Source organism: Saccopteryx leptura, chromosome 6 (genome assembly GCF_036850995.1).
Source record: "Saccopteryx leptura isolate mSacLep1 chromosome 6, mSacLep1_pri_phased_curated, whole genome shotgun sequence".
Lineage (NCBI taxonomy): Eukaryota > Metazoa > Chordata > Mammalia > Chiroptera > Emballonuridae > Saccopteryx > Saccopteryx leptura.
In genome coordinates this window covers 2,208,592-2,347,464 of record NC_089508.1, presented here as the reverse complement: position 1 = coordinate 2,347,464, position 138,873 = coordinate 2,208,592, and the positions used below count along the sequence as shown (strand labels likewise).

The 138,873-nt window shown below is 54.2% G+C and overlaps 3 protein-coding genes across 6 annotated transcripts; 2 read left to right on the top strand and 1 right to left on the bottom strand.

The window, feature by feature from the left end:
- Positions 1 to 6,288: 6,288 nt before the first annotated feature.
- On the bottom strand, positions 6,289 to 9,199 carry RD3L (RD3 like). The gene is made up of 3 exons (XM_066342047.1): positions 8,758 to 9,199; positions 8,060 to 8,365; positions 6,289 to 7,706 (listed from the first exon to the last, which is right to left on the bottom strand). Exons 2-3 carry the CDS (start codon positions 8,356 to 8,358, stop codon positions 7,412 to 7,414), a joined length of 594 nt encoding a protein of 197 aa, XP_066198144.1. The 5' UTR covers positions 8,359 to 8,365; positions 8,758 to 9,199; the 3' UTR covers positions 6,289 to 7,411.
- An 8,696-nt stretch (positions 9,200 to 17,895) lies between these two features.
- TDRD9 (tudor domain containing 9) lies at positions 17,896 to 84,477 on the top strand. The gene is made up of 35 exons (XM_066342046.1): positions 17,896 to 17,996; positions 22,387 to 22,484; positions 23,756 to 23,977; positions 25,032 to 25,154; positions 26,417 to 26,497; positions 29,380 to 29,544; positions 33,429 to 33,532; positions 36,235 to 36,299; positions 36,926 to 36,980; positions 37,138 to 37,222; positions 38,750 to 38,807; positions 41,170 to 41,274; positions 44,423 to 44,520; positions 46,190 to 46,321; positions 47,544 to 47,709; positions 47,788 to 47,851; positions 48,343 to 48,406; positions 48,664 to 48,708; positions 49,316 to 49,369; positions 57,363 to 57,479; positions 58,740 to 58,847; positions 60,106 to 60,206; positions 64,175 to 64,348; positions 67,321 to 67,429; positions 68,169 to 68,381; positions 68,674 to 68,763; positions 69,196 to 69,456; positions 70,537 to 70,692; positions 71,299 to 71,369; positions 73,185 to 73,294; positions 73,818 to 73,914; positions 78,308 to 78,446; positions 81,052 to 81,170; positions 82,659 to 82,731; positions 83,943 to 84,477. Exons 1-35 carry the CDS (start codon positions 17,963 to 17,965, stop codon positions 84,042 to 84,044), a joined length of 3,858 nt encoding a protein of 1,285 aa, XP_066198143.1. The 5' UTR covers positions 17,896 to 17,962; the 3' UTR covers positions 84,045 to 84,477.
- Positions 84,478 to 96,096: 11,619 nt separating this feature from the next.
- ASPG (asparaginase) lies at positions 96,097 to 122,394 on the top strand. 4 transcript variants are annotated; one of them, XR_010746210.1, is made up of 16 exons: positions 96,097 to 96,322; positions 104,954 to 105,062; positions 105,724 to 105,835; positions 107,610 to 107,735; positions 108,176 to 108,259; positions 108,842 to 108,968; positions 112,730 to 112,842; positions 113,471 to 113,653; positions 113,746 to 113,859; positions 114,452 to 114,568; positions 115,812 to 115,907; positions 116,229 to 116,388; positions 119,276 to 119,362; positions 121,070 to 121,169; positions 121,510 to 121,590; positions 122,174 to 122,394. XR_010746210.1 is itself a non-coding variant. In XM_066342756.1 (16 exons), exons 1-16 carry the CDS (start codon positions 96,241 to 96,243, stop codon positions 122,192 to 122,194), a joined length of 1,716 nt encoding a protein of 571 aa, XP_066198853.1. In that variant the 5' UTR covers positions 96,097 to 96,240; the 3' UTR covers positions 122,195 to 122,394. The 4 variants fall into 4 exon arrangements, 2 of the variants coding, with proteins under 2 accessions (XP_066198853.1, XP_066198854.1); XR_010746209.1 differs by lacking the exon at positions 122,174 to 122,394 and adding an exon at positions 120,610 to 120,774 and having other exon boundaries at positions 116,229 to 116,392; positions 121,510 to 121,530; XM_066342756.1 differs by having other exon boundaries at positions 116,229 to 116,392.
- Positions 122,395 to 138,873: the final 16,479 nt, after the last annotated feature.

Sequence of the window (138,873 nt, the reverse complement as noted above, 5' to 3'; positions counted from 1 at the left end):
CCAGGGGGCGATGCTCTGCTGCGACCAGAGCCACTCCAGCGCCTGGGGCAGAGGCCAAGGAGCCATCCCCAGCGCCCGGGCCATCTTTGCTCCAATGGAGCCTCGCTGTGGGAGAGGAAGAGAGAGACAGAGAGGAAGGAGAGGGGGAGGGGTGGAGAAGCAGATGGACGCTTCTCCTGTGTGCCCTGGCCGGGAATCGAACCCGGGACTTCTGCACACCAGGCCGACGCTCTACCACTGAGCCAACCGGCCAGGGCTGCACAAATCATTTTAATTACAATTTATAATATCTAGAACAGCGGTCATTTCGTATGACCGCCGGGCTTTCTAGTATTTCATATCTGGCAGCCGTACCATCATCTATTTATCCGTTCACCTACTGAAGGACATGTTGGTGGCTTCCAAGTTTTGGTAATTATGAATAAAACCACCGTAAGCATCCATATGCAGGTTTTTGTGGGGTCAACATTTTTTTTTTTTTTTTGTATTTTTCTGAAGTTGGAAATGGGGAGGCAGTCAGACAGACTCCTGCATGCGCCCGACCAGGATCCACCTGGCACTCCCACCAGGGGGCGATGCTCTGCCCATCTGAGGCGTCCCTCTGCTGCAACCAGAGCCATTCTAGCACCTGAGGCAGAGGCCACAGAGCCATCCTCAGTGCCCGGGGCAACTTTGCTCCAATGGAGCCTTGGCTGTGGGAGGGGAAGAGAGAGACAGAGAGGAAGGAGAGGGGGAGGGGTGGAGAAGCAGATGGGCGCTTGTCCTGGGTGCCCTGGCCGGGAATCAAACCCGGGACTCCTGCACGCCAGGCCGACGCTCTACCACTGAGCCAACCGGCCAGGGCCTGGGGTCAACATTTTCAACACAATTGGGTAAACACTAAGGAACATTCATGCTGGATCTTGGTTCAGTTTTATTAACACTCCGCCTCCCACTATTTGGTGTAAGTGGCTGCTGTCAGTTTTTCTGTTCCTGTAATTTGGGTGGAAATAAAAAGATAAGAGGACACCTTCTGTTTTTAGAAGACCTAGATCCAGCGAGTAGAAACACCAGCTCCCTCTTTGAAGGCCAGTGTGGAAGCCCCTCTAGCCTGGAGTATCTGCATCACTGCCTGGTCCCCTCCACTAAGTGCCACACTCTTTCTAGTTGTGAGAGTAGTTTTTGTGTTTTTAAATTTTGTTTAAGTTGTTCCATCTGATATAGTGTGGGTCAAATTTTCATGGCTTGTTTCAAGCCTCTTCCTGGTCAACTTCAACGTGAGATCTTTGGTAAACTTGTTTCCTGAAGGCAGGGAGGGGACAAAGAGACCCTTGTGCAGCTTTAGAGTGGCTGTTTTTATGGACTTTGTGTCCTTGAATTACTCTGCTGAATGGTCCTCTAGGCATTCCTCCTTACTGTTCCCCCCAACCCCCTGCAAACTTGGTCCCTAGATTTGAAGGACAGACCAGTATTGCTTCTAAATAACTCATTGTGATGTGATATTGGAAGCAAATTATTAACTTTGTCAGAAACTGAAAGTATAGCTTTAAATGTCCTTTTAACTACTAAGGACCAGTTAAAAAATTTTTTTTCCTTGCCCTTGCCAGTTGGCTCAGTTGTAGAGCATCGGCCTGGCATGCAGGAGTCCCGGGTTCGATTCCTGTCCAGGGCACACAGGAGAGGCACCCATCTGCAGTCAAATGCTCTACCACTGAGCTACACCCCCTCCTCGAGAGGCACCCATCTGCTTCTCCACCCCTCCCCCTCTCCTTCCTCTCTGTCTCTCTCTTCCCCTCCCACAGCCAAGGCTCCACTGGAGCAAAGTTTGCCTAGGCACTGAGGATGGCTCTGTGGCCTCTGCCTCAGGCGCTAGAATGGCTCTGATTGTGGCAGAGCGATGCCCGAGATGGGCAGAGCATCGCCCCCTGGTGGGCATGCCGGGTGGATCCCAGTCGGGTGCATGCAGGAGTCTGTCTGACTGCCTCCCAGTTTCCAGCTTCGGAAAAATACCAAAAAAAACCCAAAAACAACTTATTTATTCATTTTTAAAGAGGATAGAGAGACAGAGAGGGAGAGAGAGGAGAGAGAGACAGAGAGAGAGAGAAGGGGGAGGAGCCGGAAGCATCAACTCCCATATGTGCCTTGACCAGGCAAGCCCAGGGTTTCGAACCGGCGACCTCAGCATTTCCAGGTCGACACTTTATCCACTGTGCCACCACAGGTCAGGCCTGAGGACCAGTTTTTTAAATTTCCAGTCCTTTTTGGGCTGAGACTTTTGTAAAATCAATAAAAATGAATTTTCAGAGCCATGAAAAGACACTACAAACCCCAGTTTAAAAATTGCTACAATCAATATGTAAAATTACTTTGTAAAACTGCCGTAGAAGTTTCAACTTCTGTAGTAGTTGACCAGTGGCAGGCAATGTTGACATTTGTCTGTCTCTTATAGCCCTTATGAAAGTGCCGTCTGAGACCCCTAACACATGTGTATTTAATACCAGAGGCTCTAGCATGTGGTAGGCATACAATTAAATATAACTATCATTTTATCCTCTAACAACCCCTTGAGGTTGATGGCATTCTTGAGTATACACGAGTGAAAAGACTTGGGTGGTAAAGTGGCTTGCTGAACTTCCTGCAATAAATGTTCGTGGGAGGTAAAACGACCCCCCCCCCCAAATTGTCCACTGGAACTTGTGACTGTGTTACATGGCAAAGGGATTTTGCAGATGTAATTGTGGTTAGAGATCCTAAAATAGGGAGCTTACCTGGATTATCTAATCACATGCACCCTAAGAAGACATTTTCTCTGACAAGTCAGGAAGTTGAAATCCAGGAGGGACTTCACTGGTCATTGTTCGAGGGGGCCACAGGGAAGCATGAGGAGGGATGTAGTCACTGCAGGACAGGGCAAGGACTCGATCCTGGCGAGTCAGGAAATGGGCCCCGGACCGACAAATTCAAGGCACCGAAGTGAGCACATTCCTTAAAGACACTCTGTGTGTGTGTGTGTGTGTGTGTGTGTGTGTGTGTGTGTATACACAAATCCTGTTGGTCCTGTTTATCTGGAGAACCCTCGTGAATACATCATCCAAGCAAGAGATAAGATGGAAGCTTAGACCGGAGGGTAGCAGTGGGGGTGGAATTGGGGATATTTTTCTAAGACAGAGGCAAGGACTTGGTAGCTGGATCGTGAGCCAAGGAGACCGAAGGGACAGGTGGAGGCTCAGGGGAGCACCGAGTGAGCGAGCCCCTGTAAGGACCATGCATTGCTGGCGCTTCGCATGTGCGCCTCCCAGTGCTTTTAGAGAAAGGCTCTGTGTGTTGTGTGCCCGCCTGAGCACTTCTGGAGGGGACAGGTTACCCCCAGTTTCCACCTCTTAGTGCCGTACCTGGCACAGAGTAGTTCAGGTGTTTGCTAGGACGAACGAAAGGCCTGGAGCGGTCCCAATTATTGAGGGCTTGTAATGTGTCGGGTCCTTATTCTAGGAGTGATCAGAATTGGCTTCCGCATCCACTGTTGTCTTGATCAAATCACAGAATCTGCCTTGCTCCTCTACTACCATTGATTTCCCTAAGAGGGGTGTGTGTGTACCATCGGTCAAAAGAAAAAAAGATCCTGGCAACAGTACCATAAAATATTTCTGGAATAAGAGTGTGTCTCACTGTTTACACTGTCACTGTTTGCGTGGCCTGGCCTGAATGACCTGCCACCATCTCTGGCCTGGACGATCGCACAGCCTTTTATTTGTGGTTTCCTGGCTTTCCCTCCTTGTCTCTGAGTTTGTTCTAGCCCCTAGAAGACAACCTGGCCTGAGGTAGATGCTCAGTTAATTTGTTGAATGAATAAATTCTTTTTACTGATTTATTTAATTTTTTGAGGGGGAGAGAGAGGAACGTTGACTTGTTCCACTTTGTGTGTTCATTGATTTCTTGTATGTGCTCCGACTGGGGATCTTCTTCAGATGTCTTCTCCTTAGAGAAGTCCTCTGGGACTTCACAGCGACAGAAATCCTCCCCCACCCTCTTCCTTGGTCTCTAGTCCATTTCAATGTTTTTCTCTCTCTAAAGCACTTATCACACACCCCGAGTCATTTTTTGTCCTGGGCTTTTGACACCACCCCAAGGGGACCAGAATGATTTTGAGATTTCTGGCTTGTGGAGCTGGATGGATAGGTAATGTCATCGACTGAGATAGAAACTCGAGTTGAAATGTTTGAAGAGTTAACACTTTTATTTATCTTTTATTTGATTCATAGAGAGGAAGGGAGAGAGACAAAGAGGAAACCTTGATAGGTTGTTCCACTCATGCATGCTGTCATTGGTGGATACTTGTATGTGCCCCTGACTAGGGATCGAACCTGCAACCTTGGCATGTTTGGATGATTCTCTAACCATCTGAGCTGCCTGGCCGGGGCCTGAAGGGTTACACTTTTAGTGTGTGTGTTGTTTTGTTTCCTTTGTTTCTGTATTTTTTTTCCTCATTTGAGTTTTTGATCTTTGAGAGAGAGGAAGGGATTGGGGAGGGGAGGGAGACAGAGAGAGAAGCATCGACTGGTTGTTCCAATTAGCTCTGCACCCACTGATTACTTCTCATATGTGCCCTGACTGGAGGTCGAACTGGCGACCTTGGGGTTGAGTTTGCGCCCTTGAGATGGAACCAGAGACCCTGGGATCAAGTAGGCAACCTTGGGTCTCCAGGACAGTGTTCTATATACTGTGCCACTGGCCAAGGCCCTTTGTTCCTGTCTTGAATTTGATTTATTCTTTTATTGATTGATTACTTTTTAGAGTAGCAGAGAGAGGAAGGGATAGAGAGAAGCATTCATTTGTTGTTACACCTTGTTGTGCCTTAGTTGTGTACTCATTGGTCATTTCCTGTATGTGCCCGCAACCTTGGCATTCCAGGTGCCTAACTGACCAATCTAACCTGCCAGGCCCTGAAGTGTTAACTGCTACTGAGTGTGTTGTTTTCATTCCTTTGGTTTTTTTTTTAATTTATTTTTTATTTTTTTTTGTATTTTTCTGAAGTTGGAAACGGGGAGGCAGTCAGACAGACTCCCGCATGCGCCCGACCGGGATCCACCCAGCATGCCCACCAGGGGGCGATGCTCTGCCCATCTGGGGCGTCGCTTTGTTGCAACCAGAGCCATTCTAGCGCCTGAGGCAGAGGCCACAGAGCCATCCTCAGCGCCTGGGCCAACTTTGCTCCAATGGAGTCTTGGCTGCAGGAGGGGAAGAGAGAGACAGAGAGGAAGGAGAGGGGGAGGGGTGGAGAAGCAGATGGGCGCTTCTCCCGTGTGCCCTGATGGGAATCAAACCCGGGACTCCTGCACACCAGGCCGACGCTCTACCACTGAGCCAACCGACATTCCTTTGTTTTTATCTTAAATTTTATTTATCCTTTTAGAAAACATAGCTCTATGACTGGTCTGAGCAGGTTGATTTGAAGTTGCCTTAGGCAGTGGTCGGCAAACTCGTTAGTCAAGAGAGCCAAATATCAACAGTACAACGATTGAAATTTCTTTTGAGAGCCAAATTTTTTAAACTTAAACTATCATATATAGGTAGGTACATTGTTATTAACTTAATTAGGGTGGAGTACCCTTTGCAGAATTGCCACACTCAAGGGGCCGAAGAGCTGCATTTGGCTCCAGCCGCAGTTTGCCGACCAAGGCTTAGGGCATCCAGGAGGAGGGGTCAGGTAGGAAATGGCTATCTGCATTTGGAGCTAGCTCAGCAGGTAAGTTGAGGCTGGAGGTAGTCTGTCCGGCCTGACACTGATGCGAGTCAAGCTCTATCCTTGACTGTCTCTGACAGTGCATGGCTGCAGAACGGGTTTGAGCCGCCTTGCTTACCCACCAGATGGGAGTGATGCGACCTACTGTCAAGGTTAGGATGAAATGAAAATACACATACAGTGCTTAGCACAGTGTCTGGTATGGAGAAGAAGGGGCTGGGTTGGTCAGCACTGCTGCCTTTTGAGAGCTTACTATATGTCAGGCTCGCAGGATGCTCTTCCACGGGTGGTGTGTTGACTTCTTACTGTTCCCAAGCGGGAACTCGTAGCTTCTGTGCCAGTACTTTCTCTCTATAAAGCATACCTGAAGCTTTCATGTCCTCTTCTCTGTCTGCACCCAACTGAGCCACCTGGCCAGGGCTTTGGATTGTTTTTTTTTTTTAGATGAATTCCGCCTCCCCTGCCCCCCAGCAAATCTCCAAACGTAAAGTTGCAGACACTAGGTTCCTTGGAGTTACCGTTAAGAATAGTAAAGCTCTATTAGCACTTATACAAATAAATGACTGATGAATAGTTTTCCACTTTAATGAAATTATGAAATGTTGATTCTAGATATTAAATATTTGCTATTTTAGATGACCTAGTTAACATATACGTCAGCATTGTTTTCTTTGAGAGCAACAGTTACTAATGTTAAACCAGGCCGTCTCTTTTTACTGATGTGGCACAGGGCTATGTTTTTATACCTTCCCTTAATTTAGCTGATGTTAAAAACGATGTGAACATCAGGGCGAAGCTCTGTCTTCACACTGCACGTTACTGCCACATGCTGCCTCCCCGTGTGGCTGAGGTAGGTGCTCTGGAAGACAGTGTCACAGGTGGGAGGGCTCACACCACTCATTTATTTTGTTCTGTGCGTGGCTTCCTTTTAGAATCAAAGTCACGGTAACATCAGAGTTCCACACAGAATTTGTTAAATTTCTTAATTACACTGCTCACAAAAATTAGGGGATCAGGGAAGGTTCAGATACTCCAGTACTTTCAGCCTTTTGTATAGTACACTTTGACCAATGAAATAAAAGTTGGGTTTGCATCTCATTTGCATAATCAAACAACTTTCTTTGACTTGTCATTTGCTTTTCTTTTTTTTTTTTTTATTCATTTTTTTTTTAGAGAGGAGAGGGAGAGACAGAGAGAGAGAAGGGGGGGAGGAGCTGGAAGCATCAACTCCCATATGTGCCTTAACCAGGCAAGCCCAGGGTTTTGAACCGGCGACCTCAGCATTTCCAGGTCGACGCTTTATCCACTGCGCCACCACAAGTCAGGCATCATTTGCTTTTCTAATGTTTTTGTTTAATAAAAAAAGTCAAATGCTTTTTTTATTGCTTCATATTCATTTTGAAATATCTCCTAATTTTTGTGAGCAGTGTAAATAAATGCCTTAAATTCCTGTGAGATGTTTTAAGGTATAAGAAAATACTTCAAACATTTCTTTTCCAAAATATTTAGGAAAGATTCTAGTTATTAAGAAACATTACATTTTTAGAGAGGCTCAAAAAGGAACAGTGTTTAAAACATAAGACACATCCATAGGAATTTTAACTTCTGACCTTGTGACAAAGGGAAGTGTGAAGTCACATCACCTTTTCTTATTCTGAGGTGGTCCTCAGACTGCCTCTGGCCACAAGCAGCCTAGCTGGACGGGTAATAGTATGGCAGGTTCCACGTTCTGCGGGAGAATGATGGGAGCCTGCTCTCTGTGCTTCTGTCCACGTAACTGGAAACAGTAGGAATCTCATCCTTGTCGGAGCTCCGGGCGCTGTCCCCTGGGCACACAGGGTGAGTGAGGCCACCGGTGCTTCCTGCTGCCAGGCCCCCCGGCTGCCCGCTGTCCTTGGGGCTACCCAGGACATCTTCAAGAACTTGCTTGAAGATGTAGACGATTTCCCAGGGCAGCACATCATTTTCTGCCAAAACTTCTCGAAATCTAGAGGGAAAGCAGTAATGAGTATTCAACTCAGTCTCTTTTGCTGTTTCCCTTGATCTGTAAAATGCCGCTTATCTAACGTGAACGTGTAGTGGTTACCCACCTTTTGAGCGATCTGCACACTGCTTTAACATTATGTGTCTAGCAAAGAAATTTGAATGTGATTTAAAAACATTTCCTAGCCAATAAGCTATCGGCAGATCTTTCTCTCTAGCCTCTTTTTAGGTATCTCAGCTGCTGGGAATGTGATTCAGATGATGAAAGAGCTTATATGGCGGGCAGTTTCCGGTCTGCATGTGTGAGGTGCTCGGACTTGATGGTACAGGCGGCACAGGAAGGGTGTGGGCTCCTACCTGCTGAGGACAGCTCCCGTTTGGCAAGGCTGCACTTGCGAGCAAAGGGCTTCAAGTTGTCTTTGTTCAGTAGCTGGGATGGACGTGTGGGCATTCTGGTCGTTCCTCAGCCAGTTGTAATCCACTCCTGTTTTTTTCACTTTTTGTTCATTTTCGATCTCTTGGATTAATCTCTCTCGCTCATTCAGATGCCACTGTAACTCCCGAAGCAGTGTCTTGGTCACCGCGTCTGAGCCGGGGCAGTGTGTCGGTTTGTAGGCATTGCGTTTTGGCCATTTCATCCAGCCAAAAAGTGGCATTTTTGACCTGTAGAAAATAGTTGCTCGTTTATTTGCAAAAAGTGCTATGGTTCTGATTAGTAAATATTTGTTTCTTCATGATGAATTTGCCAGAATAGGAATAAGTTTTCCACTGGTTTAGATATACAGGTCAAAGCAATATTAGACACGGATTAAAGTCTTTTCATTTCTAACTAGGTCAGTGCCGAAAACCAAGCTTTGAGAATACGTTTACATAGCTGAACAAACATGAAATATACAAAGTTAGAGGCAGTCTGCAGACTGAACATTTACTGAAAGTAACACCTAACACTTATTCTTAAACATTCTTAAGAGGTTTTAAAATCCTAATGTACAGTCGAGTGCTACCTGGAAACGTACTGTTTCTTAGGTTTTATAGGGGAAAGGTTCAGAGCATACCTGTTAGGTTGATGGTCTGATGTGCTGAGGTTGCCAGTTTACTTGAACTGGTGGAGAGGCATGTTGGCTTCTGGCTGTGTCCCTTGTAGGAATGAGCCTCCGTTTTTACCCGTGAAACCGTATTTGAAATAAATAGCTTCCTATGTTAGGAACGAGGTTGTGATGTCTCCATGTGGAGAGAATGCTCATTAATTCACCTTGTAAGCAAGCTAGAAGAAATGACAGAAATAACTCACTATTGAATCTTCACAAATTATATAACCGTCTGCCTTTTGAATGCTGCCCAGTCATCTGAAGAGAGGCCTGCAGCGGTGGGGTCTGGTCCTCAGTGCCCTCAGTGCCCTCAGCCCTGGCGGGCACCGCGGATGTGCTCCCAGCGCCGCGGGGACTGTCGCCCAGCGCGCTGCCTGCTGTGCGGCACTGCAGGTCACAGTTTGGAGCTGTATTTTCATGCCTCTGGAGCTCTAAAAATAACCATGTTGCTTTGATTCTCCAGCTTAACTTCCAGGCCATTTAGAAGCCAGGTCATTGTCCTCTCTAGTAAAAGCAGGAAAAATAGATCAGACTTGACTATTTGCAAAAGACACGTTTTGAGAAAGCTCTTTGTAATTGAGTAAAACAGGCAAAGAGTGCTGACATCAGTCATGTGTGAACCATTTAGTGAATATGATATCTGTCCTTGTTTTTCTTTCTAAAGATTGTTTATCTATTGATTTTAGGGGACACAGAGAGAGAGCGAGGGTGGGGGAGGAGTGAGAAGCATTAACTAGCAGTAGTCGCTTCTTGTATGTGCCTTGACTGGGCAAGCCTGGGGTTTCAAACCAGTGACCTCAGTGTCCAGGTTGACACTCTATCCACTGCACCATCACAGGTCAGGCTGTTTTTCTTTCTAAATAGTGCTTTGTATATTTAGGCAGGTTGTAGTGCTAGAGGATTTTATATGTACATATGTAGATAACTGTAAAGTACACATTGTAACCTCTTTAAAAATGTAGTGATAAGGCCCTGGCCAGTTGGCTCAGTGGTAGAGCATCGGCCTGGCGTGCAGAAGTCCCGGGTTCGATTCCTGGCCAGGGCACACAGGAGAAGCACCCATCTGCTTCTCCACCCCTCCCCCTCTCCTTCCTCTCTGTCTCTCTCTTCCCCTCCCGCAGCCGAGGCTCCACTGGAGCAAAGATGGCCCGGGCGCTGGGGATGGCTCCTCGGCCTCTGCCCCAGGCACTAGAGTGGCTCTGGTCACAACAGAGTGACGCCCCGGAGGGGCAGAGCATCGCCCCCTGGTGGGCGTGCCGGGTGGATCCCGGTCGGGCGCATGCGGGAGTCTGTCTGGCTGTCTCTCCCCGTTTCCGGCTTCGGAAAAATACAGGAAAAAAAAAATGTAGTGATAAGGCAGTACTATTGATAGATTAAGGTCAGGAAAAGCAGGGCTGGGAGGACATGCCACTCATTGAAGAACACCGCCCCCTGCTGGGCGGGTACTGGCATGAGAGGGCTCTGCAGCACTGCCCTCACCTGGTGGGGGGTTCTCGCTAAGGGGCAGAGGGGCTCTTACTCTCCAGTCTGCGTTAGGTACTGGCAGTGGCTTTCATTCTGTGATATTTAAGAATATTTCTCGCTGGCCTTTCCATTCACACGAACCGTGAAGAACACAGCCGTGATGGCTCATGTTAGGCCTGCGTGTCACGTGTCACGGAGGAGTCGGCAGCCCCTGCTGCTCACAGGCAGGAAGAGGCAGACGTCGGGCTTCGTTACCGTCAACTGCAAGGTTTTCACATCACATTGTGTGGTGCTCCGGAAAGTCGTCCTGACAGGACTATCCTGTCAAATGTTCCTGCCGCCTCTTCCCGTGAACAACCTCCTTTGCTTGCTGTAATTGGTCAAGTCCACTTCAGTTGTGGTCAAGCCTCTGAATGCACCGGATGTGGAGCAGACTTGGAAGTTCTGCTCAGGTTCTCCGCGGTCTTTCCTCGTCCCTACCTGCCGGCCCCTGCATGCTCTGCCCCGAGCACGTCTTGTCCCCCGCAGGCCTGACTGACACTTGCCGAGCCCCTCTGTCTCTTCTTTAGCCTCCGCCACACTGACTCTGTCTCCCGAGAGTCTCACCTTTTCTCTTTTCCATGGGCCCACGTTGTAACACTCTCTCCAGGGCCCAGCTTAAATACCCGCTCATTTTTTTCTTCTGTCTGCGGAAAAACACCGACATCATGTCTTTGGCTGTTCTCTGTCCTCTGGTTCCGACTCTTTTACTGTTACACTTAGAGGGTCACTGGTCTGCATTTCTGTTCTTTCCTCAACGTTTTCCAGTCCTTTCTGGTTGGCTTCTGCCCTGTCCTCCCTGCAGCTGCCAGCTTCTCGTCACCCAGCGGTCGTCTGTCGTTGGTGCTGCTGCCTGGATGCGGGTTAGGAGTGGGGATGCAGCAGAGAGCAGGGGCCCCACCTGCTGGGGGAAGGCAGAGGCCAGCATGGAATTGCCCAGCAAGGGCAGCAGGGCTCTCCACACTGGTCAGCATACTCGGGGCCTCCCTTTCCCCCACCCTCATACCTGCCTCCCCCTGTTAGATGGGGGGGCAGGCAGGGCCCTTCTGGGTAGGGGCTGTCTCCTGATCAGTGAGCTGGCCACATGGCCACAGGCCGAGCTTCCTGAAGGCAGTCCCCCTTGCTGCTTGACCCAGGGTCACTGCTATTGAGATGGGTGCTCAGTCTGACGTCACGGAGCTTCTCTTGCCACCTCAGCCCACATCCAGCGCACCTTCCTTTGATCTTGTTAGTGTCAGTCAGCTTTTCTGGTACTTGGGGTGTGCTGCTTGTGTTATACATTGTTCTGTCTCCTGAGTGCTAGATTGATATAGAGCCCAAATATTCTAATTACAGTAGTTCCTTACTTACCACTTTGTAGGTAGAGAACACAGGGAATTGTAGATAAGGAGGGGACACACCTTTGCATGAATCCTTCCTGTGTATCGCTATAATGAGATTAATTCTGGGTTTTTATCAAACACGTTAGTAAGTTGAATAAATTGCTGCTAATGAATTGCAACCTCGTTAGGTATTTTGTGTGGAACACATACAGCTTAAACTATGAAACAAGTAGGTCAGTTTCTTTTTGGTCATTGTCATGGTTTTTAAGCTATGAATTGTTAACTAAATGGTACAAAATTTCATAACTTGATGTGAAATAGGACCGTATCATACATGATATATGTGTGTGTGTGGTGTGAAAATTTTAAGGTGGGTCAGGAAGTACATAGACACACCTGGAAAGACAGAAGGCTGGAGTCTGGAAGGGCAGCAGGGACCCGCACAGTGCAGCGTGACATGTGTGCAGCAGGGCTCTGACAGCAGGGAGGGCGTCCACACTGCGAGGGGACCAGCACCCTTCCCGCTCCGGTGCACGGCTTCTGAAGGAAGAGTTTCCGGTTATTGCTTCTCCTTTCTTGGCTATTAAAGATGCAGTTAATACAGTGTGTCCGTAAAGTCACGGTGCACTTTTGACCAGTCACAGGGAAGCAACAAAAGATGATAGAAATGTGAAATCTGCACCAAATAAAAGGAAAACCCTCCCAGTTTCTGTAAGATGATGTGGCAGCATGTGCGCATGCACAGATGATGACGTAACACCGTGTATACAGCAGAGCAGCCCACGGCCATGCCAGTCGAGATGTGGATGGTACTGAGGAAAGTTCAGTGTGTTCTGCGGCTCGCTAAATCCGAATCTGTGACCAAAGTGCAATGTGAATATCGGCGCATTTATAACGAAGCGCCATCACATAGGAATAACATTACTCGGTGGGATAAGCAGTTGAAGGAAACCGGCAGTTTGGTGGAGAAACCCCGTTCTGGTAGGCCATCAGTGAGTGACGAGTCTGTAGAGGCTATACGGGATAGCTACCTAAGGAGCCCTAAAAAATCTGTGCATGAGCCCACATCGAACTGCACTGAATAGGTATGAAACTGGGAGAGTTTTCCTTTTATTTGGTGCAGATTTCACATTTCTATCGTCTTTTGTTGCTTTCCTGTGACCCGTCAAAAGGGCACCATGACTTTACGGACATTCTGTATTTCAGGAGAAACCATGATGATAACTTTTCCCCCAATATTGTTTCCTCTTTAAACTGTTTTAATTAAAATACATTAAAACGTGTACTTTTATTTCTTTTGTTTGAGAGAGACAGGAACATTGGGCTGCTTCTGTATGTGTCCTGACCAGGGAATCAAACCAGCAACATTTGTGGTCTGGGATGATGGTTCACTCCAACCAACCTAGCTATCTGGCCAGGGCTTACATTTTTTTTTATTTTTTTATTGCTTGATTGAGTTTTAGAGAGACAGAGACAGGAAGGGAGAGAGAGGGGAGGGGAAAGGGAAGCATTTGTTGTTCCACTCAATCATGCATTCATCAGTTGCTTCCTGTGTGTGCCCTGACCGGGGATCAAACCCACAACCTTGTTGTTTTGGGACAAAGCTCTTAACCGACCGAGCTAACCAGGCAATGCTATGTGTACTTGTTAAAGGATCACACTTCTGTTGTGTTGTACATGTTTTTTGATTTACAGGTCTCTTTCTTGTGTCATGTGCTACAAACGCTTTCTTGCCTGTGACCTTTAACTTTTCTAGAATTGTTCTTAAGTTTTTTTGTTTTGTTTTTTTTCATTTTTCCGAAGCTGGAAATGGGGAGGCAGTCAGACAGACTCCCGCATGCGCCCCACCGGGATCCACCCGGCATGCCCACCAGGGGGCGATGTTCTGCCCCTCTGGGGGGTCGCTCTGTTGCATCCAGAGCCATTCTAGCGCCTGAGGCAGAGGCCACAGAGCCATCCCCAGCGCCCGGGCCATCTTTTGCTCCAGTGGAGCCCTGGCTGCGGGAGGGGAAGAGAGAGACAGAGAGGAAGGAGAGGAGGAGGGGTGGAGAAGCAGATGGGCGCTTGTCCTGTGTGCCCTGGCCAGGAATCAAACCTGGGACTCCTGCACGCCAGGCCGACGCTCTACCACTGAGCCAACCGGCCAGGGCATTGTTCATAAGTTTTAAATTATATACTGCTCACAAACATTAGGGGATATTTTATCGCTTCATATTCATTTTGAAATATCTCCTAATGTTTGTGAGCTGTATAGTTTATTAATTGAGGTTTCCTTGTTTGTGCTTTTGTTTAAGAAGGCCTTTTCTATTCTAAAGTTATAACATACAGAAAAATATTAGCTTTCTAGGCTTAAGAAAGTATGTACTGTACTTGGGTGTTGGCTTGGAATTGTCTTGAGGTTGGTGTGGAACTGGGGTGAGGTGTAGGTGTCAGACATTTTGCCCCCAGATTGGGTAGCCAGTGTGCAAAATATGTGGTTGCTGCTCCAGCTGGGAGGTGTTCCTGGTCCTCGCTGTAACTGGTGTGTCCTGGGCATTTTGAACATGAGCCGCTAGGACTGTGGGAGCGTGCTGCTGGCCGATACTGGGGAGCACAGCTGGCCAGCCACGCCCAGGCCTAGGTCCCGTCAGCCTCAGGATGTGTGGTCAGGGCCCCAGGTTCCAGAGCCTTTGCGGTGCCCCCCTGGGCTGTCCTGCACTGAGCCATCGGGTCAGCCTGGCCCCGGGTGGGCCTGGGGTCCTAACCAGTCTCGGGGTCTGTGGGTTCCCAGGCGCTTTCTGACACTGGGGCTTCCCTCTTTGGTCCTTTGTTACCCTGCTCTGCCTCACACTCCTGTGCCTGCTTCTGTCCATTGCCACCTGGGCCCTGCGGTAGGAGGACAGGGAACCAGAAAGGAGGGGAGGCCAGTCTCTCAGCTCCTGCTGCCTCTGGAATGTGGAGAAGGCAGGGACAACCCCCGAACTGGGGACTGCCCGTTCTGAGCATTGGGAGCCCCCTTTCTGGCTCCTGAGGCACAGTGTCAGTGCCTGTGCTGTGTGGGTGCAGGCCAGGGCATGTCAGCGTCAAGGGTGGTGACATCACTGTGTCGCTGATGCCCTGCCCCCACCTGCCCCCCACCTTTGTGTGCTCTTTCAGAGTCCTGGTGGTCTGTCCTGGGCCACAGCTTCATCCTGTGGGGACACAGGTGTGTGTGCCTACCTGCACCCGCTGGGCCTGGCACCTAGCAGGCAGTCTGGACTCCTTTCTTACACCTAGGTCTGATGTGCCCACATATTCTGCGGGTGCCACCTCACTGCTGCCACACTCGTCCAAACCCCGTCGCTCTGGCCTTGGTTATTGACGTCCTTTGTTAGGGGGTCGCCCTGTTTCTGCTGTCGGTGCTCCATCACCCGCCACCCCTTACCTGGTCAGAGCCACCCTTTAAAATAGGAGCCAAGTGTCTGATTTCTCCCTCTTTGCTAAAACCATCCCTCTGCGAGGAAAAGAGGAAAAGCCACCCCATCATCAGTTCCTGCCAGTCCTTCTCACCAGCTTGTCTCAGTGCCCTCTCCACCCCCTCCAGGCTCCCTCTGCTGGAGCCTCCGGGCTTCTGCTTCCTTGGGTCCCCTTGCAGACTTGCACGCCCCGCTCAGTGTTGTCCCTGACCTTTGCTTAATGTCACCTTGTCATCCTGTTAACATTGTGCCTCTTCTGCTGGCTGTATTTTCCTCTGGGGACCTGTCACTGTCTGACACACTCCAGGCTTTACTTCTCTTCCTGCAGAGGCAGCCTTTAGGGTTACTTTGTTGAGTGAACTAGTGAGTAAAAACTAGGGAAACAGCAAACAAAAGAATGCTGATATGCCTAACCAGGCGGTGGCTCAGTGGATAGAGTGTCGGACTGGGATGCGGAGGACCCAGGTTCAAGACCCCCAAGGTCACCAGCTTGAGCGCGGGCTCATCTGGTTTGACCAAAGCTCACCAGCCCTTGGACCCAAGGTCTCTGGCTCGAGCAAGGGGTTACTCAGTCTGCTGAAGGCCCACGGTCAAGGCACATATGAGAAAGCAATCAATGAACAACTAAGGTGTTGCAATAAAAAACTGATGATTGATGCTTCTCATCTCTCCTTTCCTGTCTGTCTATCCCTCTCTCTGACTCTCTCTCTGTGTCTCTTAAAAAAAAAAAGAAAAAGAAAAAAGAAGAAAAGAACGCTGATAGGGCTATTAGGATCAGACAAAAGGTAACTTTAATGCAAATAGCATTTTATTAAAGTAAACCTCAGATTTCCAGAATTGGCATCGAGGCCCTGGCCAGGTAGCTCAGTTGATTAGAACATCATCCTGATATGACAAGGTTGCAAGTTCGATTCCTGGTTTATTTGACAAGGACACATGCATGAATCAACCAGTGAATGCATGGATAAGTGGAAAAACGAACCAGTGTTTCTCTCTCTCTCTCTTCACCCTGCTCCTTCCTCTTTCTCTAAAATCAATACAAAAAACAAAACAAAACAAAACCAAATTGGTGTCATAGTCTTGCATTCAGGTTAGACTTTGCTAACAAAACCCTAATTAATTATAATGATACATTGTTTGCATGTCACAGTGCGGTTTTACTGAACATTTTGGACATTTTTATCTATTAGTATGAATATAGTTCCATATGGCATTCTTTTTTTTTTTTTTTTTTTTTTGTATTTTTCTGAAGCTGGAAACGGGGAGAGACAGTCAGACAGACTCCCGCATGCGCCCGACCGGGATCCACCCGGCACGCCCACCATGGGGTGATGCTCTGCCCACCAGGGGGCGATGCTCTGCCCCTCCGGGGCGTCGCTCTGCTGCAACCAGAGCCACTCTAGCGCCTGGGGCAGAGGCCAAGGAGCCATCCCCAGCGCCCGGGCCATCTATGCTCCAATGGAGCCTTGGCTGCAGGAGGGGAAGAGAGAGACAGAGAGGAAGGAGGGGGGGGGGTGGAGAAGCAAATGAGCACTTCTCCTGTGTGCCCTGGCCGGGAATCAAACCCGGGTCCCCCGCACGCCAGGCCGACGCTCTACCACTGAGCCAACCGGCCAGGGCCCCATATGGCATTCTTTAAAACTGATACAGATTGTCTGACCAGGCAGTGGTGCAGTGGATAGAGCGTTGACCTGGGATACTGAGGACCTAGGTTCGAAACCCCAAGATCACCGGCCTGAGTGCGGGCTCACCAGCTTGAGTGTGGGATCATTGACATGACTCCATGGTCACTGGCTTGAAGCCCAAGGTTGCTGGCTTGAACAAGGGCTCACTGGCTCTGCTGTAGCCCCCCAGTCAAGGCACATGAGAAAGCAATCAATGAACAACTAAAGTGCTGTAATGAAGAATTAATGCTTCTCATCTCTTTTCCTGTCTCTATCTGTCCTCTCTCTTTTTCTCTCTCTTGCTAAAAAAGAAAAAAGGTACAGATTAATAAGAGTATACCTTAATGCAGCTTTTCCCTCTGTTAGACCTTTTTTTCAGATTTTAGCCGTGACAGATATGATGGAAAGGTAGCTTTCTGCCTGGAATTCCTTAGACCAGCGGTTCTCAACCTGTGGGTCGCGACCCCGGCGGGGGTCAAACGACCAAAACACAGGAGTTGCGACCCACAGGTTGAGAACCGCTGCCTTAGACACTCCACGTCACTACTGTGTATCCTCAAGGTCTGTGATGGGGTGACGGGCTCACGAGGGCCAGCTCTGGCTTTTTTTACTGCTGTGCTTCTGTGTCCAAGACAGTGCCTCGTATGTGCTGGTGACGGTCCACTTCGCAGAGGGAACCCGGCTCTGTCTGCACGTGCAAACACTGCTCCAAGGAAACCGCTAGGGGACGGGAACGTTCAGAGGAAATGTCAGGCCCAGTTATTACCCCTTCCTATGAGCTAAGAATTTTTTTTCTGAAAATATTTATTTATTGATTATAGTGAGAGAAGAAGGGAAAGAAAGACAGAAACATCAATCTGTTCTTGTATGTGGCGTAACCGGCAACTTCTGTACTTTGGGACAGTGTTCTAACCAACCGAGCTATCTGGTCAGGGCTAAGAATTTTTTTTTTTAATTTTTTTAATTTTTTTTGCCAATTGGAAGGATGAAAAAATGGTTTCTCATCATTTTAATTTGTTTCTACTTGGTAAGTGACTGTGAATTTGAGTGTATTTTTGTTTATGGACCATTTGCATTTCTTCTATGACAATGTAAAAGTATTCAAAAATTCCTCTAGCGTGTGGGGATTCCTTGGCTTTCTGAAAACAGTATACTAACTCTTGATGTTCTTTGCAGGCCACTCAGCCAGAAGAGTGAGGAGCTGGAGTATATTAACAAGTACAGGCAGCTCGAAGCACAGGAGACCGCTATGCGTGGCAGTGACCATTCGGCCACCAGGCCAGGTAACAGGAAGTTAATTTGCAAAATAGGATGTGTGAGTTGTTCACAGTTAAAGCATTGTTATTTTTTAATTGAATTTATTAGAGTGACATTGGTTAATAAAAGTATACAGGTTTTAGGTGTACCATTCTACAATACATCATCTGTATGTTGTATTGTGTGTTCACCACCCCAAGTCAAGTCTCCTAAAAACATTCAGTTCTTAAAAGTCAAAGAAATAGATCTTTGAGCTTGCTGAGAGATCACCATGAGTAAAGCTCGTTCTCCTGAGCTGAAAAGATTTATGGATGAGAAGTTATTGTTGAAATTAATTGGTAGCAGACCTGTCCAGGGACTGGTAAGGGGATCTGATCACTTCAGGAGTCCTGTGGTAGGTGGGGGTGTGGGGGGGCGACCAGTGGGCAGCAGAGCCATGTGGAGTGGTGGTCACACAGGAAGGGCCGTCAGGGGTGGAGCCGTGTGTGAGCAGGGAGAGTGGCTGCGTGCCCCCATGTGCCCCTCTACCACCCCTGTTCACCACAGTGCAGAAATGGAGTTGTGTGGATTTTCACTTCGAACTTCTGTTAAATAAACTAGTATAGGTTAAAGAAAGAAATGTATTTTGATCAAGAAAGAATTCATACTGCTTATTAATTTGGGGTTTTGGGGGCTAAATTGATCACTTTTCTTCTTTTTTAAATGTAGTTCCTGCCCTGTCTGGGTAACTCAGTCCCGAGACACCAAGGTTGTGGGTTCAATCCCCAGTCAGGGCACATACGGAAGTGACCAATGAACACACAGCTAAGTGGAACCACAAATGAATGCTTCTCTCTCTCTCTCTGCCCTTCTCTTCCTCCCTTCCTCTCTCTCTATAAAGTCAATCAATAAAAGAAAAATTCAAATATAGTTTCTAAATAGTCTATTCTTTGGAAGACTATTAATGGTCCTTTACCTTACTATTAATTAGAAATTTATTTAAAAATTATAATAGTTTAAAAAAGAATAGACAAATTAGAACAAAATTTTAGCCCTGGTCAGGTGGGTCAGTGAATAGAGTATTATCCCAGTGTGCCAAGGTCATGGGTTCGATCCCTGGTCACGACAGGCACGAGAAGCAACCAATGAGTGCTCAACTTAATGGAACAACTAAATGGAGCAAATTCGATGCTCTTCCTTCTCTCCCTCCCCCTCCCTCTCCCTTTCTCTGCTTCCTTCTCCCTCTTTCTTCCTCTCTTTCCCTCTTCCCCCTCCCCCCTCTCCCACCCTCATATCAATGGGAAAATTAAAAACAAGGTTTTAAACAGTGCATAAATACATACTATGGCAGGTACGAGGTCCTGCTGAGCCCTCTGCCCACAAAGGTGTGGCTGCTGAAAGTTTGGGTGGAACCACTTTCTAGGAGGGTGCAGCTTCTTTCCTGAGCTGCTGGTCTTGCTAGCCTCAGGCCTGGTCACATGCTGCATGTCCGCTTTTGGTTTTCTGCACCATAACAGGTGACCACCCAGACTTCCTGCCAGTTGAGCCGAGCGCTCTGTGCTCTGCTCTACGTGCACATGTGCCACCGTAGGGTCAGAGGTCAGGGTCAGGGTCAGTTTCCTCTTCTTTCTGAGGCCCCACTTCTTAAATAGATTAACATTTTAAACTTGAGTTTATTGGGGTGACACGATTAATAAAAGTATATGGTTTCAGATGTACGATTCTGTAATACCTCATCTGTACATTGTGTGTACCCCACCCCAAGTCAAGTCTCCTTCCCTCCCCATTATCCCCTCTTACACCCTCTTTTCCCTCCACCACCCGTTTCCCATAGCCTTTTGTTTTTATTTATTATTTAGTGAGAGGGAACTAGAGAGGGAGAGGGAGGAAGGAAGGAAGGGAGAGAGATGAGAAGCATCAACTTCTGGTTGTGCTATTTTAGTTGTTCATTGATTGCTTCTCATATGTGCCTTGACTGGGAGCTCCAGCTGAACCAGTGACCCCTTGCTCAAGCCAGAGACCTTGGGCTCAAGCCAGTGACCATGGGATCATGTCAAGGATCCCATGCTCAAACAGGAGACCCGGAGCTCAAGCTACCAACCTCAGGGTTTCTTTTTTCTTTTCCTTTTCTTATTTTTTTAGGTGAGAGGAGGGGAGACAGTGAGGCATACTCCCACATGTGCCACAACTGGGACCCACCTGGCAAGTCCACTAGGGGGCGATGCTCTGCCCATCTGGGGCTACTGCTTGGTTGCCGGGCGACTAAGCCATTTTAGTGCCTGAGGTGAGGCCATGGAGCCATCCTCAACACCCGGGCCAACTCACTTGAACCATCAAGCCATGGCTGCAGGAGAGGAAAAGATAGAAAGAGAAAGAGGAGGGGGAAAGATGGAGAAGCAGATGGGTGCTTCTCCTTTGTGCCCTCACCTGGGACTTCTACACAACAGACCAACACTCTATAAGTGTTTTAAAAAATAATAAAATAATTTCTAAATAGAAATCCAGGAGTACATATTTAGTGAGTTTCTATAGATCTCATTAGAATCATATCATACATAGTTATAGGTAAATCTTTTTTTTTTTTTTTTTAAGGTGAGAGGAGGGGAGACAGTGAGGTAGACTCCTGCATGTGCTCCGACTGGGACCCGTTCGGCAACCCCAGTCCAGGGCTGATGCTTGAGTACCAAGCTATTTTTAGCACTTAAGGCTGATGTGCTCCAACAGAGCTATCCTCAGCGCCCAGGGCTCCATTCGAACCAATTGAATCACTGGCTGTGGGAAGAGAAGAGAAAGAGAAGGGGGAGAGGGAGGGGAAGAGAAGCACATGGTCACTTCTCCTGTCTGCCTTGACTGGAAACAGAACCAGGGACGTCCATACACTGGGTTGATGCTTTATCCACTGATCCCCTGGCCAGGCTGCTCCCTCCCTTTTAATTTGGTTCTTTTTGGTATTTGTAGCTCTTCTGGTTTTAAGAGAATGGCCTATGTTGAATATATAGGAATGGGCAAAAGTAGGTTTATAGTTATAATACAAATAAATATAGTAATTAATAAATAGTAATACAAGAAAAAACTTGCACATACTCACAACTGTAAACCTACTTTTGCCTGCCCCCTGTATAAGAACTTAAAGGGGAAACACTCTAGTTGTTTAATTTTGTGTTCAGAATACTATCCCACACTTGGAGAAAATGAAATGTAGATACTTATTTTGAAGATTCAGTTTCATGGTTAAATCAATAATTCAGTAATAAACTTATTTTCTATAAGGTACAATGTGTAGGTTTTAGGATAAAAAATATTAATATAAATATGTTCTCCAGTTAAAATCTATCACATCCTATTGGGAACTCCTAACCCCTGAATTTTTTGGCTAGACTTTGTAGTGGGGTAGCTTCATGAACAGAAACTAGTATGCTTTGTGGTTTCCAGTTTTCTCCAGTTTATGTAAAATGCTTTAGTGATAATAACTTCGTGTAAAGGGGCAACAGGACAGTAAGTAGCGGAATTGCGAGGTGGAGGTACTTCTCAGTCGCTGTGGGACTGCACTTTGCTGTGTGTCATTTGATTTGCCTTAAATTATCCACCCTCTTTTCCTTGAGAATGTACCTGTGATGCTCTCCCTGCCACCTGCCTTTGGTCTGTTGCTGACACCCAGATGAGAGACCACGGAGGCACGAATGCCCTCTGGTTTCCTGCCCCCCCCCCCCCCCCCCCCCCCCCGCTGGGCCTGGAGGCAGGCTTGGTCTGTGCTCGGTCTGCTTCAGTCAGTGACCTGAAAACGTCAGACTGCCTTTGTGTTACATGGAGGGGCAGGGCCATGGCTTAGACAGCCCAGTTAGGGCTTCTGTTTTCTTTGTTTGTAAAACTTCTGTCCTGAATAGGAGCCTTCATGATGCTTGCAGTCCGGGAGCACCAGTCTCTCAGGGCTGGCAGGGACCGCAACAGTGGACCAGGCCTTCCGGCAACAGAAATTCAGCTGCTGCCTTTTGTCTGCGGCTCTGCCACAGAGCCAACTGGCCAGGGTTGCTACCATTTATTTTAGTAGCAAGGAGTGAACACGAACATTTAATAAAATGGTGTGTTTTATTGACATTTCAAATAAATATTTGTTTTTTAAGCTTACTCCTTGAGTACCATTTTCAAGTGACAAGCACTGAGCCCTGTGTCTTCAACGGTAGTGCTGAGCCCACGGCATCAGTGGCTGCACAGGAGGGTGGGAGAAGGCCCCGCTGGGGCGGATCATGGGTAGTGGGGACCAGGGAACTTGTTAAACTACTGTGTTCACAGTGTTGCCTGTAGAATATGTGTTTTTGTATTTGTGTATGTGTGTGTAAATATGGTGTAGATGTAGATTAGAAATAATATTGAGTTGTTTATCTTGTCTTTCTTCAGATAGGAAATAGCCTTGTATTTGTTTGTTTTATCTGCATCCAGGTCCAAGGACACCTTTGGCTAAATTAAGCAACATGACATGCATCCCAGAGACAACTTACAAATATCCCGATTTGCCTATAAATCGATATAGGGAAGAGGTAAGGGTATCCTTTTTATGACATAATTTTGCTGAATAAATGGCAAGACCCAACACTTTTGGTTGATAATCTGAAAGCGTCACGGTGCCAGGTGAGCGCCGTGGCGTGCGTGAGGCTCTGGCAGCAGAGGGGATGCCCAGGTGGTGGGTGGCCGGTGATGTGTGTGATTACCACGGCAGGGGGCTCCCTTTGGCTGTGCCTAATTCTCTCAGCATCCAAGCTGGTCCACACGGTACAGACATTTGGTTTGTAGTCTGGTCATCCCCTGAAGTAGCTCTGAGTACACACCTGCTCACCCCCGGGAGAGCTTCATACTGAAAGCTCACTGCCCGTCATTCCATAAAGCGGGTGTGGCGCCCAGTCCCTCCAGTGTCCCCGGGGCTTTCCTCACACTTTTGCTGTGAGTGCACGTCTGCCTAGTGGTTGACTTGCTGCATCACTGAGAGGTCATGTATGGGCAATGCGGGACCAGATATGGCAGCATGTACAGCTACTTTTAAATTAATTACATGTTATTAAACACAGATAAAAGTAAGTGTATTGGAACCTTTATTCATTATTCTAGTGAAAGAAGCAGTTACAGATAAAGCAAAGTGTTCCAGATTTAATTTTCATTTTGCTTTGGGTTGAATCGCACAAGGTTGTTAGAGCAGATACGCTTTGTCAGTTTTTAGAGGCCAGCACTCACGCTCAGTGGTCTTCTCTGAGCAGTAGCGCTCGCCAAAGACATGAGCTCACTGCAGTCCAGGGTGGGGCAGGAGCTGGCGTTCAAGTGCCTCTTGTGGACTGTCAGTGGCAGTGACGAAGCTGGTTGTTTAAACATGTGACTGAAGAGTTTCAAATGGAATTTTAAAACCACTTGAGTGTGGTAACAGCTGTGTTTTCATGTTTTTCTCTCTAGAATTTTATGTTTCTCACTAGAATTATTTAGAAACTTAAAAATAATAGAAATTGAAGAGCTGTAGAAACCCCAGTTGGATGTTTTTATTTTTCTAGAAAGATGAAGAAGTTGAGACTAGAGAGCGGAAGCTGGCCTGGTTTTCCATAGCGGAGCCGTTGCTGTTCATAAGGGCCACACTGGTTTCAAACTTAGCACATTGTAACCTTCTCACTCTCTTGTGATGTTTAGGTGGTTATGAGTTTAACTTCTAAAGATGAAAGGAAAGTAAATCCTGAAAGTCTTCTCAAAATAAAGCTTTTGGTTCATAGGTAATACTTTGTGTCATTGCTAATTTTGAGGCAAGTTTGAAAGATGTTTTTTTCAATTCTAGGTTATTTCTTTGATAGAAAGTAATTCTGTGGTGATTATTCATGGTACCACCGGTAGCGGAAAGAGCACCCAGCTGCCGCAGTACATCCTGGACCATTGCACCCAGCACTCTGCCTACTGCCACATCGCCGTCACCCAGCCGCGGAAGATCGGGGCCACCAGCATGGCCAGGTGGATCAGCCGAGAGCGGGCCTGGACGCTGGGAGGCCTGGTGGGTTACCAGGTGAGGAGGGCCGGAGAGAGCCACTCTTCCTGTGTGTGTTGTGTCCCGTGTGACCTGAGGGAGGGGTCCGATGGTTTCCTGCTGGGAGTTCAAGTGAGTCCAGTGCCTATAGACCAGAACTGTGGCATAATTTAAACAATAAGAAAACTCTGAATTTGTTTAAATTCTTTTCCCATTGATTTGAGAGAGAGAGAGAAGCATTGACTTGTTCCACTTAGTTGTGTGCTCATTCATTGCTTCTTTCTCTTTTTTTTTTCTGTATTTTTCTGAAGTGAGAAGCAGGGAGGCAGAGAGACACCTGCATGCACTCGACCAGGGTCCACCCGGCATGCCCACCAGGGGGCGATGCTCTGTTGCAACTGGAGCCATTCTAGCGCCTGAGGTGGAGGCCATGGAGCCATCCTCAGCGCCCGGGCCAACTTTGCTCCAGTGGAGCCTTGGCTGCGGGAGGGGAAGAGAAACATAGAGAGAATGGGAAGGGGGTGGGGTGGAGAAGCAGATGGGCGCTTCTCCTGTGTGCCCTGGCTGGGAATCGAACCTGGGACTTCCACACGCTGGGCCGATGCTCTACCACTGAGCCAACTGGCCAGGGCCTGGGTGCTTCTCTTATGCAGGGGTATTAAACCCGCAACTTCCGCATGCTGGAACGGCTCTCTGTCCACTGAGTCACCAGCCAGGGCTGAATTTCTTGAAAATAATTTTAATTTCCTTCCCAGTTGAATAAGAAAGAAGAAAGAATTCTCAGGCTCATGGCTTTTATAATTTTAACCTTTTAATTATATTTTTGTATGGAGATGTCTTCATATACAATTGTCTTAATGTAAAAATGATATAGGCACTGTGACTAGATAAGCAAGCCCCTCCCACCCAAATATGGAAAAAAAATCAGTGGAACTTTAGCTTTAATTTGACCTCTGTATTTTCTGTGATCCACAGTCGTACTTTTTTCTCTTTCGTACCTCCATGAAAAATGGAAATGGTCCTTTTTGGGAGTTAAGTACAGACATTTAAACCTGAAAACTTTCTGCTTTCCCTTTTCTTTCCCCAATTTTAGGTTGGGCTGGAGAAAATGGCCACGGAGGACACCAAGCTAATCTATATGACAACGGGCGTCCTGCTGCAGAAGATTGTTAGCGCCAAGAGTCTAGTGGAGTTCACACACATCTTCATCGATGAGGTGGGAGCTCCTGTCCTCACTGGCTCCGCCTGTGCTCATGTCCCAGCTCGCAGGGGACGCAGTGGGGGGCAGGCTTTCGTCCCTGCGCCCTCTGAGGGGTCCTTGGGTCAGGAGGGGGGGCAGGGCCATCCTGGAGACCTGGGGGAAGCCGGCCTGTGTCACATTAGAACTCCAGAGCAGAGGTTGAGGGACAGTGCTGAGGAGAGGCCACTTTGGGCTTTCAGTGATGAGCGTCTTTCTTTCTCCTTCCCGGGTAAGAGACAGGCTCTGGTGCTGGAGCCTGTGGATGGACTAAATGAGGCTTTATCATGGTGTTCTGCTAGAACTGCCACCCCTTGTCTCTGGACACTCGTCCCCTGGCTGCTGGTGCTTCCTTCTTTCCCTGCACTCCCCACACTCTGCTTCAGCGGGACTCAGGAGGGTGGTGGCACTGGGAAGACTGCCCTGAATTGTCCCCAGGCCTGTCAGAGGAGGAGCAGAGGGCCTCTGCTTTCACATGCAGCAATAATCTCTCCATGGTTACAGAAGTGTCGCGCAGTACAGTCTTACTGTCCCGTGTGTCACAATGTCCTGACCAAGCGATAGGAAAAGTCTGATGTCCTGGTTCTCTGCCAAGGCAGGCCAGGGTGGCTGGGTTGACGCTGTGTCCTCGGGTGGCGCAGCCCGACGGCCTCTGTGTGAGCAGGGCCAGGAAGCAGCGGCAGTCCCCGAGAGCTCTGCAGCTCTCTTCACTGAGCCAGCTTCTTGGCCGGCCCACCCAGCTGCAGACCCTCAGTCCTGCGAGGCGGGGGACATGTCCTGTCAGGCCGTGCACTGATATCCTGGAGGAGCTCCCACCCTGCACCCCTTCACTGGCGTTACAGTGGAACTTGTGGCCTGCAGAGGTGTGAGGGTGGTGCAGTGCTTCTCCATGCTGGGGATAGCTGGGGATGATTCTAGTTGTCACTGAGACCTGGGGGCACTGCTGGCATTGAGTGGGCAGGGCCAAGGATGCTCAACATCACTCTGCCCAAATGCCAGTTGGGTCCGAAAGAGAAACACTTGAGGACAGGAACCCACATGGCCTCTTTTAGGCGCTCTGGTTTGTGGGTCCCTGGTCTTTGCTTCCTCTTAGCCAGCACTGACACCACGAGTGACAGCAGTCCCTCAGGAAGCGCATTTAGTGGAGAGAGCTCACACACCTCTGACCACTCTTCCCTGTTCATTCAGCAGTGATGTGGGCGCTGCTGACGCCACGTGGGGGTGCCCTTCTCATGTTGTAGGTGCACGAGCGCACGGAGGAGATGGACTTCCTGCTGCTGGTAGTCCGCAAGCTTCTAAGAACAAATTCCCGTTTTGTGAAGGTAAATTTGATCTCATGAATAACAGAAGTAGTTAGAGTTAAGCCTTACTGTTTAGTTTTGTTTCTCTTTGTTTTAACATTGACAGTGACTTAAAATTTATTGTCCTGTGTAGTACTCTAGATCTTACTGGTAAGCCGGCTAGAGGGCATACTCTTAGGGTCAGAGTATGGAATACTATTTGGTGGTTATGTTGCATTGAATTGTAAAACTTTCTCCAGCCTGTAGAGAAGGATCTCATGAAGTATTAGAGCACCACCCTTGGTTGAATAAGCACCACAGTGTAAAGGTATGTAGATGTGTCTGCAGCCCCTGGTTTGGAAGCAGCTCGAAAGCACACGGGAGTGTGAGAACAGTTAGGTGCACTAATGCAGGGGTCCCCAAACTACGGCCCTCGGGCCACATGCAGCCCCCGGAGGCCATTTTTCCAGCCCCCCGCCGCACTTCTGGAAGGGGTACCTCTTTCATTGGTGGTCAGTGAGAGGAACATAGTTCCCATTGAAATACTGGTCAGTTTGTTGATTTAAATTTACTTGTTCTTTATTTTAAATATTGTATTTGTTCCCGTTTTGTTTTTTTACTTTAAAATAAGATATGTGCAGTGTGCATAGGGATTTGTTCATAGTTTTTTTTATAGCCCGCCCTCCAATGGTCTGAGGGACAGTGAACTGGCCCCCTGTGTAAAAAGTTTGGGGACTCCTGCACTAATGTTTTAGAGTTAAGTGAAGAGTTAACGGAAAGTCCTGAGAATGGGAAATGTTGCTTACATCTTATGTGAACAAAAAGGAAGGTGTGAGCGAGGCCAGAGCGGTGGACGGTGTTAGTGATGACACGGTCTGGACTTGGGCCTGCCGGGTTTGCTGGCCGTGACAGAGGAGCGATGATGGTGCAGGGACTGTGAAAGGACTGACTGCCCACGGGAAGCAGGTGCTTTCTAAACTGTATTTTGTCTCCAAGTGTTTCTCCACTCCCCACCCCCACCGTGGGAACTGTCCCTTAGGTGTTCCCACGCGGGGGGCTGACAGACGGACACTGTCTTACTGCTTGAGGTGACTCTACGGTGACGGGAGAGTCAGGCCATTACGCTCCTTTTGGAATTTTAACTTAAAGATGACATTAAAGATTGTTCAACAGATCGGAGCATTTTGGGGGCGGTCACTTTTAAGACCTCTTTTGTTTTTAGATAATGACTTGATTATTTTTTTTAAGTTTTCAGTAGTAAAGAGAGGAAAAAGTTTCATGGATTTTCAAGGAGTTGCCCCTGCTGACTGGTGGCCGGGAATCTACCTGCCGTAGAAGTGGTCGGAGCCGGTCTCCCAGCGTCAGCACTTCCTCTCTCGTTTGCAGATACGGGAGCAGAGTCTTTTCTAAGGGCAGAGCCTCGGTAGGGTGTGTGTAGTGGGGCCGAGGAAGCAGAAGTCAGGTTCTGGGTGGTTTTATAATCAGTTTTTGAAACTCAAAAATTCTTTTTTTAATTACTTTTTAAAAAGAACCTGACTGTTGGTGGCGCAGTGGATAAAGCATTGACCTGGGACGCTGAGGTCCCAGGTTTGAAACCCCCAGTTGCCCGCTTGAGTGTTGGCTCATCCGGCTTGAGTATGGGCTCATCTGGTTTGAGCGCAGGGTTGCTGGCTTGAGTGTGGGTCATAGACATGATTCTTTGGTCACTGCCTTGAGGCCAGGGTCACTGGCTTGGCTGGTCCCGGTCAAGGCACAAATAAGATAGCAATCAATGAACAACTAAAGTGCTGCAACTATGAGTTGATGCTTCTTATCTCTCTCCCTTCCTGTCGTCTCTCTCTCTCTGTGTCTTTCTCTTGCAAAAAAAAAAAAAAAGGGAGAGAGAGAGAGAGAGAGGGATCCAGGTGCAGGACCATGAGCAGGGCCTTCACACTAACCTGTGGACACCCCTGGCTCTGTCCACCCCCACTGCACCTGCTGGCACTGCTGGCTGACAGACTCAGGTGGGCCCCCTGCACAAGCAGGTGTCTGGGCAGCTGCCAGCTGGTCTGTGTGAGTAGAGCTGAGCACCAGCGGGTGGAGAGCACGCATGAGGTGGGAGCCGGGACAAAGCTGGCTCTGCACCCTGAGCCGTCTGAGCTGTCGAGGTTTGGGCTCACATTTCCATCACCTCCTGTGATGGGGTGTGTCCCTTTCCACCCTTAGGCCTGTCATCTCAGAGTGAGTTCTGGTCAACACAGTTTTTGCCATTTGTATTGAACGCCAAAGGGGAAAATACAGATACTTGGTATGCTCAGTAACTGTACTGATGGTGCCTACGTTTTACCTTTCCCCTAAGGGTTACACGACAGAATCCTGCCAGGAGCACGGGGTAGTTGGTAGCCAGCAGGCAGCTGTGTTAGCCCTCGGCCGGGCATGTGGAGGCTGGCGAGCGGTGGCACCCTCCGTGGTGTGCCCTGGGCTGCCTCTGGAGTCTGGGCTGCGTCTCCTCAGGACGCCGCAGTCCCCATGGCAGTCTGCTGGGTCCTGCAGCCCCTTGGCTGCTTCACGGCCGGGTCCAGCCATCCTGTCTTCCTCTTGCTGCTCACTCCCTCCTTGTCCTGGAAAGAATCTTCTCGCCACTTGCTCTGTTTTAAATTTTTTCTTTCTCTGATGCTGTTTCCTTTTAGGGGAAGGGTTATAGCTTTTTTTGGAAATACGTAGTTTCTCACTTGATAGAATAATTGGAGAGAAATAGTACGAGTTGGTATCCCCGAACATGCTTTGAAGGTCAGTGATGAGAGCCATGGTGGAGATTCAGTCAGCATGCTCGGTTTACGTCTCAGAGACACACCGCAGAGGACGAGCCCTGAGTTTGCAGAGCATTTTGTTCCCGTTCTCCCCATCCTCACTCCTCTGTCCCTCTCCCGGTCCTCACCCTGCAGGTCATTCTGATGTCCGCCACTATCAACTGCAAGGAGTTTGCCGATTACTTTGCCGTTCCCGTTCAGGACAAGGTGAACCCCGCGTACGTGTTTGAGGTGGCCGGACAGCCCCACTCGATCGAGGAGTACTACCTCAATGACCTGGCGCACGTGCTGCACTGCAGGGTAGGCCACGCCGCAGGGCGCCCTGTAGGGGCTGGGGTGTGGAGGGTGCCTCGGACGGCTCTGTGGGGTTGGACTTGCATTAAAGATGCTTGTGATGTTAGAGTCAGCAGTCGCCCTGCTACAGTGAGCGGCTGACTAGGCTTCACCTAATGTAGGAAGATAGGTTTTGTCAGATTATGTCAGAGGGAGGCCAGTGATGGCCATTAAAATGTAGTCTTTTTCCTCCAACTTTTAAAATGACGGTAATTAAGAAGAACAGAAAAGTAAGAAGATTTTGTAGTGCAAATTCTATATCCACATCACGTAGGTCAGTGGTTAACTCTTTCGCACACCAGCACGAAATTTCTGGTGGACTGGCATGGGTCCGTGGATTAGTGGTTGAAAACCACTGACCTGGATCTTCCAGTTAACACTGACACTTCAAATGCCAGAGTGGGGACGCTGGCACAGGTATGCAGCAAGCCCACCCTGCAGCTTGTGTGGACCACACAGGATTAGCCCAGATGGCTTTCTCCGTCCCAGGGCCCAGGCTGCTCCGTCCCACTCGGAGGCTCCTGGGGCGGGGTCGGGGGGGTTGTCTCAGGCTTCCCTTACCTTGGGTGACTGAGTGTTTGGGAGGACTGCTCAGGGTCTCTGCAGTGTCCTGCTCTCGGGGTTGGCCTGTGCTTTTCTTCATGATTGGACTGGGCTTGTGGGCTTGGGGAGGAACCACAGAGGTGAAGTGCCACTTTGTCCCGTCACTTGTCACTTACCAGCTGGGCTTGTCGCTGACACTGTTGGCCTCCACCCCTGGGTCCTGTTTGTCAGGTCCCTCCCCCCACAGTGACATGACTGTCCCCCATTTTCTTTTGTGTTTGCTTGTTGTCTGTCACCCAGTATGGTGTCAGTAGGCTCAGGAGGGACATGTCTGTCCTTTCCTTCCAGTGCTCTTTGGAAATAAGTCACCAGGTGCAGTCCTTCCTCAGGGTGGAGGGAGAGAGCATGTGGACAGTTGGCATTTTCTAACCCATTTTGGAATGGGAGAGTAAGGGTTTCCTAGTCTCCCATCAGCCAGAGTCTCACTACTTCCCGTTGAAGTTTCTTTTGGGTCACGTGTCAAGACTCAGACATCGCCAGGACGGCTGTGGACGGGGGAGGGTGGAGCTCAGGCCTGAGCACTTGCCCCCTGAGCCTGTGGGTTGTGATCAGCAGGCTAGAGAAAACGTCTTGTCATTGGGATGTGATAGTTGCTCAGTAAGTATTCCAGGGAATGAATATTCTAGACTTCACACACATTAATTTTAAGCCTTACAAAGACGATGTCATACAGGTCCTGTTATGTAGTGTTCAGCACCAGAGGACCCTTGTCACGGTCCCATTCCTGTTGTCCTCGCTCCCTTGGCCATCTGGCCTGGGCGCACTGTCTGCTGCCACCAGGGGACGGCCTGCCCTCTGGGACACCACCTTGCTGCTGTTTCACATGTCATCCTGCCACCTCCTGAGCGGCTTTGTCACTGTCCACTTCTTCTCCTTGCTGCATGAGCTCCTCTGTGTGTTTTCTTGTCCACATTTCAACAGAACTGTGTCTGTTTCATCTTTAAAAGCCCCTTGTAGAAAAAAAATAAATAAATACAGGTCCCATGTTTCCCTGTAGCTTTTGCCAAACTTTGAACTCCCGGCACCAACCCCTGCTCGCCCTGTTCTGTCACTCCCTGCCCTGCCTCCCAAGCCCCACTCAGCCAGCCTCCACTCGCCGAGCTCACCCGGGACCTCACTGCGCCCACAGATCTCCACCCTGAACTTGAACTTGCCTGACCCTGTAATATTCCACACTATTGGCCCCTTGCATTTCATTGAAGGTCACGCTGCCCTTGGGACTCACAGTGCCCTCCTGGTCTTTCTGTTGCCAACGCTGGCTGTCCTTTCACTGTCCTGTAAAGAGTCCTTTTCATCTTTTTTTTTAAACTTTATATTACAAAAAAAACCCATGCTTAGACCAGTATGTAAGCCGTAACTATGCACCTGAGTGCCGGGGCACGCCTTATGAGATCTGGGGTCCTGCTCAGCTGTGCTTGGGCCCGTGCCCTGGCACTGGCCACTGGCCTCTGGCTTGCTGCTGACTCTCATTGGCCATCTGGCCTGGTGTGACAGTCTTACGGGCACGTGGCCGCTTGCAGGGCAGTCAGATCTCAGCCCAGGACAATTCCGCTCACTCCACCTGTGGGCATGACAGAGCTCCCTCTGCTTTCCTCGTCCTGCTCCCTGCTCCATTTCGTCACAGCGCTGCACGCCACTCATCTGCCTGTCTGTCCTCTGACTGAGCAGGGTGTTCTCCCAGTTCCCGTATACAGAGGGGCCCACGACCCACGTGCATCCTTTGTCACCGTGTCAAGGCCGGAACAGAGACAGCATGACTGTGTTTTGTGTCTTAGCTACGTATCTACAGTGTTCTCTGTGCTTGGATTCCAGAACCCGGTGAAATAACCTGTGAATCGATGACATGCTTTTCCATGGCTTACTTGTTGGAGAACAATTCTAGATGGGTTTGGATGGCATGGTTGGAGTTTGCAAAAACTATCTTTTCTATTTCTTTTTGTACAGTGTATTATGATAAATACTGATTATTGTTTGGATAAAGTATAAAACTAAGGTAAAGGTTGACACCAAAAATGGACTTATTAGACATGCTTTTTCAGAAGTATTGAATAATTACTGAGTTATATAGAAGTTGGGAAAAATGTTTGCATCTGTGGTAAAGTCTCATCCCCTGAAGGGCTCTTCTGAGGTGTCCTTTACAGAATCAGGTGTGACATCTTATAGTGTGTGGTCAGTAAAATTATTAAAAACAAAGTTTTCTTACTCTTGGTAGAAAAAACTCAGTAAAATAGGTTTTATGAAAGTCATGGCATAACTGTCATCCTAAGATTGTAGAGAGACTCAAAGCAGGATTGTCAGCTCACTAGGGTCTGCTGCTGACAGGTGGCTGCAGGGCAGTCAGCTGTGACCTAGGCATAGCGACCCAAACCTGGGTCACAGATGGTGACACAGTGATGTTATTGTGAATTGGCTGGGGCAGGTGGGGTGTTTCCCTTTCCCGGGACTTGGCATTTTTAAGAACTACTTGCCACACATGACGAGGTTAACATCTTGGGACTCCTGGAGGTGGGGTTTGACAGGAGGCAACAGCACTGACTCTGGGGTCACACACTCCCCTAGGCTGTGTAGACGTTTTGGACAACTTACTCTCTGTCTTTAAAGAGATTTCCTGCCAGACACTTCTTCTTTTTTTTTTTTTTTTTCTTTTTGCATTTTTCCGAAGCTGGAAACGGGGATGCAGTCAGACAGACTCCCGCATGCACCCGACTGGGATCCACCCGGCATGCCCACCAGGGGGTGATGCTCTGCCCATCTGGGGTGTTGCTCTGTTGCGACCAGGGCCATTCTAGCGCCTGAGGTGGAGACCATGGAGCCATCCCCAGCGCCCGGGCCATCTTTGCTCCAATGGAGCCTTGGCTGCGGGAGGGGAAGAGAGACAGAGAGGAAGGAGAGGGGGAGGGGTGGAGAAGCAGATGGGTGCTTCTCCTGTGTGCCCTGGCTGGGAATCGAACCCGGGACTCCTGCACACCAGGCCGACACTCTATCACTGAGCCAACCAGCCAGGGTCAGACACTTCACTTTAGTGTTCAGCCTGGACCTCACCCCTGCTCTAGGGATGGGCCTAAGAGTGTCCCAGTGCATTCTGTGTGTGTGTGTGTGAGACACTCAGCAAGAGCTCAGATACTGGCAGCAAGTGTTGGACTTTCCTTTGGGGTGTTTGTCACAGTGACGTGCTGACTGGAGAGCCACCATCCCATCCCGATTCCCTAGTGACCTGCTTGGTATTCCAGCCCTTCTTCCTGTTCCAGCTGTCTCCACACGTCCTGGAGGACCCGGTGATAAGTAAGGACATGTACGAAGTTGCTGTCTCCCTCATTCAGATGTTCGACGACATGGATGCAAAAGAGAGCAGGTAAGGGGCATTTGGCTGGTGGTGCGCTCAGACTGCTCGGCTGGAGATTTTGTGTTTTTATAATGTTAGGAGTTACCTGTTGAGACTTTCTCCAGTAGTTACTCTATACATTTAAAAATAAAGTTAGTAACTTTCATCTGCCCTGTGGTGGCACAGTGGATAGAGTGTCGACGTGGAGTGCTGAGGTTGCCGGTTCGAAACCCCAGGCTTGCCCCATCAAAGCACACATAGGAAGCAACTACTCTGAGTTGATACTTCCTCCTACCACATTTTTCTCTCTAAAAAAATCAATCAGCCTGACCAGGCAGTGGCACAGTGGATAGAGCATCGGACTGAGATGTGGAAGGACCCAGGTTCGAGACCCTGAGGTTGCAAGTTTGAGTGCAGGCTCATCTGGCTTGAGCAAAAAAAAAGCTCACCAGCTTGGACCCAAGGTCACTGGCTTGGGCAAGGGGTGACTCAGTCTGCTGTAGCCCCACAGTCAAGGCACATATGAGAAAGCAATCAATAAGCAACTAAAGTGCCACAATGAAAAACTGAGGATTGATGCTTCTCATCTCTCTCTGTTCCTGTAAAAAAAAAAAAAAAAAAAAAAAAAAATCTTTAAAAAAAACATCTTGCAAATTTTTCACTGTATATTTCCATCTTAAAGTATTTAAGACCATGCCAAGTAAAGTTTTAGGACTGACCGTTTTGAAAGCTAGAGCCACAGCCTGTAAACAGTTTTCCAGACCTGCAGCGGGCTGTTTCTCGCATTCGCGAGGACAGACTGGAGACAGTGCTTCTCTCCGTTGTTTCCATCTCTTACAAAGGTCGATTCCTGACCCGAGTCTCCTTGTTCAGACGTGCACTCACTCAGCTGTCCTGTTGGAACCGGGAACACATTTCCCTTAGAAACAATTTTAGGTTGTAAGTGGTGGTCAGAGTCTGTAGTTTTTACAACAGAATGCTGTATTCTGAAACTTTTCTCAGCTCACACGTACAGTCTGTACATCAGAGCAGTGGATGATGAGCATGTGGCTCTCACCTCCCGTGGCTGGGGTTCCATCCCCATGGGCTATGGAGGCACACACATCTGTCTGTTCCTTTTGCTGTCACCAGTTGTGAAAGGTAGACAGATTACGTCCTTCTGGAAACTCCTAGGACAAGGGACCTTACTCCAGTCACTCCTCCAACTCTGTGCAGGTGACTAGTTTAGCTCTGTTTTAAAACTCTGAGTTTTCATTAATTTATTTTTATTTATTTTTATTTTTTAAGTGAGAGGAGGGGAGATAGTGAGACAGACTCCTGCATGTGCCCTGACCGGGATCCACCCAGCAACTCCTGTCTCGGGCCGATGCTGGAATCAGCCGAGCTATCCTCAGTACCTGAGGCCGGCTCTTGAACCAATCGAGCCACTGGTTGTGGGAAGGGAAGAGAGAGAGAAAGGGGAGAGGGAGGGTGGAGAAGCAGATGGGCGCTTCTCCTGTGTGCCCTCACCGGGTATTAAACCTGAGACTTCCACATGCAGGGCTGACACTCTACTACTGAGCCAACTGGCCAGGGCCGCCAGTTTTTTATTTTGATGATTAATTGTCCAAAATTAGGCCCTGGGGGGGGGGGCTTTGAAAGCTGGCTCCTGTGTCGTTTGATACCTGGTGTTCTCTTGCTTTGGGCACAAGGTATCCTTTCTCAGCAGTAGACTGGGGGTCAGTTTTGTTGATCTTTTCAAATAATTGGATTTTGCCTCAGGTGTCTGCCAGGTTTGCAAGAGAAGGTTTTCATTTCCCACAAAGTAAAATGCTGACAGGCATGGGGGTGGGGCGGTGAGTGGACATGCTGAGATCTTGTTTCTGCAAAAGTGCTTCCTAACAGTCTGGACTCCTTAGAGTGTGCCGCAGACCAACGCGGCTAATAATTCTGGGTTCTGAGGGAGAACGGTGTGGAACTAAAAAAATAGACTCACTGAGAAAAAAGGATGGGATCGGGAGTCCTCCTCAATGCTGATGACAATATCTGAGAGTGCAATAGCCCCCAGTTTGCTTTATTATATAGCCATATGCAAATAAGGAAATCTTTGATACAAAGTCACACATCTGAGGCAAAAACAGGAACTCTCTTAAGGAATAAACAGAAATTCCTCCACTATGCATAGGTGAAATCAACAACATCTGAACAAAGGGTGAGAGGAAGAGCATGTAAATTGCTTCCAGCAACTTAAGCAAGGAAGTGAATTGGGGCTATGGGATGAGTGCAAATACTCAGCTTCCTAGCCAATATGGAGGTGGGGGCGGGGGAGAAGTTAGCCTTTTGCTAAGCCTCGAATTTACAGAGGCTTTTTGCCACTTATAGTCTACCACATGTATGTTAAATGTTTTGTATTTGAGTTTCTGGAGCATAATAACTAAATTTCAAGGAAAAATAGAAAAAAGATTTATTTTATTGTGTTAACATGGTTTTGGGTGTCTTACTACTCACCAAGGAAAACTTTTACAGATAGTTTCTATAGGAGAAAATAATTGGAATCAAGAGGCTTAGAGTCCTTCTGAGTTTGGGGCCTTGGGCCTTATCCTTGGGACTCTGCGTTTCCTGACCTAAGAGAAAGGAGTTACATTGTATGGTCATACGAGCTGTTAAGACCGGAAGCTGCAGCACGAGGACTCTGGAGCAGCAGCGGCTGCCTTGGCCCTAGTGACTGTGTGTGTGCCTCACGTCTTGAACAGGAACAAGACCGGCTCGGGGGCCCAGTGCGTGTGGGAGCGGAGCAGTGTGTTGGTGTTCCTGCCAGGTGAGTGCCCGCCTTCATGACTTGGAGTTGCAGTGCCTGGATGGGCTCCGTGTGTTGTCTGGCACCTGTTATGAAGAAGAGACTTCTCTGTGTGGGCTTATTCTTTCTAGACCCTGAGATCGTGAGCAAGTGTGAACTTCGGTTTTGCTGGTCCTCGTCCTTGGCTTGGGGCTGCGTCACCTCTGGCTGTGTCTCCATTGTCATGTGGCATCCTGTCTCTCTTCTTTTTAAATATTTAATAGTAATAATATTTTATAGTAATAATAGCTAATACTTTAAAAGTATTTTTTGGTTGTAAAATTTTTCATGCTTGGAGGAAATCAGGAAAACCAGTGGGAGAAAACAGAAAGAGAAGCTGCTCACAGGGCCAGCATGCCCAGGCAGCCGCCGCTGTAGATGGGACACATGGGAAGAACCTTGTTTTCTCACCCCTTAGGGTGTCTGGCCGCCAGTGCCGCCATCTGGTTTCCCTTCTCATCCTGCTATGCTTAGGCCAAGAGGGTAAAGAAGGGAGTGAAATGAGCTGGCAGGGCCTGCTTTGAAAAAGATGTCACTGTCATTGCAAGGTTGGTTTTCAGCAATAAATACAAGTCTTTCTCTTTCCCTCCCCTTTTCTTCTTTCCTAGGTCTGAGTGAAATAAACTATATGCACGAACTTCTCACCAACATGATTCAGAAAAGGTGTGTTTAAATGGTGCTGCTGAGTTCTTACTTGTAAGCAGCTGTATTGTTTCTGCCTTAGATAATTTTAATCATTGCAATGAACAGTTGTTCATTTTGTATGTCCTCATGTGTACCTGTGCCTCATGGATGCTGTATTCCATCCTCTGTTTCTTAGGCTGCAGGTGTATCCCCTGCACTCAAGCGTGACTCTGGAGGAGCAGAACAATGTGTTTCTGAGCCCAGTGCCTGGGTACAGGAAGGTAGGGGATGTGGGTGCCTCTGTGGGCGAGGGCCCCCTGCGGGCGAGGGTGCTGGCGGCCCAGCCCCTGTGCCGGTGTGCTGTGGCAGAGTCAGCCACCAGAGCTGGTGCCGGCCTGAGGCTCCAGGGCTGATTTACGATTGTCACTGATCTTCTAAGTCAGTTTGCTAGAGTTTTAGTTTCTGTTGACATTTTTCAAAGTGCGGGACTGCCCTGGTGTCCCTGCGCTGCTCTGGAGACCGGTGAGATTGCTCCTCTGTAGTTCTGGCTTAGGAGGGCTTCTCAGGGTATGCAGGGACGACAGGGTGGTCTCACCATAGCCCTCTGGAGTGGCTTACGGGGTGGGGCTCCCTGGGTTCCAGGGGTGTTCTGAGCCTCCGGGGCAGCTGAGACCTGCTGGCGACCCCCACTGCTCCAGCCGTTGCCCTCCCTCGGGTTCCAGCCTGGTTGCCCCTTCTGCCCCTGGGTTATTCTGGGACTCCCGCGAGTGACCCCCGGGGAGGAGGTGGGGCAGCACTGAGGTGCAGGGTGTGGAGTGTGTGGGCCTGGACAGGTGATGGGGGCTCTCACACGTGCTGGGTGACTCCGAGCAGGTCAGGTCTCTAAGACTCCACTTTATCACAGGTGATGGGGGCTCCCACACGTGCGGGGTGACTCCGAGCAGGTCAGGTCTCTAAGACTCCACTTTATCACAGGTGATGGGGGCTCCCACACGTGCGGGGTGACTCCGAGCAGGTCAGGTCTCTAAGACTCCACTTTATCACAGGTGATGGGGGCTCCCACACGTGCGGGGTGACTCCGAGCAGGTCACGTCTCTAAGACTCCACTTTATCACAGGTGATGGGGGCTCCCACACGTGCGGGGTGACTCCGAGCAGGTCACGTCTCTAAGACTCCACTTTATCACAGGTGATGGGGGCTCTCACACGTGCTGGGTGACTCCGAGCAGGTCACGTCTCTAAGACTCCACTTTATCGTGGGAAGGCTGAGTCAATGATATTTGCTGTCAGAAAGGTGCATTACAGTGATTTATGCTTGTGCTTACATCATGGCACCTCAGTGCCTGACACAGGTGAGCGTGCAATAAAGGATGCTCACACCACGGTCAGGAGCTGCTGCTTACTGAGCACTGGGCTCAGGCCAGGCGCAGGTCTAAGCATTCACATTTATTACCTCTGTGATCGTCACAGAAGCTCTGTGAGGGTAGGTGTCATCATCTCCATTGTACATAGGAGAAGAACCAGGTAAGTCACTGGCCTGAGGTCCCACACTGTGGAGCAGAGCTGGGGTTCAGGGCAGGCTTGCCTGTTGAGGTTGAGCTACACTGACTTCTCCTCCCCACCCCCACCAGGACCCTTGATTAGTTGTGACATGGATACAATACAAAATGACAAACTTCAAAATTTTAGTCCAGTATTTACCTGAAGAAGCTCTTAAATAATTTTTGAGTTTGAGTTTTGTTTTTTAACTTAGCCTATTGATTCCCATGTGTAGTAAGAACGTCAGATTCTTTTTTTGATGTTTGATAGATTATTCTGTCCACCAACATTGCAGAGAGTTCTGTCACAGTTCCAGATGTCAAGTACGGTAAGATATTTGTCTGTTTTCCTCTGACGTAAGCTGCAGTACCTGTAGCGTATTTGCCCAGAATTGTGGGAACAGGTCTCTGACGAGGTGACGTTGGAAAGGACTTGCTTGCAGGACGTGGAAAGGTGTGGTTCTGGCACAGGGACCAGTCTGAGGAGCTGCAGGAAGGTGGTGTGGCTGGGACAGACAGACAAGGGGCGATGGGTTGTCCTGGTACTGAGTGGCCCGGGTGCTGGGGAAGAGCCGTGAGCAGGAGACTTGAGCACGAGCCGTGCCCTCGGGAGACGTTCCGGTGGAGCCGGGAAGAGAGGCAGTGAGTGAGACAAACGCAGACACGGTCAGTTGAGGTGCCTGAGAAGGAGGTGGGAGGCAATGTTAGGACTAGAGATCAACACGTGTTTCAGTTCTGCTGAATAATCTAAAAAAATAAAAACCTTTGGCCTTTACTGTGCGAGATGGAGGACTGTCCCATTGGAGAGTTCAGAGACTAAGAGTGATGTAACTACTCCTTTATCACAGCCACTTGGGGTGAGACCTCACAGCACAGGAGAGAAGAGAGACGTGAGCCCCCCCCGCCCCGGCTGGGTGGGATCACAGGCACAGTGGGAGACAAGATGCAGCCAGTTTTGGGTGGATTCTGAAGGCTCTGCAGAGGGTCTGACACAGGCTTGTGAGGGACTCGAGGGTCACTGTCTGTGGAGGGTCTGACAGGCTTGTGAGGGCCTCAAGGGTCACTGTCTGTGGAGGGTCTGACAGGCTTGTGAGGGACTCGAGGGTGACTCTTGGCACCGTGGCCTCAGAACAGGGTGGAGGTTGGAGGGCCGGGTGCAGCAGGACAAGAAGGGGCCTGCAGTTGGACGTGGAGGAAGCAGTGGCCGTGTGAGTCTGGACACCGGGGTGGGGGGCAGGGAACGAGGAGCTGCTCGGGGCAGCCAGTGGGGCCTGGACACCTGGAAGCCTTTCAGGAGGTCAGTGGGCAGGTGCGTCCTGCTGATGACAGGTCAGTACTGATGACTGAGATGGGTAGAGGGGTGTAGCCACGTGGCCGTTGTTGGTGACCTTCCTGTGCAGTTTTGGTGGAGGGAGAACCTGCTCGGGACCTGTTCGTGGAGGGGCAGGGAGAGGACGGAGACGGAAGCCAGGCAGCCAGCGTGCTTGGACACTTGGCTGTAAGGGGAACAGAGAGATGGGGCAGAGGCCGAGGACAGTGGACCAGAGAGACCTATTTAATGGCAGGGGACCCAGCACTTTTTGTTGCTGGGTGATGGGAGTCTGCATGGAGGAGAGCCACTGGCTGTGAAGGGGACAAGGCTGCGATGGAGGGCACGGGGTGTGCCCCGGGTCGTGGGGGAGGCCGGCGGGTGAGGATGGGAGGGCGAGAGCAGTGCTGATGGCCTCTGCTTCTTCGAGAGCATGGTCTCAGCTGAGAGTGAGGAGGGGAAGGCATCAGAGGTTTGAGGAGAAGTCATCAAATGGGTCCCTAAAGAGATGGACAGGGAGTGGCCTAGGGGAGTCTCTCTGAGGGCCACTCAAGGCTGGTGACCAGGGGGTGAAGGGGCAGGCAGCCTTCTGGCCGCTTTGGTTCTGGTGCGGTGTGGGGGGCCCACTGTCACTGAGCAGGGCTGCGCTGAGCCAGATGGGCGAGCAGGATGTGAAGGGCTAGGACAGACCAACCCCGTGGGCTGGGTAACTGTGCTCCGCCGGGGCGCCAGAGAGGGCCAGGCCGCAGGTGGCCACATGGACAGACCTGTCAGGGATGCTGGCGTGGAATAGGGGGTGTCTGGTTGTGCCGTGCGTGCGCTGGGAGGGAGCTGTGGCAGGAGACGCTGTAGCTGTGGGCTGCTGGGCATCGGCGAGGAGTCTGTTCTGGAGAAGGGCCCGAGGCTGCTCAGGCCGGAGGGCAAGGGTGCAGGAGAGCCCCCAGGGCCCCGCTGCAGGGACGGCACTTTCTGTGGCCGGGACGGAGGGTCTGTCCAGGAAGAGTGCAGGAGCTTGTCACCAGGTTTACAGATGGGGACACCAAAGCAGAGAGAGGCCGAGCAACTTGGCCCCAACCCCTCCCCCAGCCGTGGCTTCTAAACTGGCAGCCAGCACTGGCCGCTCCTGTGCCCTGCCCTGCGCCTCATGGGCTGTGGGCTCTCGGGTGCAGCCCTGATGGGCTCATCCTGTGACACATTGGGCCCATGGGACCTCTCCCTTATGCCCAGAGACTCCCGGTCCTCAGCGGGAAGACCGTGACCACGCCACCCGGCTGGCCACGCTTCTCTAGAGCCTCCTGGGTCCCCTTGTTTTATCGGTGTGCACTGATTACTACACTTGTTTCTTGTCAGCATTGTGCTTACATTCCTTTTTTAAATGACAGTTATAGACTTTTGTTTGACTAGAACTTTGGTCTGTGATGAAGACACCAATTATCAGAGTCTGCGCTTGAACTGGGCCTCGAAAACCAGCTGTAATCAGAGGAAAGGTAAGCGTGTCCCCACACTCAGTCAGGTGTCCTCTTAGGATGGAATTTTCTGTGTTTTTACTCTTATTTAGGTGCTTCCTTTATTGGAGCCAGTTTTAAGATTTAAGCAACATCTATTGTCAGACTCCTCCTTACTTAAACCTGTGACCCTTGTCTGTCCTTTGAACTAGGTGACAGTCTCTGCATACATAGTGGACAGCACCATCATCTCCCATGCTGTCCTTTTTCCCAGTGCATCTGTAGATGTCTGCTGCATAGGGTCAGGAGCCACATGGATCGCTTTGTTAGTGTTGGTCACCCTTCCTTTGGCCGCTCTCAAGTGTTGGTCTTTCTGGGGTTAGTTTCCATGCACTGGCTGCTCAGGGCCAGTTTTACACGCCGGCCCACGTGTGTTTCTGTGCAGCTCAGTGCTATGTGCATTCCTGTCCTCACCACAACCCAGGATGGTCCATGCCCAGAAGGGCCTCCACGTGCCGCCCAGCCACACAGCGTCCACTGCCCTCTGCCTTCTGCCAGCCATGGAGCTGTTCTTTGGATCTGTGGTTTTGGGCTCTCAGGGTCACACAGGATGTGAGCTTTGGAGACTGGTGTTATTTATCCCCATAATAATCTCTAAGCTCCATCTGAGCTGCTACACGTGTCAGCTGTTCATTCCTTCTCACTGCTGAATCGAGCAGGATGAGGGCCTGTGGGTGGTTTTCAGTGCCTGGCGACACAAGCACAGCTGCCATGCGTCAGGGTGTTTTGCGCGGACGTGGCTTCATTGCTCTGGGATCCCAGCCCAGGAGTGGACTTGCTGGGTCACGAGTGAGGCTGCTCGGTGTGTGAGCACGGCCCCAGTGACGTGCGAGGGGCGTGCCGTTTCTGTTCTTCCCGCTGTGTGAGCCCGTTTCCTCCAGCCTCGCCAGCGTGTGTTGTCACTGTTCGTGTCACGTTAGCCTTCCGCAGAGCACGTCAGGATGCTGCTCTGTGCGTCCAGGCTGCCTGGGCTTGATGGCTGAGGAGGTGAAACGTTTTCCTGTGTTACTTGTCACCCACGTCCCCTGCCTGGCCAGGCTCTTTGTGTGTTTCCTGTTGAGCTCAGAGCTCTCACGACTGCACGCGGCCTGTGCTGCACTGTGACACACAGGTGGCTCTCCACCTTGAGCTGTGTTGTCTCTTCATCCCCACAACCGGCTCTCATAGGAAATGGTTGACATTTTGATGAGATCTGGTTTACCAGCTCTTCCTCTTTGGGACCGTGCATCTGGTGTGGTGTTTAAGTGCCTTTTGCTTCGTCCTAGACTGCAGAGCGCTGCCGCCTGCGCTCAGCTCTGGAAGCACCGTAGGTCTGCGTTTGCACCGAGTCCATGGTCCCTGGAATTGGTGGTTGTACAAGGCAAGCTTTGGGCCGAGGTCCATTTCTTCACCAGTGGATGTCTAGTTCCAGCCCCACGGTCCCCCTTCCCCTGAATGGCTTCAGCACGTGGTGGTGTCCCTGGGTGAGCGTGTAGCTCTCTTTCTGGGTTCTGCGTGTCCTGTTAGTATGCGTCTTTCCGTCTGCTCAGACGGGGCCTGCTGACTCTGTGGTCAGTCTGAACACGGAGCACGCCCATTCCTCCCGGTTTGCTCCTTGTTTCCGAGTGTGTTCGCCACTGCCCTGGGCCTTTGGAGAAGACGCATGCTGCAGACAGGCTGGGGGAGCAGGAGTGTGTCGAGTGTTAAGGCCCTGAGCACGTGTCTGCACACTTCAGTCCTGCTGACGTCTCCTGAGCACGGCGCTCTTCAGCACAGGGTCCTGTGCCTGCTGTGTTAGATCCTCTCCTGAGCACTGACTTTCATCTGGAGTGACTGTTCATGGCATTGCATTTTACTTTTGTTCCTCGTGTTCACTTCTACATAGAGTCGTGATTAATTTAGTGTGCTGGTCTTGTGTCCTGTGACTTTGCTGAACTCACTAATCAGTTCTAGGAGTTTTTTTGTTTTTGTTTTTTGTCATTACCGTGGGATTTCCTCTCAGACAATCTCGTCATTCGCAGGTAAGGCGGGGGTGAGGGTGAGAGTGATGGTGGTCGTGGAAGTCTGCACTCTCTACCCAACCTCCTGATTGGGGGAGCTACTGGGACAGGGTTGGGGCGCAGGGGGGCAGGAGCACAGACTCCCCACCTTCCTCCTGACTACACACGTGGGGACGGGGAGCACCTGCTAGCTGCTGCCTCATTGTGGGAAGTGCTGGGTATTTAGTATGTCTCCCCACTCTCCCCTCTCTCTTGGGGGATTTTATTATGTTTTGGGATAAATGAGTTTTAACTCCACAGGCCACACATCTCAAGAGAATAGCTGTTCTGTGGTGGTCTCCCCAGGCCTGGCCTGGGCTCTGTGTATGTGATCTCGTTTACTATGCAGCCGCGTCTTGCCTTTGAGGGGGTTCTAGGGCAGAAGGCCATGGTCACTGCCTCCTGGGACGCCTGGTGGCGCAGCCATTTCCTGGGAGATGCACAGCGCGTTACTCTCGGTGACCTATATTTTCTCTAGTATGAACTGTGCCCTGGCAGGAAATGTGTGATGTTCAAGATGTGTTGATTTCCACTGTGTGTTGGGGCCAAGATTGCTTCCTCTGGAAATATATGCTGGGTTTATTCTTGTGGGTCACCAAGAAGCCAGCACTTAGTCTGTATGTAAAGATGACTTCTGGCCTGACCAGGTGGTAGCACAGTGGATAGAGTGTTGGACTGGAATGCCGAGGACCTATGTTCGAGACCCCGAGGTTGCCAGCTTGAGCGTGGGCTCATCTGGTTGAGCAAAGCACACCAGCTTGGACCCAAGGTCTCTGGCTCGAGCAAGGGGTTACTCAGTCTGCTGAAGGCCCACGGTCAAGGCACATATGAGAAAGCAATCAATGAACAACTAAGGTGTCGCAATGCGCAACGAAAAACTAATGATTGATGCTTCTCATCTCTGTTCCTATCTGTCCCTATCTATCCCTCTCTCTGTTTAAAAAAAAAAAAGATGACTTCTAACACTAATGTGTTCTCAGGTTCTATTGTCCCAGTCTTCTAGTGGATAACAGATGTTTTTCTTAATATTTAATTATTATTCTTAAATATATTTTTATGCTAATATTGAAGTAATTAACACTAAATGGACTTTGAATGTTTTTCCTGTGAAGGTCGTGCTGGACGTGTGTCTAAAGGCTACTGTTACCGCTTGATACACAGGGAATTCTGGGACAGTGTCATCCCCGACAACGTCATTCCGGAGATGTTGGTAATATGCTTGGGTCAATTTCAAAGTTCATTAAAAAAATTTTTTCCCAGCCCTGGCCAGCTGTCTCAGTGGTAGAGCATCAGCCCAGCATGTGGATGTTCCAAGTTTGATTCCTGGTCAGAGCACACAGGAGAAGCGCTCATCTGCTTCCCCACCTACCCCTTCCCTCCTTTAGCCATGGCTCAAATGGTTTGAGCGAGTTGGCCGGGGTGCTGAGGATGGCTCCATGGCCTCAGGCGCTAAAATAACTTGGTTGCTGAGCAACGGAGCAGTGGCCCCAGATGGGCAAAGCATTGCCCCATAGAGGGCTTGCCAGGTGGATCCTGGTTGGGGTGCATGTGGGAGTCTGTCTCTCTGCCTCCTTGCCTCCCACTTAATAATAATAATAAAAAATGAAAAAAAAAATTTTTTTTCCATTGATTTGTGATATATATATATAGAGAGAAGCATGAATTTACTGTTCCACTTAGTTGTACACTCATCTGTGCCCTGACTGGGGCTGGAACCTGTGACCTTGGTGTGCTGGGACGGCGCTCTATCCGGCCAGGCCTCAAAGTTCATTTCTTATAGAAAGTCTTAAGTGATGTAATTTTAAGCGTTTATCATCTAGATCAGTGGTCCCTAACCCCCAGGTTGCGGACCAGTACCGGTCCATGGGCCTTTTGGTACCGGTCCACAGAGAAAGAATAAATAACTTACATTATTTTTGTTTTATTTATATTTAAGTCTGAATGATGTTTTATTTTTAAAAAGGACCAGATTCCCTCTGTTACATCGTCTGACTCACTCTTGACGCTTGTCTCAGTCACGTGATACATTTATCCGTCCTACCCTAAAGGCCAGTTCGTGAAAATATTTTCTGACATTAAACCGGTCCGTGGCCCAAAAAAGGTTGGGGACCACTGATCTAGATTCCGGAAAACTCACTATCTGACTCGTGGTTATCAGCCGCAGTGTCTGCTCACTGACTGAGCGCCTGCTGCCATGTGGGCTTCACATGCTCCGCTGTGACGAGCTCCGCTCTGTGCCCTCCCTTGTTGCTGCGAGACTGCTGTCTGCATCTTCTTCCGGGGCCCTCTCCCCACTCCTGTTCCCTCTCTCCTCTTTTTTTTCTCTATTTTTTTTTTTTTTTTTCATTTTTCTGAAGCTGGAAACAGGGAGAGACAGTCAGACAGACTCCCGCATGCGCCCGACCGGGATCCACCCGGCACGCCCACCAGGGGCGATGCTCTGCCCATCCTGGGCGTCGCCATGTTGCGACCAGAGCCACTCTAGCGCCTGAGGCAGAGGCCACAGAGCCATCCCCAGCGCCCGGGCCATCTTTTGCTCCAATGGAGCCTTGGCTGCGGGAGGGGAAGAGAGAGACAGAGAGGAAAGTGCGGCGGAGGGGTGGAGAAGCAAATGGGCGCTTCTTCTGTGTGCCCTGGCCGGGAATCAAACCCAGGTCCTCCGCACGCTAGGCCGACGCTCTACCGCTGAGCCAACCGGCCAGGGCCCCCTCTCTCCTCTTGTTCTCCCGTCCCCTCCTGCTCCTGCCCATCCTGTCTCTCTCACCTGTTCTGTTCTCACCCTCCTCCTCCGCTCCCTGCTCCCTGCAGCTCTGCTCGTGTGACCAGGTTAATGGATGTAGTTACTCGTTATGTCTCCATGGAGGTTCTGTTCTTTTCAGCGCTCTCCATTAGGGAGCACGATTCTGAAAGTGAAGTTGCTGGACATGGGCGAGCCGAGAGCTCTGCTGGCCACGGCACTGTCCCCGCCCAGCCTGGGGGACATCGAGCGTTCCATCCTGCTGCTGAAGGAGGTAGGCGGGCGCCTGTGTGCTGGGCGGGCGGGCGTGGGGAGGCCGTAGTGACTGATTTGAAATGTCTCGGAAGAGGCTGTCAGTAGGGTACTTTGTCGTAAATAACCAGCACTTGTGTAAACGGCATGTGTGACGACTAATTATTGACTTCCGGTTCCGCATGTTACTTGTATGGCCTGTTAGTCATCTCCCCAAAACAGCACTGCTTTCTCCTGTCCCCACCTTCCCCATCGTCCTCCCTTACAGTGTTGAGGAGTTTCTTCTTTTTTTTAATTGATGTTTTCTGGAGAGCTTGGAAGGGAGAAGGAGAAACGTTCTTGTGTGTGCCCTGACTGGATTCCTGCAACCTTGGCGTATTGGATACTCTACTCTAATCAAATGAGCACCTAGCCTGAGGAGAAGCTCTGAGATGAGACAGCTTTGACACCATTGATTATTCTTATGTCTTTATGCTAATGTCGAAGTAATTAGTGCTGAATGGCGAATGGCGTGTGAGTGTTCCTCCTGTGAAGGCCGGCTGGATGGTGTCTGAGGCCAGCTGGACACGTGTCTAAGGGCTCTAGCTATCACCTGAAACAGGACCCCTGGGGCAGCTGCCTGCAACTACCTTCCGCAGTCTCCTCTCAGCTTGCGCACCCTGCAGTCCTGCCCCGTGGCCTCCCTCTGGCCTCCTTCTTCCCTCCTGTCCTGGCTGGAGGCTCTCCCTGTCTGTCCCGGGCTCTCTGACTCTGGTCCCTGGGCCAGGTGCGCCTGGCCTGACAGCGCTTTGTTGGGACTCTGCCCACCAGGCTGGCGGTGCCTCTGGTGTTTTACCTTAATTTCGATGTCAGCTTGGGTTTCCATGAAATGCACTTGGTCAGGCTAAGGGAGTTTTTTCTGCACACAGTGAATCTGTTTTGTTGTGAGAGACCAGCGCCATGTACTAGTGGGCCGTTTGGTTAGTGTTGTGCAGGCCCCAAGTGTTAAACTGTGAGTTACATGGGTGCTTGTGGGCCTGGCCCGAACTGTTACCACCCAGTGCCATCCTCTTAAAAATAACACGTGTGTTTTGAGTTCCAGGAAGCAAATTAGGAATATAGTTTTGGTGGTATCGGTCTTTCCTGAGCCGACCCAGCTGTGTTTTAGAGCCCGTCTCTCGATCCGGTCCTCATCTCGTGCTCAGACCCCTGCCGTCAGGACAGCGGGGATGCTCAGCGCGCTCATGGCTCCTTTGTTTTCAAAGGTGGGCGCTCTTGCCATGAGCAGGCAGAGGGAGGACGAGAACCCCCATGATGGTAAGCTGACTTTCCTAGGACGGGTGCTCGCCCAGCTCCCCGTCAACCAGCAGCTCGGGAAGCTGATCGTCCTGGGCCACGTGTTCGGCTGTCTGGAGGAATGTCTTATCATAGGTGAGTGTGGGGACAGGAGCTGCCGCCGAGTGTCCCAGCGCTGCCCTCACCAGCTGTGCCCTTTGTTTCCTTTGTCAGCCGCCGCTCTGTCTTTGAAGAATTTCTTTGTGATGCCTTTTAGGCAGCACCTTAATGGATACAGGTACTTAACGTTCGTATTTTAAAAAGCCACTTTGTTAAAAAAAATAAAATAAAAAAAATAAAAAGCCTCTTTGTTGCCCTGGCCGGTTGGCTCAGTGGTAGAGGTCGGCCTGGCGTGCAGAAGTCCCGGGTTTGATTCCTGGCCAGGGCACACAGGAGAAGCGCCCATCTGCTTCTCCACCCCTCCCCCTCTCCTTCCTCTCTGTCTCTCTCTTCCCCTCCCGCAGCCAAGGCTCCACTGGAGCAAAGATGGCCCGGGCGCTGGGGATGGCTCTGTGGCCTCTGCCTCAGGCGCTAGAGTGGCTCTGGTCGCAACAGAGCGATGCCCTGGATGGGCAGAGCATCGCCCCCTGGTGGGCGTGCTGGGTGGATCCCGGTCAGGCGCATGCGGGAGTCTGTCTGTCTCCCTGTTTCCAGCTTCGGAAAAATACAAAAAAAAAAGCCACTTTGTTTTACTGTCATTGAGTGACACTGTCTGTTATCCGTGTGCAGGAGTAAAGTGTATTTCTCCGGCCACAGTAAGAGTGACTGCATCGCTCTGCTCGAGGCATTTCGAGTAAGTGCTCTGAGCGGGTGGGAGAGCTGTGGGGGCTGCTTGCCCTGCAGACTTCCTGTTGCAAGCTGGTCTGGGCTGTTCCTGCCCAACATGAAGATAAACCATGTCGGAAGAAGTGGTGGGGGAGTGAATTTTATGGAGTTGAATGGAAAGTTAAATTTGTAAATTTTCTGTGGTCCAACTTTTTTAAAGTTGGACTTTAAAAAAATCTGAGTAACCAGTGAAGTGTTTTGAAACTCTGGGTCATTTGTTTTTAGATGTGGCAGGCCTGCAGACAGAGAGGGGAGCTGCGTCACCCAAAGGTGGGTCTCTGCAGCTCAGCCCGAGGGAGCCATGACACCTGGAGCCTGGGCCCAGCCGAGGTCACTGAGCAGTCCGGTGGCAGCAGGCAGAGCGCCGAGCAGACCCAGCTGTCCTTTCGCAGAGCGGCCAACCGGCCTGTCATTTGCTGGAGGCACTTCCCCTGAGCAGTGGTGGCCCTTCTGAGTGTCTGGATCTTCTCACCGCTGGCGCTCAGTCGCTGTGGGCTGCCTGGACCGGCTGCCTTTGCTCTGAGACCCTGAGGCTGTTCTTTTGTTGTTTTTAGATAACGAGCTTAAAAGAACTCAACCTGCTGGCTCCCTTGTCCCCCTTTTTTGACCAGGTTTTGTTCTTCTAAACTGACTAATTCATAGGACTGTTGGTGGGTCTGTCTGTGGGTGTAAATTTGCCGTGCCTTGCTTGCTGTATCCTTGCAATAACTGAGTTACCTGGAAAAGCTGCTTTTTGAAGAGGCAGCCATACTATTTTTCTTGTTGGTTTATATTCTTTTTGGCATATATTTTTGGATAAGCTGTGTATATTATAGTGGTCAAATTAGTTCTACTTTGCTGCATTAATATTGAGTATTATGCTTTTATGTATTTCAAGGATGAACTTGACTGGGGACGGTTAAATTACATTCAAATCAAGAGAATTAGAGAGGTAAGTTGTAATGTACAGGGCAGTAATGAATATTCCAAGAAGTACATCCTGTTTCCAATTTCAGTAGAATTTTTATATACATGTATGTTATAGGTAGGTTCATGTAAGACAACATATGTACTTTATATAATTCATATGTAGTTAGTTAATTATACATACTCATGTAATATGTAATACAGTTACAGACAGCTATACATGGTAGTTCTATAATTTCAAAATGATTTATCAGCTTTCTTATTCTGAATGTTGGATACTTGTGTCCTCTGTTTGTTTTTGATTAGATCTGTGTTCCCAGACCACCATCAGGTTTAGGGATTGGCCAGAAAGACTCACAGGACTCAGAAAAGTTTACCCTGGTGATTACGGTTTATTACAGCTGAAGGGCACAGAACGAAATCAGCAAAGGTCAAAGGCACGTGGGGAGAAGGCCGGGAGACCCGGTGCAGGGTTCCAGCTGTCTTCTCCCAGTGGACACTGTGGACGGGACTCGTCCTCCCAGCAGCAGAGTGTGACGGCAGGACCAGGCACAGCCAGCCTGCGGCTCACCCAGCCTGGCGGCCCAGGGTTTTACTGAGGGCTGGCTGGGCAGGCATGGGGCGCCTGCATGGCTGGCTTGAGCTACTTAGTTTTCAGCCCCTCCAGAGGTCACAGGAGACCGCATGGCTCAAGGCACCCACCACACATAGATGACACTGCTACCATAAGCTGCTGCGTCCAGCCACGGCCACAGCTAAACAAAGACATGAAGAGGGACATTCTCAGGGCTTAGAGCAGCGGTTCTCAACCTGTGGGTCGCGACCCCGGTGGGGGTCGAATGACCAAAACACAGGGGTCGCCAAAAGCCATCGGAAAATACATATTTCCGATGGCTTTAGCTGCTGAGAAGCTGCACTACCATCTGCAGCAGCGCTATTCAGCTTGAATGCACACCGTTATGGACGTGCGTTCCAAACTGAATGCCTGCGGTCATGCGCAGACGTGATTGCATCATCCGTCCGGGGCCTAAGGGGCGGGGGAAGGGGGGGGACACTCCACAGTTCATAGCAGCGCGGCTGCTCATCCATAGCAGCGCATTACGTGTGTCCGGCGCTTGCTGACGTCATCAGTGGGCGGGTGCAGCAAGCGCTGGAGGACAGAAGCCTAGGAGGTGTAGAGGCAAGAGGCCGAGAGCCAAGAGAGCCTGCGAGACAGCCTGCTGGTGTACAAAAGGTTAATAATGTAAAAACAGTACACACCATACACACAATACTGTGTAAGTGTAAGGTGCTTTGTGTGTAACCATTACACAGTACACAAAGCAGCTTACACTTACACAAAGCACCATACATTTACACAGTGTGAACTACATCGGTCTTATAAGAGACCACTATAAGATGTAGTTCACACTGTTCCCCAATGTATAATTATCTCCCATATCTCCCACTATTTCCCATATTCTGAATGAGGAAAGTGCTGAAATCAACGGTTTCCGGCATTGAATCTGCCTCCTATTGATTTCATTGGGAGTGCGGTGGATTTTGTGGAAGAGAGCTCCCGAGAATCTCGGGTTACCACACAATCCGCCACAGCCTCCTTTTGATTTCAATAAGAGGCGGAGAAATGAGTTTCCGACACATTTCTTCCTCTCCTATTCAAGTCCATGGGAGGCCGCAGCAGATTCCGCTCAAATATAGAGCATGTTGCTTAATTTTTTGCACGCTAGAACTTTTCCTAGAGCAGAAAAATTCCAAAGGTGGAATCCACCCCCCCAATAGACTTCTATAGGAGGCAGATCTTTTACACTGCAGAATCCGCACAGCAGATTCCTCAGTGTGAGGCCTCTGTCAGTCTATTGGGGGTGGCGGATTCCACCTTTGGAATTTTTCTGCTCTAGGAAAAGTTCTAGCGTGCAAAAAATTAAGCAACATGCTCTATATTTGAGCGGAATCTGCTGCGGCCTCCCATGGACTTGAATAGGAGAGGAAGAAATGTGTCGGAACTGCGTTTCTGCCATACAGGGGATCTCTCTTCTGCGGAATCCACGGGTCTCCCATTGAAGTAAATGAGATGTGGATTCCACCGCAGAAACCGCTGCTTTATAGTGTGAAAGAGCCCTGAAAGATACCATGCTGTGCAGAAACTGCAGTGTATCCTATGATGTAGTTCACACTGTTCTATATAGAAAACTTGCCACTAATCTGGAAAAAACAGATCCATTAGTTAAGCAGCTATTTACAGAATGGTAGCCCCAATACACTAGGTAAGGAGGTCCTTTAGTAATATTTCTCAATATATAATTAAATATTGTTTTTGTGATTAATCACTATGTTTAAATTATGTTTGATTTGTAGCAATGAGAATACATAATGCATATCAGGTATTTACATTCCGAATCATAACTGTAACAAAATTACAGTTATGAAGTAGCCACCAAAATTATTTTTTGGTTTGGGGTCACCGCAACATGAGGAACTGTATTGCGGGGTCACGGCATTAGAAAGGTTGAGAACCACTGGCTTAGAGGCTCCACCCCAGGGGCCACAGCTGTCCTGGAACGGGTAGGGCGTGGCCACCCAGGCCTGCTGAGCTGATCTTTTAGTGCACAAGTTACAAGATGCTTATCCTGTTTTATTGTCTTTTCAGACAACTTACTTTGTAGGTTTTTTGGGGAGAGGGAAAAGGTGGAGGATTTTAATGGGTTGATTTTTGCTTTTTATTAATTTAGTCTTCCACGCCTCTTGGGTTTATTTACTCTTCTTGAGATGAGTATTTAATTCACTACTACTGTACTCGAAGTATTTATAATTAAAGGCACATGCAGCCATGGACTTTCCTGTGTGCACTGTGTGGACCCTATCCTGTTGGTTTGTGATGTGTAGGATTCCTCTCTGTGAAGTTGGTAGTGTTGGTTTCCTCCTTGACCCAAGAGTTTTTTGTCTTTTTCTTTTTAAGGTTTTATTTATTGTTTTTTGCAGAGGAGGGGGTGGGGACGAGAAGTCGTTGCTTCACTCTAGCTGTTCATTGGTTGCTTGTTGTATGTGCCTTGACCAGGCAAGCCCTGGGTTTTGAACCAGCGGCCTCCGCATTCCACGATCTGTCTACTGCATCACCACAGGTCACGTAACACAAGGATTTTTTTGGGTTTTTTTTTTACAGGGACAGAGAGAGAGTCAGAAGGGAGAAAGTCAGAGAGAGGGATAGATAGGGACAGACAGACAGGAACAGAGAGATGAGAAGCATCAATCATCAGTTTTTCGTTGCGACACTTTAGTTGTTCATTGACTGCTTTCTCATATGTGCCTTGACCACAGGCCTTCAGCAGACCGAGTAACCCCTTGCTCAAGACAGCAACCATGGGCCCAAGCTGGTGAGCTTTTTTCTTTGCTCAAGCCAGATGAGCCCACGCTCAAGCTGGTGACCTCAGGGTCTTGAACCTGGGTCCTCCACATCCCAGTCTGACGCTCTATCCACTGTGCCACCGCCTGGTCAGACACACAAGGGTTTTTAAGAAGAGTTTTTGAGTTTCCAGGGAGAAAGAAATATTTTTAGATATTGTGTGTTAATTTCAGATTTTACTGCATTTGGTAGAGTAAGTGACTTGGATGATTTAAAATTGACTTTTAATTAGGGAGGCTTCGTGTGCTGCAGCGGATAGGAAGGAGGCCAGTCACCTGGAAACGCACATGCTGCATGTGGGGCATGCTGTACTCAGCCCAGCCTTGTCTCTCTCCCCATAGTTTTTCTTTGCAGTTCTTTATAGTTTTATTTTTTCTCCAGTTATGGTCACGCTTGTGGTTTGTATGGTTTTTATTTTCTGTAGTTTATTGAGATACCTTTGTGTTACCTTATGGCCAGCAGCATTTGGAGTTGTATGGGGTTTTTTGTTTTGTTTTTACAGAGACAGAGTGAGTCAGAGAGAGGGAAAGATAGGAAAGAGACAGGAACGGAGAGAGATGAGAAGCATCAATCATCAGTTTTTCGTTGCGACACCTTAGTTGTTCACTGATTGCTTTCTCATATGTGCCTTGACCGCGGGCCTTCAGCAGACTGAGTAACCCCTTACTTGAGCCAGTGACCTTGGGTCCAAGCTGGTGAGCTTTTGCTCAAACCAGATGAGCCCGCACTCAAGCTGGCGACCTCGGGGTCTCGAACCTGGGTCCTCTGCATCCCAGTCTGACACCGTCTGGTTAGGCGAGTTGTGTGTTCTTGTGAGTGTATATTTGTAGTTTGATGTTTAGTCTAAACTGGTTTTACTGCAGCAAGGTCATTTTTGTCCAGAGTGACTGTTGGGTTACTCAGTTGTTTTTAACCACAAAATCAGTACACGTTTATGGCAGAGATTTTGGAACTGTTTAAAGTAGTGGTCCCCAACCATTTTTGGGCCACGGACTGGTTTAATGTCAGAAAATATTTTCACGGATGGGCCTTTAGGGTGGGATGGATAAATGTATCATGTGACCGAGAGACAAGAGTCAAGAGTGAGTCTTAGACGGATGTAACAGGGAATCTGGTCATTTAAAAAAAATAAAACATCGTTCAGACTTAAATATAAATAAAACAGAAATAATGTAAGTTATTTATTCTTTCTCCGCGGACCGGTACTAAATGGCCCACAGATGGTACTGGTCCACGCCCCCGGGGGTTGGGGACCACTGGTTTAAAGGACTTAAAGCAGAGGATATGGTCATGGTCACTTGCTCTTTTGGTACCTGCAGTCGATTGTGGTTTTGTGTACATGTGTGTGTGTTAGGATATTGAGACCACGATGTGTAGAGTTTGTGTCCCAGCATTTCTTGTCGGTATTGTGCGGAGTATATCCTCTATTATTAATCTTTTATAAGGTGACTGCAAGCTCAGCAATGCCTCCCCCAGGTAGGCGTACTCTCCCCCCATGGCGCTCTCCCGTGGAACTGTCCCTGTGACGCTGTCCCTATGGTGTTCCCCCGTGGCGCCCTCCCTGTGGCCCTGTCCCTGTGATGCTCTCCCTATGGTGTTCTCCCTGTGGTGCTCTCCCTGTGGTGCTCTCCCTGTGATGCCCTCCCTGTGGCGCTGTCCCTGTGATGCTCTCCCTGTGGCGCTGTCCCTGTGATGCCCTCCCTGTGGCGCTGTCCCTGTGATGTTCTCCCTGTGGTGCCCTCCCTGTGGTGCTCTCCCTGTGATGCTCTCCCTGTGGTGCTCTCCCTGTGGTGCTCTCCCTGTGGTGCTCTCCCTGTGATGCCCTCCCTGTGATGCTCTCCCTGTGATGCTCTCCCTGTGGTGCTCTCCCTGTGGTGCTCTCCCTGTGGTGCTCTCCCTGTGATGCCCTCCCTGTGGTGCTCTCCCTGTGATGCTCTCCCTGTGGTGCTCTCCCTGTGGTGCTCTCCCTGTGGTGCTCTCCCTGTGGTGCTCTCCCTGTGATGCCCTCCCTGTGATGCTCTCCCTGTGGTGCTCTCCCCGTGGTGCTCTCCCCGTGGTGCTCTCCCTGTGGTGCTCTCCCTGTGGTGCTCTCCCTGTGGTGCTCTCCCCGTGATGCCCTCCCTGTGATGCTCTCCCTGTGGTGCTCTCCCTGTGGTGCCCTCCCCGTGGTGCTCTCCCTGTGGTGCCCTCCCTGTGGTGCTCTCCCTGTGATGCCCTCCCTGTGATGCCCTCCCTGTGATGCTCTCCCTGTGATGCTCTCCCTGTGATGCCCTCCCTGTGATGCTCTCCCTGTGATGCTCTCCCCGTGGTGCTCTCCCTGTGGTGCTCTCCCCGTGGTGCTCTCCCTGTGATGCTCTCCCCGTGGTGCTCTCCCTGTGATGCTCTCCCCGTGGTGCTCTCCCTGTGGTGCTCTCCCTGTGGTGCTCTCCCTGTGATGCTCTCCCTGTGGTGCTCTCCCTGTGGTGCCCTCCCTGTGGTGCTCTCCCCGTGATGCCCTCCCTGTGATGCTCTCCCTGTGGTGCCCTCCCTGTGGTGCTCTCCCCGTGATGCCCTCCCTGTGGTGCTCTCCCTGTGGTGCTCTCCCCGTGATGCCCTCCCTGTGATGCTCTCCCTGTGGTGCCCTCCCTGTGGTGCTCTCCCCGTGATGCCCTCCCTGTGATGCTCTCCCTGTGGTGCTCTCCCCGTGATGCCCTCCCTGTGATGCTCTCCCTGTGGTGCTCTCCCCGTGATGCCCTCCCTGTGATGCTCTCCCTGTGGTGCCCTCCCTGTGGTGCTCTCCCCGTGATGCCCTCCCTGTGGTGCTCTCCCTGTGATGCTCTCCCTGTGGTGCTCTCCCCGTGATGCCCTCCCTGTGATGCTCTCCCTGTGGTGCTCTCCCTGTGGTGCTCTCCCCGTGATGCCCTCCCTGTGATGCTCTCCCTGTGATGCTCTCCCTGTGGTGCTCTCCCTGTGATGCCCTCCCTGTGATGCTCTCCCTGTGATGCTCTCCCTGTGGTGCTCTCCCCGTGATGCCCTCCCTGTGATGCTCTCCCTGTGGTGCTCTCCCCGTGATGCCCTCCCTGTGATGCTCTCCCTGTGGTGCCCTCCCTGTGGTGCTCTCCCCGTGATGCCCTCCCTGTGATGCTCTCCCTGTGATGCTCTCCCTGTGGTGCTCTCCCTGTGGTGCTCTCCCTGTGATGCTCTCCCTGTGATGCTCTCCCCGTGATGCCCTCCCTGTGATGCTCTCCCTGTGGTGCTCTCCCCGTGATGCCCTCCCTGTGATGCTCTCCCTGTGGTGCCCTCCCTGTGGTGCTCTCCCCGTGATGCCCTCCCTGTGGTGCTCTCCCTGTGATGCTCTCCCTGTGGTGCTCTCCCTGTGATGCCCTCCCTGTGATGCTCTCCCTGTGGTGCTCTCCCCGTGATGCCCTCCCTGTGATGCTCTCCCTGTGGTGCTCTCCCCGTGATGCCCTCCCTGTGATGCTCTCCCTGTGGTGCCCTCCCTGTGGTGCTCTCCCCGTGATGCCCTCCCTGTGATGCTCTCCCTGTGATGCTCTCCCTGTGGTGCTCTCCCTGTGGTGCTCTCCCTGTGATGCTCTCCCTGTGATGCTCTCCCTGTGGTGCTCTCCCTGTGGTGCTCTCCCTGTGATGCTCTCCCTGTGATGCTCTCCCTGTGGTGCTCTCCCCGTGGTGCCCTCCCTGTGGTGCCCTCCCTGTGGTGCCCTCCCTGTGATGCCCTCCCTGTGATGCTCTCCCTGTGATGCTCTCCCTGTGGTGCTCTCCCTGTGATGCCCTCCCTGTGGTGCCCTCCCCGTGGTGCCCTCCCTGTGGTGCCCTCCCTGTGATGCTCTCCCTGTGGTGCTCTCCCTGTGATGCTCTCCCTGTGGTGCTCTCCCTGTGATGCTCTCCCTGTGGTGCTCTCCCTGTGGCGCTGTCCCTGTGATGCCCTCCCTGTGGTGCTCTCCCTGTGGTGCTCTCCCTGTGGTGCCCTCCCTGTGGTGCTCTCCCTGTGATGCTCTCCCCGTGGTGCCCTCCCCGTGATGCCCTCCCTGTGATGCTCTCCCTGTGGTGCTCTCCCTGTGGTGCTCTCCCTGTGGTGCTCTCCCTGTGGTGCTCTCCCCGTGGTGCTCTCCCTGTGGTGCCCTCCCTGTGGTGCTCTCCCTGTGATGCTCTCCCTGTGGTGCTCTCCCTGTGGTGCTCTCCCTGTGGTGCTCTCCCCGTGGTGCTCTCCCCGTGGTGCTCTCCCTGTGGTGCTCTCCCTGTGGTGCCCTCCCTGTGGTGCTCTCCCTGTGGTGCTCTCCCTGTGATGTTCTCCCTGTGGTGCCCTCCCTGTGATGCTCTCCCTGTGATGTTCTCCCCGTGGTGCCCTCCCCGTGATGCCCTCCCTGTGATGCTCTCCCTGTGGTGCTCTCCCTGTGATGCTCTCCCTGTGATGCTCTCCCTGTGGTGCTCTCCCTGTGGTGCTCTCCCTGTGGTGCTCTCCCTGTGGCACCATCCTCATAGCACTCTTTCTGTGGCACCATCCTCATAGCACTCTTTCTGTGGCACCATCCTCATAGCACTCTTTCTGTGGCGCACTGGCGTTTTCACTATTCTGAGCATGCAGGTGCTGAGACACCAACATGTCCCTGTGTTGGCTTAGGTGGCTGAGTTGTACGAAGATCTGAAGCGTAGAGTCGCACAGTTCAACATGACTGTTGGCTCCCGGCGGCCTGTCCTGGACCAGGAGTACGTGTATAAGCAGCGTTTCATCCTGCAGGTGCGCATCCACGGGTCTGTCTGGTGCCGGGGCTAGGATGTGGGCAGGTGCTTCCCCCTTCTCACTGATGCAGGCCGTGCACAGCAAAATGTGGGTTCTCCCGGGCATTGGCTTGGTCACCCAGACCTGCTTCTCCTCTCCAGAGGAGTGTTTCTGTAGCACAGCTGGTAGGACTGCTCAGGACAGAGCCTTTTTTTTCTTAGCTCTTAATGGGGATCAACATATGTAGCTACTTACACTGAAAATATCATACAGCTTTGAAGGCTGTGGTCTGAGGAGCTGGTTAGAGGGGACCTTACAGGGACTGTGTAGAGCAGTGGTAGTCAACCTGGTCCCTACTGCCCAGTAGTGGGCATTCCAGCTTTCATGGTGGGTGATAGCAGAACAACCAAAGTATAAATAAAAAGATAGATTTAACTATATTAAGTTGTTTTATAAAGATTTATTCTGCCAAACTTAGCAAAAATCCGACATAAAGTACTTGGTAAGTAATTATTATTATATGCTTTAACTTGCTGTAACTCTGCTGTATAAATTTTATAAAGTAAAGTTACTTCCCTACTTTGTAAATCACCATGACTGTGGAACTGGTAGGCGGTTAGAAAATTTTACTACTAACAGATACAAAAGTGGGCGGTAGGTATAAAAAGGTTGACTGCCCCTGGCGTAGAGGGTGGTGTGTCCCTTTAAGGTGTCTGAGCCCCCACTAGGGGACCGGGGGGGACATCTGCATGTGTTGGCACGCCCGCTGAGGTAGCAGGAGCTGGGTTCCAGGGCGACACAGAGAAGGGGCCGTGTTTGGGGGTGCCAGCTTTGCTGTAGGGATGGAGTGTTCTTCAAACAGTACATTTTTATTGAGGGAGGGACTCTGTGGAGTGCTTTTCACAGTGAGTTCTGGGTGGAGCCTGCTGCTCCGCTGTCAGGGGAGCAGCTGAAACTCGACCAGCCCTGGGCAGTGCCCGGAGTCAGAGTACACGCAGCCTGCGGGCTGTGAAGGTCCCCTCACCTGCACGCTGGTCCAGCTCCCCGCCCTCCCTAGCCCTCAGGTGAGACATATTCAAGCTCCTTTGAGGAAAGATGACGCTCTGTGTGCTTCTGATCTGGTGAAGTAACCAGAACTGTGACTCTGCTCTCGTAGTTAAGGTCTAGTTTTTATATAAATGCATCTGTTACATCACAGATGTCATGTCCGTTTGGGAAGGGTGAGACAGACTGATAAAAGTCATGCTGTTGCTTCATGGGAACCAGTCTTTCTTCCAGGTCGTGCTGGCAGGTGCTTTCTATCCAAACTACTTTACTTTCGGACAGCTGGACGAGGAGATGGCGGTGAGGGAGCTGGCCGGCACAGACCCCAAGACGACCGTTGTGGTAGGTGAGGGACAGGCTGCCCTCCCCGGACAGAGTGCCGGCCTCTGGTGTCAGAGGGGCTTCGCGGCAATGCGGCTGACACAGCACTTCTCTCCTCCAGTGGGGTCCGTGTGTGCGCATCCTCCGCGGGCTTTCCCGACCTGGGCACCCTGGCTTGTTGGGACGGCACAGACGTCGGCTCTCCCTCAGGCCACGGGCTTTCCCGACCTGGGCACCCTGGCTTGTTGGGACGGCACAGATGTCGGCTCTCCCTCAGGATGGGCTTTCCCGACCTGGGCACCCTGGCTTGTTGGGACGGCACAGACGTCGGCTCTCCCTCAGGCCACGGGCTTTCCCGACCTGGGCACCCTGGCTTGTTGGGACGGCACAGATGTCGGCTCTCCCTCAGGATGGGCTTTCCTGACCTGGGCACCCTGGCTTGTTGGGACGGCACAGATGTCGGCTCTCCCTCAGGATGGGCTTTCCCGGCCTGGGCACCCTGGCTTGTTGGGACGGAACAGATGTCGGCTCTCCCTCAGGATGGGCTTTCCCGACCTGGGCACCCTGGCTTGTTGGGACGGCACAGACGTCGGCTCTCCCTCAGGCCACGGGCTTTCCCGACCTGGGCACCCTGGCTTGTTGGGACGGCACAGATGTCGGCTCTCCCTCAGGATGGGCTTTCCCGACCTGGGCACCCTGGCTTGTTGGGACGGCACAGATGTCGGCTCTCCCTCAGGCGTGCTGTTTTGCAGACCTGGCCTTGAAGCCTGGGAAGTCATGTGCTCATGGCTAATGCTGATCCGCCATGTGCCATTTTGAAGGGTTTAAGAAGGCACTTCTCTGTGAGTTTATTTAAGCACTCAGACCCGCCGCTTCTCACGGAGCTGGTGTGGACCTGTGACAAACAGGACCTGGTCGCAGGACAGGGGACTCCTGTTTCATGCCAGAGCTGGGAACGTGTGTCACCAGGACAGTGGGGGTAGGGTGTGCACTCCAAGCAGAGTGGGGCAGCTTTCCTTCCGTCCCTGACGAGCAAATCTTAATCTCTCTGTACTGGACTTTTGGGCTGTTTTACCAGTGGAAGAATTAGCCTTTAATATATATTTATTATTAAGCTTATTGGCAATTTAAAAGTTGTTAGTTTTTAAGTACTTGTGTCCACAGCGTCTGCGTCTGGTTAGCTGCCGTGACCACGTGTGTCAGGAGAGCCGGCGGCGGCCCTGTGCGGGCGCTGCCGCCCTCCCTGCGGGCTCTGACCGGTGTCTGCTGTGTTTTGCAGCTGAAACACACCCCTCCCTACGGCTTCCTCTACTACAAGCAGCTCCAGGCCCTCTTCAGGCAGTGCGGCCAAGTCAAGTCCATCATGTTCGATGGTGCAAAGTAAGTCGGATGCTGGTCATGCCCTGCAACTTGGAAGAGCCATCAGATGTTTTCATGGTGACAGGAGCCAGCCCTGAGAAGCAAGCGCGTGTGGAGACGGGCCCCTGTGGGGCCACTGCCCTAAGCAGCGGTCCGTCTCCCCCTGTGGGGCCACTCCCTGTCAGCAGCGGTCCGTCTTCTCCTTCAGCTGGCTCCCTTAAAGCGGCGTGAGCCGCACGACCAGGGCCTGGTGCCTGGAGGACGTGACATAGTGTCCAGGTTGACGCTCCAACAGTAGGCCTGCTGGAGCCGCTGTCCCTAGACTTCCACGGGAGCCACTGGCAGCACGTCCGTGGTGGCCGAGAAGAGACCCTGCTGAGTGGTGTCTGCTCAGCATTCCTTAGGACACGTGTGCGTGGATGTTTCTGGAAGGCAGATACTACAAAACAATTACGTTGACCTTATTGTACCTGGAGATAAGGAGCAAATGACATGTTTTGTAGTATAACTTTTTATTTCCAAAAGGGAGTATTTATACACAGAAGAGACTTAATAATTTTAAGTTAATTTTTAAAATTAGACATTTTTTACTAGGAGTCTATAAATTTTATTTAATTTATAGTCGTTTGTAAATTCAGTAAAGGAGAAGCATTCTTTTTTTTTTTTTTCATTTTTCTGAAGCTAGAAACAGGGAGAGACAGTCAGACAGACTCCCGCATGCACCCGACCGGGATCCACCCGGCACGCCCACCAGGGGCGACGCTCTGCCCACCAGGGGGCGATGCTCTGCCCATCCTGGGCGTCGCCATGTTGCAACCAGAGCCACTCTAGCGCCTGAGGCAGAGGCCACAGAGCCATGCCCAGCGCCCGGGGCCATCTTTGCTCCAATGGAGCCTCGGCTGCAGGAGGGGAAGAGAGAGACAGAGAGGAAAGCGCGGCGGAGGGGTGGAGAAGCAAATGGGCGCTTCTCTGTGTGCCCTGGCCAGGAATCGAACCCGGGTCCTCCGCACGCTAGGCCGACGCTCTACCGCTGAGCCAACCGGCCAGGGCCAGGAGAAGCATTCTTACTTTTTTCTGGGCTAATGTCTAATAACTCAAGTTACAGTTGGACATATTAAACGCATTTTGTATTTGACTTTTGTCAAACATGTTAAATTCTGATCTTAGGACTTTTTGAGCATGTAATTGTCTCATGTGGCAAATTTATAACCCTGCACAGCAGGGTCTTCTTAGGTGCTTAGCTACTGTCACAGATTTAACTAACGCAGCCTACCGTGTCTCAGCTTTTCTTAAACATCCTCATAGAGGTGGCAGCCAGATTCTTCATCCCACATGTAAGATCACTCATTTAAAGCAGACTTGCCCAGCCACGCTGTCCTGGAACGCTGGGCAGGCTGGTGGGGGGGGGGGGGGGCAGTCACGCGGGTGCGCTGAGGCCCGGTCGGTGGTCTGGCCTCACGGGGGCTGCGGCGGCCTCTGTGCATCCTCACCCTGGGCCGCGTTCTGCGTGTGTTCTGGCCCTGCGGTCTGGGCCTTGCCGTGGGGGTTACGTGTCGCCCGGCTTCTGGTCACAGCACAGTGTTTCAGCCGTGTGGGAACTGATGGCGCTCTGCTTTACCAGGAGCAGCCCTCGTGCCTCGGGTGTTTAAAGACAGCGAATGACGTGACATCGTGTTGGCAGTGGCAGTTGTCCTTCTGGGGTCAGGCAGGGCCACTGGAGTGCAGAGTCTGTGTGAGGCCGAGAGCACTGAGTCCTCCCCCACGGGTGCCCGGCTCAGGGCTCCCCAGATGTCGTGGAGAGGCCGGTGGCTGCTCAGACACCGTTGGAGGTGGCGTTGGGGAGGAGGAGGTCTGGGGTTGGTGGAGGACGGGTCCGGTGGGAGCCTGTGTGGACTTTGTGAAGTTGTCGGGAGGCTGGGAGGTTGGAGTGGTGTCTTGTATCGTCTTTTCCAGCGGACCCGTGGGACTGTGACTATATGGGAGTGAGGAGGCCCCGAGCATTTGATCTGAGCTATGTGTGTGGAACCGAATGCGGGCCTGACGGGGTCTGTGCAGTCGTCCAGGCTAGTGCGCAGGAGCTGGGCACCGGGAGGGCTGGCTGGGTCTGGCAGCTGTTGGTGGAGGACGGAGGAGAGAGGGACCAGAGGGGGGCCACGGCCGGGAGCAGAGGCCGGGCTGGAGCAGGCTGAGGTCTGGGCTGGGTGGGAAAGTCACCCCTGAATACACTCCTGGGTTGTAAGAATATGGGAAGCATGGTCTAGCATTTGAGAGAGACTGTTTCTGAGGAGGCACTCAGGAAGTCTCTGGAGAAAGGTGACAGGAATGGAGTGTGGTGGCCTGAGGGCAGGAGGGAAGTGCCCGTGGTTGGCACCCTGCCCAGGAGTCAGTCAGGGGGCCCGAAGCGGCTGAGGGCAGGAGGGCAGTGGGGGGTTCCTGAGGTGTCCCCTGCAGAGGCCTGGAACAGGCCACTCCTGTTTGTTCATGCGTTCCTGGTGACATTCTGTGCCTGCCTGACCCTTGCCCCAGCTCAGGCCTCCAGCCCTGGGGCCGTGCTCTCTGTGCGTTTGATACAAACCAGTGTAAGCCTGGGGCCCCGCTCAGTCAGGCCCCCCTCAGGCAGATACCCCTCGGGCAGACACCCCTCGGGCAGACACCCCTCGGGCAGGCACCCCTCGGGCAGGCACCCCTCGGGCAGGCAGATACCCCTCGGGCAGGCACCCCTCGGGCAGGCACCCCTCGGGCAGGCAGATACCCCTCGGGCAGGCACCCCTCGGGCAGGCAGATACCCCTCGGGCAGGCACCCCTCGGGCAGGCAGATACCCCTCGGGCAGGCACCCCTCGGGCAGGCACCCCTCGGGCAGGCACCCCTCGGGCAGGCACCCCTCGGGCAGGCACCCCTCGGGCAGATACCCCTCGGCAGGCACCCCTCGGGCAGGCACCCCTCGGGCAGATACCCCTCGGGCAGGCACCCCTCGGGCAGGCACCCCTCGGGCAGGCACCCCTCGGGCAGGCACCCCTCGGGCAGATACCCCTCGGCAGGCACCCCTCGGGCAGGCACCCCTCGGGCAGGCACCCCTCGGGCAGATACCCCTCGGCAGGCACCCCTCGGGCAGGCACCCCTCGGGCAGGCACCCCTCGGGCAGATACCCCTCGGCAGGCACCCCTCGGGCAGGCACCACTGCAACCTGATTCCGTCGGCTCCCCCCCAGGGTGGGGTGCATCCCTCAGCTCTGCTGGCCGATGAACTTTGTGTTTGGAGGGAGACCGCGAGGATCCCCCAACTACTTGTGTGTGGTTTTTGCTTATCTGTGTTTTATTTTATAATAAAGTAGAAAGAAAAACCAAAAATCTGCTATTCCATTCTAATCATGACAATTAAGATTTCTTAACTGAAAATTCCATTTAAACTCAGTTTATTCTGCATATAATATTGCATATTATGTAGAATACTTGATAGTAATTTAATGATATGTCATTGTAATTTTTATTTCTTTCAAGTAAATGAAGAGTCACTGGTGTTTTGAGGAGTGGTATAGATGAATATTTTTATCCAGAGAGAAATTTCCTTTTTTTCCAACCGAGAGTAGGGGACATAGACTCCACATGTGCCCCAACCAGGATCTACCTGGCAAGCCCAGGCTGGCTCTGATGCTCTGCCCATCTGGGGCCATGCTTTGAAGCAAGCTATTTTTAGCACCTGAGGCAGAGGCTCCATAGAACCATCCTCAGTGCCTGGGGCCAATGTGCTCAAACAGACTGTGCTGTGGCTGTAGGAGAGGAAGAGAAAGAGAGGGGGAGGGGAGGGGTGGAGAAGCAGATGGTCACTTCTCCTGTGTATCTTGACCGGGAATTGAACCTGGGACATTTACATGTCAGGCTGATGCTTTACCAGTGAGCCAACTTGCCAGGGCCCAGAGAGAAATTAATATGCCCTTAGTTCTTGTTTTCAGATGCTGATAACTTTGTTTTTAATTTACATTGCGGAGCAGAGCCTTCGTGGAGTTTTCCCGGAACCCGACGGAGAGATTTAAGACTCTCCCTGCAGTGTACATGGCGATTAAGATGTCTCAGCTCAAAGTTCCTCTGGAGCTCAGTGTGCATTCTGCGGAGGAGGTTGAGGGCAGGCTGCCAGGAAGGGCTGTTTCCAAGCTCAGGAACACAAGGTATTTTCACCAGAGGGAGGCGGGCAGGAGTCTGTCCATCTGCTTCCACATTTTCAAATAGTTTCAAATGACCAACCTTGCTTGCGCTCCCACTAAAAGCTCTGGCTGTGAAGCCAGGCAGCGCTGCATCTGGGTCCTGGCTTCCTCTCCTAGCTGTGTGTCCTTGGGCGCATGACTCACCTCTCTGAAGCTCAGAGCTCTCCATCCCCCTCCCGTTTCACTGAAAACACATCGCTGTGTAAGTTGAAGGCGCACAGCGGGATGGCTTGGTCTATGTGTACTGTGATGTGGTCCCCACACGGGCTCACCTGTCGTCCAGCTTCCCAGAGAGATGCTATGAGAAGAAAAGAACAAAGTTTCCTGCTCGCGAGGGAGCTCCTGGCCTTACTCCTCGCACCCACCCTGTGGTGTGCGGCGGTGCTAGCTCTCGTGTGCTGGACCACATTCCTAGGCCTTGGGGTCTCAGAACTGGACTTGTACCCTTTGAGCACTTCCCTCCAGTTTTCCTTCCCCCACCCTCTGCCTCTGGTGACAAGTCTGAGCTCTGTTTCTATGAGTTTGGTCTTTGTCTTTTTTTGTTTTAGATTCCACATATAAGTGAGATCATATGTGTTTGTCCTTTTCTGTCTTATTCTCTTAGTGTGATGCCTTCAAGGCCCATCCATGCTGTCCCAGATGACAGGCTTTCCACTCGTTTTCATGGCTGAATCTCTCTCTCTCTCCCTCTCTCTCTCTCTCTCTCACACACACACACCCGTATTTCCCCATGTATAAGACGCTTCTGTATATAAGACACACCTTAATTTTGGGGCCTGAAATTCGAAAAAAAAAAAATTACATAAAGTTATTTAACTCAAGTTTTGTTTTTTTGTTTTTTACAGAGACAGAGAGAGAGAGTCAGAGAGAGGGATAGATAGGGACAGACAGACAGGAACGGAGAGAGATGAGAAGCATCAATCATCAGTTTTTCGTTGCGACACCTTAGTTGTTCATTGATTGCTTTCTCGTATGTGCCTTGACTGTGGGGCTACAGCAGACCAAGTAACCCCTTGCTCGAGCCAGTGACCTTGGGTCCAAGCTGGTGAGCTTTGCTCAAACCAGATGAGCCCGCACTCAAGCTGGCGACCTCAGGGTCTCAAACCTGGGTCCTCTGCATCCCAGTCTAACGTTCTATCCACTGTGCCACTGCCTGGTCAGGCTAACTCAAGTTTTATTCATTATAAAATTCATACAACGCTTCATCTGCATGGAAAGGCAGGAAATGCAAAGTAAAGAACCATAACCACTGCAAAAGACGCACCCAGGTTTTAGACCCCAGAGTTTGTGGAAAAGGGTGAGTCTTATACATGGGGAAATGCGACATGTGTGTATATATCTCACAACTGCTTTCCTCGTTCACCCATCAGGGGACACTTAGGTTGTTCCTGCCTTGACTGTTGTGAGCACAGGGTGCAGATGCTGGTTCCAGTTGTGATTTCATTTCCATTGGCTATGTCCCCAGAGGGGGTTGCTGGGTCGTGATCTGATCGTTCTGTCTTGAAGTTTCTGAGGACCCTCCATGCGTTTCCCACAGGGGCAGCACCAATAGCCCCACCAGCACTGCACGAGGGTTTCGTTCTCTCCACATCTGCGCCAGCTCTTGTCTTGACGACAGCCATTCTGACGGGTGTGGCGTGATGCTCACTGCAGTTTTGTTTGTGTTTCCCTGATAATTGTGATGTCGAGCACCTCTGTGTACTTGTCCCTCTTTGAAGAACTATCTCCTCAGGTCTTAAGTGGGTTGTTTGCTCTTGCTTCTGAGCTGCGGCTCTGTAATACGGAGCCATCAGTGCCGATGGTCCAGGGCTGCAGGATGAGGGCGGGCTCGGTCACGTGATGCTCCGTGTAGAGAGTGGGGATTGGACCTGCGGTTAGGTTCCTTCTTTCCTCCTACGGTTGTTCATTTCTTCTTTCTGAGCAAGGCAGGGGTCTCTGGGCTCAGCAGTGGACACAGTGGAGTGTGTTGGTGCGTCTGGTGCTCGCCCACAGGCTGGCCTTCCTGTGCTCTGTGGGAGGAGGGGTGGGCGGCTGCTGGGTCTGTGTGGCCCAGGCTGTGGACCTCTCCACTTGGCTGCTGCCATTGAGCACATGGACTTTCTGCTCTTGAACCAAATTAACTCACCCTTCAGAATTTGTAAAGATCACTTTGCCTTTGGGGGATATTCTCACAGTCTGTATGTAGGACTTTATCATTTGTTTGGAAAGTTTGTGTTCTATGAGAAATTGGCAGACTCAGTGACGGTATGTTTTCTGTGGAGCGCTGTCTGGTCTGGGCCATCTTGGTTCTGAGAGTATAGGGTGCGGTGGGGTCAGTTTGTAGTTCAGAGAAACCCCACTCTTTAGTAAATAGGTCTGAAAATTGAGAGTTGGACCAGGGTCTTTTATCATTCTTCTTCATTTTAGAATTAAAGCGTTAGGAAGGGAAATTTTTATTTTTACCAGATTTGTATTTCATATCCTTGGACTTAGCAGTCAGTATCTTACCGCTTGAAAGGATGAGTGCTAGTTCTTGGGTTTATTAGAAAAATCAATCACGTGTGTGTGTTTCTAGTAACATTGAGCCAGGCCTGGATTCTTGCAGTTTTCTAAAGGTCAGTCCCTCACCTCTGAAACCACAAGTTAGAAAACATTGAGGTTCTAGATTTAGAGTTTGTATCCTTGAAAATAGAGACTCTGTGTCTTGACCCTCAGACTGTATTCCTGGAGGGTGTGACTGTTGGGTGCACACCCCTCCAGGGCCACTCAGGAAGTCCCCGGAAACTCAGGCGGAGATGAGATCAAATCCATCTTCTCTGGCACGGGCACTTTGGTAACACGTCTTGTCTCATTTAGATTCACCATAGAGACAGTGGCGAGTTCAGGCAGTCACTGTAAATGTGTTTTTCTTGTAACACTTGAATTTATTGTCTTTTTTTAAAAATCCTGTTAAATAGGGTGAATGTGGACTTCCAGAAGCAGACGGTGGATCCTATCCACGTGTCATTTAACGCAGACCAATCCCAGATGGTTTCAGATCTCCTCCTAACGGTTGATGTTACGGAGGTAAGAGGCATCAGAGCGTTCCTCCCCTCCACCTAGAACCGTCGTGTGTGCAGGACACGCACAGCAGACACACACAGTTGCACACCGCAGTCACCTGGCACGTGGGTGTGCTGGGATCACTTTACTTGTTCAGCTGACTTGTGGCTAGGACACAAAATGAAACACAGATATTCACTCTGGATTCAAAGTTGAACTTTAAAAAATTTTCGGTACGTTTAAAACACTAAAAATCAGTTTTAGCCACAAGATACATGTAAAAAAGTTAATAGGCATAATGGTATATGCCTGTATAGTTCAGTTTGTCAACAAAATTAGCATCAGCACATTATTCTTTAGGGTACAAATGAAATAAAATTTCAGCTGAAGCGCAGACATGCCTCCTGGTGAGCCTGCAGCTGCACTGGGAGATGCCCTGTGGGAACCTGGGCGCAGGGTAGCCGGGAAGCCTGGTGGCCACACTGGGTGGGCTGCCTGGCGGGGTCTCTGCATAGAGCACCCGCACGCCGTCCCTGCCTCTACCCTCGTGCTGCCGTCGTGGCGAGGCCTGCACCTCCAGGAGAGGGACATGGTACCGCCATCCCCGTCTTGGTGACCACAGCAGCTGTTCCCAGGTGCCCGCTGGAACCCTGTGGAGCGCTTGGGCAGCAGGGAATGTGGCAGCTGCGGTGCGTCGGCCTCGTTGTGAGCTGGTGTTCTCACAGAAACCCCGCCGACCTCACCTCTGTTCCTCCTCTCCTAGGTGGTTGAGGTGGGGCACTTCTGGGGGTACAGGATGGATGAAAAGAACGCAGCGGTTCTCAGGAAGCTTACCACGGAGATAAACCGCCTGCAGCTGGTGCCCTTGGCTGTCCACCCACATCCGGACCTGGTCTGCTTGGCGCCTTTTGCCGACTCCAGAGAGCAGTGCTACTTCCGCGCGCAGATCCTGTCTGTGTCTGGGAAGTCGGCTGAGGTGCGCGTGTGTGCCGTCCCTCGGGGCGAGGCCGTCCCGGCGCAGACCACATGCTCCTTCCAACTCCAAGTGCAAACTAAGTTCAAGATAGTTACATTTAGGAAAGCGAGCGGGCGGGTGGAAAAGGTCTCTCCCTCAGTCACGGGGAGGGGGTGGGGATCCTGCGATCATGGAGTAGACAGCTGCATGGCCTAGTCCGGTGCCTGGTGGGGGCGAGGGCTAGGTGGGACCCGGGATCGACATGGCTCTTGACCCTGTGGTAACTAACATGTGCACGTTCTTTACTCTCTAGGTGTTTTTTGTTGACTATGGCAACAAATCTCACATAGACCTGGATCTGTTAATGGAGATTCCCTGCCAGTTTCTTGAACTTCCGTTTCAGGTGTGGTGGGGTCCCTGTGCTGTGAACGTCAAAGCCCGATGGTGGTGGGTGGGCCCTGGGCCCAGGGTGGGGAGGGCCTTGTTTTTGTCACACTGGACAACTTGGGTTTCTGCTCTTTTCTAAAAACATACTGCCGTAGATATTTTGGCCGCTATTGTTTTGGACTGAGTTAAGCTATATGGAGGGTTCCACACTTAGTGAGACATTTCTGGTCATGTTGAAACCAGACAGTTTCAGTGGGCCGGGGACGTGCTGACACGTGGCCTTTAGTGGGGATGAGGACAGTTATTCTGCATGTTTGTGATAGACGAGGAGCAAGTGCAGGCCCCTCCCTGAGCAGTTGTCCTCACTCAGCTCAGGTGATTGCTCCTGGGAGACCCCAGGGGCCTTTGCCAGCTGGCTTCCAGACCTGGGCCCGCCCTCTGCCCGCAGGCGCTGGAGTTCAAGGTCTGCAGGCTGCGCCCCTCTGCGCTGTCCCTGGTGTGCGGCAGGCACTGGAGCGCCAGGGCCAGCCGGCGCTTTGCCAGCCTGGTCAGTGGCCAGACGCTGCTCGTCAGGGTTTTCTCCGTGGTGCACAGCATCCTGCACGTGGATGTGTACCTGTCCTCGGGGGTGCACGACCTCGTCAATGTCAGGGACGTGCTCATCGAGGAGGGCCACGCGGAGCTGGCAGAGGAGTGCTATGAGTCCCAGGTGCGCATGCGTGGCCGGCCCTGTGGGGCAGTCTGTGTGCGTGGGTGTGGAGGGGCACTCTGGGACAGTGTGTGCCCCTGTCAGGACCGGACAGCCAGGGTAATGGTGACTGGGTGCTGCTTGCTGGTGTCCTGTTATTAAGCTGTTTTTTTTTTCCTTCTTGGAATGGAAATGAGATGTGAAAACATTCTCTATTTGGGGAGTTTTTAAAAAATGGATTACAGCCTGACCAGACAGTGGTGCAGTGGATAGAACGTCAGACTGGGTGGGATGCAGAGACCCAGGTTCGAGACCCCGAGGTCACCAACTTGAGCGCGGGGCTCACTTGGACCCCAGGTCGCTGGCTCGAGCAAGGGGTTACTCGGTCTGCTGTAGCCCCACGGTCAGGGCACATATGAGAAAGCAATCAATGAACAACTAAGGTGTCGCAACAAAAAACTGATGATTGATGCTTCTCATCTCTCTCCGTTCCTGCCTGTCCCTATCTATCCCTCTCTCTGTCTCTGGAAAAAAAAAAAAAATGGGTTACAAGATTTATTTCCTCAGTGTAAGTAATAACGTATTTGTTACAAATATTTCAAACATTTCAAACTCTTTCAACTATTACTTTCTAAATGGGTTCTGCAGCTGTTTCTCTTGGTCTGAGGGTTCAGAGGTGCCAACCCGGAAGCTGCTGCTGAGGGTGCTGGTGTCTGTTCTGTGACTCCCTGTTCCCAGGAAGGCGGGTGGGCTTGGGGGTGGGCGGACGTGCACCCGGAGCTGCTTGCTGTGGGCTCCGCATGTGGAAACACTGCGGGGTCCTGGCAGTATCGTCATGGCTTCAGAAACTGATTCTTACGGTTCAGGTCTCAGGTGGCGGACTGCAGGGAAAGGTAATGAACCGAGCCCATACGAAGTCTGTCCTCACTTCTGTTTGAATTCAAAGTGTAGTTGATAAAATTGCCTCCTGACACCTGAATGCCCTAGAGATTAGCGAGGAATAGGTTGTGCCTAAGAGGTAGTCTGATTAGATTGGAATAAAGGGCTTTAATACAGTTTCTTTTTTCTTTTAGTAAAGTGAACTTTCTTTATTTTGTTCAGCAAAGCCATGAAGTTCTCAAGGGTCTCTTTTCCAAGTCAGTAGGAAGTGTGGCAAACATGCGCGTGCCGTCCCCCATGAAGGACACGGAGAAGCACTTGCTCCAGGTCTTGCTGGACAGCTTCTTTTCCAACAAGCTCGGCCCCCCAAACCACAAGGTACCTGACACCAGCTCACTCTGCTCACGTCTGTGCGTGGCCGCGGGCATGGCCGCGCTTCCGCCCTAGTGCTGGGACCTGTCTCACGAGGCCTGGGCTAACGAGGGAAACCGGGGTTTGTTGTAGAGAAATGTGTGGTCTGGTCCGTTTTTTACCAAACTTTCCAAAGGCAAGCTGGCTTGTTTATCAGGAGGAAGGAAACAGGACAAGCCTAGTTCCCTCCTGCCCGCCCGTTTGGAGAGGGTGTTCCCCCCCTGCCCTGTCAGGGACTCTGCTTCTCCTACACCCGCCTGTGCTGTGGCCCCGACCCGCCTGCAGTCCACGGGCTGGTGTGCTGCAGCCAGAAGACAACCTGAACAACAGTGGTCTCTGTTACGTGTGTGTGTGTGTGTGTGTGTGTGTGTGTGGTGAGGGGGGGTTAGTGAAACCGTGGATTCCAAGAAAATACCTTCTTTAAGGCAGTTTCCCACCGAATTTTGAAAATGTGATGACTTAAGATGTAGCTTTTCCCCTTTTTTAAACTATGAGCTGACCTTTGGATTTTAAAGATGTATGTCACATGACATCTTGCTTCTTGGTAACGTTTTGTGTGTTTTGTGTGTACAGGCAACACTTCATGGGCCCTTTAACCCTTATGAGCTGAAGTGTCACAGTTTGACCAGAATCTCCAAGTTCAGGTATGACTCACTGACGTTTCCCCTGAAGTTTTTCTTCGCTCCTGTGTTTACAGAAGCGAACCTTCTTGTGTCTAAAGTGTGGGCACTCTCTCCCTTTTCTGGCTGTTTCCAGCCTCTCTCCTAGCTCCAAATCGGAGATACTTTCTTATCTAAAAGCCATTTTATGTAAGACGTTTTTGAGTATCTTTCAGCAAAGACTCCATTTTTTCCTGTCTTATTATCACTGTTATTCACTCACACCTGGGATGACCCACTGTGTTCTGGGAACTGCACAGACTTGGGGGAGCAGTCAGTGTCCTCCCAAGTTACGGGTGTAATGTGGGGGTGCGCAAGGGAAAGTGGCAGGCTGACACGGTCTTGATGGGACCACAGAGCATCCGGAAAGCACCGGGGAGAGCCCGTGGTCACCCTTGTGCGGTTTCCAGAGAAACCGGATCCTGAGGCGGCAGGGGAGCCATGGGTGGGAGGAGGTGAGGGGCGGGGGCAGTGGTCGTGTGGCAGGGACAGGGCCTTCTGAGGAGAGTCTGCACTGGTGGAGGGTAGAGAGCGGGTGGGAAGCAGAGCGACTGCAGAGCTGGTGCCAGGTGGCGGTGGCAGTGGGAGTCCTTACTGTGTGCATCTTACTGTGGTCACCTGGGCTGCAGCTAAACCCTGGCCTGCCTGCCTTACTCCTTCCATACCTCCTCTTTCTCCCTCCCTTTTTTTATTGAGAGGCAGGGGGGCAGAGAGACAGACTCCCACATATGCCCTGACCAGGATCCACCCGGCAAGCAAGCCCTCCTCCCCAACCTGGTGATGCTTTGCCCATCTGGGGCCATTGCTCCATCGTTTGGCAACTGAGCTATTTTAGTGCATGACGGGAGGCCATGGAGCCATCCTCAGTGCCCAGCCCAACGTACTCAAACCAATCGAGCCATGTCTGCAGGAAGAGAAGAGAGAAAGAGGAGAGAGAGGGAGAGAAAGAAGGTGGAAGGGTAGAGAAGCAGATGGGCACTTCTGTGTGCCCTGACTGGGAATTGAACCCAGGACATCCACATCCCAGGTTGATGCTCTACCACTGAGCCAACTGGCCAGGGCCAACCCTGGCTTTTCAGTGCCCTAGGACCAGCAGCATAGGTGTCCCCTGGGCGCTTGTTAGAAATACAGAGCTCCAGCACCCAGACCTGCTGACTGGGAGCCTGCATGTTCGCAGATCTCCAGGTGACATGTAGTGTTCAGAGTTGGCACTGGATTTCTCGGGCAAGGGCATCGTGAGAGGCTGGTCCCTGTAATCCAGGTGTGAACGTCACGGACTGCACTGAGTCCAGGGCAGGGTGCAGAGACGGCTGCTCCCTCGTGCTGGGATGTGGACCAGCAGGGTGATGTGGGCAGGAAGCACAGAGCACGCCCTGGCTCGGCTGCTGCAGGGCTTTTGCTGACGGGAGGGCGGGCGAGTGGGCTGCTTGGAGTGCCTTCTGTGCATCCCCCTCCGGTGGCCTGCCTGGGATGGAGGTGGCGGTGCCGCAGGTTGGGTAGAGGGACAGAATCTTGTGGGGAAGTAGAGATTGGGGCGCTGTCAGCATGTGGGTGGCACTCCAAGGCAGGGAGTGGGTGGGGTCACGTGGGGGAGTGGGTGGGAGAAGGGAGCAACTCCAGGACTCCAGTGTCCAGGGGGAAGAGGGCGTGCAGAAGGCATGGATGGTAATGTGTCCCTGTTGGCTACTGCCTTGGCGCATGTGACCGCGTCTTTGTAGAGGATATGTTGCGCCCTGGGGTGGGATCCCGCTGGTCTGGGCCTGAGCGGGCGACCGCAGCCGCCTGCGTGACTCCTTGCAGACGCGTTTGGATCGAGAAGGAGAGCATCAACTCTGTGGCCATCAGCGACAACCCAGAGGACCTCCACCAGAGGGCGCTGGTGGCAGCTTCCCTGTCAGTCAATGCAACCGGTGAGCGGCTGTCCATTCTCGGGGCTCTTCTCTTCAGTCCTGCCTCAGCTCTGGCACTATCTGTCCTGGAACTCGTGGACGGCTGTGTGGCTGTGTGCATCTGAGCTGCATCTGGGCTGCTTGCTGAGCGATGGGCTGGGGCGGGTGTGAGACAGGAGCACTGCCCCTTCCTTTCACAGGAGGACGCGGACAGCCGCTCCTTGCTTGTGCTGCACGCTGCATTCACCCACTCCCCTGTGCTGGGCCACAAGGGGTCAAGTCCAAGGTCTCGGCTCTGGATGGACCCAGGAACCTAATGAGCAGGAAGCGAGTGAAGGGAGTCGAGCAGAGGTCTCGCGAGGGTGTGAGGGCTGAGCATTGTGTGGAGGCGTCAGCAGGGTGCCGTGGGCACGGGCAGCAGGGAGCACTTGTTCCTGGGGGCTGTGTCTGTGGGGCCAGGTCCACAGACAGGAGCTTCCGGGGGAGTGATCTGCCCTGTGTGACTCCCAAGCCTGACGCCGCTCTCGTCGGGCCTGTCTCCCAGGTTCCACCATGCTGCTGAGGGAGACCTCTCTGCTGCCGCACATCCCTGGGCTCCCGGCCCTGCTCAGCATGCTGTTTGCCCCGGTGATGGAGTTAAGGTAGGGCCCGCCCTCTGTCCACAGGCTTGTGCAAAAGGAGAACCGGGTGGGAGGAAGGGCGCCTGCCAGGCCTCGCCCTTCGGGAGAGAGAGCCGGCACCGCAGACGGCCCCACACTGCGCCTGGCGGTCCGCTGGCCCAGCCCCGTGCTGGTGCCCACCTGCAGGGGCTCTGCCCTGCTCAGCCCAGCAGGAGCCCCGGGCGGCTCTGTGGACACAAAGCCTGCGGCCTCTGGGGCCATGCAGTCAGTTCTCCCTCCAGCTCTGTCACCATCCTGTCACACTGCTGGCAGCCGGAGAGCTGCAGTGTGGGGGGAGGGAAGATAAGTGAAGAATGGGAGCTTTACGTGCTGTTTACATTTAAAAAGGAAGAGGAGGTCTGTGTTACCCTCCACTAGCAAGCAGAGGCCACTGTCCCGTCTTCCCAGCTGGGACGGCCAGCTGCTGTTGGCGAGTGCTCACTCTCCCCAGGGAGCCGGGACCCTGAGTCTCTGCGCTCTGCTGTCAGCTCAGGCGCCGGGGTCCCCACCTTTGCCGTGGAGCTGCCCGCCCGCCCGCCCCAGGCCAGCCGCCTTCCTGGCCACCATCCTGGTGTTCTCCTGACAGCGTGGGCGTGGTGGTGCTGCTCCCCAGGGGGCTCAGCGTTGGCACCCAGCGAGAGCTGGTCCCTGCGCAAGTGACAGGATGAGAGAGCAAGCTCCTGTTCCCGGGATGGGCTGCGAGGCGCTGAGGACAGGCTGCCAGGTGCTGCCCTCCCTCCTCCGGGCGCTGGCCCCCTCTGCAGGGCTGCGAGGCGCTGAGGACAGGCTGCCAGGTGCTGCCCCCCTCCTCCGGGCGCTGGCCCCCTCTGCAGGGCTGCGAGGCGCTGAGGACAGGCTGCCAGGTGCTGCCTCCCTCCTCCGGGCGCTGGCCCCCTCTGCAGGGCTGCAAGGCGCTGAGGACAGGCTGCCAGGTGCTGCCCTCCTCCTCCGGGCGCTGGCCCCCTCTGCAGGGCTGCAGACCGGCCTCAAGAACTGGTGCTTTCAGGCAGGTGACCGGGAAGGTGGAATCTTTCAAAACCACCAGAGGCCCTGTCAGGTGAAGCGGCTAAAGGGGAAGTGAGTTTGTTTGAGGGCACTTGCACTTCTCCTGTCTGTTTCCGTTGCTGTGGCTGCATGACAGTCACCCCCCTACAGCTCTCTTCATGCTGGGGGGCGAGTGAAGACAGTCCTCGAGGGACAGTGGGTCTCTGCCCTGTGGCATCGGGGTCTCCAGCAGGAGCACCTGCAGGCTGGGACTGGTTCTGGCTGGAGCCTCAGTGTCCCCTCCCTTATGGCTCGACAGGGCCCCTGTAGGCTTCCTCACAGCCTGGTGGTGTCCTGAGAGAGCCGGCTGGAGGCTGTGTCCCATTATGACCAGCCTCAGAAGTGATACGTCATGGGATTTGCCATGGTCACAGTCCCTCCCAGACTCCAGGTGCGGGACCGTAGACCCTGCTTCTCCCTGGAAGGATAGCAGGGAGGGTGGGAGCTACCGTGTCGCCACCTTTGGAGGCTGCTATCGGCCACACTCTGTGCCAACACCTTGCCTGAGAGTTAAAATGTCCTGGTTTTGCAATAAAGAATACCTCGATGTATTTATACCCCATAGTTTAAAAAGCCTTGGAAAATAGGAGTAAAGCAGAGGTCCCTTTCAGGTGTTGGAAGTGAGAGGGGATGAGGCTGTTAAGAAAGGGACGCTCAAGTCTAGGGGCAGGCCGTGGCGGACGGACCTGGGCCTGCACTCCGGCACTGCCGCATCGCCCGGACCGGAGGGCCCTTCTGTAGACGAGGGTGGTCAGGGGAGCAGTGAGGTGTGTCGGGCCCAGTGCAGGGGGTGTGGAAGCAGGGGCGCACCTGCACCTGTTAGCTACTCGGGTCGTGGTGGGTCCTGTGCTGGCCACCCTGGTGGCGAGGGTGGGGCGGGGCGTGGAGCATCTGTCTGTTCACGGGGTGGCCTGAAGGCTGTGGATACACTGAGGTCTGACAGCTGCTGCTGGGCAGCACTCTGCAGACGGACACCATGCACACTGCAGGACATTCCACAGAGTTCTGCTGCGGGAGTTTCAGATTGCCTGGCGCTGCTCTGGACAAAGTAGAGTTCTTTGCTCATCTGGGCAGTTCTAGAATGTCAGCTTGCAGTGGAAGCGCCTCTTCAGTGGTATTTATTCTAAACACAGCTGTCTGGAGAGCATTTAGGCCTCCTCACAGCAGAGCTGGCGCCTGTGTGAGAATTCTTCCAGAGTGGGGGACCTGTCTGCGCCCGCCCTGCGGACTTTGTGGACCTGCGCTGCTCACGGAGGAAGTAACCTGTTTCTGTGTCTGAAGGACTGCGCCTTGGTTCAGAGGAGCATTTAGAATCCCTAGGAAAGAAATAACCCTGTGCTTCTGTTACCTTTATTGATTTAAGATTTAGAGCAGATGAGCAAAGAGTTATTACCCGAGTGTGGTCGGTTCTAGGCTGGGTCCCCAGACTGTCCTTGTTGAGAAGCGTGGGTCGTCAGGAGCGAGCAGTCCCTCTGTGTCCCCTAGCACCTGTCAGTTGGCTGGGGGCCATAGGGGCCTTGCTCCCACTGATGAAGTAACTAGTGCTCTTAATAATCTGGGTGAGCCCTGGGTATTGCTTCTGTTACGGAAAGGTTTCTGTAATGTGAGATAATAATAAATTATATGCTATTAATAACGTATGGGAGTTTACTGTTTAAAGAAACATTTGGTGACTGTTTGGTAAAGGACATATTCAGCACCAAGTTTATAATATGATTTTTGGTCTCTTTTTTGAAACCCACTTTATGTAAAGTGGGATTCTTTTTCATTTTCATTAAAGTGAAATGAAGTGTGTGTGTGTGTAGGCATGTATATCTTTAGGACTAAGAAGAAAACTGCTTTTGCCTGGATTATTTCATCAAACTCCATTGATCTAGATGAGGAGAAAAATGTCTGAGTTAAGAGTCAAAATTAGCAAAATATTTTCAAAAGGAGTCAATATTCATGTCTGTGTCCTCATTTTATAATGACTTGTTGAACCCATGGTGGACCATGGTACTGGCATTAAACTCGTCAGGAACCTGGCTTGACAAGGCTCTGGGGGGTTCCTGCTGGGGAGGCAGGAGCCTGCGGGGACAGCACAGGAGGCTCGAGGCAGCATGGAGGAGCGGCAGGGACGGGACTGTGGTGGCTCGTGGGGCCTGGTGCTCAGCATAGAGGAGGCCACGGGTGCCCTGAGCGAGCGCGGCCGGTGGGCGAGTCTGGGTGGAAATCTGAAGCTCACCAGGAGAGTGGATGGGAGGAAGCAGGGTAGACGGGGAAGTTGTCAGTGAGCGTGCACGAGGGTCGGTGTGTGGCAGTGGTGGTGTGGACAGGTGTGGCGCTGGAGAGGAGAGGACCTAACTTAGGGACACCCAGAGACTTGGGGGGACGGGGTGCTGGTGCTCGGAGGGGGAGATGAGTTTTTGGTGAACAGGGATTCGACCGACGCTCTGTATGTAAGTTGTGTAGTTTTCAGATGGAAGGTGCGCAGAGAACATGTAAGCGTTTGCTAAGTGCCGCACTGTGTTCATGAGTCGTGGATATATGCAGCCTCTTCTCCACAAGTCTCCCTGAGTGCCGCCTGTGGAGGAGTTCACGGGTGGGAAAACTGTGTGATATAAATACTCCTTACATTGTCATGTCTGCTGCAGTGAGAATTTGGACTCTAAATTATTGATTAATGAAAATATTTTATTTATAACTACACCACTCACAAAAATGAGGGGATCAGGGAAGGTGCAGATACTCCAGTACTTTCAGCCTTTTGTATAGTACACTTTCACCAACGAAATAAAAATTGGTTTTGCATCTCATTTGCATAATCAGACAACTTTCTTTGACTTGTTGTTTGCTTTTTGATGTTCTTGTCTAGTAAAAAACAAATCAAATGTTTTTTGTATTGCTTCATATTCATTTCGAAATATCCCCTAATTTTTTTTTAAATTTTTTATTTATTCCTTTTAGAGAGGAGAGGGAGAGAGAGAGAGAGAGGGGGAGAGAGAGAGGAGAGAGAGAGAGAGAGAAGGGAGGAGGAGCTGGAAGCATCAACTCCCATATGTGCCTTGACCAGGCAAGCCCAAGGTTTCGAACCGGCGACCTCAACATTTCCAGGTCGACACTTTACCCACTGCGCCACCACAGGTCAGGCAAATATCCCCTAATTTTTATGAGCAGTATATATACTCCATTATTTCTAATATGAAAACTGGAAGAGAAAATGCAAAAAAGCAGTTAGTTGCTGCACAAGGGTTGGCAGAACTTTGGACGATCTCACTGTTCAGTTCCTTAACATTAAAACGGTGGCTTACCAACTTTGAAATATTAACTCTTCTCAAAACTTTTCATTTAGGGTTGATCAGGATGGAAAATGCTACACTGGAGTTCTCTGTGGCTTGGGGTGGAATCCAACCACAGGGTCCCCTATCCTGCCAGAGCATGACATTGAGCTCGCGTTTGACGTTCAGTTCAGCGTGGAGGACATCGTAGAGGTGAGGCCGACGCATCCCTCCCTGGCTGGGAGGTATTCCTCGCTCTCCTTCTACTTGGACACCCGTCTAACAGTGAGCACAGGGTCTGACACAGACTTGAACCACAGACGTGCCCCCCGGGCCTGGGCTGCTGGCTCCCCCCGACCTGCCTGTCTCATTGCACTGTGTGTGCCAAGATGTTGCCCTGGGTTTTGTGTCAGTGTCCCCTGGCACGGTAAGCAGGCCTGGCGATGGGTGAACACCAGGACGGCTGTGAGTCTCTGTCCCAGTCCCCTCCCAAGGCAGGCCTGGCCGCACATCTCGGTAGTGCACGTAGGGATACAGTGGGCCAGGCGCTGCCCTCCCGGGCAGTGGGCAGGTGGGCTGGCTGAGCCAACGGGGGCAGCAGCCCTGTAGCCACGCTGTCCACACTGCCAGGGAGGGGAAGCACTCAGACCTGTGTGGCAGGTGCCAGGCAATTTCATGGCCTTTAACCCTAATAGTGAAGGGTCTGGGCTTCCAGCTGGTGTGCTTTGGCCTTTACATTTCGTGTTCTGGTGGTCTGGCTTCACTGCACTGTGGACAGCATTGCTGGCCGGTCTGAGAGGCTCTGCCCTGGGCACTCAGACACCTTTCTCTTGTGCAGGACCCGGGGAGTAGGTGACGTTGGCACAGCTGCACGAGGGAGGGCACAGGGTGCTTGTCCTGACTCCACAGGCAGGGCTGGCGAAGTCCTCTGCATTGTGTTTTGTTGATTTAAGTTAATTGCTCTTTCACATAAAGAGAGTTTAGGCTTAAAAATACAATGACATAGCTGTCAGAGTGGTTGAAATGTAGACTGTGGACAGCAAGCATTGCTGGTAAGGGCGCGGGCGGCCCCAGCTCTGTTCATGGCCGTGGGATACAGAGTGGACGGCTCTTCTGCAAGAGAAGGAGTTTTTAAAGTTAACCACATGCCTGCCACGAGACCCAGCGACCCCACTGCTGAGCATGCGTCCGGACAAGTGGCCAACTGGCGCCCGCACAGAGCCCCTGACTGCTGACCACGGCACTCACACTTCACCACCCGCACGGAGCCCCTGACTGCTGACCATGGCACTCACACTTCACCACCCGCACGGAGCCCCTGACTGCTGACCACGGCACTCACACTTCACCACCCGCACGGAGCCCCTGACTGCTGACCACGGCACTCACACTTCACCACCCGCACGGAGCCCCTGACTGCTGACCACGGCACTCACACTTCACCACCCGCACGGAGCCCCTGACTGCTGACCACGGCACTCACACTTCACCACCCGCACGGAGCCCCTGACTGCTGACCACGACACTCACACTTCACCACCCGCACGGAGCCCCTGACTGCTGACCACGGCACTCACACTTCACCACCCGCACGGAGCCCCTGACTGCTGACCACGGCACTCACACTTCACCACCCGCACGGAGCCCCTGACTGCTGATCATGGCACTCACACTTCACCACCCGCACAGAGCCCCTGACTGCTGACCGCAGCATGCACAGTTCACCTCTGCTAAAGCCGGAAGTGGTTGCTGGTCCCCTGCAGGGGACGGATAGACCGGCGGGCTGGACAACAGGCCCTTTTGAGCCAGAAGAGGACTGAGCGTGAAACACACATTACACAGTGAGAGCACCAGTGCTCGGGCTCCTGTTGTGACTTGACGCACGTGACTTTATGGCAGAGCTGAACTCTGGGGACACACACGGACCAGGACACGGGTCGAGGAGTGACCGACAGCACTGAGTGGGGCAGCTGCCGTGTGGAGGCTGGTGGCAGATGCGTGACTGCACATTGTCACCCTGCAGACCGTCCCTCTTCAGAGAGCACCAGTGTCTGCAGGGAGCGTGCGTGTGTGTGCACTCACACATGCACACGCACCATGGCGGCTGCCTGCAGGCACGGGAAAGGGAGCTCTGGAAACCGTGTTTTGATGGGAAACAGGCTGCAGACACATGCGCTGTGGGTGCAGTAGCTTCTCGGGGAGTGCCGCGTGGCTCCGGCGCTGCTCTCCATGTGCCGCGGAGGAACACGTGGCTGGACGTGGGGGCAGGTTTCTCATTGCGGGGTCAACGGGGAGTAGGCTGGAAGGGGCCCTGTGATGCAGGGTCTGACGCCAGTCAGTGTGGTCTCTGCTGAACGGATGGACGCTGAGCTGCAGGAGTCCTGTCTGTACGTGGGTGAGCGAGCGCCACGAGGGCCAAGAGCAGCGGCCCCGGGGATGTGTACACGCCAGCCCAGACTGGCTTCCGGTGGGATTGCTCCGCACGGGGAACCAGAGCTCCTTAAGGGACACGTTTTCCAGGGCCGGGCAGGGCAACGGGGCGATGGGCCTGGAGCTTCCTGGGGTGCCAGGGAGGAAAGGCACGCTCATAGATGGGGGCGTCACAACCACAGGGCCAGAGCCAGGGCACGGCACACAGCCGGGGCTGGGTGCAGCTCGGGCGAGGCAGCAGCCCGTAGGGTGACTAGGTGGGCAAAGAGCAGACGGGAGGAAGGGACCCACAGGTGATAGCCACGAACTCCATTGTTCCTCATTCAAAGTGGAGTGAAATTTGGTCAAGAGTAGAGCCATGAGTATTTCTCTTGCCATTTATTTACAGATTAACATCCTCAGGGTTGCTATTAACAAGCTAGTGTGCGACGGACCAAACGGGCTCAAGTACCTGGGGCCAGAGAGGATCGCACAGCTGCAGGATGGTGCGCGCCAGAAGCTTCTGGGGTGAGCGCGGTGACCGGGGCATCCCCCTCCGTCTTCTAGCCGTCTGGGCATGTTTCCAGTGTTCAGGGGGCGGGGTAGGCTGATTATTGCTGTGACAGTCCAGGGCAGGGCTGGCACCCAGGAGGTGCCCATCGGTGGTGCCAGTTCACTGTGGGGCAGCCCTTTCGTGTGTCAGTAGGGCCCAGGCAGGAGCAAGTGAGCACTCTCAAATGGGTAATTTGAGAATAATGGAACAAAGGGAAGCCACCGTGGGTGCAGTGCTCACTCTCAGCCATGGGGCCCCTGGTGGCCGGGGGTGGGGGCTGAGGGCTGAGCCAGGCCTCTGTGGAGGCTGCCCCGGGGAAGGAGGTGGGGGCAGGCATCCTGATCCCTCCATCAGCATTGGCTGGACTTCCCGAGGCCCGACCCAGCTAGGACCCTAGGGCAGGTCTCCTGGGGGCCACTGTGAGCCCACGTCCTCCTGGGGGCTCAGAGGAGGTGGCAGAGCAGGTGGTGGTCACTGAGGAGCAAATAGGCCCCAGCACACCCAGGCCTGCGTGCCTGCCGTTCCTCTGTGCTCAGCATAGCGTCCTAGGCGGCTGGGACTTGAGCTGTGCAAGAGCAGGTGGCATCTGATGGCATCGGCCCTGTCCGCCCTGACACCCCCCCTCCCCCATACACACGCTGTGGCCGACTTCTCAGGGCCGCACAAGCACCCCTCCCCCACATGTGCTGTGGCCGACTTCTCAGAGCCGCACAAGCACCCCTCCCCCACATGTGCTGTGGCCGACTTCTCAGGGCCGCACAAGCACCCCTCCCCCACATGTGCTGTGGCCGACTTCTCAGGGCCGCACAAGCACCCCTCCCCCACATGTGCTGTGGCCGACTTCTCAGGGCCGCACAAGCACCCCTCCCCCACATGTGCTGTGGCTGACTTCTCAGGGCGGCACAAGCACCCCTCCCCCGCACACACACGCTGTGCCTGACTTCTCGGCCGCACAAGTGCTTTGAGAAGGTGTTCAGTGTACACAGCTATCTTAGCAGCTGTGAGAAAGGCTGATGTTAGTTTCTCTCCTTGTTTTCCTCCATAAAATACTTCACATTTGTGTTGACGTTTAACATACGTAAGGTACACGGGTCACACTCGTGTGTGTGCACTAAGCGAACAGGCCCGATGACTGGCACCTTACAGAATCAGTGCTGTAAACACTTAGCGTGCTTCAAAGCTGGTGATGTCCCCAGCTTGTCACTGACGGGGGGTGGGGCAGCCTCCACGGTGGCTGTGGGAGCTGAGAGCAGTTGGCCTTGGGATCTGCCCACTCCCTTTAGCTTGGTTTTGAATGTACATGGATTTGAATGTCCTCTGATCATAACTGTACTGTGTTTTGACCTTTTAAACTCATTGTAGTTACAGTTCTGAGGGAAGTGCGTGGGGTGTGTCTTCTTAGACTGTCACAGTGGTGTTCTCATTACTGACATCATCAGGATGACTTCTCTCCTTCATTTCAGTTTGTTCTGTCGTTTGAAACCTAGACAGAGAATTGTCCCTAAGTGGTATGAAAAGCCGTATGAGTGGAACCAGGTGAGTGAGCAGTTCTAGAGGCTGGAAGTTAGAAATGAGGTCAGGTTCTGGTGAGGACTCAGTTTCTGGCTCGTAGATGGCCACCGTCTTACTGTGTGGCAGGGAGAGAAAGCTCTGGTCTTTTTCTGTGTTTTTTTTTTTTTTTCTTCTTTGAGAGAAGAAGGGAGGGAGAGAGAGAGGAAGGAAGAGGGAAAGAAAGAGAGGAAGGGAGAAGGAAAAAGAGTGAGGAAGGGAGGGGGAGAGAGAGGGGCATCAACTCACCACTTCACTTAGTTGTACATGTGTTGGTTGCTTCTCATACGTGCCCTGATTGGGGATTGAACCTGTGACCTCAATGTGCCGGGACAGTGCTTTATCCATGGACCCACCCGGCCAGGGCCTTTTCCGGTTCTTAATAAGGGCACTTACCCCATCCTGGGGCCCCACCCTCATGACCTCATCTAACCCTGATCACCATCCTGTGTCATCTCACTGCGGGTCAGGGCTTCCACACAGGAACTTGGGGACCCAGTTCAGCCCATAGTGGTTGTGGACTAGGGTGGGGCTCATCAGGGGCACCCTGACATTTCCTAGCTGTAAACTGTAGAAAATGGGATAAAATGTGATTTCAAGGAAAGGTACCAGGGAGGGATGTAAGCTTTACTTCTAGAGCCAGGTGTGTCTTTATAAACAGCAGCAGATGGTAGTTCTTTGTCCTTCAGCAATCTAAGCAAGTGGTTGTTCTCCTGTCCCGAGGCTGAAGACTGTCCCTGCTGCAGCGCCCTTCACCTCACGTGCCCTTGACTGGTTTGCTTGTCCCGAGCCCTCAGGACCAGCTGGAGCCCGGTCTGCTGTGCCAGGCGGGGTTACCCCAGGGCATGCCGCTGGGTCTCCTGCAGGCTCCCCATGTTTGGAGCTGGTAGCGGTGTTTCATGCTGAGGTTGATCAGTGTGCCCATATAGAAGGTTCTGGTCATGTACACACAGGAAGGAAGAGGGTGAGATTTGAGTAGAGACTACTTATCGTCCCAATGAGTTTGAAGACAAGTCCTCAGATCTATAGACTTAAGTGTTGTGAGAGTAGAGAGGTGTTCTGTAAATATTTTTTGGAAAACTCAGAGTACTTTCTGCTACTTTACACACCTGTGTTTGTGTGCATATAATTTTATTTATTCATTTTGTCCTACTTTATGTGACAGTGCTGAGCCTGACGGACCCTTTTGTGCCCCTTAGGTGGACCCGAAGTTGGTCATGGAGCAGGCGGACTGGGAGGGCAGCAGAGGGAGGAACACCTTCCTCTTCCAGCTCCACAGACTGATCGTGCTCAGCTCCTAGCTGTGCCGGGCGCCCGTGCCCCAGCAGCACCCGAGGACCAGGGCCTTGTCTGCAGGTGGCATGCCCGAGTCCCCACCTCCCAGTGCCGGCTCACTCGCCGCAGCAGGCATCTCCATCCTGGCTCCGGTTCTCTTTGGTGCTGGCTGGACAGCGGTCTTTGTTCCAGTGTGAAAGGTTGGAAAGCCTGTTTTTTTCTAGAAGCAGAAAATCAGTGTGTTATGCATTTGGGAGATGGTCTGAAAGACTTTGCTTGGACAGAAGAGCCATATTTTGCTTTAAACATACTAAGATAAATCTCAGTAGCCAACCTTCTGTGTACAGTCCAGAATGTGCCTGTAGGTCCTGTTCTGTCACCGTGATTTAACCCGCACACACGACCACATGGCAGAACCATGTGGAATTTTCTCATTCTTTTTCCATGATTTAACCCGCGCACACGGCCACATGGCAGAACCATGTGGAATTTTCTCATTCTTTTTCCATGATTTAACCCGCACACACGACCACATGGCAGAACCATGTGGAATTTTCTCATTCTTTTTCCATGATTTAACCCGCACACACGACCACATGGCAGAACCATGTGGAATTTTCTCATTCTTTTTCCATGAGGAAAAATGTCTAATTTTTTGGTAAAAGTACTTCAGTTTTGTACATTTTAGGTTTTTACTTGAGTTAAGATTTATTAGTCCACATTTTAGAAATCAGAGAGATTACCTAGAATATCTGTTACAGTTAAGACAATAAAAGCATTGAACTAAGTGTCTGTTTCAGACAGTTTTTAGTCAGGAGACTGAAGTGTATTTTATCCTAAAACATCCGATGTATAAAACTGACAAAGAAATGTAGACCTCCCTTTAAAAGTCAGCTCCTGTCAGAAGAATGGAGCCCGGTAGCCATGGTGACGAGAGAGCCTGAGCTGGGCTTCCCTGCAGGGCCGTGGGCGGGGCAGGGGAGGGCTGTGGGCGGGGCAGGGGAGGGTCGTGGGAGGGGCAGGGGAGGGCCGTGGGAGGGGCAGGGAGAGGGGCCGGGGAGGGTCGTGGGAGGGGCAGGGGGAGGGCCGTGGGCGGGGCAGGGGGAGGGCCGTGGGAGGGGCAGGGAGAGGGGCCGGGGAGGGTCGGAGCTGTTCATCTGTGCTTGTGAGAAAACGGGAGAAGCACACAGTTGGGTCACCCGTGTGGGGTCATGACCAGAACTCGGGCCTGTCAGGTGTTCTGCCAGGCTTTTGTGGTCATCCGTGCAGCTCAGACAGCCAACGGCTCCCTGTGCGGGTCCCGGGGCCCCGTCGTAACCCTCTGAGCGTCAGCGCCTCTGTTTCGCTTGTGCCCCCACCATTGCTCTGGGCCAGCTCTGGGGGAGCTGGGTGCTGGGCGTCCAGCCTCAGATAGGCGGTGCTGCTACCAGCACAACACCCCGTCCTTCGCGACGCTCTGCGCAGCCGCAGCGGTGGTCACCTCGACACTAAGATCTCAGCCACCGTTCAGGAAGGGAGCAGGGTGGGCGACCCCACGTTCGCTCTTTGCTTGGCCGGCGGTGGGTGTGAGCAGTGGTCCGAGGTGCTGGCAGGGACGGCAGAGACGGGACAGTCCCGGGCCGTTGGCGCTCTGCTGGCTGTTTTGTATTCAGTGTTACGTGAGCGGTCACGGAGGTCAGATAGCTCCCAGTGCTGGTTTAAGAAAGACGGGGCACCCAGCACCTCCGCTCTCTGCTCCCAGCCCTCTGGGGAAACCCTTCTCTCCCCTGCGTTTTCTGGAGTTGCCACTGTCTCGCTGGTATTTTGTCCCATAAGCTGTGACTTGTCCTTGCCCTGGAGATGGTTGATTTCGGCAATGGTAGTTGAAGGCTTTCACACGGTTCTGCAGAACCCCAGTGGACCCAACTGCACCACCGTTCCTATATCACTGGGTGGGAGAGTAGCCCCTTGTTTTCCGTGGATGTAATTCTTTATTCACGTTTGTTTTTAAACAGTTACTTGTGGTCTCCGTGACATGTGGGCGTGATACGATATGAAAACTTAGAAGGGTGTGTGGTGACAGTTCGTCCCACCCCCACCCGCCTCGGGCTTCCTGTGTGCCACTGGGGCTCCTGGACAGTGCTTGCTGGGGGGGGGGGGGCGGGAGAGGAGGGTGGAGTGGGTGCTGTCAGGGCCACACGGCGTCCCTGCTCCTGGTGTCACCCTGCAGCTGTAGCTCGGATGCTGCCACGGCCAGCACACGAGTGAGGGAGTGAGGCTACCACCCAGTCACGCTCGGCAGGAACAAGTGTCAGCTGTGCTGCCGGTCTCCTGCAGCCCCACGACGACTCTCCCAGCCTGGCGCTGTCTCCTCAAGAGCGGCCGGGGCAGGCCTCCTGGTGCAGGGACAGCGGTGGAGCCCCGGAGGTGTGAAGACCCATCGGGGGGTGATCTAGGGAGGCCCAGCCCTGGGCCGTCATTGGCTGCAGGTGAGGCGGAGCCGGCGGAGGGACGCCAGCATGGTCCTCCCGTGCCGACTGGTCTTGAGAGAGAGACCCGTCCGGCTGCTGCATGGGGCCCCGGGACAGGTGCGGTGGCTGAGAGCAGGTGGCCAGGCTGGGCAGGGGAGGGGAGGGGATGACACGGGGTGGGGGGGGAGGGGATGGCATGGGGTGGGGGGCTCAGGTCCGACCAGTCAGAAAGGAGGAGCGTTCTTGGGGGCACCGGTGTAGTGGGCTGAGTGGTGGTCCCCCAAGAGGTAAATCGACATCCTAAACGCCCAAGTCCCCTGTGAATGGGACCTTGTTTGGGAAGGCGGTCTTCGCAGGTGTGATTAAGTTAAGGATCTGGAGATGAAGTTGTCACCTGGATTTTGGGTGGGCCAAAGCCAATGAGAAGCATCCTTAAAAGACACTCAGAGGACACAGAAGAAGGCCACCTAGGGAAGGATGCAGAGATTAGAGTGCTGCATGGTTACCCGTCACTGAAAGAAGTGACTATTGGGAAGAGGGGGGGCAAGAGTGACCCTACCAGTCACTGACCACGTGCCTCTCATTCTGGCAGTGACTTGTGGGCTGCAGAGCAGACAGCAGCTGGATTGAGCTCTGAGCAGTAACAGCTCACCAGCCGTGGTGGACACATCTGAACTGCGGGGTTGGGAGACTAGTGCAAACCAGAAACCGGCAGTAAATGTGGTCTTAAATAGTAAACCATGAAAGCCACACAAGTTAAAACGAAGAACCCGTCAGGGGTGTCCCACCATCACTGTTTCTTAGCAACTACTTGAAGGCTCTAGCAAATGCAGGGAAGACTCAGGAGATGAAGTACAGGATGTAACACCAGACAAGAAGGTGCTTTTTTTGCCACTACATGTACCTGGGTGTTGGGGTCCCTGAACCACCTCCAGGTTTGGTACTTCATGAGAAGGAAGGACGTACTGGCAGAACGCAGTGTGGCCGTCCTCACAACTGATACCTGATACAGCGAAGGATACCACGTGACGTCAGCACAGGCACTAGGTGCAGTGGTGAAGGCCAGAAAAAGACGGGGGCACCCTCCCAGGGGCTGCCCCCACGATGTCACAGGGCACCTTCTACTAGCCTGTATCAAAACGCTGGGTTCCTGGTTCAGCATAAACTACACTGTGTTCAGGCACAAGGAGCCATCTTATCAGGGAAAGGCGGGAGCCTTCTGACAGCCACGCTCCCGGACACCAGCCGAGGGCCAGCCCAGCCAGCAGGCCTTTCCCAGGGCCAGGGCCAGGCCCGCCGGGTGAACGCTCATCTGCACAGCCTTGGAGACCCTCTGCTGTAATAAGATACAGCTGACCTTTGAACAACACGGGTGTAAACGACCTAGGTCCACTTACACGTAGGTTTTTCTTTCAATAAATACCTGTACTTGCTTTCCATCCGTGGTTGGAAGTCCCCAGGTGCCGAGGGACGACTGTATGCGTTGCTGCATACAGTGGGAGCATCCACGGAGTTCAGAATCTGCAGGATGATGGGAGGGAGTCAGTCATAGAACCTACCCCACTCAGATGCCGAGGGACGGCTGCATTTTGGGGCACTCAAAGTCACATGGATTTTTGACTGCACGTGTGGGGTCCATGCTCCTAACCCTGGCCTAAGTCAGCTGTGCTGTGGTTCCTGAATACAACCTAAAGGTACAGAAGTCACTGGTTCTCTCCACTGGGGCCATAAGAACCTGGAAAATGCTCCCTGTGTGAGGAGAAATGTTTTAGAACGAGAGCGCTGGACCGACACCCTCATGAGGAGACATACTCTGACCTCACTAAGATGGAAACAGATGGCAAACCGTAGCTCGGGGAGGTTTTACACCCCCCCAAAATGAACACAATTTCAGTTAGAATCCTAGTAAAATATATTTCTGGAATTGGATAGCAATATCTTAAGATTGATCTGGGTGAATAAACAGAATTCTATAGACATCGGGGACTCTTAACGTAGGCTGGGAAGCCAGAAATCTATACCAGAAAATACAAACCTATATGACTATGCAGTAGAAAAACTTGGTTTGGCAAGAGACACCACAACCGCCTGACCAGGCAGTGGTGCAGTGGATGGAGCGTCGGACTGGGACACAGAGGACCCAGATTCGAAACTTCAAGGTTGCCAGTTTGAGCACAGGCTCACCAGCTTGAGTGTAGGGTTGCTAGCTTGAGTGTGGAATCATAGAAATGACCCCATGGACGCTGGCTTGAGCCCAAAGGTTGCTGGCTTGAGCAAGGGCCACTGGCTTGGCTGGAGCCCCCTTTCCCCTGCCCATTAAGGCCAATATGAGAAAGCAATCAATGAACAACTAAAGTGATGCAACTATGAATTGGTGCTTCTCATCTGTCTCCCTTCCTGTTTCTGTCTCTTGCTAAAAAAAAAAAAAATCCAAAATATTCAGTAGCCACCCTCACCCCCTGTACAGGTGTGATGTGCATACATGCTATGCTTGTCTGGATGGGATATGAGCACAGAGAAAGGTGTGGGAGGATGTGATAATGACCTGTGTCCCCTGGGTGGAGATGCGGTGTGGACCCATTTCTTTTAGCCGTACTCCTGCTGCTGTCCTGGGACAGACAGCAGACACGGTGGCGGGAGCTCCAGCAGCCATCCCCAGCGTTGGGAGGACCTCGGTGGTGGACGCCACGCACGAGCAGCGGCAGAGTCTGGGCTCCACTCAACCACGCTGCCATCCCTACAGTCCGTTCCTGGGCTGCCTGCCTCCACACTTCTTTTCTGAGAGAGAGAGATGCACTTTGTAAAGCCTGTTATTTCTAGTCTGTCACAAGCAGCCAAAGTAGTGGCTATGTTTGATAAAGTATATACTTTTTTTTTTTTTTTGTATTTTTCTGAAGCTGGAAACGGGGAGGCAGTCAGACAGACTACCGCATGTGCCTGACCGGGATCCACCCGGCACGCCCACCAGGAGCGACGCTCTGCCCACCAGGGGGCGATGCTCTGCCCCTCCAGGGCGTCGCTCTGTCGAGACCAGAGCCACTCTAGCACCTGGGGCAGAGGCCAAGGAGCCATCCCCAGCGCCCGGGCCATCTTTTGCTCCAATGGAGCCTCGGCTGCGGGAGGGGAAGAGAGAGACAGAGAGGAAGGAAGGGAGGAGGGTGGAGAAGCAGATGGGCGCCTCTCCTGTGTGCCCTGGCCGGGAATCGAACCCGGGACTCCACACGCCAGGCCGTCGCTCTACCACTGAGCCAACCGGCCAGGGCCCAGTATATACTTTTTAAAGAGTTAAAAAGGAAAAGAATACCAGTTCAATGGGCAAAGTGCAAGGTTGCAGAAGGTGCATTAAAAAAATCCCAACAGGAGATGGAAATATCTCCAATTGTGTGGTTGTGGGCATTCGCCCGGAAATCCAGGCTTCCTCATAGAAGCTGGGACAGTTTCCAGGTCATTAGCATTCAGGTAGATGTCACTAAGCCTCTTCTCTCCACCGTGAAGTTGTGAAGTTACTTTTCTGCTTTCTTTCTTTTTTTTTTTTTTAATTGACTTTAGATAGAAAAGAGAGAAAGACCAATTTGCTGTTGCACTTATTTATGCATTCATTAGTTGATTTTTCTATGTGCCCCGACCGGGAACCCTGGCATATCAGGATGATGCTCTAGTCTAACCAACTGGGCTACTCGCCTGGGACCTCCTCTGCTTTATGTTAACAAAAGACGCCCCTGACCCAGTCCCGACAGCAAGTGAGAGGACTCAGACGCCAGCGCACGGGAGCCGAGTGTGACCGCCCGTGTGGATGGACATGGTGCTCCAGAGTGTGCCCCACACTCACTTTGTATAGGAGTAATTACCTTAGACCATTAACTTGAGAAGATCATTTTTAAGCAAAATAGAAAAATGTTATTAACAAAAGCAGTACCTCATTGTGAAAAGATGGGTATTTTGGATAATTTTTATTTTTTTTGTATTTTTCCAAAGTTAGAAGTGGGGAGGCAGAGAGACTCCCACATGTGCCCCACTGTCCACCAGGAGGTACTGCTCTGCCCATCTGGGGCATTGCTCCATTGCAACTGGAGCCATTCTAGCGCCTGAGGCGGAGGCCATGGAACTATCCTCAGTGTCTGGGCCAACTTTGCTCCAATGGAGCCTTGGCTGCGGGAGGGGAAGAGAGAGACAGAGAGGAAGGAGAGGGGGAGGGGTGGAGAAGCAGATGGGCGCTTCTCCTGTGTGCCCTGGCTGGGAATTGAACCCTGGACATCCACATGCTGGGCTGACGCTCTACCGCTGAGCCAACTGGCCAGGAGAAGAATCTTTTTTTTGGAGGGGAGAAAAATCTCCAATGAGGGTGAGTTTGTGAAGACCCGGAATTAGAAACTGCGTCTCAGCTCTTACGTAACCTTTTCTGGCCTAACTTGCTTTTCAGAATGTGCTCCTTATACTGGGGTTTCAGTAAAGCAATTCTAGTGCAGGGAGGGTTCTTTTCCTTGTCAATCGAGATGTCCTCTCGGGTATGGTGACACGCTGCCACCTAGCCTGTTTTTCCTAGAACTGCAGCCAAACTGGAAGCTTGTCTCAGTGTTAGCCTGTGAACTATTAATAGTGGTAAACATGGGGGGAAAAAAGTTGGAAATACTGGTGATAAACTGCGACAAAGCAGAACTTCCAACTTCACAGAGCATTTTAATAAACCAGTTGGAAGTTGTTACATCAGTGTGGTGTACGTGTTATTGGATGTTGAGGTTTATTCTAGAACACCTTGTGGTTTAATACAAAACCAGAAGACTATCACCAGGTCTTCCTAAGGCCCCCCCTTTTCCATGGAGCTCTAAATAGGGGGTTCCTTTCCTCCTTTTCAAGTTGTTTGAGGTCTAATTTATATACGTGTGGGTCTGAGTCATAGTTCGGTGCATTCTGATGAACCCACACACCCGTACAGCAGCCTCTGAGGACAACGTCCTGTCCCCACGGCGAGTCCCCACCACGACCCCCTTCCACTGCGGGCTCGTCCTGACTCTTGTACAAGCCCAGGGAAACGGACTCTTGACGGCACGTTCTCCTTCCTGTCCGGCTGCTTTTGCTCAACATCAGGTTTTTGAGCTTTATTCTTTTTCTCCATTCCCCTCCTTGTAGGCACTTGACTTGTTTCCAGGTTGGGTCCCTGGTGAACAAAGCTGCTATGAGCAAGATGCTTTTGTTTCTCGTTTCTCTCGGGTACAGACCCGAGAGGTGGCATTGCTGGGTCGAGTGAGTGGCGGTTTAACTTTATGGGCAGCTAGCACATATTCCAAAGTGGCTGTCGCCCTTACCCGCTCCCTGCTGGTTGGAGCCTTTCCCTCTGTGTTCCCAACCCACTGTCGTTTGCTGGCCCTGGTCATGGTGGTGGACATACAAACATTTCTTTCCTGGGGAGCGGGTGCAGTGCCAGGCCTTGCCAACAGAGGGCACCGGAGGAATCTGCAACAGGGCTAAGGGGGCCCTATGGCTCCTCCTGCTTTTCTGCCAGTAGGGAGCGGTGTCCTGCTGCCCCGACCACAGTCTCTGCACCTCCTGCAAGTCAGGGTTGAGTTGTAGTTCTTGGTTCATTCAGGATACAAGCTCTTTGTCAGATCTGTTCTGTGAACATATATTTTCCCAGTCTACCTCACCTATTTATTTCAGTAAAAACATAGAATGTACCATCTTAGCCATTTTTTTTTTTTAGATTTTATTTATTCATTTTTAGAGAGGAGAGAGAAAGAGAAAAGGAGGAGCAGGAAGCATCAACTCCCATATGTGCCTTGACCAGGCAATCCCAGGGTTTCGAACCGGCGACCTTAGTGTTCCAGGTCGATGCTCTATCCACTGCGCCACCGCAGGGCAGGCATTCTTAACCATTTTTACGTGTTACGTGTGTTCTCATTGCTGTGAGCCAATCTCCAGAACTCTTTCATCTTGCAAGTCTGAAATGCTGTCCCGTTGAAGAGCACCTCCCTCTCGGCCCTCCCCTGCCCCCTGGCACCCCACTTCGACTTCCTGTCTCTGACTTTGACTACTCTAGGGTCCCTGATATGAATGGAATTAAACAGCTGCTTTTTGTGACCGGTTCATTTCCCTTAGCGTAATGACCTAAAGGTTCACCAACATGGTAGCATGTGACAGGCTTTTAAAGGCTCAATGATATTCCATTGTATGGACAACACATCCCCAGTTTTTGTTTAGCCAATCATCCTTCAAGGACATTGCGTGGCTTCCACCTTTTGGCCATTGTAACTTAGTGCTGCTGGGAGCATGGTGTGCGAATATGTCCTCAAGACCCTGCTTTTTCAGGCTGGGACCTACTAATTTAGAGCTCTCTTTCCCCCTTTTGCCAACTTCTATTATGAATCTACCTTTGCCACCCAGCTTAGTGTATCCCAAGGTTCTCTTTACCAAGCCACAGTCGCAGAGCTCCAGGGAAAAGCAACTTGGTCTCATCTCTCCAGGCAGAGGAGAACAGAAGCTCCATATCCACGCATGCTGCAAATGGCTTTTCCAGTCTACCTGAATCATTACCAGCTAGAAGCAGCGGTCATTGGGACTTGGACATGAGCTGCAAAGTATAGAATGGTGACAACAATTCCAGTGCCATGCGAACTTTTCCTGGATGTGGACTTTTCCTGGACTCCTGCTCCCTGTGACAGCTCCTAACAGACTGAACTGTGGTTGGGTTACATTTTTCAGGGATTTGGCATGGTGATGGGGCCAACTTGGACTTGGTGAACATGTTAAGGACACTACTCTTATGGATTCTTGCTGTATTGGCCAAGAGTTTGCTTAAAGGCTTTTAATCACTGTAAAAAAAAATAGAAGACTGGATAAAGAAGATGGGGCACATATACACCATGGTATACTATTCAGCTAGAAGAAATGATGACATCGGATCACTTACAGCAGAATGGTGGAAACTTGATAACATTATGCGGAGTGAAATAAGCGAATCAGAAAAAAGAACTGCAGGATACCATACATTGGTGGGACATAAAAGCGAGACTAAGAGACATGGACAGGAGTGTGGTGGTTACGGGGGGGGGGGGGGGGGGGAGGGAAGGAGGGAGGGGGGAGGGGGAGGGGTACAAAGAAAACTGGATAGAGGGTGACGGAGGACGATCTCTCTTTGGGTGATGGGTATGCAACAGAACTAAATGACAAGATAACCTGGAAATGTTTTCTTTGAATATATGTACCCTGATTTATTGATGTCACCCCATTAAAATAAAAATTTATAAAAAATAAAAATAAAAATAAAAGACCCTGCTTTTGCCTGACCAGGTGGTGGCGCAGTAGATAGAGCATCGGACTGGGATGCAGAGGACCCAGGTTCAAGACCCCAAGGTCGCCAGCTTAAGCACGGGCTCGTCTGGTTTGAGCAAAGCTCACCGGCTTGGACCCAAGGTCGCTGGCTCGAGCAAGGGGTTACTCGGTCTGCTGAAGGCCCACGGTCAAGGCACATATGAGAAAGCAATCAATGAACAACTAAGGTGTCAAAACGAAAAACTGATGATTGATGCTTCTTATCTCTCTCCATTCCTGTCTGTCCCTCTCTCTGACTCTCTCTCTGTCCCTGTATAGAAAATAAAAAATTTATATATTAAAAAAAAAAAAGACCCTGCTTTCAATTCTTTTGTGTACACACCCAGACGTGGGCTTGCTGGGTCATAGGGTAGATCTAGTTTTAATTTTATGGAGGGATCTCCACACTGTTTTCCTTAGGGGCAACACCAATTTACAATTCTGCCAGCAGTGTCAAAAGGGTTCCGATGTTTCCACATCCTCATCAACACTTGTTTTTTTTGTTGTTTATTTGTTTGGTTTTTAGTAGCTAGCCTAATTGGTGTGACATGATGTTACTTTGTGTTTTTGATTTGCATTTCTCTGATGGTTAGTGCTGTTGAGGACCTTTTCATATGCTTATTGGACATTGGTATATAATCTTTAGAGAAATGTCTGTTTGAGTCCTTTGCCAATTTCTGAGTTATTTGATTTTTGTTGTTGTTGTTGAGTCATGGGAGTTCCTTCTCTATTCTGGGTATTAACTCTATCAGACCTTTGATTGGCGAATATACTGTCACAAAAATTAGGGGATATTTCAGCACTTCATATTCATTTTTGAAATATCCCCTAATTTTTGTGACAGTCTATTTTCTTTGCTTCCTTGGGTCGCTTTATTGCTCTGTGGATTGTGTCCTTTGATACAGAAAACTTTTTAAAGTTTGTCTATTTTTGCCTATGTTGCCTGTGCTTTTGATGTCAGATCCAGTAAGTCATCGCCAAGTCCAGTGTCATGAAAACTGGTTATGAGAGCACTGTGGGTATGGGCAGCTAGCTGTAAGCAGAAGGGCGGTCAGGGCAGCGCAGGAGACGGTCAGCATAACAGCGGTGCTGCCCAGAGACCAGCAGGCATGACAGTAGGCACCTGGCGTGGCTCACACGCCCCTGGAGAAACCAGTTAGGACAGCACCAGAGTCCTCCATCTGCGGGGCCTGGTGGTGGCCCGGTGGTTTGTTCAGGGATGGCACCCCAAACGGTAAATTGTGGCCCATGGGAAAGAATTCACCTGCCCTCAGCCAGGAGCCCATGCTAGGACCCTCAGGGAGAAGCCCAAGGACAGACACACCTATCGAGCAGGATGGCGACATGACCATGTGGACAGGCCAGACAGCCCCCTCCCCCCCGGGAGGGGCTGAATTGTGTCTTCCCCTAGTCACAATCGGAAGCCCTGACCCCAGCACCTCAGAATGCAGCTGTATTTGAGATCAGGCTTTTAGAGAGGTGACTAGGTTGAGACAAAGCTGTTAGAATCACCGTCTGACTGGTGATTCTTATAAGAAGAGATCGGGACACAGAGGAACCAGGGGTCACATCCAGAAGAAGGGCCATCCAGACACCAAGGAGAAACGCCACACCCTGACCTCGGACTTCCAGCCTCCAGGCGGGAGAGACAATGCCTTGTCTAAGCTGCTGGGTCTACAATCTTTTGTTATGGCAGCCGGAGCAAACCCAGACAGACCGCCCCCCGCCCCCCAGCTAGCAGAATTAATTTGAGTGTAGAAGATATTTTTTGTTATCAGTATCAAAGTGACTTACATGGAATCAAAATCAGATGCGGGTCCCTCCGGCCCTTCTGCATGAGGTGCAAGGGGCAGGCAGGGTTTTCTGTCCACTCCTGGCGACCCCAAAGAGTGGACACCAGGGGTGGTCAGCAGCGCTGGCTCCTTTGCGGCACAGGGGGGGGGGGAGGCGGGAGGCTGTGCGGCTGCCTGGGACCCGAGGGCGGCCCCACTGCTCAAGGATCCTTGGCTCTGACGTCTGTGTGGCACAGGGTCTTTGCGCCCTTGTCACAGATACTCACCCCGAGGCCCCGCCAGAGTGGGCGCTGGGATCGCCAGAGGGGCTCAGGCCCCGCCCCCAGTGTTTCCCTTCCCCAAGCGGGTGCCTCCACGGCCCTGCTGGTCCTGCCCTGGACTGGCCGGGGCCTCCACAGCCAGCACCTTCCCCAGCACCTTCGGGCCAAACTCAGCCCCACGCGTGTCCCCGCAGGCGCTGCCCTCCGCCTCCGCAGTTACACCCCGCCCCCGAGGAGGCCCGCCCCTCCTAACAAGCCCCGCCCCTCCCGGCTGCCCTGGACACTCGGCCACCTCCCCTCAGTCCCCCCGAAGTCCCCTGGGTCCTGCGCAGTTTAGTGTGGTTACGCCTGGAACCCCGCATCCCTTACACTGCCCCGCGGCCCTCTCTGGTCCCCTTGGTCCCCTGACCCCGTATGGCGCGCGCGGTGGAGCCCGAGCGGAGGCTCCTGGCCGTCTACACCGGGGGCACCATCGGAATGCGGAGCCAGCGCGGAGGTGAGTCGCTATGGGCTGGGGTGGGACGGCATGGTCCTCGCGCTGCCGGGCCTTCCCGAGGCCGCTAGCCGCACCCGGTGCCCTCTCTGCTAGGCGCCTGCAGCTGGAGGGCAGGGCGGAGCGCGCTGGCAGCGGCAGCGTATCAGGCGGGGCTGCCAGCGGTTGGGGCCCAGCACCTAGAACCCTAGGATGCGCTGCTGGCCCCCAGAACACCTGTCTCACCCCACCCCTTCCCCGGACCAACAAGCCGGTGGGCAGGTGTTGAGGGGCTGCGAGGACCCAGGAGCAGCTGTAGTGTGCCCCCCCCTTGCCCTCCTCCCTGCTGTGTTAATGGCGTGAGGAGAGTCTGACACCTCTGAACTCCCACCTGCTCTGGAGTTCCAACCACGTTAGTGTCGGTGTCAATGATTAACCGGCCTGGCACCCTGACCTGCGCTGCGGCCCCGGGGAGGGCACTGAGGGGTGGTGAGGAAAGAGGTGTTGGCCACAGCAAAGCTGTTTGGATTGCCACTGTTGGGAGCATTTCTGCGCCTGCTGGTAAACAGTGGCCCGCAGGGTACACAGCCTCACATCCCTGCCCTGCCAAAGGTCAGGACAGCAGGGGAGGGCAGGGAGGGTGGCAGCTAGGGACACCCATTGGCTTATTCCTCCCTGGATTCATCGAAAATGTCACAGGTCAAGGGGAAACATGAATCCCAAAGACGGGCAACACCCCAGCAGCGGGCCGGCAGCATCAGTGGCCGAGGAACCCTGAGGCTCCGGGCATCAGACTTTGGTGCCACCTGCCTTGGGGTGATCAGAGCTTCTGGGCCAGACAGCCAGAGGTTCCAGATGGCCTGGGAGACCACAAGTGACCTTGGCAGCTGATTGTCAGTCACCACACTGTGGCATCTATGTCCCCGGCCTGGACCTCCCTCTTGAACATGGTTCCACATGCTAACAAGTTCACATTTGTATGGACTAAGCTCCAGGTGGGTCGAGGGGGACCCGATGTCCTAGGGACCAGCCGTCCCTTACAGAGGACTGTGACAGATACCTCACGGCCCAGGGATATGGCCCCGGCAGGGCAGGCTCTGGTTTTGCAGGGCCTGAAACCTGGAAGCCCTTGTGAAGAATAATAATACAATATTTAAAATCAGACTTCGGGGTGAAAATGGATATTTATTTAGAATGGTGAGGGGAAATCACATAAAGCCAAGAATATCACAAAACCCAGAACAATATTTTGCTTTTAACAAAAGAAAATAAGCACATTTAATATGTGTGTATGGATGGGGACCCCGCATGCTAGAGAGTCAGAGAGCCCACAGGCGGGAGACCCTGGGGAAGGTGGCATACAGACATCCTGAACTAGGGACAGGTGAGGTGCGCTGCAGGCTCCGAAGGGTCTTGCAGGACAATAAGAAGAGCAGGCAGCCCTGGCCGGTTGGCTCAGCGGTAGAGCGTCGGCCTAGCATGCGGAGGACCCGGGTTCGATTCCCGGCCAGGGCACACAGGAGAAGCGCCCATTTGCTTCTCCACCCCTCCGCCGCACTTTCCTCTCTGTCTCTCTCTTCCCCTCCCGCAGCCAAGGCTCCATTGGAGCAAAGATGGTCCGGGCGCTGGGGATGGCTCTGTGGCCTCTGCCTCAGGTGCTAGAGTGGCTCTGGTCGCAATATGGCGACGCCCAGGATGGGCAGAGCATCGCCCCTGGTGGGCGTGCCGGGTGGATCCCGGTCGGGCGCATGCGGGAGTCTGTCTGACTGTCTCTCCCCGTTTCCAGCTTCAGAAAAATGAAAGAAAAAAAAAAAAAAAGAAGAGCAGGCATTTGGTAAATAGAAGTTTGTCCTGCCTTATGGATAGGTCAAGAGGTGATCTCTGATAATCTCTTATTAAGGCACTTGATTTAAGGTCTCAGTAGTTAAGGGAAGGGCAGGCATCTCTCTCTCTCTCTCTCTCTCTCTCTCCTGTGCCTACAGTTTCCTTTAGCTCAAAGCGAGATCCGCACGGCACAGAGGCCATCCAGGGTGGCTGTCCTGAGGCCCCCACAGTCCTTGGGAAGAGTCGCCTTCCAGGAGTGGGCTAGAGGATGAGTCCACACCTCACGGGACAGTCTCGGGGCCTGGAGCCAAGTGCGGTTCCGGTTCCGGGAGAGCTGGGTCTCGCGTGGGGAGGCTGCGGGTGGGCTCCCAAAGCTGAGCCTGTGGTGCCGGCAAGCAGGTCCTTCAATCAGGCCCGTCTGTGGGAACGAAAGCAAAGCCAAGGTTCGGAGGGACAGTGACCTGAGTGCAGGCTCTGGTTCTGTCTTTTCTGAGAGCAGGGACATGTGTGGACCGGGCGGCAGAACTCACGTCTTCCTCTCTTATCTCAGGTATTTCTTCCCTTTTTAAATTTTTCTTTAGTCCTTTTAAAGAAATCTTTCAAAGAGGCTGCTGTGAGGATTTCCAACTTTTTGTCAGCTTCTGCTGGCCAAGGAACGCAGCTGTGGATGAAAGGAGGTCCCGCCGCAGCCGGTCTGAGAGTTCACTTGAGCCAAACTGAGGTCTGCTGAGAAAACGCTCCCGAGAGTGGCAGTGTTACAGCTGATGTTCTACATCAGAACCACCGGAGGGCACATGACCTGGCGGTGGGGGTAGGGGTCACATGAATGCGCTGGTGGTCGGTTAGGGAGGCGGGAGAAAGCAAAGCGGGGAATCTCTGGGGTTGGGTACAGAGTAACAAGGAGAGACACGTATTTTTTGCTCCATAAGACGCACCTGAGCATAAGATGCACCAAGGGTTTCAAGGAGGAAAATAAAAAAAAATATTCTGAGCCAAATGATGTTAAAATATTTAATAAAATATGCCACAATAATATTTCAACAATGTAAACTCAACAGCAGTATTAACAACCATTAGTGCTGTTATTAACAAATGAGAAGAGACTTTAATATTCAAATATGCTTCTAGTTGTCCAGGAACCCGCAGCAGCTAAAAAAAATGAACATTCTCTCCGTAAGACGCACGGGTATTTTCCCCTCCACTTTTGGGGGAAAAAACTGCATCTTTTGGAGTAAAACATATGGTAACTTCTTTTACGTCGGTGGGGGCCGGACGGTTGACATCGACGGCACATGGAGATGGTGCTGGGGGGCAAGACAACAATGGGGGGCTCTGTGGCCTCTGCTCTGGTGGGAGGGTGCGCCCTGAGGGGTCTGGTAAAGGAGATTCCTATGACATTTCAAAGGTCAGTCATCCTAGATGTCAAAGGCCATAGGCAGGCTCAGGTAAGGTGAAGGCTGACCTTTGTCCAGGCAGCTGCGGGCCTGGCATGGGGGCGACTTGCCGCGACCAGACCTGCTTGCACTTAGGAATTTTTATGGTCAGACCGTCCTGTGTGGTCACTTCCAGTCCCAGGGTTCGTTGGGGCCACCATGCAGGCCTCCCCTGAGCTTGTCAGGTTCAGCGTGCGACCCTCCTTTTCCATCCATACCGCCGTCTCCCTCTGTCTGCTCACTTGGGGAGCTCGGACATTCGAGGGCGCTTTTAAAGATGATTTTATCTCATTGGAACATTTCTCATGATTGCCACTGCCATTGTAGGTTATCGTTTCCTTGGGGGCTGGCAGCAGTGGGTAGGACCCTGGCGGTGACTAAGTGGAGCCACATTTCTCTTTTTTTTTTTTTTTTTTTTTTTTGTACTTTTCTGAAGTTGGAAACGGGGAGACAATCAGTCAGACTCCCACATGCGCCCCACTGGGATCCACCCGGCATGCCCACCAGGGGGCAATGCTCTGCCCATCTGGGGCATTGCTCTGTTGCATCCAGAGCCATTCTAGCGCCTGAGGCAGAGGCCACGGAGCCATCCTCAGCACCCGGGCCAACTTTGCTCCAATGGAGCGTCGGCTGCAGGAGGGGAAGAGAGAGACAGAGAGGAAGGAGAGGGGGAGGGGTGGAGAAGCAGATGGATGCTTCTCCTGTGTGCCCTGGCCGGGAATCGAACCTGGGACTCCTGCACGCCAGGCCGACACTCTACCACTGAGCCCCCCGGCCAGGGCTGGAGCCCACATTTCTTGTCCATCTTGTCCGTGTCCCTCCATCTCCCGACAGCTCCCCAGCCGGCTTCTCAGGACGTAACGTTTTAGGTTGTCTTTGTAGGACTTTGCCGGTTCTTTTTCTCTCGTTTTTCTTCTGAAGTTCAGGCAGCTGAGTGTTCAATGTCCTGATTTTTACACGTTGGGAGGTGAGCAGGACGTGGTCTGGATGGGCTGGGACTTTTGTTCTAATCTCTGTCCTTCGATCTTTTGGAGGGAATCTGAGTGACTAGTTATGATATCAGTAGGAGAGCTTTCTAAGAAAAAGATTTCTTCTGTTTTCAATTTAGAAGTTTTTTTCCAGTTAAAAGGGTCTGTCCTCAGTTGTTGTTGTGTGTGTGTGTGTGTGTGTGTTTTTTAATTTAGTGAGAAGAGAAGGCAGAAACAGACTCCCACATGTGCCCCCACCAGGATCCACCTGGCAAGCCCTCTAGGGGGCGATGCTCTGCCCATCTTGGGCCCTTCTCTGTTGCAACCAGAGCCATTTTTTTTTTTTTAAGTTCCTGAGGTGGAGGCCATGGAGCCATCCTCATCCTCAGCACCTGGGGACAACTCGCTCCAATAGAGCCATGGCTGCAGGAGTGGAGGAGAAGAGAGACAGAGAGAGAAGTGAGAGGGGGAGGGGGTGGAGAAGCAGATGAGCGCTTCCCTGTGTGCCCTGACCGGGAATTGAACCGGGGACATCCATATGCCAGGTCAAAGCTCTACCACTGAGCCAACCGGCCGGGGCCCATTGTCTGGTTTTGATGGTAGGATCTGTCACGACTCAAACCCATGAGCCTTTTATAGGAAGCAGGAAAGTGGAGGAAGCAAGCCTTTGTGTTGCCCTGATGAACAACAAAGGTTGAGATGACAAAGGCCCCACGCATTTGGGCCAGGACCTCTCAGGGCAACCCACTCCTCTGGGGGCTGGCATGGCCGGACAGTGCAGGGCTGGACCCCAAGTCTGTTCAGCTGGCCCCTGGGTGCACCCCGGTAAGTACACCTTACAGATGGCAGAGACCAGAGAAAATACTGTCCCTGGTCCTAAGGCTACGCTCCCAGGACACTTAACAAGGCTGAAGCAAGCAGATGCACCCAGTGGAGGGCGAGGGGTGGGCAGCTGAGGGGTCAGGGCCGAGCGGAGCTGCGGACCCTGCGGGAAGGAGAGAACACTACCCCAGAGGAGACGGGCTTCCAGGCCCCTTAGGGGAAAGATGAGTCAGAGTGGGGTCAGAGAGATGCGCAGTGTGAGGACTCGACCCACCATTGCCGGCATTGAGGATGAAGCCAGGGCCCCGGGCCTGGGGGAAGCTGGTCGAGGGGCACAGGTAGCAAGGACATTTGCTCATGTGTGCAACCAAGTCCTGCCAACCACCGAGTGAGCCTGGGTGCACTGCCCCCAGCACCTCCAGTGAGCTCACAGCCCAGCTGGCACCTCCTGAACTGTGAGATAGCAATGGATACTGTTTTAAGCAGCCCAGCTTGGGGCAGCTTGTTACACAGCAGTGGGGACTGATACACCTACTAGATTCTTTTTTTTTTTTTTAACATTTAAAACAATTTATTGTTTAATACATTGTCACTTGCATATTCCAGTGATGTTTTTACATTCCAACTTGTATTTGTAATGGTGAATGTCACTGACAAGTAAGATAGTGAAGCACCAAAATATTCTTCCTTACTAATTTTCTGGTCAAACCCCTTTTCTGTGTGCTGATTATTATGCTATGCATAACAAAATCAGTTCATACCTTCTTGTAAGGCATAACATTTTAATCTCTTAACTTCATTTCTTAACTTTCATTTCCCTGCTGTATATGGCCGAGGGGTGTAATAAAATTCCAGCTTAAAAAAAACAAATCAAAACCTAAAATGACTTGCCAAAGACAAGATTTCTCAGAGATACATAGCAGTGTAAAATTTAAAACGAAGTGGTAAAAACAAGAAGCACTTCTCAAACATAACTTTCAGATAACACATCAGTATGATGAAAACTGAAAATCCCTAATGCTTACCAGTTGGTTCAATTTTTTAACCCAGTTTCCACCAGGACAAATGAAAGATTGCACACTTTACTTCCTAATACTATTTGTTCTGTTTTCGTGCCCTTGAAGAGTGCTTATGCTTATTTTTACAAAACACAACTCAAAAGCCCTCTTGATGACTTAGAGGCAACACCTCCAACCTTTGCTCATACCAGACATTCTTGGACATTAACAGGAGCTTATAATATTTTATAATTTTTGGCCCTGGCCGGTTGGCTCAGCGGTAGAGCGTTGGCCTGGCGTGCGGGGGACCCGGGTTCGATTCCCGGCCAGGGCACATAGGAGAAGCACCCATTTGCTTCTCCACCCCCCCCTTCCTCTCTGTCTCTCTCTTCCCCTCCCGCAGCCAAGGCTCCATTGGAGCAAAGATGGCCCGGGTGCTGGGGATGGCTCCTTGGCCTCTGCCCCAGGTGCTAGAGTGGCTCTGGTCGCGGCAGAGCATCGCCCCCTGGTGGACAGAGCGTCGCCCTTGGTGGGCATGCCAGGTGGATCCCGGTCGGGCGCATGCGGGAGTCTGTCTGACTGTCTCTCCCTGTTTCCAGCTTCAGAAAAATACAAAAAATAAAAAATATATATTTTATAATTTTTCCACATGTAACTTCTGCTTCTCAGATTTTAATACTCGAGCCTGTGGCTCCAATTCACCGCCTGTGAATGTTCATCTTCTCCAAATCAGGATCCCTCTGAAACTGTTTTCCATCTATTGCAGTACTCCCGCTACCGCACTGGGTAACTCAGTATTTATAAAGCTGAACACTGGTGGTCGTGGCGTCGCGCTTACATCTTCATTCCAATCCACCCAAGACTTAACTTGATCCTCTCGGCTATTTTCTTTGCCTTCCCTGGTCTGGGAAAAACTGTGCCGCCCACACATGCGTTACCAGAGACACTCGTCAGCCGCTGGCAGTCCGGCGGTCTGGGTGTGGTGGTCGTAGCAGTCTAGCCCTGCTGACCAACAGCCTTCCCGGTACCTCATCCTCCTACGCACCTTGGCCCGGTTTGCGGGCTGCCCCAGGGCCAGGAGACGAGGACCCCCAACCCTCGAATGGCCCCGCTCCTCCGCGACAGGCTGAGAGATGAGCTCCATAACCAGGAGCCAATCCAAAATTCGGCTGGGTCGGCCTAGCTCAGGCCACACTCGCCACCGTAGCAAGGAAGGTCAAGCGCACCTTGTGGCAATACGTGCCCGGACCGCGGCTAGACCGAAATAGGCTGCCCGGCAAAGTCCTCCCGAGTCAGGTGAGGGACAGCCAAGTCAGAGGCTCGGCGACAGCGGTCCCCTAGTACAGGGGTCCCCAAACTTTTTACACAGGGGGCCAGTTCACTGTCCCTCAGACCATTGGAGGGCCAAACTATAAAAAAAACTATGAACAAATCCCTATGCACACTGCACATATCTTATTTTAAAGTAAAAAAACAAAACGGGAACAAATACAATATTTAAAATAAAGAACAAGTAAATTTAAATCAACAAACTGACCAGTATTTCAATGGGAACTATGCTTCTCTCACTGACCACCAATGAAAGAGGTGCCTCTTCTGGAAGTGCGGTGGGGGCCGGATAAATGGCCTCAGGGGGCCGCATGCGGCCCGCGGGCTGTAGTTTGGGGACCCCTGCCCTAGTAGATTCTTGAAGGCTGGGAGTAAGCCTGTCAGGAGCAACCACTGACCCTTGTCCTGAAGTCTAACATGTTTCAGCCAAGGATATTTGCTGTTGGGAAGGGGGGCAGTGGGGGAGCTTGTCCTTGCTGTTGTGTCTGGGTGCTCAGCACAGCCAAACACATGGGAGGTGCCTAGCAGACCCTCAGTGAGAGTGACTGCCCAGAGAAGTCAGTTGCCTGCCCAAGGTCACGGTTCTTATAGGGAGCAGTGTGGGACAGAAGGCTGGGGCCCTGAGGCAGCGTTCCTTCTGGGAACCTGTGCTGAGAAGTCATTGGTTTCCAGGAGACACACCTGTGACCTTTTAAGGTTCTCTTAGAACTCAGCATGGTATCTGCCAGGGCTTCTGTAGAGGCATGTTCCTGGGACATGGAGGCTGCAGGCAGAAGGCCTGGGCTGGACCCTGGAAAGGTCACACATAGTCCAGCAAGGGTGCAAGGGCCTTGGAGGGCATGTGGAAAGTGCACTAGGGCCTGGACATCAAGGAGGGCTTCCTGGAGGTGGTGCCTTGAGCTGGGGTGAAGCACCTGACAGGTCAGAAGAAGGCAGGGGCAGAGGACTTCTTGGCAGAGCCAACAGCATGTCTGTGGGAGTTCTGGGATGTCAGGGGAGAAGAGTGGGCACATGAGAAAAAGTCTGCAGAGCGCCAAGTGCCCCTGAGCCTCAGTTGGGGGTGTGGGCTCACCTGGAAATGGAACCGCATGGCAGCTGCAGGCCTGTCTGCTCAGCCTCTGACTTCCCTGAGGCCCAGAGCTCAGCTGAGCCCACCCTGGTCCCTGCCCCACATCCCTGTCCAGGCCTGGCCTCTGGCACAGGGTTGTAAGTGGCCAGCACAGAATGGAGGGGCTGGTGGCTGCCAGCCTCTGACACCTCCCTCCCCACCTCTGTCTGCAGTGCTGGTCCCTGGGGAGGGCCTGGCCGCCGTCCTGAGGACACTGCCCATGTTTCACGATGAGGAGCACGCCCGGGCCTGTGGCCTCCCTGAGGACACCCTGGTGCTGCCGTGAGTCTGGGCGTCTCCAGGGTCTCGGGCAGGGGCGACGGCCAGCTGTCATGGGGGAGGGCCATCGAGCAGGCTGTGGTCTCTCAGGACTTCCAGGCAAGCCATTTGCGGGAGGCTGTCACTAGTGTCCACTTCCATGGCTTTAGAACTGACCAAAGCCCCCCTTTTAAGAGAGCCTTAGGTGCCCACCAGCTGCAGGGGGGTGGCCCAGCTGGCCCCTTCTCCCCGCAGTGTGAGGGTCCCTGGTTCTTGGCTCTTGGCCCAGGCCACCTGGCGCCCTTCATGGACGGCAGGCCGCATGAGGAATCACCCTCCTGGTCACTGACCTCCCTCCTGCCAGCCACCCTCCTCCCTGGTCGTCTCCTGGCCCATCCAGGGCTGGACCCAGCCTCCCTCTGAGCTGGCGGTGCGAAGGTGACCGTGCTCAGGAGCAGCCCTTCCTGTTCTGTCCCTGGTCCCTCTCAGCAACCACAGTCCTTGTTTCTTGGGGACTCTGGGCGGAAGGAAGGCGGGGCCCTATACTCAGGATGTCGAGGGCCTGTGGATGTACAGAGCCCGGGGACACAAGGCCCTGAGTGCAGGGGCCCTGATGGGCGGAGGGCAACAGGGTGGGTCCGGGGAGAGGGGGTCAGAGTGGGAGCTGCCCTTCTGCTTCCCTCAGGCCAGCCAGTCCAGACCAGAGGGTCATCTACACGGTGCTGGAGTGCCAACCCCTCTTTGACTCTAGTGACATGACCATCACTGAGTGGGTTCAGATTGCCCAGACCATTGAGGTAGCTGGGGAATGCGGGGTGGGGTTGTGCGCACTGGGCGGAGCTGTGGAGGCGGGGCCGGGGGCGGGGCCTGGTGTGGGCGGAGCTGGGCTAGTGGGCGGGGCAAGGGCAGCTCACCTGCGCTCCGGGGGCTGGGTTGCGGTCTGCAGCTTCAAGAAAAGTGTGGCGCCTTCGGGGGACACCCCAGCTGCAGGGCCTCTGAGGCCCTTTACCCTGTGCAAGAGGAAAGTGGGCAGTTGAGGGCCACGTCCTTTCTGGGGAGGGGAAGCTGCCCAGTCAGCGGCTCTGGTTTGTTTATACGGGTGGTTTGTCCCAGTTGGTATACTGGGCCGGGATGTGTGATACTTCCCCTGCAAATTACCAAGCCCCACACCTAGGTCATTCCCCTCTGGCCACCCCGTGCCACCCTGGAGCCATGGTCTTAGTGGACTTAGGACCCATAAAAGGGTGCAGGACCCCGCGAGGATGTGTGGTGGCTTTCAACATCCTGCGTACATGCCTTCCCTGTGGCCAGAGCGCCCTCCACCAGCTGTCTTCTCTGTTCTCCTCACCCCCCACCTGCACCCTTCTGGTCCTGGCTTCTCAGGGGGCCTCCATCCTCCAGGGCCATTTCTCCCCCTGTTACCCAGAGGCTGGTCACACAGGCCCCCCTTCTGTGGCAGCTGAGGGGATGGGCTACAGTTACACGCTTGTCTCTTTCTGCCTGGGGGAGAAAGCTTCCGTGGGCCTCACCACTCCCCCTCCACTGTAAGCATCTGGGACAGTGTGACCCTGAGCCTGGCCCTTATGTTTGTAAATGGGGTCACCAGCTGCCAGTTGGCATGTCTGCGACCATTGTCTGGGGCGGTCTCCCTCGCTGAGGCTCCTGACCACTTGGCTGAGCACACAGGACTGCTGTACTGTCTGTGGGGTCCATCCAGCCACCGCAGGACTCATGAGGGGCCTTTGGAGCTGGGTGGCCCTGCCTGTGGCCGAGCCCTGTGTAGCCAGCAGATGGCGCCCCAGCCTGCCCTGTGGCTCAGATCTGCCATTCCCCGGAGGGCTTGTTTGTCTTTCAATCACGGTCCTGATTCTGTAACTGTGTCCCTCACAACCGCCCCGGGGCTCAGTCTTGGCCGCCCTCCAGGAGATGGTGGCTGGGGGGGTCCCTGCAGCCACCTTCACTCCTGCAGAGCTGGCCGGCATGCCTGGACGGACCCTTCCCCAGTATGCCCGTCAGCATCCTGCCTGCCTGCCCAGGTCACCTGTGTTGGCTCCCAGCACCGGCTGTGCCTCCTGTCCACTGCTGTGTCCATGCCTGGCCCACCCACTGGGCCTCCAGGCTCAAGGCCTTGCTTCTCCCATGGCTCCTGCTGCCTTGGGGGAGACTGTCACTCAGCAAGGGGCTGTTAGGAGCACTGAGCTGGGTTCTGGCTGGTCCCCCACTGACCAGTGTCCTTGAGAGTCCTAACTGGTCATCGCCTGGTGGTGACACTATAGGAAGCCTAGAGGGGGGCCTGGTTGTCCTCAGGGAATGTCCGAAGACCCGAAGACCGACAGCACAGTGGGCTCACCCCAGGGGTCAAGGAAGGAGGCCGTCCTGGGACACCAAGAGCCAGGGGGTGCCTCCAATGACCAGGGTCCCGCCTCCACCCCAGACCTCATTCTGCATGTGGGGCCCTTTCCTTCTGTTTCCGGTGGTGGGGAAAGGGGACCAGGCTCTTGTTCTCAGGAGGAAACTGGCAGTGCTGAGGGCCGGCCTGCCTGAGCCCTGGGCGCCCCACCCCTCCCGCAGAGACACTACGAGCAGTACCACGGCTTCGTGGTCATCCACGGCACCGACACCATGGCCTTCGCTGCCTCGGTGCTCTCCTTCGTGCTAGAAAACCTGCAGAAGCCCGTCATCCTCACCGGTGCTCAGGTAACAGCCGGGTTGGCTGTTGGGGCCCAAGGCTCCACGGGGCAGTCAGGCCTTCCCATTAGCACAGGGGGAGGCTGCTGGGGCCCCGGCGGGTGCTGGCTTCTCACTCAGTCCTGCAGCTTAGAGGAGGCTGCCAGGCTGTCTGTGCCCGGCCAAGTGCTGGCCCTGCCTGGGGCACGGGGGGAGCAAGGTACCCTTGGGTCCAAGGAGCTGGGCCCAGGCAGTGGTGTGGTTCCTGGGTGAGTGGGCAGGAGGCCCCTCGTTAGACCCGCCCCCCCAGTGAGGGGACTGGCCAAGGAGAGCAGGGGGGATGGGGCATGGCCTGGCCAGGATCATCAGGAGGGGTCGCTGACCTGGGGCAGATGCTGCAGACCCCTCCTCCACCAGCCCGGTGGGGGGCTCTGGGCGGGGCCTCAGCTCCTGTCTGTGGCCTCTCCTAGGTGCCCATCCGCGCCCTGTGGAGCGATGGCCGGGAGAACCTGCTGGGGGCGCTGCTCATGGCCGGCCAGTACGTGATCCCCGAGGTACCTCTCACCGGCGCGTGCGCAGGGGCTTGGGTTTTAAGATCTGCCCTTCGAAAAATAATCCGGAAACAGAAGGCAGCAGGGGGACCGTCACCTGCAGTTCCCTCCCGAGACGCGGTGTTTAGGAGTCCACGGTGTTACCCTCCACGATGACAGGTCCTTCTGTTACACGTGTGTACCTTTCCCCGAAATCAGATGGTTCGGGCATCGTTCCGAGCTGGCTTTATTTTCTCTTCAACATCTTTCCCCAGCTCGGCACGTGGGGCACGGGAGTCATTTATAAAGATTCCTCGCCCCTCTCACGGCAAAGGGGGGCCCTCTCACGGCAGGGGAGGCCCTCTCACGGCAGGGGGGGGGCCCTCTCACGGCAGGGGGGGCCCTCTCACGGCAGGGGGGCCCTCTCACGGCAAAGGGGGGCCCTCTCACGGCAAAGGGGGGCCCTCTCACGGCAGGGGAGGCCCTCTCACGGCAGGGGGGGGGCCCTCTCACGGCAAAGGGGGGCCCTGTCACGGCAGGGGGGAGGGGCTCACGGAAGTTGCATTCAGGCTGGTCTCACACCGCTGTCCCTCTCCGCCCCCGCAGGTCTGCCTGTTCTTCCAGAACCAGCTGTTCCGGGGCACCCGGGTCACCAAGGTGGACACGCGCCGCTTCTCGGCTTTCTGCTCTCCTAACCTGCCGCCTCTGGCCGTGGTGGGCGCTGACGTCTCAAGTAAGCTGGGTGATTGGGCAGCGGGGCAGGTGCCCGTGGGTCTGTGCAGGGGGATGCAGGAGAGAGGCTGTGAGGCTGAGGGTGCTCCCCTGCCCTGGGACAGCCCAGCTTGGCTCGGCCCCAGGCTTGGGAGAAGCCAGGGGGCTTCTCAGACAGGGGAGGCTGGGTGGGCTGCCAAGTGGGAGGCCCCAGCAGGTCACCCCAGCTCAGGCTGGGCGTCTGCCCGGAGGAGGAGCAGGTTGGGTGGTTTGCCCCTCGTGTGTCCCCCTCAGGCCATATGACCCCCTGCCCGGGAGTCCCTGTCAGTGACGGTGGCTCTGCCATGCCCCCGAGTCCCCTGGGATGTGATTCCTGCAGTGTGACCTTGTCTCTGGGACCTTATCTCTCTGTCCCCTGGGCCTGGCAGGAAGCCCAGCACCCTTTGTGTCTCCAGCAGACCACGTGTCCTGAGACGCCCCCTGAGTGGGAGCCCGCCCTGTTGCCCTGGGTGTGGGAGCTGCTCTCTCGACCAGGCTGCTGGGCCACGAGCCCAGGCCTGGTCAGACTGAGGCCACTCTAGTGGCCCTGGGGGAGTCTTCTGTCTTCACTCCTGTGGGGTCTTTCACTGTCTCCTGGCTGTTCCCTGGCCCCCTGCCCTACTTTGGGTCCAAGGTGGGCATGCCAGCTCCTCCAACTCCCACCCAGCACCCTGGAAGCCCCTGCCTCGAGAAAGTAGGAATGTCTGCATGTTCCTGTGACATGTGGGCTCTCTGGAGCGGCCTTGCTGTCCCCCTGCCTGGCTCGGATGTGACAAGAACAGCCCCAAGCTTGGCTGGTGTCTTTCTACTTCCTGACTGAGCCAGGGGCCCTGGAGCTCCGGTCCCCACCCCCACCCCACCCCCAGGCGTAGATCCCTGGGGCAGGGTCTGGGGCAGCTGGGGGTGGGGAGCCCAGGCCTGGCTAAGCCAGCCTTCCTTTCGGGGTCGTTTGGGGCCTTGCAGCCTTGCTCTGGGTGGGGCTGCTTCTGTAAGGTGCGCGGGACCCAGGTGGCTCTTCTGGCTGGACTGCCCGACAGGAGTGTCCAGCCCTCGGACCAGCAGAGGCGGCCTCTGGCCCCCGTGGGCTCCTGCCTGGGCCAGCGTGGAACGTGTGTATGTGTGTGTGTGGGGGGGGCTCTGGAAAGGGCAGTTCCCAGAGACCAGCCTGGGACGAGCCCCTGGGGGTCTTGGAGTGAAGAAATAGGCTCTCTCCTGGTGGGTGGGCTGGTCACGTGACCATGAAAGCCCCCCAGAGCCTTGTGACCCCAAGGCAGGACACACAGCCGTGGGATCAGGCACCCTGGCTGCCTGCGTCTTTCTGCCAGGCCAAGGCGGCCAGGACAGGAGGAGACCCCAGGGTGGGAAACCAAGGTGGAGAGGGGGAAGGGCCACACGGGGAGGCATTGGCTTGGCCCCGAGCGCAGAGTCTCGTTCCTGGTGCTCTGACCTGTGCTGCCCGTCCCCAGCCTACCAGCCTGCTCCCCTGAGTGCCTTCCGGTGGGCATGAGGCCCAGAACACTTCAGTGCACCTCATGTGTGTGCAGCCTGCCCAGGGTTCGGGGTCAGGGGCGGTGGTTTCCCTGCTCGCTGAAGGCCAGAGCAGTCCGGGAGGCTTCTGGGAGGAGGTGGCACATGTGCTGGCGCTGTCGGATGGATTGGCTTCCCTGCCCATGCTGGGTCGTAGTGCTCAGCACAGCCGAGGAGAGAAAGGGGTGAGGGCCCCCTCCCCCATGGGGACTGCGTCACGCCTCTTTTGGAGCTCAGTAGTGGAGCCTCTGGGGACGAAGCCTGCTGGCAGGCGGAGGAGTTCACTGGATCCCAGGGCCTCTGGCTGTGTCTCGCCAAGCCCAGGCAGGCCACAGGCACAGGGAGGCCCTCTGTGCCAGGCCCAGCAGCTTGGCGGGTGCAAGGAGGCGGCTGGCCCCGGGGAAGAGGCCCCTGGCCCCCAGGCCCACGATTGCCGGATTGCTTCCCACTGGCTGGGGTGCGTGAGGGTGTGAGAACCGGGCCGCCTGCCCAGGCCTGGCCGGTTCGGCAGGCAGCCGGTGTTGAGAAACACCAAGCTCTGCTCAGGGTGTGGCTGGCGGGGGCCCTGGGGAGGGGGCTGCGGGGGCTGAGGGACGCCTGGGCTAGGAGGGTGTCGGCAAGGCAGCTGGAGAGCGATGCGCTGAGGGTGCGTGCGAGGAGGGTGCGTGGTGGGCCGGGGCCCCGCCCTGCTGGCCCTGGCCCCGCCCAGTGGCCACAGCACACGTGGTCTGCCCGGGCAGTGTAGGAAGTCATGTCCTCTTTGTAGGAGCCCTGGCCTCAAGCTCCCCTTAGGCGCTCTGTTTGTGGGACCGCGCGGCCCCTGGCTGGGCAGGACTTGGGTTCCATGGGCTCTCAGGGGGGCGGGCCGACCATGGGTGGCGCAGGTCCTTTGTCTCTGCAAACCCCTCTGTAGCTGTAACCCCCCGTGGTGTCAGCCCCCCCACGGGGCCGTCTTTTCTGCTCACCCAGCTCGGGCAAAGGGTTCTAAATTAAAGGACACCTGATTGACGCCCTGGTTGAGGGAGGTGGCCTTCTCCGCCTGTCTATGTCCTCCCTGTGGCCCATCCCCCAGCGCGCCCCACCCCCTCCAACTCCACGTTACAGGGCTGCACCAGTCCGGGAGTCTGGAATGTTCCTCAGTTTATTATCATGTGTGAATCATTATTCTGGCAGATGCAGCAGGGGGCACGGGGGGGGGGGGGGAGAGGAGGCTTGGGTGGGAATCCTGGATGCCCCCTAGTTCCCGGCTGCCTCTGCACCCGACTCTCTGGGCAGCCTCAGGCAAAGCTATTCCCCTCTCTGGACCTCAGTTTCCCTGGGATGGATGGGGGTCTCCGTGGTGCCTGCACCTGTGGACAGGCTCTGACAGTGATCAGTGCTGGCAGGGTCATCAACCTCCGCCTCTGCTGGTCCAGCCTGCCGAGGGACTGAGGGGTGGACGCGATGCCGGGCACTGGGCTCCTGAGGGTCACAGGCCGGACCTGCCGCCCAGCTCTACTTGCGCCCCCTGTGGCTCGGTCCTGGCAGTGCAGACGCCTTCAGACTAGGGAGAGACTGATCCTCTGGCGAGCTCTCTGCCTGGCAGGCTCAAGGGGCACTGACCCCAAGTGTCTGCCCCCTCCATCCGCAGGGCGGGGATCCACCATGATCCACCCTGGCATGGGGATGGCATGGGCACATGTCAGGCCTCTGAGACTTTGGGGTGAATCAGATGAAGGCTTTTCTTTCCCCAAAGGTGAGGAGTCCATAGGATTCATTCATTCATTCATTCACTCATTGACTTGCTTGGCTGACGCATGGTAGGTGCCCAGTGCTGGGCAGGTGAGGCTGGCTGTTCTGAGAATGCCACCCTGACTTCTCCTGGGGTCCAGGAGAGCAAACCTGCCTTGGGATCCTGCCAGCTCTGTTGTGCCTGATACACAGCCTTTGCATGTGCTGTTCCCTCGGCCTCGAATGCCTTGCCTGCACCACCACCTATGCAGTCTGCAGGCCTCTGTCCCTGGGAATCCTCCACCTCACCCCCCAGTAGAGCTCAGCACAAGCCAGAGCATCTGTGAGCCCAGGGCTGGGAGTCGGGAGGGCTGGGTGAACTACTCGGAGCTCTGAAGACGCCAGAGGGAGGCTGGTTGGCGCGGAGAAGCGAGCCGGAGGAGCTGGGCTGGGGTCTTGGCTCGAAGGCGACTCACTCGCAGCTCCGTACCGGCCCTCTGTCCGCAGTCAACCGGGAGCTGGTGCGGAAGGTCCGCAGGAAGGACCGCCTGCTGGTGCACAGCAGCATGGAGCGTGACGTGGGCCTGCTGCGTCTGTACCCCGGGATCCCTGCCACCCTGGTAGGGAGGCGCCCTGGCCGCCCCTGCCACCCTGCGTGTGCCTCCCATGGCTCCCGTGCCCCCCATGGCTCCCCCGTGCCGGCACAGCTGGCCCGGCACTGCCGCCCTCCCCATCCCCATCACCCGTGGCCCAGGCACACGGAGAACAACCGTGGAGCGTGCTTCATGCCTGGAACCCGCACGTGCCTGCACCTCCCCGGAGGCTTTGGGACCCCATTTTGCCTTTTTCTGGGACATGGGCTTCTAATAGGGGCACCCTGCCTATGAGTTTCACTGCAAGGTCCTCCCCCCAAATATTAGCTGCTAGGAGTATCTGTGGTGTGACCAGCGGGGGGGCTGGGGCCGGGCAGGGTGGTGGGCAGCCCGCTCCCCGCAAGCCGTGGCCTCCCACACTTGAAAGGGACAGGGAGTCCCATGGGGAGGACTGGGTGGGGAGCAGCCTCTCGGGGCACCCCCACGGGGCCCTCTCAGCACAGCGCCCTGGGCGCACGGGCAGCCTGGCGGCCTCGGGCCACACTCAGCGGGGCAGGACAAGCCTGCACCTGAGAGGTGCACACTCGGAGGGGCAGGTCTGCTGCTGCAGCAGGAAGCCGAGGCCCTCCCTCACCGTCCCCTCCTGGTCCCGCAGGTCCAGGCCTTCCTGCAGCCCCCGCTGAAGGGTGTGGTCATGGAGACCTTCGGCTCTGGGAACTGCCCCACCAAGCCTGACCTGCTGGCGGAGCTGCGGGCGGCGGCCGAGAGAGGCCTCCTCATCCTCAACTGCACCCACTGCCTGCAGGGCACCGTGACCTCGGACTATGCGGCCAGCATGGTAGGGCCGGGGGGCCGAGGCCTGGAGAGGGGGAAGCGTGAGCTGGGCTGGGACCCTGCGCCTCCGTGACTGCTCCTGCCCCCTCCCCGCAGGCCACGGTGGGAGCGGGCATCGTCTCCGGCTTCGACATGACGTCCGAGGCTGCCCTGGCCAAGCTGTCCTACGTGCTGGGCCAGCCCGGGCTGAGCCTGGACGAGAGGAAGGAGGTGCGGACCCCGCGGGCTGCGGGCACGGCTTGGGCCACGTGTCAGTGGGTCCTGAGGGTGTGACTCGGCGACACTGGGCCCAGGCCGGGGGTGCGTGTCTGGGTTTGGAAAGTGGGGAGGGAGATGGGGCTCCCCATGGTGCAGAGGGCCAGCTCTGGGGCCTGTGCTCCTACACCCCTTGTTGATCCTGAGATTAGTCCCCACTTGTCCTTCTTCCTTGTCGGGGAGCTTTGGGTCTGGCACACCCTGAGTCTCCCCAAACTGCTCCCAGATACCCCCCCCCCTTCCCCACGCTTCCCAGGCAGGCCTGAGACACAGCCCGCCCCAGGCCCTCTGTTTGGGCAGAGGCCACTGGGGCCTTGGGACCCTGAGCCAGTCGAGATGGAGGCTAGGGCTGTCCTGTGGGGACCTGGCCTGGACCGCACGTAGGCCAGAAGGACGGAGCCCAAACCCTGGAGTCGCGGGCCCAGGGCGGCCCTTACTGCTCGCCCCCCTTGGGATGCCGGGCCACGTGTCCCCCTGGGATGCCGGGCCACGTGGCAGGTCTGGGCCACCAGGTTGGGGCCCTGGCTCTCCTGTGCTCCTCCCCCAGCTGCTGGTCAGGGACCTCCGGGGAGAGATGACCCTGCCAGAGGTGGATGGGCGCCGGCCCTCCCTTCGGAGCAGCTCGCGGGGCCTGGGGCTGGCCCAGCTCCTCAGCTTGAGCCAGGTACTGCCCAGCATGGGGCGGGTCTCACCGCGAGGGCAGGGGGCGCCGGGCACCTGCCTCGGCCATTGGCCATCGTGATCCCAAGGCACGAGCAGAAAACCACCAGGTGCGGCCAGGTGCTGGGCCTGGCTCACCCTGGTTCTGGGCTTGGGTCCACAGCAGGGCAGGGGGTCATTTGCAGGGGTTCACGGAGCAGCAAGCGAGGAGGGGCCCGGGCAGGTTAGGGGAGCCCTTGCAGTGTGTCGACAGTGTGCAGAGCATGGCGGTCACTGGGCGGGGCAGCTGAGGACCACGTCCAGGCCAGGTCTGGCCCCGGGAGGGGTGGAGCACACAGGTCCTGCGTCCTGGAAAGAAGGGGCCGCCTGTCCAGGGCTCTCCCTGGAGCTTCCCGGGGCCGGCGCTCCAGGCCACGGCCTCGCCCGTCTCCAGCGCCCCTGCCCCACCTCAGCCAGGCTGCTCAGAAAGGGCAGGGGAACCAACAAGGACATGCTTTAGGGTCTGGGGTGAGGGGTCCAGGCTGGACCAGGCCTGCAGGGGAGATTGGGGCCTCCTGCTCCCTCCCCCCGACCACCACCACCACCACCCATGCAACCAGGCCTCTGGGTGAAGCACCCAGACCTGGCCCGGGGCTCGGCGGGCAGCAGAGCGCACTGCGTCCGGGCTGCCCTGGGTCATCACGCCCCGTGCCTGTTTCCCCTCAGGACAGCACGGGGTGGGAACGGACCTGTCGTGTGGACAGCTTTGTGCTGGGGCAGGCCATGGTCAGAGGGGAGGCCGGAACGTGTGTGGCCTGTTATTGGGGTGGCTATATGCTTTGTCATCAGGCCTGGCCGTAGGGGCGGGGCTGCCCCTGGGGGCCTCTGCGAGGACCCCTGGCTTCTGGCTTCTTGGGGGGCTCCTGACAGACTCCTCCATTCCCAGTCCTGGGGGGGGGGCTTGGGAGACCTGCTGGGGGAGGGGGCTTGGGAGGCCTGTGAAGCAGGGTTGTTTCCAGGGGAGGGGCCTGGCCGTCCAGGCTCCCCTACGCCAGTGCCTTGTGGTAATTATGTCCCTGCGTCCTTGAACGTGGTGGAGACAAACCAAGAAATGGGTAAAGGGTGGGTGGCAGGCCCTGGTCACACAGCTGCTCTGAGGACAGAGCCAGATATCTGGTGGCCTCATGTCCTGGACTTGGCTCCCTGGGTGGGGGGCTGAGCACCCCCAGGAGAGGCATGGTCCCAAGGTGCCACCTTCCCCCACCCAGGAGACTGACGCTGTCCGAGAGGCCCTGGCACCCAGCCTGGCCTGTGCCGCGGCCCACGCTGGGGACCTGGAGGCCCTGCAGGCCCTTGCAGAGCTGGTGAGCCCCCCACCCCACCTTGGGGATCAGCCCCAGCCGTGCCAGGCTCGGGGCGGGGGGAGGACAGCCTTTCCCTGGGTCCCACTCGTCCCCTGTGCCCTGGTCTGGGTCCCACTCGTCCCCTGTGCCCTGGTCTGGGTCCCACTCGTCCCCTGTGCCCTGGTCTGCCAGGCTGGGCAGCCAGCTCTGGGGCCTCGTGGCGGCTCAGGAGGCGCAGTGGCTGTGCCCAGCCCCACCCTCAGGGCGCACTCCAGCCCTTCCTGTCCCTTCCCTGCGGTCTCCCTGGCCCTCAGTCAGGGACGTGTCCTTGCGTCACTCCAGGGCAGTGACCTGAGCCTGGAGGACTTTAATGGTCAGACTCCCTTGCACGTGGCCGCCCGGAGGGGCCATGCTGGCATGGTCACCATGCTGTTGCAGAGAGGGTTGGACGTGAACGCCCGGGATGAGGATGGCCTCAGCCCACTGCTGCTGGCTCTAAGGGGCAGGTACCGGGGGCACTGCATCTGTCAGACATTTGGGCAGGGTGACACACGGGGTGGGCTGGGACCAAGCCACCCAGAGGGGGCTGCTGATTCGTCTGTGGTCACACAGCTTCCTGAGGCCAAGGCCACTCGCTTTTTAGAGCCTTGCCCACCCCCAGCCTGGGGAGGGCTTTCTGGAGGAGGAGGTAACCTCCAAGCTGAGCCAGGCAGGCCCAGAAAGACCCTGGGGAGGAAAGAAAACCACTTATGAACAAAGCAAAAGGGATCTCCGGTTTCTTCCCGGGGTTGTCTCTGAGTACCTGGGGGGCGGGGCATGGGGCCAGGGGGGAGCCCCAGCTGAGCTCCGGGACGGGGCAGGTGTTCTAAGGCAGGCTGCACAGAGTCAGATGTCCGGCTGGGGTGGGCACAGGGGCCAGCCTGCACGGCCGTGGGAAGGGTTGCCCGAGCTGGCCCACACCTGCTTCTTCAAGGCGGGCCCCAGGCTGAGGTGTGGTTGGGGTGCCCAGTGGGGTCTCGTAGAGCTGAGCACTTGCTGAGCTCCTCTCAAAGGAAGGGGCCAAGGACACTGGGCGGAGAGGCGACGGGGGTGTCCTGCTCTGCGGCCAGGGCCGGGGCTGGGGTCACTCGGAGGCCTCTGCCTGGGCTTCTTGACGTGCATGCAGTTGGGGGCTGCCCCTTGTGGGGGGTGTGAGGTTCAGTATTCAGATAAAGCACGCACAGGCTGCTGGTTGCGTCAGGAGCTCGCCAGCCCTGACCCCTTCACTGTGGCCGGCCTGGGTCCTGTGGACGCCCGCGTGCCCTCCCGGGCCCTGGATCTCTCTGAGGGTCAACACCACCGGCTCTGATGGCCAGTCCCAGCTTGGAGGGGGTGGTGGCAGGTGGACGGGGCATGCGGGAACGCCAGCCCGCATTCTTCTACGCGCTGCCCAGCACAGAACCTGCCGGGACACCTTCCAGGCGGGGTGGGGCGGGCCCACGGGTGTCCCTGCCCCGCTGCCTGTGCGTGTGCCCAGGGCCGTGTGTGTGTGTGTGTGTGTGTGTACGCGTGTGCCCAGGGCCGTGTGTGTGTGTGTGTACGCGTGTGCCTAGGGCCGTGTGTGTGTGTGTGTGTACGCGTGTGCTTAGGGCTGTGTGTGTGTGTGTGTGTGTACGCGTGTGCCCAGGGCCGTGTGTGTGTGTGTGTGTACGCGTGTGCCCAGGGCCGTGTGTGTGTGTGTGTACGCGTGTGCCCAGGGCCGTGTGTGTGTGTGTGTGTACGCGTGTGCCCAGGGCCGTGTGTGTGTGTGTGTGTGTGTGTGTACGCATGTGCCCAGGGCCGTGTGTGTGTGTGTGTGTGTACGCGTGTGCCCAGGGCCGTGTGTGTGTGTGTGTGTGTACGCATGTGCCCAGGGCCGTGTGTGTGTGTGTGTGTGTACGCGTGTGCCCAGGGCCGTGTGTGTGTGTGTGTGTGTACGCGTGTGCCAAGGGCTATGTGTGTGTGTGTGTGTGTGTACGCGTGTGCCTAGGGCTGTGTGTGTGTGTGTGTGTGTGTGTACGCACACGCGGGACACGTGTGTGTCAGGGGTGGGGACCACAGCTTTGCTCTCCGTCCTTGGGGAGTCTTCCTGTTCCCAGAGGTAGAACTGGTCTTGTCACAGGATCTGCACAGCCCCAGACGCCAGCCTCCCTCCTTGGCCCTTCTCGGGGGGCAGGGGGCGGGAACACGGCTTGCGGGATCCCAGGTTATTTCAGGGAGGGGGTGCTCATGAGTCTCACGGTGGGAGTGAGGATGTGTGTGTGCTTGTGCCACCAGACGGTCAAGGCCAAGCCCAGGGTGCCCTCCTCTGCTGGAGCCCTGGGGTGGGGGGTATCGCCCTTAGACAAGGACAATGGGGTCCCACCTTCCTTCCCAGGCTCCCACGAGCGCGGAACCCTCAGAACAGGCCTGACTGTGGGGGAAGGGCAGGAGCTCTGCAGGGTGTACCTGGGCACCGGGCTGATCTGGCTGGAGAGTGCATTCTGGGGCGTGGGCGGGCAGCGCCGTGAGCTCACCCCACCCAGGTCTCACCCCTCACCCCCACCTGGCTGTTACAACACCCCCCAAACCGGTCTCCCGGCCTCGTTCCCCTCCCCAGCACTCCTGTGCCCTGGAATGGCATGGAGGGGCCACTCACCAGCAGGGCTCATTGGCACAGAGGGTGGGGAGCAAGGCCTGGGGTCCCCCTCCTCCCCAGCCTCCCTGAAGGTGAGGTGGCCACCCTGACAGTGTGGGGAAAGGGGGTCGGTTTGTGGCTGTGCGGAGGATCGGTGTCCCCCACTGCAGCCGGCTGTGTGGCCTTGGCCTTGCTGAGCCCCCCCCCCCACTGCTCCCACGGCCCCCTCACCCTAGCTTGGCTCACAGACGGCCTCTGGACACCTGCAGACATCCAGGCCCTGCTCTGCACCAGCCTGACCCGTGTTTGCATTGGTCCACCTGGGTTTCACTTCCTCCCTTCCCCCGAGGGCAGAGTCGGACCCATTTGACTCAGTTTCCCCAGGTTCAGCCCCGGCCGGGGTGGTGGTGCACAGTGGGGCTGGGCAGCTCGGTGGGGAGACTGTATTCTGAGGTGGGCTGTCCCTGAGTCCTCACGGAGTGCCGGGGCCCCCAGCATAGGCAGGGGAGACCTCGGAAGGGCGGATGGGGGAACTTCTCAGCCAGGGCTGACTGACACCCTGGCATGGGGCTGGGTGCTGGGCTGCCCCAGACCGGGCTGGCCCTGTAGAGCCAGGGTGTCCTGGACAAGTGGGGGGCGTGGGACCCTGGCCTGAGGCAGGTAGGCTCCTGATCCCGTGCACAGGACCCAGAGCCCCGCGGTGTCTGAGCAGAGGCTGCAGGGGCCAGCGGTCAGCATGCCTCTCTTACCGCAGGCATCAAGGGGTCATCAGGCTGCTGCGGGCAGCCGGGGCTGGCCTGTCCGCCCAGGACCTGGAGGATGCCGGCACGGAGCTGTGCAGGTGAGCGCTGCAGGCACATCCTGCTTTTCTGGGGGGCCTGGGGCTGGAGCTCTAGGAAAGGGACCAGGCCTGCAGGGAGGGAGGCTGGCTGGGGAGGGGCCTCAGAGGCAGGACAGCCCATCGCCAACGGGACTCTGACTTCACAGCGGCCCCGAATGACCCCGCAACAGGGCAGAGAGAGACAGGCACAGGGAGGCGCAGGCCTGGAGGTCCCCAGTGAGGGTGCTGGTGGGGGGCTGGGCAGAGGGCAGGCCAGGGCTACAGAGCTCAGCCCCTCCCTCCAGCCCCCAGACCCCTCCCCATGGTGCGGTGGACACCCTGTCGCTGCCTCCCCTGCTGAGGGGGCCGAGCAGGAGACAGGAGGGCAGAGGTCTGCCAGAGGGCGCTGAGTGATGGTGTCGGAAGTGGTTGGGGTGTGTGTCCTGAAACTCAGAGCCCCCGGCCCAGGGGACGGGTGACATGGTGAGATTTCAGGATGACTGGGAGTGGAGGAGGAGACCCGAGGTTTGCCCCTCATCTCACCCCTGTGGCTTGGTGCCAGCAATGCTTCCCTTGGTCCTGGAGGCCACTGGCCACAGAGGAGGTGGGGTGGGAAGACCCCACTGGCCCCTAGATTCTCTCCTCCACTGAACCCTGGTCTTCAGTGTCCCTGGGCGGCCTGGGGGGGGGGGGAGGCAAATCCTGCCGGCTGACCCGCCCTCTGCCCACTGTTCTCAGGGAAGACAGGGTGAGGTGGGCTCTCACATGGGGTGGGGAGGGGTCCCAGGAGGGAGGGGCTCAGGGCTGACCCTGTGTGCCCGGCCAGCACGCTGGTCTTGGCTCTGAAGGGACGGCTAGTTCAAGGGTGCCCTCCCAGCGGGGCCTGGCTGGCTTCCTTACAGACGGAGACACTGAGGCAGAGACAGATGGGTTCGCCAGGCCATATGGGAGCTGCTTGCCCTGAACTGGGGGCCCTGGGCTGACCCTTCCCGGGGTCCAGTGTGTGTGGGATGCCCCAGGAGTCTTGGGGTACTTTCCAGTGAGATGCACCCCAGGAATCGCCCAGCGCCACTGTAGGGGCAGCGGCTGCTGCTCCTGACCAGGAGTGGCGTCGTGATGGCCGCTTTGGCGGACAGCCCTTCCCCGTCCAGCCAGCACACCCAGCACAGGCCCTTCCCTGACCAGGGCCCCGAGAGGCGGGGCGGCCGAGGAGGACCCTGGCAAGGGCCTGGGAAGGTTCTTTGCCCACCTGCTGTCTTCTTCTCCAGGCTAGGAGGCCAAGGCCCCTCCATGCAGCCCGAGGGGTCCAGGCTCCCACCCCTCAGTGTCCTCTTTGAACCACGGGTCTGCCTCAGACTTTCCTGGGCCTCTGTGGGCCCTGCCCAGGGAAAGCCGTGTTGTGAAATGTGAAACTGGCAGGCGGCTCTCAGCAGGTGGGGCGTGTGTGTGCGTGCGCCCGTGCGTGCATGCCCTGTGTGTGCATGCACGTGTTTGCATGCTCGTCATGGATGTGTGGGTACCTAAGTCACCATCACCCCCACTGGGTGAAACCAGACTCCGGGAGGCCCCCTCCGGCATTCCTGCCCCAGGACCCAGCGCTGCTGGCTCAGCTGTCTGCGACTGGCTTTGCAAAGACGCCGCGGGCACCCCGGACAGGCAGGTGGGCAGATGGACTGGACGGGCGCCCAGCGGGCCCTGACGGCTTCCCCTCCTTGGCTCCCCGCCCAGGCTGGCGTCCAGGGCTGACAGAGAAGGCCTGCAGGCGTGGTGGCAGGCGGGGGCCGACCTCGGGCGGCCGGGCTACGACGGGCGCAGCGCCGTGCTCGTTGTGAGTGCCACCGGCGTTCCCCTGCCCTCTCCAAGGCAACAGCCTCCTCCTCCAGGAAGGCCTCCCTGACAGCTTCACAAGCTCCCCCCTTCCTTTGCCCCACCCGGAAATGCCCATCCTCCCCTGGTGAATACACTGCACATTGAGGAGTGGAGGGGAGACTGTCTCCCTCCCAGTCCCGGCCCCTAGCTGTGAGGACAAGGAGAGTGGAGACCTGGAGTCCCGTGTGCTTAGACGGGAGGAGGCAGGGAGGCTGTCCTGAGTGGGGGGAGGTGTGGTAGAGGCCGGGCTGCTGCACAGGGACCCTGCGGCAGCTCCTCCCTTGGGCTCCCTCCCACAGGCAGAAGCTGCCGGGAACCTGGAGGTGGTGACTCTTCTGCAGCGGCTCCAAGGTGGGGCTGGGATCCTGGCCCCGGGTCCGGTAAGTGCCCCCAAGCAGGGTTGAACACTCCCAGCCCTACGGCTGAATCCAGCTTGGGGAATGTGTCCCGGGCAAGTCCTGGGAGGAGGCTGGGAGGAGGCTGCCCCTCCTGTGGGCGGGCGCACACTGTGTAGGGGAAGCTGAAAGTGCTGGAGGGAGATGGAGCTAGAGAGGGCTTCCTGAAGGAAGAGCCACCTCAGGCCTCCTGGGTTCTGTCTCGTCTGCCTCCGCTGACACCCTGCCACAGCACTGGAGGGCCCCGGCCATGGCCAGGAAGGTCCTCACGGCCGGAGGGGACTCGGCTCAGAGGCCTTTGCTGTGTCCTGCCTACCCTGACACACCTACCCCGGGACCACCCCCTACCCCCCAACGGGCTGGGTGCCCCTGCCTAACTCCCAGGCTGTGCTGGTCAGTATCCAACTGACACCCCCGCCCCCACTCCATCCTCTAGCCTTCTGGAAAATTCTCAAAGCTTGCTGGGTTTGTTTGGTCCTTGGGTCCCTCCCTGATGAAAGCTGGGCCCCACTGACAGGTGCCTAGGCTTGTCTTTCTGCCCAAGGCCTCAGGAGACCTCTTGTTTCAGGAAGTGCTGCCTGGTGTCTAACCTGAAGCTGTCTCTCTGTGGCATCAGCTATTCCTTCCTGTTGTGACCTGCCGGGATCGGAGCACCCCACCCCGTGGTTCTGACTGAGATGCCCTCTGCTGGGACTGCTTTTCATTATGTCTCCGAGACAGAGCCTCAACGTCTTTGCCGGGCAGTGACAATAAAGTCTCTCTGGGACCACACCTCCCCTTGGTCCCCAAAGCCTCATTCTGGTGGGTCTGTCTGGGTCTCAGGACTGTGGGTATGTGTTTGTGGAGAGTCTGGCTGAGGCTCTGGTTCAAAGGGCGGTGACATCAGCACCCTGGGGGTGTGGGACACACAGCCAGTCTGTCCCCAGGAAGCAGGAGTGTGTGAGCCAAGCCCCAGAGCGGAGGGCAAGCAGTTCCCCTCCCCCCACTGCCTGCTTGGATGGTCCCTCCTCCAGACAACCTCTGCCCCATCTCTGTCTGAATCCTTCTCATTCTTGAAGCTTGGAGTCGCCTCCTCCAGGCAGGCCGCCCCTCCCCACGGAGTCCTGTGTGACTTTCCAGGCAAGGACCATCTGTCTTGTCCTCCCAGTCCCTCCTGGCTGCTGTCTGGTTTTCAGAGCCCCCCCCCCCCCAGCAGTAGGGTTCATTCTAGCCCCTGGTCTGCCTGGAGGCCCTGACCCACCACCCATTGTAAGCTAGGCCCATCCAGGCCACTTGCCCGGGGACCCAGAGTGGGAGTGAGTGACCCACGCAGCCCTGTGCCCCGTGGGTGGGGGCTGGCCCTGCCGGGGCAGCTGTGAGATGGGCAGGGCAGGCCCAGGCATGGAGGGTGTGGTTCTCCAAGGCCAGTGGGCAGCTTCACCCTTGTCAGAGGCCCAGTTGGAACAAATCAGGTATCTGATCCCCCGGCCAGTTCTCTGTCCCGACTGTAAGCAGACCAGCGGGGCAGCCCCCTACCCGGGGCCCAGCCCCTCCGTGGGTCTGGACCTCCCTCCCCTGCCCCCCCACATTCCCTGAGCCATCCTTGCTGGGCCCCAGGAGCAGCGGGAGCTGCCTCCTTCCAGGTCTCCCGGCTCCTCGGTCGGTCCCTCTTTAACTGCCCATAAGAGGGTTCTTGTCCGTCTGCCCCCTGCTCGGAGGATCTGGCCCTGTAGATACTGGGCAAAGTGTGAACCCAGAGCCTGCCCTTGGCACTCAGCGTTGCAGCAGGGGCCTCTCCCAGGTGGGCCAGGCCAGAGGTGGCCCCACCCACACCCCCAGGCTTCTCAGCCCGGTTCCCAGGCCTGGGCTGGCAGCCTCCCAAATTCTCACCCAGTCTCGGGTGTGCCAGGGCCTTGCACAACCTGGTGACACTGCACAAGCACGGGGGGTCCCAGGAGCCTTTGCCCCACACCCAGTGAGTGGGGGGTGTGGGGGACGGGGAGGTGTCGGAGGAGCCCGGCTGTTGCTAGTGGGCTGGGACCCCCAGAGGGCTGGCAGGGCGGCGGGACAGGCCGGCCAGTGCCCTGTGGGGGCCCACAGCGGAGCACCCCCATGTCTCTCTGATGCTCCAGACACAGCCGCTCACCCTCTGCCTTTGGCTCCGCTCCAGAGGGACAGCAGGGATGGAGGGAAAGGGACAGGGCACTCAGTCCCCACGGAGCTTGGGTTGTGAAAGCCGCTCTTGCTCCACATGGTCCCGCCCTCCCAGAGCAGGTGCCAGCCTGCTGCCGGTGCAGAGCCCCATAACCTGGGATGGTACCCTGCCAGTCTTAAAAACGCCCACTACCCCGTGTGTCCCACGGAGGAAGCACTGCTGAGCTGGCCTTTTCCCAAGTGGGTCACTGCTGGTGACGGCAGGGACGGCTTCCACCAGCGGGCAGGCTCAGGGTGCTCCCAGCCAGGGCTGGGCAGCCGGCCCCCCGTTCTCGGGCCCCTCTACACACTGGGGGACGCAGAGCCCTGCGGCGAGCTGCTCCTGGACTGGGCACGCGTCTCAGGAAGCTCTGGGAAGTGGCAGGCACACGTCTGGGACGTCCCTCAGGGCCATGCTGTGTTCCTGGGGTGAGGCCGGCTCCACAGGGGATCATGCTGGCACTCTGGGCTCCGAGGGCAACCGGGTGAGGCGGAATGGCCCCACCGACGGCAATGGCAGATGTGGCCTATTTTATTTTGTATGCTTCTGAGGGGCCCTGGCTCCTCCCACTCGACAGGCAGAGAGGAAGGCCCAGGCTGCCCGGCGCTTGGCAGAGCTGGTGATCAGCCCGCCTGGTGTGGGTCAGGGCAGCCTTCTTGCCTCTTTTTTTCATCTTTTTATTTATTTATTTATTCATTTTAGAGAGGAGAGAGAGAGAGAGAGAGAAAGGGGGGAGGAGCAGGAAGCATCAACTCTCATATGTGCCTTGACCAGACAAGTGCAGGTTTCGAACTGGCGACCTTAGCATTCTAGGTCGACGCTTTATCCACTGCGCCACCACAGGTCAGGCCTTGACTCTTTTTTAAAGATTTTTATTTATTTAAGATTTTATTTATTGATCTGAGAGAGAGAGAGAGAAGGGGAGTGGAATGGGAAGCATCAAACTCGTAGTCGTTGCTTCTCGTATGCATCTTGACCGGGCAAGCCCCAGGTTTCAAATCGGCGTGACCTCGGTGTTCCAGGTCGACCTTCTATCAGGTCCAGTCTTCTCACCTCTTGAAGGTGGTACCACCAGGAGACATGGTGGGGGCTGGCAGGAGACATGGAGCGAGCTGGGCATGGCCAGTGCTGGGTAAACGTGGGGGCAGCCTGACTCCCCCACAAACTCACACCCAGTAATTTCACTCTGGGTGGGGCTTTGGCTTATTTCAAATCACCTCGATCCCAGGGTTATCTCTGGGAAATCTCTCTTTCTCTCTCACCTAGGCCACTGTCTACGGTTTCCCAGTGTTTTCCATCATAATATCAGGCTTCTCAGTCAGGCCCTGCCCCAGGGTCAGCCCCCATCCCCGTACCTCACCACCCACCCACCAGCGACAGGTATCTCATGCTGGGAAGTTCCCCTTCTAGTCACACCTCGATACCTCCTGCTTCAAGTACTTGTTTTCTCTCTGGTGAAGTCCCCCCTAGTGCCAGAGACAGTGACAGTGTGTAGAGAGGGCTGTGCCTTGGACTGGGCTGGACCAGGGCTTCAAACTGGGAGCAGGAGAGGTGGGTTCTTCTGGCCCATGAGGTGGTGGGGTGGGGGAGGAGTTCCCGAGCTCCTCTTCTTGGTCACACGCTTCTGTGGCTGCTGCACCCCCAACCCCTTCCCCAGCCCCGGACCTCACACAGACTCAGGCCTGTCTGTGAACCAGGGCAGAGAGGCCCAGCTTTACACTGGGTGCTGTGTAACCTCCAGGAAGTCGCTGCCCCTCTCTGAGCCTTAGTGTCCCCCGTGTATAGTCACCCTGAACTCAGGTGAATGGTTATGACTTTGTTGCCCACCCACACCCCATGAAGCCGCACCAGTGGCTTAAGATGGGGCTTTAGGGACTGCCTCCCTCCAAACTTTCTCTTTTCTAAAGCTTGAACCCCCAACTCCCATTAGCCCCCTGTGTCTGCCATGGGCTGTTCTGCTGTGACAGTTCTCAAAGGCCTGTGGTCAGGCCCCAACATCTGCAGGTGACTAAGTGGCCAGGCCAGAGGGCCTGGGGGCAGGGAAAGGGCTATTGCTCAGAGTGGAGGGGGATCAAGGCTGGGTCCTCAGCGGAGGGACAGGTGGCAGGCAGGGTGGAGCTCCCAGTGGGGGTCCTGGGTTGGGGTTCAGGCCGCCTGCCCTTCTCTGTGGGAAGACACCGAGTCTGAGGCCTAGAAACCTGCTAGGCACGTTCTCTCCCAACCTCTAGTTTCACTTTCTGTTTGTTCTCCCTCCGTCCCCTCCCACGAAGTTCCCTTTGAAGTGAGAGGGACAGGGATGGGCATGTGCAGCCCAGGCCGCCACCCCCACCCACAAACTGAGTCTTTCCCTGCCCGGCCACCCTGGGCACCAACTCGGCCCGCGCCCCCCACCCCCGCAGTGAGCCTGGGCCCCTGGGTCTCAGGCCAGACAGGACGGGTGTGGCCCCCAGACCTCCTGGAGCGGGACCCTGGGGACGCCAGGTGCGCTGGGCGGGGCCGCGAAACCTGTGAGTCAGGGCCACCCCCGCACGGGTGCGCCGCTCAGGTACCCAGCCGCGGACGACCCGCCGCACGACCCACAGGCTGGGAGCCGCCCCGCCCGGAAGAACCGGTCCGGCCAGCGCGTCGCCGGCGCATTCCGGCGGCGGGGGAGGTCGGCTTCTGGCTTAAAAGGCGACGCGGAGTTGGCCGCCGCCGCACGGACGCACCGCCGGCCACGCTGGGCCACTGGCTGAGGGGACAGACGTCGGGACGTCGGGGATCGCGGGGTCTCGGCAGACGCGGCGCGGCGGTGGACCGAGTCCGGCGGTTCCGCCGTCCCTGCGCCGGGCCTGGGCGTCCGGGGAACACACGGCCCGCGGCGAGCGGGGCGCGGGGCAGGGCCCCGGGCCGGTGGGCCTTTCTCTCCACAGCGCGGCGGACAGGTGACTCGCGCGCCGGGTCCAGTGGTTCTTAACAGTTCAACAGTTCTGTAGCGCAATTGTGAAATGTTTAGGACCACTAGACCCGGCGGGCCTGGCAGCGGCGGCGACAGCATCAGCGACACCGACGGAGTGTCCCATGCGCGGCCCCAGATCAGGGTTAGAGTTAGGGTCAGGGTCAGGGGCGTGCTCGGGTCCCTCTGGGAGGCGCCCACGGACGCGGGTCCGCTCACCTGGGTACCCAGAGCACACTGTGCCCCGCACCGGCGAACCCGGGACCCGGGGCGAGGACCGCACGCTGCCCGGAGGTGGCCGGATTTGGCGGTGCTGCGCGCTGGGGACAGCCTGGGACTGCTGGGAACCGTTGGGTGCAGGCAGCCGGCCGCCCCCACCTCCTACCTCTAACCGTGCTCCTGGCGCGTTGCCGTCCTGGAAACGCCAGCGCCGCCCTCCTGCACCGCGAGGGCCCGACCCTTCTCGAAACTGCCGAATTCCCAGCCGGGACTTGGCGGTGAGCCCCCCAGGGGAGAGGCACGCCCCTTGAGGTCGGCTTTCTGAAGCAGGCGATGTGCAGCCGCACCCTCCTGGCCGGGAGCTAGTTGTCCGCAGGGCTGGGAGAGAGCTGGGAATCAAGCAGTAAGAGCCCGCACTTCCAGCAGGGCCTGTGGAGGCGAGTGCAGGGGTTGGGTGAGCGTGCGGAGTGAGGGAGGGGTCCCAGGGACAGAAACGGGGTGTGGAGGAGGCTGGGACACCTGGTGTGCCCACTGCCTCGGGCCAGAACGTCCCTCTTGGGCCCTCAGGATCTAGGTGCAGGGGGTCTGGAAGTCCTGTGGGAGCCACCAGGAACCTGTGTGTGACGCCCTAGGAGCTGCTGGCTCAGCAAAGTGTCATTCCATTCCCGCCTCGCCTCCGGCCAGGGTGAGGTCACTTCTGCCTGTGATATGAGGCTGACCTGCTCTGGGCCTGCCTGGCCACCTGGACTGGCCACACCTGCTGGGGACAACGGGTCCCCTCAGATCCTTGGCTCCTCTGCCCAGTGCTTTGGAGAGCTACAGGGCAGCCTGGGTGTGGGTCAGACAGTCTCACCAGGGTACTGCCCAGCCAGGTGGCCTTGGGCCGGTCACTGTGCAGGAGGCATAGGCTGTTGGCTGCAAGAAGATATGGTCCCAGCCCAGGCCACAGTGCCCCTGGCTGTCCAGGATGGGAAGGGGGTTATGCTCCTGGGAGGAGGGTCAACCTCCAGTGGGAACCTTGTCCCTTTCCCCGGCAAACTCCACTGTGGCCGCCCAGGAGCTCAGCGATGTCAGTTCCGGTGTGTGTGTGGTGCCCTGAGGGGTCCAGAGAGTCTTAGCGGTGAGGCTGCCCCTGCCCACTGTGGCCACGGGGCAATTGCATGCCACAGGGTCCCCCCTATGCCATTGCTGGCCCCTACGGCTTAGTGAGAAGGGTTGGGAGTCACGGGGTTCCCTGTTCTGTAACCTGGGGGTTCTTTTGTCTGCTGTTGATGGATATATTGTCATTGACGAAAATAAACACTTATTCCAACACCTCACCGTGTCCTGGAGCTGCTCTCCTTCTTCCCACAGATAGCAAAGTCGTCGTGATTCCTCCCTGTCCCTTCTCATCCCAGGGGACTAAAAGGAGGCGGGGCTGAGGCAGGCTTCTGGCACAGTGGTCTTCAGAGTCCCCTCCCCCGGGAAGGGCTCCGGGACTCAGCAAACCCTCCCCCAGCTCCCTGAGACGGGCCCTTGGGCCCCCTGCTGTCCCTTCTGCTTGCAGCAGGAGAGAAGGAGACCTGGTCTCCATACCCATCACTCCCCTCACCCTACTTGCAGCCTTTCCTGGGCCCTGTGGCTGGCTCCTGCCAGTGCCTCGCTGGAGGCCCAGGCCACCAGGAGGGTCGAGGTTGGAGGGCTTAGGGTTGGAGTGACAGAGGACCCTCCTCTGCAGACAGCCCCTCATGCTCTGGTAAGACAGAGTCAGTGTCAGTGGGGGTTCAAATCCCAGTCCTGCCTATAAGCAGGTGACCTGGGCAAGCCCCTGTTCTCCTCAGAGCACCCATCTCTCTCTCTCTCTTTGGTAAAGAAGGCATTGGCGTCCACCTCATGGGGCTCACTGGAGGGTCCACTGAGGTGACAGAGCTTGACCCCCAGATGTGACCTATTACCTCGTGGTGGGAGGTCTGGTGAGGCATAGGCCTTGGGTGGCAGTGCAGTGGGATCTTGATTGCTCCTGGGGCCTCTGGGAGGCAGTTCCTACTTGGCAAAGATAAGCCCTATCCTTCCTGACATCAGGACCCTCTACTCCCAGCCTCTCCTCTCTGCCCACTCACTCCTGCAGGGATGTGAGGGTCCCAGTGATGGAAGCCCTGGGGTTAGCGGGACACATGGCCCCCTGGACTGCTGACCTGGGGCTCTGCCCAGTGCTCGGGGAACAGCAGAGGCAGCTGCGACTTCAGTCCTCTGCCTGCCTCCCCCTCCCCTTCAGGCCTAACCAGGCCACTGAGGATCTGAGCCCACTCTGGCTAAGCAGACAGAGGGCCACCGAGATGAGCCTGAACAACTCAGTTTGCTGGGACTTTCCAGGTATAGCATTGAAAGTTATGTCCTGGGGACCTCCTCTGTCCCGGACAGACTGGGACAGCTGGTTCCCCTACCCTGGACCACCCCATGGGGACACACTGCTCTAGCTCCTTAAACCACTTGCCTTTTCCACAAGAGAAACCCAACCTTCAGTCTTTTCCAAGCTGCCGTTATTTTGGTCTCTGTTAAAGCAGCTAAGCCAGTGTTTTCTGAGCGGGTGGTTCTCAAGCTCCAGCCTGTGGCTGAGTCACCCGGAGGTGCTGGCAGGGAGCAGGGAGGCTGGGCTTGGGGAGGTCGGACGGGCCTGGATCTGCGTCGCCCCAAGTCCAGAGGGACGTGACGAAGGCTTGAGGCTGAGACCCACTGTGTGAAGTGACAGACCTCAGCCAGAAGAAAGGGCCAGAGGAACGGGAGACACCCCCCAACCTGAGTCCTGCCAGCCCCTCTGTCCCTCAGCAGAGGAGCCCACAGCGGGGCCACACATCCCCGCCCGAGTCCCTACCGCCTGGGCCACCCATGAGGGCTCATGCCAGGCTATTATTCCAGATACCTTTGTGTGAGCAGGACAGGGGACAGCAGTTCCTTACGTTCACACATTCACACCCTCAGTGACTAGGGGAGCCCCGAGAAAACAGGTATGTCCACTCTGGGAGGGCTCGGGGCCAGCTGGGACTGGCTGGCTGAGCATCTGCTGTGGTCCTGAGAGGTTCTGGGGGACACGATGCAGGGACGCAGATGGGGACACACATTCAAGCAAGCTTTCCTTGAGCCTTCCAGTTTGGTTTTTGTTTTCTAAAGATTTTATTTATTGATTTTATAGAGAGAAGGGGGTGGGGACGAGAACTATCAACTCATAGTTGCTTCACTCTAGTTGTTCATTGGTTGCTTGTTGTACGTGCCTTGACTGGGCAGGCCCAGGGTTTCGAACTGGCAACCTCGAGCCCTCCAGTCTTTGGGGATGACACTTCTCTTTGTCTCTTCTGGGTTATAGAGGTGCAAGTGACATTTAGTGAGGTGTACATATTTAAAGTGTATACCAGCACCACTTGAGTGTGCATACAACTGTGAAGCCATCACACAATCAAAACCCAGCACATCCACCACCCAAAGGGCGGATCTGGCTCTTTGCAACTCGCGTTGCTCTTCCCCAAGTCCTTGCCCCTGGAATTTCCTTTGCTGGAAGGTTTTCAACTGTATAAATTCAGCATCTTTCATAGACTAGGACTATTCAGGTTTATTTCTTCTCCGGTGAGTTTTAGCAGTCCATATATTTCAAGGAACTAGTTTGCTTAATCTGAGTTGTCAGGTTTATTAGTATAAAGTTATGCATAATACTCCATTATGATTATTTTATTATCTGTAGACTCTGTAAAAACGTTCCGTCTGCATCTTAGAAAGAGAGAGAGAAAGAGGGGAGAGAGATATCATTGGTTGATTTTGTAGGGGCCCTGACTGGGGATCGAACCTGCAGCCTTGGTGTATTGGGATGATGCTCTAACCAATCTACCCAGCCAGAGTTCCATCTATTATTCCTTCCTTCCTTCCTTCCTTCCTTCCTTCCTTCCTTCCTTCCTTCCTTCCTTCCTTCCTTCCTTCCTTCCTTCCTTCCTTCCTTCCTTCCTTCCTTCCTTCCTTCCTTCCTTCCTTCCTTCCTTCCTTCCTTCCTTCCTTCCTCCCTCCCTCCCTCTTTCTCTTTCTTTCTTTCTTTCTTTCTTTCTTTCTTTCTTTCTTTCTTTCTTTCTTTCTTTCTTTCTTTCTTTCTTTCTTTTGTATTTTTCTGAAGTGAGAAGCGGGGAGGCAGAGAGACAGACTCCTGCATGCGCCCAACTGGGATCCACCCAGCATGCTCACCAGGGGGTGATCTCTGCCCATGTGGGGAGTTGCTCCATTGCTGCTGACGCCATTCTAGACCTGAGGCAGAAGCCATGGAGCCATCCTCAGCGCCCGGGCCAACTTTGCTCCAATGGAGCCTTGGCTGCAGGAGGGGAAGAGAAAGAGAGGAAGGAGAGGAGAAGCTTCTCCTGTGTGCCCTGACTGGGAATTTCCACACGCCGGGCCGACGCTCTACTGCTGAGCCAACCGGCCAGGGCCATCATCTATTATTAATAATATTGATGATTTGTGTTTTCTCAGCCTGGCTAGAGGTTTGCTATGTTTATTGATCTTCTGAAAGAACCAGCTTTTGGTGGAGTTGACTTTTTCTATTATTTTTCTGGGTTTTTTACTTAATTGAGTTCCACTCCGATCTCCGTCATTCCCCTTCTCCTTACTTTGGGTTTTATTTGCTCCACTTCCCCAGTTTCTTCAGGCAGCGTGCACCAGGCTACACACTGGGAGACTGACCCACAGCTTACCGAAGCTCTATGAGTTGTTTATAGTCTTTTGTTTTCTCTCTGTTTCATTTTTAATAGTCCCTAAGGATTCTATCTGAAGGTGTTTTTTCTTTTCTTTTCTTTTATTTCTGCGGTATCCAACTTGCTATTAATACCACTGGGGTAATTTTTATCCTAGACCTTGTATTTTCCATCTGCGGAAGTGTGGCGGAGTCTGTTTTACAGTTTCTAAACCTCTACTTAGTGTAGTCAGGCATCACTACATCTTCTTGAACATACTGGGATACAGTTACAAACACAGTTCCCATGCTCTCGTCTACTAATTTTACCAACGGTTTCATTTCTGGGCCTGTTCCTATTGATTGATTTTTCTCCTCATGGTGTTGTTTCTTTGTATGTCTGGTCATTTTTGATTGGCTGCCAAGCATTGTGACTTGAACGTTGGTCGATAATTTGGCATCCTGTAAATATATGTGAGCCTTGTTCTGGGACATGGCGAGGCTTCTAGAGAGTTTGGGCCTTCTGAGGATTGTTTTTAGTGTTGCTAGGCAGGACAAGTTCAACTTTTTTTTTTTTTTTTTTTGTATTTTTCTGAAGCTGGAAACGGGGAGAGACAGTCAGACAGACTCCCGCATGTGCCCCACCGGGATCCACCCGGCACGCCCACCAGGGGCAACGCTCTGCCCACCAGGGGGCGATGCTCTGCCCCTCCGGGGCGTCACTCTGCCGCGACCAGAGCCACTCTAGCGCCTGGGGCAGAGGCCAAGGAGCCATCCCCAGCGCCCGGGCCATCTTTGCTCCAATGGAGCCTTGGCTGCGGGAGGGGAAGAGAGAGACAGAGAGGAAGGGGGGATGTGGAGAAGCAAATGGGTGCTTCTCCTATGTGCCCTGGCCGGGAATCGAACCCGGGTCCCCTGCACGCCAGGCCGACGCTCTACCGCTGAGCCAACTGGCCAGGGCTGACAAGTTCAACTTTTATTCTATTTTATTCTATTTCCCCAACAATGAGGCGACCCTTGTGAGGACCCTACCCGGTGCCTTGTGAATGATGAGGCCTATTCCTTCTGGTTGGTGGGAACACACACCATTCTCAACATGTTTAAAGTTGTTTTTTTTTTAATCGTGGGAAACAGACATAAGAAAATTTACTCCTTTCAATCATTCAGTGTACTGTTCTGTGACGTGAAGTACGCTCACACTCTTGTGTCAGCATCACCACCGTTTCGTCTTGCAAAACCGATACTCGGGTCCGTGTTACGCACTCACACCCCATCCCCTCCCCCAGCATGGCGCCCGCCATTCTGCTTTCTGTTTAGGAATTTGCCTCTTCTAGGGACTCCATATGAGTGGGACCTTACAGGATTTGTCCTTCTGTGACTGGCTTATTTCACTCAGTATAATGTCCTCAAGGTTCATCTGTGTTGTAGCAGGTGTCAGAATGCCTGGTGCTTTTTGTTTGTTGTTGTTGTTTTTTGTTGTTTTTTTTAATTTTTTGTATTTTGCTTAAGTTGGAAACAGGGAGGCAGTCAGACAGACTCACGCATGTGCCCGACTGGGATCCACCCGGCATGCCCACCAGGGGGCGATGCTCCGCCCATCTGGGGCGTCGCTCTGCCGCAATCAGAGCCATTCTAGCCCTGAGGCAGAGGCCACAGAGCCATCCTCAGCACCCAGGCCAACTGGGCAAACTTTGCTCCAATGGAGCGTCGGCTGCGGGAGGGGAAGAGAGAGACAGAGAGGAAGGAGGGGGAGGTGGAGAAGCAGATGGGTGCTTCTCCTGTGTGCCCTGGCCGGGAATTGAACCTGGGTCTCCCGCACGCCAGGCCGACGCTCTATCACTGAGCCAACCGGCCAGGGCCTGTTGTTTTTTTAAAGCTGGACGTTATTCCATGGTGTGGATGGGCCACAGTTTGTTAATCATCACCTGTCACGGGCCCTCCGGCTATCGTTGACAATGCCGCTGTGGATGCCGACGTGCACGTTCCCCGCGTGGTTTGAAATGAAGGCAGCCTTTCCTCCTCGGTGGCCCCTTCTCAGGCCTTGGGGAGTATCCTTCCTTCATGATCCTCACTCAGCTGAAGACTCAAGGGGACCCCTTCCAGGCTCTGCAGAGCCCTGGTTCAAAGCAGCTCTCTTTTCTCTGACACTCCACCCTGCAGACTCCAGCATCCTTGGTGTCACCCAGAACCCCAGGGTGGCTCCTCTGTCCAGGGGCCTGAGAGCACTCCCTGGGGCTCCCTCTCCGGTGCCGAGGCCCGACGCCTCTCTCCAGGCGGGGGCGGGGGCAAGCGCAGGGCTCACCTCATCGTCTCCCCCATCGCAGGGGGCACTCTCTTGTCCCACCAGTGTTTGTGAACTGTCATCTCCTCTATTTTGTCCGGTTTTTCGGTTATTTCTGGTGGGAGTGTAGATCTGGTCCCTGTCCCTCTGTCTTGACCCAAAGAGAAAGCCCCCCCCCCTCCCGTTATCCCAATAACAGTAGTTCAAACCTCCTCCCAATAACAGTAGTTCAAACCTCCTCCCAATAACAGTAGTTCAAACCTCCTCCCAATAACAGTAGTTCAAACCTCCTCCGCGGGCTGTTGAGATTCTCTGATCACATTCCTTTCCTGGAGACGCTTCTGGCTGCCCCCGAGCCACGCCGGTGCTGCCACACACAGGCCCTGGTGCTCCGCCGCGCCCTCATTCAGAGGCGGACCTCTGTTGGACTCCTCATGCTCTGTGTGATGCGGGATTCTCCCTGGGACTCAGAAGTACCAACTGGCTCGGAGATGAGTGTGTCGACCTTCATCACAGCCAACCTAACTCGGGGTGCAGCACGTCCTGTGTCCAGATGACTGACTCCCCCCGATGGCCTGGGGCCAGCAGCAGAAGTGTGCACAGAGCTGGCTGCCTTCAGGAGTGACTCCTTATGTAGTCCTTACCCGTTCTTGTTTTATAATCAACGCATACAAGAATTTAATATTCCTCTGGATTCAGACTTGTGGTGGTGATTTAGAGCGGTGGTTCCCAACCCCCGGACCATTTGGTACCGGTCCGCAGAGAAAGAATAAATAACTTACATTATTTCCGTTTTTTTTTAAGTCTGAACAATGTTTTATTTTTTAAAAATGACCAGATTCCCTCTGTTACATCCGTCTAAGACTCACTCTTGACGCTTGTCTCGGTCACGTAATACATTTATCTGTCCCACCCTAAAGGCCGGTCCGTGAAAATATTTTCTGACATTAAACCGGACCGTGGCCCAAAAAAGGTTGGGGACCACTGGTGTAGAGCACTCAGTGGGTTTGTTTATCATTTCCATCAGGACTTTCTCCGGGAGTTATTCAGAGGATATTTTTGCTTTTATTTACATTTCTAAATTAAACAAATCATTTCTTTTAAAATGAAATTTAATCATGTATCTAATTTTAAAAAGTCAAATAATAATGGTAGAGCATGTTAAGAAAAACAGGAGTCTGCCCTGGCCAGTTGGCTCAGTGGTAGAGTGTCAGCCTGGCGTGCGGGAGTCCTGGGTTTGATTCCCGGCCAGGGCACACAGGAGAAGCGCCCATCTGCTTCTCCACCCTCCCCATCTCTTTCCTCTCTGTCTCTCTCTTCCCTTCCCACAGCCAAGGCTCCATTGGAGCAAAGATGGCCCAGGTGCTGAGGATGGCTCCATGGCCTCTGCTTCAGGAGCTAGAATGGCTCTGGTCGCAACAGAGTAACGCCCCAAATGGGCAGAGCATCGCCCCCTGGTGGGCATGCCAGATGGATCCCAGTCGGGCGCATGCGGGAGTCTGTCTGACTGCCTCCCCGGTTTCCAACTTCAGAAAAATACAAAAAAAAAAAAAAAAAGAAAAACAGGAGTCTCATGCCCTAAGTATTCCCCCACACAGTTAGCACCGATGATCATAGCTCCTTTCTGGTAGAGCTTTTTAATTAAAAAAAAAAGTCATATTTTAAAATTTGCATAATTTCTTTCTTTCTTTCTTTTTAGTGAGAGGAGGGGAGGCAGAGAGACAGACTCCTGCATGCGCCCCAACAGGGGTCCACTGACAAGTCCATTAAGGAGCAATGCTCTGCCCATCTGGGGCCACTGCTCTGTTGCAACCAGAGACATCTTTTAGCACCTGAGGCAGAGACCATGGAGCCATCCTCAGTGCCCGGGCCAATTTGCTTGAACCAATCTAGCCATGGCTGCGGGAGGAGAATAGGGAGTGGAATAGAGAGAGAGAGAGAGAGAGAGAGAGAGAGAGAAAAGGGAGGTGTGGAAAAGAATATAGTCATTTCTCCTGTGTGCCTTGACTGGGAATCAAACCCAGGACTTCCGCACATCAGGCTGACACTACCGCTGAGCCAACCTGTCAGAGTTAGTTTTTTTAGTAATTCTGAACCACGCCATGCTCTTTGATGGGAGTTTAAGTTTCTTCTAAATGTGTTCAAATACATAAAGTAATCAATTTTCTTCCTTCCTTCCTCCCTTCTTCCCTCCCTCCTTTTGTTTCTTCCTACCTTCTTCCTTGAGGCCTCCTTGTGGAGTGCTCTGAGTGCCTGCTCCGGTCTGTACCCTTAGGGCTCAGCTGACACCCCTAAACATCCATTCACCTCCTACCCTGGAAATGCTCTCAAACCTCTTTCCTGGGTTGGGTCCCATTCCCTTGATGCTACGTCCTCCTACTGTGTGGTTTATTTCCTTGCTTTAGGGGAACCCATCTGCCAAAAAACTTCGAGATGGGAAAAATCCAAGGCCAAGTTTTTGACCTTTGTTCCACTCCCGTGCTCAGTTGATAATTTGCTGGGTACAGAATCTTAGTGAGGGAACCAAGGCGCTTGGTTTTGGAAACTCTGTTTCATCAGCTTCTATTGTCTATTGTTACTGCTTGAAGTCGGATGACATCCGCTCCTTATTTGACATGTTACCCCCCACCCCGCCCCCACCTCCACTAAGCTTTTAGTATCTTCTATCATATTAGTTCCTGGTGTTGTTTTGAAAATTTGCAACTATGTTATCCCCCTGCCCCTTTTTTTCTGCCACGCACTTAAGATCCTTAGTCATTAGTTCCCCGAATTATATTTTTACATGATTCCCCTCACCCATATTTTTTCTGGAATTCCTATTATTCAGACATGAAATGTCCTACTTTAATCTTGTAATCATTTCCTTCTCCTTTATTTTCTTTTTCTTTACTTCCTGGGAGAGTTTCTTAACCTTATTTTTCAATCCTTCTTTTGAATTTTGTTTCTATATTTTTATTTTCCAAGTGCTTTTCTTCTTGTTCTCTGAATGGCATTTGTACTTAAGTACATAAAACTCAGTATAGGCCCTGGCCGGTTGGCTCAGCAGTAGAGCGTCGGCCTGGCGTGCGGGGGACCCGGGTTCGATTCCCGGCCAGGGCACATAGGAGAAGTGCCCATTTGCTTCTCCGCCCCCCCCCCCTTCCTCTCTGTCTCTCTCTTCCTCTCCCGCAGCCGAGGCTCCATTGGAGCAAAGATGGCCCAGGCGCTGGGGATGGCTCCTTGGCCTCTGCCCCAGGCGCTAGGGTGGCTCTGGTGGCGGCAGAGCGACGCCTAGGAGGGGCAGAGCATCGCCCCCTGGTGGGCAGAGCGTCGCCCCCTGGTGGGCATGCTGGGTGGATCCCGGTTGCCTGACTGTCTCTCCCTGTTTCTAGCTTCAGAAAAAAAAAAAAAAAATTAAAACTCAGTATAATCTCTTCTTTTTATCTGCAGAATCCCCCCCTCCATGGCCACGCCCAAGGTGAGTGTGAAGATGCCACAACTCATGGGGCTGTGGCTCTGATGTGGTTCTGGAAGTGACCGGCTGCTCCTCACATGGTCAGTGGGGCTGCGGGCAACCTACCACGCCCACCTTCGTTCATGCAGCAGACATGCTCACACTGTACTCATTCTCCATGAGTGCAGCAATGCTGTGTAAGGTGTATCCACACACACACATGCTCACGTGCACACACAGCTGATATCTACAAGGCCACCTTCATGCCCAGCTCTCCGCAGACCCAGGGCTGAGCCAGACTCCGCCCCTGCCCTGGAGCGCACGGGGGTGTTCTGTGCTGAAGAACCATTCAGATAGAAGGCTCCTGGGCAAGCAGCGAGGCCATTTCCGCTGGCCCAGCGGCAGGGTTATGATGCGGCTGCCCCGAGGTTTTTCCAGAGTTTTCCAGAGTTTTCCAGCTTACATCCTCAGACAAGGCGCTTGGAGAGCTCTGCAGGACCCCTGTTCCACTGTATCCCTCCGCCCCAGCCGCTGCCTGTCCTCAAGCTAGAGGCTGCGTCCAGGGCTCCGATGAGTAGAGGCAGAGGGAACAGGAACAGGAAGGGAGAAGGAAGTCAGGGCTATGGGGTGTGGTGAGGAGGCCACACGGATGGCAGGGCATTTGGTACACCCCTCATTCTCAGGGCCCTGAGGCAAGTCCTGCCCCTGTCAGGGCCTCAGTTTCCCTACCTGCGTAAGAGGGAAACTGAACCAGGTGATCGCAAACACTTTTCCTTTAGACCAGAGACTATGGCCAACGTGCGCCATCTGCTGGCGTTACTTGGAAGCGTTCTCATTCCAGATGCGGCTGTGTGAGCACAGATTGGCTTCCCAGGGTCCTTGCGCTCACCGTCTGACCCCCGGGGAATCCTGGAGGAGGCCGTCTACTCCTGCTACCTGCTGCCCTTCCTGCTTAGCTGACTGCTGTCCTGAAATGTTCACCGACACCCACCCAGGAGTGCCTGGTCAGAGCTGGGCTCTGGGCACCCAGAGGTGAATCTCATCTCTGCTCTAGAGGGGCATGAGAACATGCCAGGTGTAGCAGGAGTATGAGGACTTGGGGACTTGTTCTGTCTGGGACTGGGGACCTTCCTAGAAGAGGTGGCACCCGACTTTGACCTGAGGTTGGAGTCGGCCATCTGTGAGGGAGAAATCCCGGCAAAGAAGACAGGCAACCTGTAAGGGCTTGGAGGTTGGGGGCATGGAGAAGAATTTAGGCAGCTGCACCTTCGAGGAGGAGGGGGTGGGGGTGAGGGGCCCGGAGCGCAGGAGATCCTGGCTGGAGGCCTCGCAGGCTGGCTGAGGGACTGTTGCTTTATGCTCAGAATTTCTTCCAGGGGCTGGACACCCTGGCAGGCTGGGCTGAGCGCCAGAGTACACTCTGTCACAGTTCAGGGGTTTTGGGGACAACTCAGTGCCACGTACATTTCTTCTCAGGATCTGGGAGGATGGACATAGAGCACGAACGCTTCCACTTGGGCCAGGAAGTGTCCTCAAGCTGGGTCAA

Bases quoted from the DNA above. Each gene is read 5' to 3' on its own strand.
- RD3L (XM_066342047.1), bottom strand. From the start codon at position 8,358: ATGCCACTTTTTGGCTGGATGAAATGGCCAAAACGCAATGCCTACAAA. The intron at 7,707-8,059 runs GTAGGAGCCCAC...CTTTCCCTCTAG, and splicing joins ACGGGAGCTGTCCTCAGCAG to ATTTCGAGAAGTTTTGGCAG.
- TDRD9 (XM_066342046.1), top strand. From the start codon at position 17,963: ATGCGTGGCAGTGACCATTCGGCCACCAGGCCAG. The intron at 38,808-41,169 runs GTAAGATATTTG...TTTAAATGACAG, and splicing joins AGTTCCAGATGTCAAGTACG to TTATAGACTTTTGTTTGACT. The intron at 44,521-46,189 runs GTAATATGCTTG...TGTTCTTTTCAG, and splicing joins ACGTCATTCCGGAGATGTTG to CGCTCTCCATTAGGGAGCAC.
- ASPG (XM_066342756.1), top strand. From the start codon at position 96,241: ATGGCGCGCGCGGTGGAGCCCGAGCGGAGGCTCCTGGCCGTCTACACC. The intron at 116,393-119,275 runs GTACCGGGGGCA...CTCTTACCGCAG, and splicing joins CTGCTGGCTCTAAGGGGCAG to GCATCAAGGGGTCATCAGGC. The intron at 119,363-121,069 runs GTGAGCGCTGCA...CTCCCCGCCCAG, and splicing joins GCCGGCACGGAGCTGTGCAG to GCTGGCGTCCAGGGCTGACA.